The 144,179-nt window shown below is 37.3% G+C and overlaps 1 protein-coding gene across 1 annotated transcript; it reads left to right on the top strand.

Moving 5' to 3' along the window:
- The first annotated feature begins 54,383 nt into the window (after window positions 1-54,383).
- Window positions 54,384-106,555, top strand: LOC149223380 (E3 ubiquitin ligase complex SCF subunit scon-3-like). Its single transcript, XM_089387893.1, has 3 exons — window positions 54,384-54,462; window positions 106,049-106,368; window positions 106,490-106,555. The coding sequence occupies exons 1-3, from the start codon at window positions 54,384-54,386 to the stop codon at window positions 106,553-106,555; spliced, it is 465 nt and encodes a 154-aa protein (XP_089244019.1).
- Window positions 106,556-144,179: the final 37,624 nt, after the last annotated feature.

Here is a 144,179-nt window from a genome sequence, read left to right on the forward strand (position 1 = left end):
GCGACTACTCCATCTCCAACATAACCGAACTTGCAGTTAAAATAGCCACACAGGTATTGGTGGACAAAATTATGAGGAAATGTTGTGCAGATGAAGTGCCGACACTGGTGGTACCTTTAGTGGCACAGTGTACAAAGCACGTACAATTTAACTCGGTGTGCTACCTCTGCAGTGAGTTCCTTGCAAACTACAAAGAAGAATAAGATCAAAGCAAGACTTTCGATTACGCATCTCTGCTGTTGTCGATTGTTTTGGTTGCGTCGGACTTACCGGATGACAGTTAGTTTCCTCCGATTTCATTGCAGCTACCAGAAGCAACGAAGTTCACATCTCTCTGTTGGCTTGTTTGGGCTTGACCTATGTTCGGAAGAGTTATTTAGACAAACAAATCCTGCAGCTACCGGTCCTTTCGGCAACAACCCGCAGAGCATGGACTGAGGTCTCACCCGAGGTAGCAGGGGAGGGTGCTGGAACCAGGTTTCTGCACCGTAGGGATGTCTAGATGTATACTGGAGGGTTCGCACACTGTACTACAACTCCGCACTGCTTGGCCTTCGTGCTGATCCAGGGCGATTATAATTTTCTTATTCATTCACTTTTCTACTTGAAGGAAGCAATTATGATTCAGAACTATTCAAGTGGGTATTTAAGCAAACATTTAACCAACATAACTTATTTGTGCACAAAATGACCCAAATTCACATATATTCATCACATTTTCATTAACCAAATATAGAAAGGTAAACCATAAAGAGAGATGCACGATAATACAGAATTACAGAAGCAAACTTATCTTTATTATTATTTTTCATCAATACATTCAGATCTACCCTACGCACTCAGCTGTAGGGGTTCGCGTACATAGCTGCAGACTTTCTACTACCAAACTCTCAACTTAGACTTACAAATGCTTTCATACTATCTTCTTTAAGAACCCATTACATCTTATTTTCCAAAAGAACTGCCTTTCCCTCACAGATTCACGTTATATTTATACCCTTTCCTAGCCCGCAATCCCTGCATGGGCCGACTCTATTTATGTTATGTTTTATTATTTTCGAGTAGACTACCCTTTGACTCAATCTATTATACTTCACACTTCGCATATTGTGGAATTTTTACAATATCTAAATCTTACTTCTTAGGCTTTCTGCCCCAAAACCCTTACGTGGGACCTCCGCTACCCAATAGTCCCCCAACACGATCATGGTGACTCGTTCTGAGTCACTCATCGACGTAACTAGACGCTCTGCCTTGGCTTCGCGGTTTGCCTCCCTGTGAGTGACGGTCATCGTCCCGGTACTCCTTCCTTGTCTTCTGAAGCACGTTATCCGTCTCTTGCTTTAGCGTTTCTACCACATCTCGCAACTAATGATGCTCATTCTGCTCTACTTGGTTAACACAGAACACCCCCTCTGAGGATTTTAGTGCGAGCGGGGGAGCCGCCTACAAGACTGCCTAGTACGAGTGTAGCCATTTCTGACCTTTGTATTCTGAATTTGCATCATCTGTTGTAGCCTGTGTTGCAATTTTGCAAGACCCTTGCTATTGTTCGCAAGATCCCAAACTTCAAGGGACATCAGAGACGACTTATTAAGTGAGTATCTACCCATGGTCCCCATTTGTCCAGCCTTTCGTTGTTCTGTTGTAGTGCACCGATCTGCCCCTGGGTGAGGCGACGGCCTCCAGACAAATTTTGCTCCATGTTCCCTCCTTTTCGGTACATCTCCCACTAGTGATGCTGTAGTTATCACCAACATACTCCTTAGAGAGTCCTGCCTCACCATCGGCCAGATTACTACCTTGTGGTGCATGCCTTGTGCATGGATAATGAGCATCTCCATCGGCATTTTCAAATTGTAGCCCATAGAGTGGACTTCCCTTGGTAATTTATAAGCCATGCAAAATTCAAATGCAGTGATTACGCTTGTTTCTGCGTGTGTAACCATCTCGTGTGGAATCGGTGGCCGTCTGTTCCATATCCGACTCGTACTGTATCTCTTAATGTCCCATCGCCCGCTCCGTTTTTCCATGTCGCTGACATCTTAGAGAAAGATTTCGACGAAAATCACATGGACAAATGAGATTCCATGTGATTTTCACCGAAATCTTTCTCTAACTTGATATGGATCACAGAAGCCTAAACTCGATTGCTGACATCTTGTTAGGAATAGTGATATTGACATTCATCATTGCGATCGGTACATCCGCGTGAGCCTCCTCACGCCACTATGACCCTTGTGTTTGGTCAAATTCTCACGCACCATGGTACTCGCGCATTTGTCCCCCAAGCTACTTTATCACCCTGCGTTCTCTTTCAACTGGTTGGAGTGGTGAGACTATCTTCTCCTTGGCTAGTCAGGCGGTCGGCCCACCTGTGTAGAACTTTAGGTGAATTCCATTCACTTTTCCTGGAAATGGGTATCCATTAAATTTAGCCAGCAGAACCGTGCCTCGATCGGTAACTTCTTTGATGACATAGGGTCCCAACCAGTGCATGCGGTGTTTTCTTGGGGTTTTTTCGAATTTACTGTCATATAGCAAGACTAGATCATTCTCCTTGAAGGTGTGCACCCTGATATGGAAATCATGCCATGCTTTCTCACGCTATTTTTTTACCTGCTTGTGGAATCTAGCCAGAAACCGTTCCTCCTCCAATTCTTCTAGCTATGCGATCCTCTCTTCCAATGCCCCACAGTCTGCCATACTTGTAATTGCCGCAATCCACAGACTAGGCACAATATATTCCACAGGCATATCGACCTCCTAGCCATAACCTAACCGAAACGGTGTTTGGCCTATCAGCTTCTTGCATGTGGTTCTATATGCCCATAACACAGCATGAATTCACAAATCCCAATCATTTTTTCATGCATTGCAAACTTTTGTCAATGCAATTTCCAGAATTTTATTGAAGGCCTCAACGGTCCCATTCCCTTGCAAATGGTAGGGCATACTCTATTGGTGATAGATCTAGGATTCCTTAGTGAGTGCGTTAATCATTTCATTCAAAAAATGTGTTCCCCTATCGTTCATGAAAATTTTGGGGCAGCCGAACCTAGTCAGTACGTTCTCAAACGAGAATTTTTTTGTTGTTGCCACTATGTAATCTTTAACTGGTTGTGCCTCGGCCCATCGAGTCAAATATTCAATCACAGTGATGATATAGCACACACCCATATTTCCTCATGGTTCAATAGGCCCGACGAAGTGAATCGCCCATTTCTTAACCGACTGTAGCGTCATTTGTGGCTGAAGTGGCATTTCGTCCCTTCGCGATGGCTTTCCCATTTGTTCACATACATCGCAGGCCCGACAGTATCCCTTCAAATCTTGATGTAGAGTGGGCCACCATAATTCGGCATGAAGAATATTGTGGGTTGTGGCACGACCTTCATAATGTTTGCGAGCAACCCTTCCATGTGCTTCGGCTAGGATCTGTCCACGCTCGAATTCGGGTATGTATTTATGCAATATTTCATCATTTCCCATCTTCTAGAGGTGGCCTGCAATTACAGTAAAATCTGTTGTGCGTATCACCAATTCTTGCTTTTGCTGGATACAATACCACTGTGGCGTAGCGCCCGTAGTTAAAAAGCGGATTATATCTTCAAAGTGGTTGTCTACAATACGCACAACATATAATTGAGCATCCAGAAGTCCTTCTTCTAGATTTGTTGGTTCTTCACTGGTCTTAATTCGGGACAGATGATCTGGACATGCATTGAGACGTCCCAACTTTACAAGAACCTCAAAATAATATTCTTAAAACAATAGTAACCATTGACCCAACACAAGCTTATTCACTAGGTACTTGAGCGCAGATTGATTCGTGTACATCTTAAAATGTCCTCTGAGTAGATAGCGATGGAACTTCTGGAGCACGTATACCATCACTAATCCCTCTCACTTAGTAGTGGAGTAATTCTTCTCTGCCTTGGACAACATGCGACTTGTGAAATCAATTGGATGGTCCAGTCACTCCTCTCCTGGTTAAGTGAGTACCACTCCCAGTGCGATACACGATGTGTCCACGTGCACATGAAACTTGACCTCCCATTTCAAAAAGACCAATATAGGAGAGAAAGCCATTTTCTCCTTAAGCATCTCTAGGCTTCTGTTGCACTCCTCATTCCAGAAATAAGTAGCATCCTTTTTCAACAATTGCTCCACTAGAGCCATAATCTGGGCATAGATTTTGATGAACTTCCGATAGTAGCCCATGTGTCCTAACATAGCGCGTAGCTTCTTTACACTACGCGGTGCTTGCAGATTTAATATCACAACAATTTTTTCCATATCCACTATTAGTCCTTGCTTACAAACCACATGGCCCAACAAGTTCGTGAAAGTGACGATAAAAGCACACTTCTTTAATTTGAGTGCAATCTGGTGTCGTCGGCAGGTATCCAACATTAATTGTAAGCTCGCGACATGCTTCTTCACTAGGCCAAAGATGGTCCAGTCATCCAAGTAGACTTCTAAGAACTTGTGGATAAACTCCTTGAATGCGGCTACCACAATACGGGAAAATATCGTGGGTGCATTCTTCAGTCCAAAGGGCATTACTGTATACTGAAAACAACACCATTCGGTAACAAACCTTATCTTGCTCTGATCTTCAGGTTTTATCTTGATCTAATGGTACCCAGAGAACCCGTCTGTGAAGTAGTATGCTTCTTTCCCGCCCACATTTTCTAGTACCTCATTTGTAAAGGGTGTTGGGAATGGATCGTTAACAAAAATATCATTGAGCTTTTGCAGATCCACATAGATGCAGATCTCCCTCTTCTGTTTCTTCTCTTGTATGCCCATAGCGCTTCTCCAATCTGACTCCTCAATTGGTTCGATAATTCCTGCTGCCAACATCTTATCCAATTCCTTGCAGACTTTTTCTTTGTATTTTGGATTCAATTGATAGGGTCGCTACTTCACTAGCTTTGTATTTGGCTTCAAAGTTATCTTCATCATCCCTAGGTCTCCTAGAATCTCTTTTAACTCCATCATTTTTGCAGGAAATAAATCGTGGTATTCGTGGAGTACTTCGATGAATTTTTCCACCGTGGCATCGTCCCAGTAGTCCCCAAGCATGGCATACTTCGGCTCTTCCTCTGTTCCAATATGTACTTGCCTTGTTTTCAATGGTGTTGTGATGTCTGGATCTTCTATCGCAGGGCTGCACACCTCACGATTCCCTTCAAATTTTAGTATATTGATGCTACATGGGTCATCCTCATCATCTTCTGCTTGTGTATTGTAACATGCTAAGGCTTGGTTTAACTGTGGCAACCAATCTGATGCCTCGACTTCTTTTGGTTCTGGTGGTGTTCTAAATATGGCAGCCTTTACTAGCTGTAATGCGTCGTCCACAACATCCATCCATTGGTCTTCAAAGAGAAACGTCGACAAAAACCCTTCGCACAGGATATCCCATTCACCAATGCCATGCCAGAGCTCTGTTTCCATATACCAATTTCATGGAATGACATCTAGGGTATGATAAACTAAGTGCACCCATTATAGTTGAGGCTCTGCACAATAAGCTCGAGTCCAATTGGTCAGGTGCATGCGTGGATCATCTTGTCCATTATATTTCACTGTTATTCGTAGCTCGAGCTTCCAAAATCTTATCTGCATCATGCACCTGAAGCTTCTCTAATCTTTAAAGGTTGCTACATGGGTATCCCACCATCGCACCGGTGTCATGCACAATGCCCATTTTAGTGCATTGAACCATTGGTACTCTGGTACCATGCTTTCAAAATTATCTAGGAAGTCCTCTACTACTGTCAGCTCGTCATATGTTGGTAGTTCGTGGTCCCGAACTTTAACGCAATACAGGGATTTCATGATCATATTACAATGCAATGTGGTTTCCTCATTCACTTTGTTGTGCCATCATTTGTCCTCCTCATATGAATCACTAGCATAACCCTACGAGAATCCCCGCTCCTCTATTGTAGCAAGTTTGTAGATAATATCTAATACATTTCCCCTCTCTTCGCTACGCACTGGTTCTCTGCAGCGTGGTTCGTCTGTTGGGTCCAACAAAACAATGAACTAGAGCGACTTCTTCTCGAATGTCATCTTCCTCTGTTTAAGGTTAATAACCACATTCATATCAAAGGCCTAGTCTATCCCTAGCAATGTAGGATATAGTCTATGTTTGTCCATGATTTCAATAAATTCAAAATTCGTCTGGGTACTTACACCATCAATGTCTACTGTAACCTCTTGTAGCCTTCCCATGGGCAAGACCTTCTGTTGGTTGGCCAACCATAATTAGATAGGAGACCATTGTAGTGTAGGCTTACCCATGCACTCCCAAGTCTCTTTAGGCAATACGTCTGAATCAGAACCCAGGTCCAGAATGACCTGATCCATCTTGTAGTCACCAATTTGCATTGTTAGCTACATTTCCCGACCCATCCACAATGCATGTCTTCCTATTTTCTGAAATGAATGAGGTTCACCCCACCTTGCACACCTATTAATCACTTCCTATAACCCTCCAATTGTCCGGTTGTCACGAAGTAGTTTTATGCATGTCTCTAAGAAGGTAGTCGTCATCGAGGGGTCCCTAGTTGGCTCAGGCGGATCCCTACTACCTTGATTAGAGATGTCCATGAAGCTTTCCCTAGCTTCCATAATATTCTTCCCATCGCCCTTTCCTATAGCTGTGTCACATCGCAATATCCTGTTGACCATGGGTTCATAGTCGCGGGGTTCAGATCTCATCATCTGCACATTTTGCATTGTTGTAGGAGGTGCTGCTTTTTTTTTGAATCTGTGCTATCAGCATGGGGAAATCTAGCAGATCATGATCAAATTTCTCACAATACGAACATGATATTCAGGTCCGATTGGTACAACCTCACGCATAATGTCTCGGTCCTCCACAGTTGTAACTGATTAGCTACCCGTGACCCCTTCCTATTCCCATTCTGCCACATCCTCGACCGTGTCCTAGGAACCCATCGTGTCCAATCGCTGCGGTTGGATCCTGACCTCATTCCTCAGTCTGCATTCTGTAGGCAGGTGCCTGGTCCATCAACATTCGATAACTATGAAAATCCCTTTCCTCATGACCCACTGATCTACAAAAGTTGCAAAAGAGCTGTTGGGGGGTCTAGTTGTATTTTGGTAATAGATGACAATTATCCATGTTGTGCTTTCCTCCTACGTTACAGATTGTGCACCAGAGTGGGGCAACCGCACTTGGCCCTATTTTTTCCTCTGGTCGCAATGGTGTCGGTCCCCCTGTGACCACAAAATTCACCGACACTGGACAATGATCCTTATCGTGTCCCTAGCCTCTGCACTTGATGCACCATACTTCCTCTCGAATTTTTGAACATGGCGTCTGGTTGTGTTTTAACTTTTATATCTCTAAACACAAATTTTGGACCTGTTCTTGGATTTGTTGAACTCCCAAGCCTAGGTCCTATACCGAGGTTTCGTGTAGCCGCATTGCTGCTTCTAGCGCTTCCAATTGGGTTGAGATATTTTATTGTGACAAAGGCATCTTTAGATATGGTGTTAACGATGCGACGAACCAAGCGCAGTGTTGTGCATTCATCAGGGTCATGTTGGCCTCGCGAATGGTACTTCTCAACCTCTAATCTAGATCCCACAAAGTCTCGCTAGGCATCATCGTGATGTCTTTGAATCCTATGACCGACTATGCTTCTGTCTTGCGCTGGATAAACTCCTTTTTCAATTTAGAATGGATATTTTCTATCTCTGCCATTTGGTTGGTGCTTGAATACTTCATGTACGATGTTAGCACCTGGTCTTACAGTGCACTGACTAAGATGGCTTTATTGATGTTATCATCTGTGACTTGCTATGTGTTCCATACTGATGTTAGCACAAACCAAAATTGTTCCGAGTCTTTGCCTCCTGCTCCCTTAAATACAGGTAACTGAATTGCATTCGCCATTGCTACTCTTAATATATTACCATCGCTAGCCCTCTCAAATTTTTCAACATTCTTTCTCTATTGGGTCCCTGCATTCCACACCTAAACACCCTTTAGGTAGATCCCTGTCCTGGTAACAGAACCAGTTGTTGGCCTGTCAGGGCCTAACCTAGGTTCGAAAGAGTTATTTAGCCAAGACAATCCCGCAACTACTAGCCCTAAAGGCAACAGCCCGTGGAGTGCAGACTGAGGTATCACTTGAGGTAGTAGGGGAGGGTGCTGGAACCAGGTTTCTGCACCTTAGGGATGTCTAGATGCGTACTAGAGGGTTCATGCACTGTTCTATAACTCTACATTGCTTGGCCTTCTTGCTAATCTAGGGTGATTATAAATTTCTTATTCATGCGCTATTCTACTTGAAGGAAGAAATTATGATTCAAAACTATTCAACAGGGTCTTTAAGCAAACATTTAACCAACATGACTTATTTGCACACAAAATGACCCAGATTCAGATACATTCATCACATTTGCATTAAATAGATATAAAAAGGTAAACCACAAAGACAGATGCGTGATAATATATAATTACATAATCAAACTTATCTTTATTATTATTTTTCACCAATACATTCAGATCTACCCTGCGCACTTAGCTACAGGGGTCCGCGCACACAGCTGCGGACATTCTATGCCTATGGCACAGCTGCAGAGCCTCTACCTACTATGTAACCCTCGACTCAGACTTACGGACGATTTCAGACTATCTTCTTTAAGAACCCATTACATCTTATTTTCAAAAAGAACTGCATTTTCCTCATAGAGTCGCACTCTATTTATACCCTTTCCTGGCCCGTGATCCCTGCGCAGGCCAACTCTATTTACATTAATTTTTATTATTTTCAGGTGGACTATCCTTTGACTCAATCTATTATACTTCACGCTTTGCATATTGCGGAATTTTTACAATATCTAAATCTTACTTCTTGGGCTTTCTGCCCCAAAACCCTTACACAGGACCTCCGCTACCCAACGCTCTCTAGGCCACGAAGGACCACTAAAGGATCAAGGACAACAAGATATTCTGGATTCTCATGGAATCTAGCATCCCTGCCACCATCAACTGCAAACTATGCCTCTCACTGACTTTATTTGAGTAGTTGTTTGAATATGTGGAGTTTAAGGTGAACTTCCACTGTGTTTCCATCAGAGCGGAGAAGGACCCTGCACAAAAATGGTATGATCTTCCATACGTGGCGACAGATGATGCAATTATCACGGTTCTAGAGAGTTGACTCGTATAGTGGTGCAAGGCCTCAAAATTATCAGTTGGGTCTAGTAATTTTTCCACGGAGCAAAAGAAGGAAGGGGCAACGTTAAAGATGGAGCAGTTGGCCGAGAAATGAAGGAAGGAAGCTGAGGACAAAGCTAAAGTAGAGCGCACGGCCAAAATTCAAGCAGAAGGGGAGGAGGAAGAGGACGACAGCACCTCTGATATGATTTAGAGTTCACCTTCTCCATAGACTGACAAGGAGGAGGAGCGCTTAGAGTAGGGAGGAGCGAACCTGGATACTATTCCATTTCGAGTTAAGTGCAAATGAGAGCAAGAGAAACTAGGGCCAGAGAAGAAGTGCAAGGCCATTCACTAGTCCCTAGACCCAATCACCTTTACAGAGGGTGATTTGAATGATATGAGTGATACAGTGAGGGATACGACCATAGAACTACTGCAACAGTTCAAGTAGCAGCAAAAACAGGCCTTGGTGGCCATTCAAACGGGTATGTCTGAGCTGCAAATCCAGGCTACTCAGGTACATACCACTGTAGGGTGGGGCAGTGTGGCATCAACCATTTTTCCATCGGGAACCTTAGATGTAGCAGAGATGGTCCATACAATGGATCCTCGGGTTGTCGCACTACCATATGAAGCATTGATCAAAGAAGCAGAGACTAACAGGCTTACTGTCAGCGCCATGAAGAAAGTGAGGTTAAACTTGGCCGCGCTTCCAAGTGAAGCCCTTCACATCCTCCTAGATGGTGCGATCACAGAAATACAGGCTCAGGAATAGCGCACCTTTAATGTTATCAGTGAGCAGAAGGTGAAAAATGCACAGATGTTCATCAAAAAATCATCTGCGATTGGTCTTCTTAAGAAGATCACAGAACAAAATGAGTGCAAAATAGATGTGGTGGTTGAGGCTTGCCAGACCATTCCATAGCTCAACATCACCAAAGATGCGCCAGTCAATGTAAAGATCTAGAAGCTCGCTTCACGTGTGCGTGAGGCACGAACAAAGCTAGCTAAGGTTTAGTTTGAACTCAACCTTAAGATCACATAACTTGAGTTGAGGGCCTAGCCTTTGATCCACCAAAAGTCAGAGAGTAGCACAAGACCATTTTCAAAGATGTCGTTGTAGCTATTGACACCATTATGAAGGATTGCAAAAATTAAGTTGAAATTTAAGAGCAAGATCTTTGAAAATATACTGCAACTCTAGCATTTATGAACCGATTTTGAGGGGAATGGTTAGATTCAAATTTGAAATTGTGTATAAATTACAGATGGCCGACCAATGAAAAAACCATGGAATTTTGAGAATTGAGGTGTTCAGCTATGAGATGTGCATGAACCTTGATTACTTAGATGCTTTGGTACCGAGTTCAGTGTTTTAGAAATTTCCAAATGAAAGTTAGGAGCTTTTAACTAGCATTATGTCAACACCCATGGAGACTGTAGGTGTTGGAGAAGCGATGGCAACTGAGGGTGCTGCCCTAGAGGTAGAGAGTGTATAGGTACCTACAAATGTGCCCAAATCACAGAGGTCACCCATGATGAGCCCTATGACACCCAAATAAGGTCCCAAGACAAAGGAAGAGAAGAAAAAAGAAACACAACTAGTGCGTGAGTCGCTAAGGAAAAAGCAAAGGAAGGAAAACGCTACTGCATAGGAGAAGGGCAAGGTAGTAGACCTAGAACCTGACGAGGACATAGCGGATGTCGGTGTGGGCATAGAAGATGTTGACATGGGGGAAGAAGACATTGATGTCCACGGGGAAAACCTTATCTCCAAGCTTCCACCATATGTCCCTCCACGTCGAGGCAAGGTGAAGGTACCAAAGGATATCGACAAGAAAAAAATCACCCTTTTAACCCCATTATTGCAAGAAAAAATCACATTCGAAATACCGTGCTTGGTGTGTATCCCCTTTTGAAGTTGGAGCACTGGGATTTAGTAGATATAGAGTGCTTTCCCCACTTGGAGACTGATACATTCATGCACCACGTCTTCTATAAAGACTCTGTTGTGACCACGTTAGAGCAAAGGCAATGGATGAAAGCGGTGGATAAGGTAGGACTATTGAACCTGCTATGGGTGTTGCATTACAACCAGATGCCCATAGCTTTGATATTGATCAAGCAGGTGCTATGCTTGGTGCATGATTTGTGCCTGTGGTTAGGCGATCTGATACTAATGACTGACATGTTGATCTAGAGGAACACCTTTCTCTTGCACTTAGGCTTGAATTCGGTCGTGGCATTTGTCAGAAGGTCGAGTGAGCACAAGCTCGTCGAATGAATGAAGGACAAGTTCAAGTTTGCCAACAAGTCATGCGACTACTCCATCTCCAACATAACTAACCCCGAGGTTAAAATAGCCACCCAGATATTGGTGGACAAAATTATGAGGAAATGTTTTGCAGATGAAGTGCTGGCACTGGTGGTACCTTTAGCAGAAAATTGTGCAGAGTGCATATAATTTAATTAGGTGTGCTACCTCTGCAGTGAGTTCCTCACAAACTACAGAGAAGCACAAGATCAAAGCAATACTTTCGACTATGCATCTCTGCTACTGTCAATTGTTTTGGTTGCATGGGGCTTACAGGAGGACAGTCAATTTCCTCCGATTTCAATGGAGCTACCAGAGGTAGCAAAGTTTGCATCGCTTTAGGCCACAAAGGACCCCTAAAGGATAAATTACAATAAGATATTCTAGTTTCTCATGGAATCAAGCATCCCTACCACCATCAACCACCAACCATGGCTCTCACTAACATTATTTGAATAGTTGTCTGAATATCTGGAATTTAAGGTGAACTTCCACTATGCTTCCATTAGAGTGGAGAAGCACCCCGCACAAAAATGGTATGATATTCCATACCTGGCAATGGATGATGCAATTATCATGCTTCTAGAAAGTTGACCTTTATATTGGTGCAAGGCCTCAAACTTATCAAACTGGGTTTAGTAAAACAGAGCAGAAGAAAGAGGGGGAAAGGTTAAAGATGGAGCAGTTGGCTAAAAAATTGAGGAAGGAAGCTGAGGACAAAGCTAACGTAGAGTGCATGGCCAAAATACAAGAAGAAGGGGAGGAGGAAGAGGATGATCGTACCTCTGATATGATTCAGAATTTGTCTTCTCCATGGACAGGTGAGGAGGAGCAGCACTCAGAGTAGGGAGAAGCAGACCGAGAGATTACTCCATTTCAAGTTAAGCATACACAAAAGCAGGAGAAACTAGGGTCGCGGAAGAAGTGCAAGGCCAGCCAATTGTCCCTATACCCAATCACCTTGACAGAGGGTGATTTGAATGATATTGGTGATATAATGGGGGATGAGATCGCGGAACTGCTGCAATAGTTCGAGTAGAAGCAAAAACAGGCCTTGGTCACCATTCAAACGGGTATGTGTGAGTTGTAGATCCAAGCTACTCAGGTACATGCCAATATACAGTGGGGCAGTGTGGTACCAAGCAGTTTTCCACTGAGAACCTCAGATGCAGCAGAGATGGTCCATACAATGGACCCTTGGGTTGTTGCGTTACCGGATGGAGCATTGACCGAAGAAGCAGAGACTGACAGGGCTACTAGCAGTGCCATCAAGAAAGTCAGGTTAAACTTGGCCGCACTTCCAAGTGAAGCCCTTCACATCCTCCTGGATGGTGTGATCACGGAAATATGGGCTTGGGAATAGCGTGCCTTCAATGTTATTAATGAGTAGAAGGTGAAAAATGCATTCATGTTCATTGAAAAATCATTCATGATTGATCTTCTTAAGAAGATCACAGAACAGAATGAGCGATAATCGATGTGGTGTCTGAGGCATGCTGGACTATTCCATAGTTGAACATCACTGAAGATGCACTACCCAATGTAAGGACCTGGAAGCTCACTTCACATGTGCGTGAGGCATGAACAAAGTTGGCTAATGTTTAGTCTGAACTAAACCTTAAGATCACATGACTTGAGTTGAGGGCCTAGCCTTCGACCCACAAAAAGTTAGAGAGTAGCTCGAGACGATTGTCAAAGATGTTGTTGCAGCTATTGACACCATTGTGAAGGATTATATTGCGCTCTTCAAGAAGGTGCTCGAAGTAGTTACCAATCTGTACGAAGATCCCAACCTGCAAAGACTCGAAACTGAGGCATGGGAGCTATAGCAGAGGTATGATGAGGCCAAAGTGATGGAATGTACCATCACGATCATGCAAAGGTTGGCAAAGCTGCAGGAAGCAAAGGCACAAAAAGAATAGGTGGATGCAGCGCAACACAAGGAGAAAATATTGAAGGCCAGATTGGGGCCTTGGCTAGAGGAAACCTATGTACTCAAAACCTCCATTTAATGGAAATTGGCCAATCTACAGGAAACACAGCAGAAAATGTAGGAAAATAGAGCAGAACCAATGACAGAGCAGTTGGTCAAGTAGTTTAAGTAGGTGGCGACGTAGTGTATCGCCGAGGTTGCAGTTATACTGGTGGGGCTGGGAGGTCTTCACGAAAGGATCTCCGGACTGGCTGAGAGACTCGTGGCGAGTCACTAGATTTGTGTTGGTGGCCTATTAAGACAATTTTGGGGTTAAAAGCCCAAGTTTTGGGCTAAAGGCCCAAGTTTTGTATAAAAAATGTAAAGTCTCTACAATTTGTGGTTCCAGAGTGTGAAGATGTAAACAGTCAAAAAGGGTTTTTGCCATTGCTTTAGGTAGCTTGTGTTAGTTTGATGAGATTTGCCCTTAGTCCATGGGCGATGGGAATGTATAAAAAAGGAGTCTTAGAAGGGTCTATGGCAGTTTTTAGTTCAGTTCTAAGTGTTTTTTGGGCAATTGATCAATGTAATGGGTCTCTGAGAGCTAAGAGAGAAGAGTCTTAGCACAGGAAAAGGCTCTATAGCTAAGTGCAGAAATGCCTAGGGTAGAAGTCTAGAACTGAGTGCATGGACCCTTGTAGTTGTGTGCACAAGGAAGTTAGAGTATGTACTAGAGATCTGAACTGTGAATAAAGAGAATAATTTTGGAAATATCTGTGTATGAGCTATTTTAATTATATTATGAATGGTGGTTGTTATGTTATGTTGAATACTGGGACTATGATTTAATTCTATATTTATGCACAAATCTATGTGTTTTACTTTGTCATATGAACACAAGTAAGAATATATGTTTACACGAAAATAATCATAATGTATGCTGAAGCTAACCAATACTTAAGCTAATTGGGGTAGAAATATAAGTAAGAGTAATTACAGAGGAGCGTAAGCATCTAGATTGACTATTTAGGGTCCACGAAGGACGATTAGAGACCTCGCGAAGGTTTCAAAGCTGAATAATAGAAGTATATTGATCAGCCCTAAAGCGCTTATGGGTTTGCGCAAAGGAGGGGTTAGGGTATAAAACGACATCACAACTATCCTAGGGTGTAGAAACTTGGTTCCTGCATCCCCCCATACTGCTATAGGTGAGACTTCAATTCACACTCCACAGACTCATGCCGAAAGGGCCAATAGTGTAGGGATTTACTTGGCTAATTAACGTTGAACTTGGGTCAGGTCCCATCAAGCCAACAACACTGATTTTAAACATTGTGTAGTTCTGGAAGACAGAGGATCCTAGGTTATTATGTAATTGCATAGTTTAAAATCTCAAGGTTGAGGCTTGATCCTTGAGACTGCACAATGCATAGCTGAGGTTAGACTATGCACGAAGGTTGCACAGTTTTGAGGCTTAGTGAGTTAGGTTGTAGGGTTTTGCATTGTTTCTGTCAATTTCATAGTTCAAGGAGGCAAATTAGACCTATGGATTATGTATTTCAAGAGATCAGGGTTTTTTCTTTGGCTTAGAGATTACATATTTCGCAGTTGGGGCATGGATGGAGGGCTGAATTGCGCAATTTTGGAGGCCAAGGCTAAGGATTGAGCACTAAAACTACGTAGTACGTAGTCCTGGAAGCAAGGAACTCTGAATTGTGTAGTTTCAAGAGAAAACCTTACACCTTGAGGGTTGGGAGTATGCAATGTGTAGTTCCAGAAGGCCGGGTGAGGCTAAGTTGTTGTGGATTTTCTCAAATTTGGATAATTGTTGGATCAATGAAACTTATGTGAATATTGAAATGACTTGAATGTGATCAAACAATTAGAGTGCTTGATGACACAACATATATCATATGGAACACATTACTAACATACTTCCCTCAATGTGATAACCCTTACGAAAGATTATTACAAGTTTGACACTAAATATACACTTTGTTTCAACCATGACGAAACTTATGTGACAATGCTTAAAAATTTGGAAATGAGTGCGACAGATGTTTACATGGTTAGATTGACTCATTTGCATAACTATAATCTATTGAAAGAAACAAATCAAAGCTTATGTACATTGTGCGGCACTTTACATCCCAGAAGACAAGAAGTCTAAAGTGCAAACAAAACTTGTAATATGTGAAAAACAGTGACAACAATGGATGCTAGAGAAAAGGTAACATGAAAACGAAACTAATTAGAGTGAAAGAAAGAAAAAGCGACAACCGGAAACATTAAAATGACACTTGTGAAAATAAAGGTGCGGGAAAGTGATACTTTCAAAAACTCACCGAAATAGAAGTAAAAACGCGGAAAGAAGTGAGAAATTGTCAATGTTAGTGTGCACTAACTATCGACATGGATTGGACATCACACAGGAATAGCCTTCATAGACCACGTTGTGCTTGTTCAAGCTTGCGTAAAGGAATGCGCTCATGAAATTGTTACGGATTAAGCATGTGTGAGCAAGTACCCTCAACACTTCGAATCCAAGAAGGGAGCTCAAAAACATCCAAAATTGGCATGTACGAAAACTTTTGGAGGGTGTTTGTCGTAGCGACAACACTTGGTGACACACTAGTGGAAATCCAACTTCTCTATCTTCGTAAATTATTTCATGCAAGGTCTGGTTATCTAGGAAGTATTGAACCATCATTCATATTATCATGGATTTCCCACTTACCTCGTGCATAAACATAGTCCCATTCACTCCTTTACTCAGTTAAACAAAAACATAAGATCAACGATCACACAATGTTTCGAATCAGGATAGGGTAATGAAGTTCGCAAGATTGAGATTTTTAGAGTATAGTTTTTCATCTCTAGTGTTTCTCTAGTGCCATGAGGCCTAGAAAGTACCCCGACAGAGTCACTACAGGAACACAAACATTAATCTCATGTACCGAACGTGGATAATACTCTAACCAAGTTTCTTTCTTCACCTCTTTGTGCAAGAGTGATTTCTCTTCTTTCACTTTTATATATATATTTAAATAGGATTGTGTATAGGAACTTACTCATTTTATGGGTGGAAAAGGAATCCTGACTTATTGATAAAAAAAGAGGTTGTCCCTTCGAAGAAGCATCTATAAGAGTCTGATATTGGTTTTCTCATGTAGATTTTCCCCTTGTCCTTCTCTACATTATCAGATCGCCAAAAACACTGAAACATAAAAACTCGAGTGTAGGGATGAATTTTCTAGAATAGACAGGGAGATCATGGTTGGACATAAGGCTTTTGTAATGCAAGGATCATATTTTCCATGTAAAAATCATCGAAAAAAATGTGTAACCAAGACAAGGGTGAACGACAAGGAGTTAGCCATTGAATGTTGCAGTGTCACAAAGTCCTTTTCTATTTTCCACATTTTAGTTTGATCCCAAATAGGACACCATTCATGCAAATTCTTATTAATAGAAAAAAGGAAAAGGCATGACACAACAAGAAATTAAATAAAGGAGAAAAGAAAAAGGGATAAGAGAAGGGAAATAGGGGAAAGGAGAAAGTATCTGAACATGAAATTGATCATGACACTTGGCATCCTATGGATGAAGACATGTACACTCTAGATGTTCTTCAATTTTATTCTGAGAATGAACATGTCACAACATGGGCATTCTTTCTCGCAAGAATTATTGCAGTAGGATAAAGGTTAGGAGGATTTGAAAAGTATATGGCATCAAGATTTCCAAAGTTCAGCCAAAGCTTGGCAAAACGAAAGCATAAGAAAAAGAGGCTAAACTAAATCATGATGCAAGACAAAAGTATGGAAAGACAAGAAAGACTAAGGAGAACAAGTGTGGGATTAGTGCAAGAGAGGAGAAACTAGAATGTATCTATTCCTACTCCTAACCTAAACAGCTAGAAGTTTATGGTTACATATAATGGAATTTCCATTGTAACTGTTGTAGTATTTCCCGGAATCCATCAACAAAGATATGAGAAAATAAAAAATATATAAATTAATGTGCAACAAAAAATATGAGAACTTGAATAGCTTGCAAAGACATTTGAAGGTATTTCTTGTGGGAAGAAAGATGTGTCATAACCACTACTTTTATCCAACTCACATTCTTACCTTTTTTACGGAAACCATAATCAGACAAACCTCGAAGAGTTCTTGAAAATGCACCTTCTTCTGTTTCATCCTTCTTAGAAAGCTTTCCAAGTAAGATTGCTCCAACCATTCAGTGATTGGATCATGAAATTTGAAACAATCCTCTTGAAAATCCTGAAAACTTTGAAATAATGAATCTTCAATTAAAAGTGGGGGATTAGGATGAGAATATTATGAGGGAAAATAAATTTGATCACATTGAGAAGGTTTGTGAGGATAACGAGGACCTAAAATAACCATCAGCGAAGGCTGAAGTGCCTCAACTGCTTGACAAGTATTTGCAGTGTGAGATAAACCATAAATATTAATCAATGTGTGATTTGAATGGAATTGCATCATCCCATGGTATTCATCCACCCATGGAATTTACCCATGGTATTATAAGTGGCATCCACCCATGGTATTGTAAGTGACATCTACCCATGGAATTTACTTGTCATATTGTAATAAAAAATATTAGAAGTAACAAGTCACATTTTGTAAAAGGACAGATTGTTGACCACAATGTAGCCTCTACAGTTATTATCTGTTTTAATAAAAAAGTTTCCTTGTGGTTTTGTTATTGTGTGTTCTCCCATTTTTCATGTGGCATTTCCATTTTTCAGATCTTGGGGGCCTCCTCCCCAAGATCCATTTCAATCTTTTAGATCTTGGGGGTGATACGGATCAATGTGAAACAACTGTCATTAAATATATTGTTGGGAAAATGGAAATATGAATGATTATACTGATTGATTAAAGAATAAATTTAAATATATTTCTGAATTCTCAAATAATCGAATGAAATTCCTCGCAAGATGAGAGAGAAATTATTTTTCATGTAACTAGTGACAAAATTGGGTAGATAGAGTGGTGAAGCTGGGCACGGACGGGCGGAGCTCCAGGGAGGAACGAGGGTTTGTGCAGGAATCGATCCCACGGCATGGCGTTCGACGAATATGAAGTGGAAGGGAAGGGTGTCGTCCCTGCTCCCTACAGATCTGACAGCAGGGCCGCGGCTATGGCATGGTTTGGTCCGTCCAAAGTATCTGAAGAACCCCTGGAAGCTGTGGGTACAACGTTCATTCTCTGTCCAAATCACCATTCGCACGCTGGGCCAAAAGGAACCAGTGATGATCTGAAGGAGAAGCCAGCAACCCTGATCGAGACCAGAGATTTGCAGACCCTTTTCGTCTTTGGGATCGGGTCTCCCTTGGAGTGCAGAAATTTGGCAGAAATCTTTCTGATATGTACAAGATCGGGCAGAAAAGAGTTTATTTGGCTTACCCCTTTACAGTTTCTGCAAGCAGGCAACGATGAAGGTTTGCATGGGACAGATCCGCCCATATACCCTATAGCATGGCCTAAAACCAGCGGATCTAGGCCAGATCTCACAAAAAAGGAAGAGATCCAAGATCTCCAGGAGTTCGGGCAGCAGATCAGTGGGTATAAGCACCGATCAGTTAGAGGAAATATTGCCCATCTCCTCAGGAAGTCTGCATGCAAGGATTGGGGTCTGTGGGTTGCAGATCCGAACTACCCCAAAATCGTAAGACCTAACCTCGACAGATCTGGGTTGGATCTACTAGATCTGAGGCCCAATCAATACAGATCTTGGTCAGATCTAACCTGTTGGAACAAAGACATCAATCCTAGATCGGGCAGAGATTATGCAGACTCAGGCAAGCAAAAGGAAAAAGGAACCAAAACGGAGCCAGATCTGGACTTTCGCCATCAGTCAAAGCAGGTAACTAATTATTATTTTCAGATCCTGATTAAACCCCCTCAGGGGAAATCTCGATTAGTATGGGTTCATGCAGGAGATACCTCCATGCAACTAAAACAACAAATTTGGGCAGAAATGGGGTACCCTGTTCAAACCCAGCACCTGGCCAGTGGAAGAAGGTCCCTCCAGGACTGTAGATCTCTGGAAAGTTATGAGAATGGGCCAGGATCAAACATTATTCTAAATCTCCGATTGAGAGGTGGGGCTCTGCCTCAGGGACAGCCAATCTCCTCAGGGGGAGACAAGGGGAAAAAAGCTACAGCCCAGCACCAACCAAAATCCTATAAAAACATTTTACAGGGCAGCAGAAGCTCAGGGCCACCTCCAGATCAAGGAGGATACCTGCCCAGGCCATACATAGTAGATCAGTCAGAGCAAACCCCAGCTTTAAATTTAGATTCCTCAGGGTTAGATGATTTCGTCAAGTCCTATGAAACGCGAGCTTTAATCTGCCGTTTCAACAGCTTTTGGCCTAAACCTATGGATCTTTTCCACTGGATATTCACCAGCTGGACCATGGAGTGTGACATTCATTTATGTGCAAAGGGTTTTTTCATAGTGAGATTCACATCCAGGGAAGTCAGAGATACAGTTATCAGTACCGAACCATGGTTTTGGGGAACAGCAGGGCTATTTGTGACCCCATGGTTCCCAGATTTTGATCCAAATAAAATGACGGTAACCAGAATGCCAGTTTGGGTTAGACTACACAATCTTCCTTTGCATTTTTGGGATGAACGGGTGCTGGAAGGCATTGGAAACAACATAGGGAAGTATATCAAAACAGACATGGACAGGATCGATGAAAGGATCTACACTTACGCACGTATCTGTGTGGAAGTAGACTTAAGTAAAGGATTGCCGGAAAATATAAGGTTGATCTACAAACAACAGAATTGGTTGCAGGTACTAGATTATGAAAACACCGCTTTCAGATGTAGGATCTGTAGGCAGACAGGTCACTTACAAAGCACGTGTCCAGAAGCCAAGAATAAAAAGAAGCAGAAAGGGAAGCAGAGGAAAGGTTGGAACTTTTCTCCCCCAGATTCAGAGGATGAAGAATCAGAAGCAGCAGAGGAAGAACCTCCAGAAGAGAAAACTGAGGTAACCCAAGAAATGGAGAAACAGAAAGGAACCCCATCAGACAACAAGGCAGTGGAGACAAGCATGGATCTTAGTACGGGAGGCACCAAACGGCACCACCACTCAGATACTTCAGATTCAGACAAGGAACCTAGCCCGCAGAATATAGAGACACAATTAGTCATCGCTTCGATCGAGCCCACACAAGGAGTGTGGCGCAAGGTCGAAAAGAAGAAGGGGAGAAAAACTTGACGCGTGAGTTCTACTCACTGCCGGATTCCGGTTTTTGCTCCTTACATATTCTCTTTTCTCTTCTCTTTTCTTATTCTTTTTGCACGTTAGTCCTCTAACGCTGCGTGGGGTGCGAAAGCACTCGGGCCCTTGTGGCAGTATACGGAATGCTTAAATGCATCTGCTTTGTGTAACTTTTCATTATCTTTTTAATAAAAAGTTACCGGTTTTTTCCTTGGGAAAAAAACTAGTGACAAAATATACAAGAATCAAAATCATTGAAAGGATTTACAAGCAATTCCAGCAAAAACAACAAATGATACCAATTAGGTCATAATGAATGGAGAAGAATTTAATTTTCACAATAACTGATGCATTCGTTCGCACTCAAGATGATTTCAGGTGTTATGAGTAACAAGCTTCACAATATGATATTCACAATGAAAGCCATGAGCTACTTATCATGAAACAAATATGATAGATATGATTCCTTTGGTGAAAGATGATCTTTGAGGTGATCAACTTCATAGTTCCATGAATTTAAGAGAGATGATCATTACAAACCTAAGCTTGATGCAAGATATTTTCATCAATATGAATCAACTGAAGAAGATTCTTGAATCCAATCAAAAGTGAAATATTGAAAATTTTAAAAATTGCATCTGAAAGTAAACATCTTTCAAAATGAAATTTACATCAAGTGAATCCATGTAAAGAGAAGGATTATGTGAGAGAAACCAGATCTGACATACTTCGGGGGGATTACTAGTGGTGCAAGATCCTAACATAACCATCAATGGAAGGTGAAGTACCTCGACCTCCCGACCAGTCCTCAAAATTTTAGGGATTGTAAAATCGAATATTGAAGATTGAACCATGGTGTGAGGATAGTTGTTACCATTGGTTTCAATAAGACCACTGCTCACTAAATGGAAAACATTTTTGTCACTGACTTGACTAGAATTTTCAACTTCAATAACTAGATTACTCAAGTTGAAAGATCCACCTGTTCACAAATATGAATATGCATGAATCAGAGAAATTTGATGAACAAGAAAGTTTAGAGAGTTGTCTTCATGCAAGAGAAGAGATGATGAGGGATGAAAAGAGTACTCAATGATTTGATTGTTTTCATTTTCATCATGGATAATATCACCACCTTGCATCAACTGCAAAGTTAACTCTTCAAATGAATAACTTGAAGAGCATGGAATATCTTCATCATAGGTAGAGGCATAAAAAATGGTAGAGCACAATGGGTTGTGAGATGAACAGGAAGTTTTCATAAGGACATCTTCTTTTACCGAATAAGATTCTATATCTAAAATAAAGTATCCATGAGAAGCCGAAAGATCAGATTGTGTATCTAGGTATTTGTGATCATATACATCCAAAGAGATCATCATTGGAATGATTGTTTCCCAATGATACATATTGATTGAAAGAATTGATTGCATTTGACTGACTACCAAGATTACTAGATTGAATATGGACCAAGAATGGGGGAACACCATATTGACATGGAGGATTTTGAAAAAGAGAAGAAATATTGAAATAATGTTCACCTTCCCACTCTTGTACATGTGTACTATGACTACCTCAAACCTGATCACAATTTAGTCCAACAACATGAAAATCAAGAAACTATGAAAAACTAGATAGTGGAGGAGATTAATCAATAAGATCACGATACAAAGAATCATGGCACGTAGAGGATAGAGGATAACATAAATCGAAATCATATTCAAGACTAGAGTTATGAGTGTTAATTCCATCTTGAGGAATGAAGTAACTAGCCCTCAACCTCGACTCCATGAGCCATTTCAGGATTTACTCCATTAAATTCATGTCATGAAAATTGGAATGACGATGAAGATATGGATTAGGAACTTAATCTGGAGATTTCCAAACCTTGTTATCATCACATGGAGGAACCCTCATTGGAATTGGAAAAGAAGGAGGACAAGGGAAAAAAGGAGCAGTAAATTCCTCCTGTGAAATTAGAGGCGTCTCATAATTCACAAGAGTTGGGGCGGTAGAAACATCATGGGGCTCAGGTTCACCATATAAAGAAATGTGAACCAAACATTCAAAATTGTTCTTAAAGAAATCCCAATCCGTGTATTCATAAGGAAATTCACAACAAATATGAAGGAATCAACCAAAGAAATCCTCAACTAATTCATTAGGCTTCATTCATAACTGATTAATTCTTTTAAGAACATCTCGGTAATCATACCTGTCGAAGGCTTCATTGAGCTCCTAGAGGAAATGATGAAAATAATGGATGGAATTGTATGGTAAGGTATGAAACCATCAATTGAAATGACCTTCAAAGGGTGAGGAAGAGAGCCAAAAGAGAAAAATATTCGTGATTCATTTCATAATGCTCAAAAAATTTAAGAAAATTAGAAATGTCGTCGATTATGGATGTTCCATCCTCACCATCATACTTTAGTTCAGACAAGTGATAAATAGGCTCTTCCATGATTAAAATTTTACCAGGGGATAGGTTGGAAAAACACCCTAGTAGTATATTTGAGGATGATCCATTTATAATAAGAGATTCAAAATAGACTCAACAGGCACAACTTTTCGTCTTCCCTCCTTCTAGAGCAATTTTGTTGATGGTGTTGGAAATCGTCAACCAAGGGGATCTCCTCAATGTGAAGTCCCAATAAGACCTCACACTATTTGGAATTCGAGACCGATATTGGATATCAGCCTTGCTACCATGTATTCTTATAGGTTTTCCTTGGCTAAAATTTTTAGCCCACGAGAGTTATGCACAGGTAATCTCATATCAGCAAGTGAGTATGCCTAGAGATTGTTCGGTTTTATTTTTTTCTAGATTCTTCTAATTCAGATGGAAAGGAAGGTGAGGCTCTAGAAGAGAGGTAATAGTACTAAAATAGTAGAGACACACACACACACACAAAATATCCATCTAACATATAGCAAAACAGTCCACAAGGATGTGATAGTAATAGCAACCAGAACAACACATCCTCAATATTATAAGTACTAAATTAACCAGAGTTCAACGAATTTAGCACAAATGAAATTAAACATGAATTACAATCATCCACATAGTAGTATTACAAATATTCATAATCCATGTAGGAAGAGCATGATGGCCATGAGGTTTTTGATATTAAGTATAATTCACAAGACACATGTATACAATGAACACCACTAGCCCGAATAGTGGAGCATTGGAGCCACTCCTTGCTCCCCAAAAGAACTATCTTGTCTTTGTAATGCCTGCGTTGAACCAAGGTGAAAATTTCCTTGGTCATATAATGAGCGTGTATATATAACCAACGAGCTCATGCTTCACCTCTCTTTTGACTCTTCGACTACCCTCATGACTATTTGAATTCCAATGACTTTTCCACTTACATGACTCTTCATCTTCTATACGTGTTTTTTGTATTTCCACTTTACAATGCATTTTGGAATAGAAAATTACATAATCCACAAGAATAATGCGACATATGATGACTCATGAAACCACTCACAAGGACTTCTTGATGACATAGAAATGTCGATCCATTCTTGTTTCTCCTTTGTCTTCAAAAGTATATGTGCAATACTTCATCTTAATGACAAATATGATTTTCTCTTCATATCTACCCTCCAAAGGGTTGTGAATCGAATGGAGTCTTCATGGGGTCTGGATATTGGATCTTCTGTTGTAATATGGTGTTCATTTTTCTTCTTGCCTCATGAAATATTTATGAATTTTGTTAACAATGTTCTGAAGGAAGATAGGAAATTTGTTAATAATGAATTAGTTAATTTTAAGAAGAGGCTAGAACTACTCTTTGATATCGAAAATCAAAACCAATAGCTACCAAATGTTGATCAAATGAAACAATAAGAAGTTCGATGGGCATAGAGTATTAGTACACTTAAGCATATCAATTCTTCCTATAATGACCTATGAAATAGGAAAGGTGTGTCCTATCTCAAAGGAACAAATATTATAAAATGCTTACATGGTCTTCCCATCTTCATAGGTTATGAATTGACACTACAGGGAAAATACCCTCTAATGGATATTTTTTGAAAGACCCTATAAAAATAGACCAAAATTTGTTTGTAGTGAATGTCACTAGAAGAGATGGGCACGCAGATGTTTTACCAGATTTTTTTAATAGTTTGTTTATAATGTCTAAAAACACCCATGTGATATATAATTATACACGCAAATGCACTATATAATTATATGCACCAGTGAATTAGATAATTATACACATTGGTGCTCAATAGAGTATGGTGCATTGTGAAAAACTTAATGTTTTATAAAAACTAAACACGTAACGGTGTAGTAAGTACATAAATCACCCAGGTGCGTATAGTACACGATAGCACCGAAAAAGGTTGAATGTGAAAAATATGCCAATCGTAAAATTCATTTTTCCCAGTTCAATGCTATACTCCCATGACACCATGGAGCTAGAAAAGTGCAAGAACATTTAGGTGCATGACAAATATAGTGCACCATTCAGAATGTTTTAGCTTAAAAATAGCAATGCACTTATTATATTATATGAATCGGTGTCATTAATTAAGTTGAATGCCTCAGCGCTTCATAGAAATTGGTTCAACATTTCAAGGTTTTCTTTATACAAATAGAAAACAATGATGTCTTACCTATATAATGTCCACTGGTACATATACTACTCAATAACACAAGACACAGATTAAATTTTAAAAATGTTGGTCATAAAAATCATTTTCACCATTCTGGTGCTATAATCAAATGATGCACTGATGTTATTAATGTATTGAAATGCATTGGTGCCTAAATAAGAAGGTGTACGATGATAGGGTTTTCAATTTAAAATATACTGGTAATTTTAGCAAAGTACACACACCAATGCGGTTACCCTAGCGCACCATAATAGGGTTAAATAAAAAAAATCTACGAGTCATAAAAATTCATGTTTACAATTTCCGCTTCTATAGAGATCTCAAGCACCTGTGCTACTCTTTCCTTTGTTAGGCAAACTGTCATCAGTGCTTCCCCTGCTTTCCATCCTTATGTTTGCTTCTCCGTGTGTTGCTTTCATTTTTTCTCAAAGAGTGTTTAGATTCATTTTTTTCATTTAAGTGGTGATGGCTGCCAAATCCAACATGACATCGATATCCCCAATCTACTCCACACATAACTTTGAATTTACATCCAATTAAAAAATATTTGACGAAACATTTAACATACACATTCAGTATAAGAATATGAATTTATTATGTTAAATTCAATGAGATATTTTTCTCTCACCTCCCACAGTTTTCCTCACCTCATTTCACAAATATAATTATACACATTTCAACTTAACAAATGGTGCAACAAGGAGGTGAAACAGAGGTTTAAAAACTGAACACAATATACTGAAAATATTTTGTGCAGTCACTATGAAATGATTTCATAGTGCCTGTTTCAAATGAATAGCTTCGTTGCTATGAAATGATTTCGTAGTTCCCGTTAAATTTTTGTATTGCGGTTTTGGGGAAGATGAAGTGACCTGAATGTCTTCCAAGCCGACTCTCCTTGACCACTAGATTTCTCCTCAAAATAATATATGATTTATCTTACCTTCGTTTGTTGGGATTTGCAATGTTATATTTGATAATGAAACAAAATGTCAATGAGTTTTTTTTAATCAAAATTCCAAACAGGGAAACACCACACAAATCATTCTAAATACTACACACCCACTACTTTATAACATAATCAACACTCACCCACTAGATTTTGGAACCATTACAACAAGAATACCAATGGTAAATAAACAATCACGCATCAACTGAAGATACAATGTTCAAATTTTGAATGTAAATCAGTCCACCAAGCTACAATCATTTAAAATAACCAATATTCAAATGAAAAAATGTAAAAGAAATAACCCATGAGTTCAAAAGTAGAAATTGAATTGATTAATCAAAGGAATTTTATGCAATTTCAATCATTTACCAAGAACACAACTTACAGTCCAAAATTTATGTTCATTTAAGCCAGTCACCCAGAGAAACACGTTTTAGCTCACATAGATTGGAAAGTATAGGAGGGTCTGCAAACATAGAATTGTCATTGCATAGAGAAACATTGAGTTCCTCTCTTCCCTCCTTTCCTTACTCCAAATATTCACCTCTTATCACCTCCCCTCTCATAACACTTTTCTTATTGTTTCCCAAAAGTAATTGGTCATGAAAAGAGTGAGTCACAAAATTTGAATCCTTTCCCCTTCTCCACAAAGTAATAGAAACTAAACCCATATATTTACATAAAAAACTAAATTCTCCAGTTATTTTTAATAAAGGAAAAATCCCTCCTAAATTAAAAATTTTAATTTTCTTAGAAAAATTCTCCATAGATTTTCCATGTGACCATCCAGTCACATTGGTAAGCTCTTTTCTAGTCTTCGTCAAATTTTTTTCTTGGCCTATTCATCTGCATCAGACTCCTATGGTGAAAATTAATCATGGTCTCCTAACCATGTGCTGATGAAGTGAATCTTTATCGATCCCAAACTTTATGTCATAGCTGGTACTTCTCTTTGTCATATTGTTTCTCTATTGTTTTCTTCTTCGTCCTTCTAGGTTTCCATGTTTTATTTTGTAGGATTCCTCCTCCTTTGCTCATGAACTCTAATGCTCTACCATCTGCAATATGTTGTCCTTTATTCTCCTCTTTCCTAAATACCTCTTATGTTGACGCATCATCAACATCGAGTTACTTATTTTATCTATTTCCACCTCCATCCTATCCCTTATGTGACACACATTCTGCATATTTATGTTGCTTTCTTGTTGATTATTGGTGCTAGATTTTTAAAATTTCACCTCTTGGATTTCATCCATCATCTCAACAATACTATGTTGCATGAGATATTCCTCATATTTTTGGAATTTTTTTTTTGTTCTTGCATACTATATTTTTCATTGCTTCCTCTTTTATACCATTATTGTGTGGTACTTTTATATTCTCATTATATTCAGTTGAGTTTACGAACTTCCTATGGTTTTCATTATCGAAATCCTTGTGTATCCAACCTTTGAAAAATCCCATTTTTTCCTCAAGATCACTAAACGTTAAATATGAATGCTTAACCTCTAGTTGTATCAATATCTTAGACTCAATTTTTTGTAGAATATTTTCTAGGAAAAAGAGTTCCTCATTAAATTTCTTAAGCATTACATCTGAAGGCTTCTCTTCTTTTCTCCTTTGGTTGTATGCACAATTCACTTCTACTATGTTTTCTACCAAAATATACTAGTACAAATATATCCAACAAATTACCTTTTGTACATTACCATGAGGAAACATATCCTTCGGAACATAAATCAAATAAATTCATTCTCCTTCATCCTTATGACAATCTTCAATGGTTGTAATTTTTTCTAACTTGTGCAACATACAAACACACATGATTTGTTAGTCCATAGAAAATCCCTTAAATAGTTGCAGCAGACCCTTGAAGGAGACCTTCTTAGCTACACTTCTACATAGGATGGATATCAACCCTTGAACTGCCCTTATGCAACCCTAGTTTTGGTGTTATTTCCTATAGCTTAGCACACAACAATCATGTAGCCTTAAATTCTCGAAAAAAATGCCTAAATATGTGTCGAAATGAGAAACGTTTATCCCTGAAGAGCTTGGCCTAACAACGAACAACCTCAACCTTCATAATAGGAACTCCTACCCCTATTTTAGCACTGAACTAGTCCCCTATCGCCTCACTTTTCCTGCCTCCTTATGCTGCAGTTAGGTAAAGATATGTCCTCCTCCTAAATGAGTTCTTTCCTAGAGATTGCATTTCACAAGATCGATGATCATTAACCCTTCCTTCACCCTTTATTGATAGAGAAATGAGGCGCTCCACTAATTTCGTGAATATTAATATCTCTTGGAAATATTCCTCAAGACTACATGGCTTGTCCTTGTCTAAATATTAATGAGAACTTGAAAAAATCATATTTCCACTTCTAAAACTTTGAAATTGATGACTCTCGAAGTGTTGGATTCTCCTTTCCACCCTCTATTATCTCATGCCATCATATGTATAAATGTGCTTCCGAAGATTCCAAAAACACATTCAGAGTTAGAATAGTGGTAATTGGTAAATCTGAAACAAATATGTAGGGCAGGAAACTTTACCATAGTCTAGACTGAATAGTGTGGGTGCATTGGTGATAGCTTGTTTGATCTTATTGAAAGCATCTTTCTCTCAGTTTGTCCCATTTGTATACTACATATTTGTTGATCATCTTTTGTATAAGCTTGACTATATGAGCATAATTGGAGTTGAATTTTTTGAGGAAATTTATTTTTCCCAAAAGGGACTACATGGATTTCTTGTTCAGCGGAAATTGGATCTTTGTAATAGCCTTTACCCTTTCGGCATCAATATTTATACCTCTCTTTTCTATGATGTGCCCTAGTAGGATCCGTTCGAGCACACCAAATATTCTCTTCCTGGGATTCAAAGAGATTCTATACTTCTGACATTTCTCAAATATTTTCTCTAAATGACGTACATGATCTGACCTTTTCATATAAAATACATTCACATCATCTAAGTAGACAACAATTCTCTAGCCTATAAGGCCACGAAAGGCAATGTCCATCATTCTTTGAAAAGTTTGACTAACATTGATTAGTCCAAATGACAATCTTTTGAATGTTAATATTCCTCATTTAGTTTAGAACATAGTCTTCAACCTATTTGGTTCCACTACCAACACTTCATTATAGCCAAAAAATTCATCTAGTAGAGAAAACATTCTAGACCCAAATACTATATCCAATATCTACTCCATGGATGGTACTGGAAATTTCTCTTTATTAGAAGTCTGGTTAAGATTTCATAAATCAACACTGACATATTTCACTAGACTTATTTCTTACTGGGACTAAGTTGGACACCCACGTGGAATGTCTGACTTTGAATATTATCTAGGCATCCAACAACATTCTCAATTCCTCTTTAATGAAGGGCTCTAATGTCGGATGAAATTTTCGTAGCTTCTGCTGGAATGGTTTCACCACCTATTTTGTAGTAATCACATGTTATGTGTATTGTAATCCTTTAAATCATCGTTTGTCCAAGTGAACACATCCCGATTCTTTCTGAAGTGATAAGTAAATTATTTCTGCTCCTATGGGGAACAAGAGGTACCGAGATTGGCATAATTTGGATCTTATCAGGTTCCCAAGTTCACTTGTTCAGATGCGAGCTTTGAACTCTAAGTTTTTGTGTTTGTCAACCCTCTAAACCGATTATGCATGTCATATAATTTCACCAGGGACACTACACATTTTACCATAGTGTTTCCTTTCGATGATTGAGATGCTTCCTGGATAAACTACTCATTCTCATCCTCCTCTAGAGTGTTGTCTTTAAATACATTTGCATTCACCATAAAGTGTATTATATATTGGCCTTCATTGAAAATGTGTAAATTAGTAACATTGTCACACAAAGATGGTTGATATAAAATTTCAATAGAAAAGTCATTTTTTAGTGGCAACATCCTAGAAACAACATTTGCTAATGTTTCTATTGTTTCATTTCTAACTCTTGGAATAGAAATAATTTGGAATGCTTTAAAATTATTTATAAAATTCCATACCTCCCATTGGTGGTTTTTGAGATCAGGCGAAACACATTGTATAGTATCTCGTACTTAACGAGTGACTACCTCTGAGTCTATAGATTTCTTCAATCCCAACACAAGTACTACGTATTATGTAGTATAGTTGGTGAACTAAAACTCTAGACGACATGAAAGTACATGTTTATCGTTATGCATGTTTGTAAGGATGCAACTAGGTCCAGAATTGTTGTGTGTCTTGGAACCGTCAAAATAAAAAAGTCCAATATTTACAACCTACTAAACTATTTCTTGTACAATTATTGCTATTATTACTAGTTATACTATGTACATCTTTATTAGATGAGTCATTTTCACCAGCTGGAGAGAAGGGAAGGAGCTCCAACTATGTATCTGGTGGAATAGGTGAAGTTTGTGCAAAATAGCACAAAAGCTCAGCTTCCAAAAAATAATTACTAAAAATTAGATCTGTAAAAGTTATCGACTCATCTTTCCTTCGAAGGGTGTAACAATGTGTTCCATGTAAGGCTCTGATTCTATCCATATTTGATTGTTCTTTACCCTATATGGAAGCCACAGATGTGACCAGTGGGTTGAAAAATACCCTTGTAATTGGCTTGACCTGTCTTGACTAAGGAGTATACCATATGCTTATGGATTTTCCAAAATTACAATATGTATACATTGATGAACTAGATTGTATTTAGATAATCTGATAACCACATTTCTAATTCCACTAATAGCCTAAACCAAATATCTATCTAGTTGAGTAATTTGTGGCTCCTTTTTCCCCATTTGACATTTATTTTCTTTTCAACAGATAGTGGCATTACATTTATGGATGCATCAAATCAACTAAACAATTGTGAACATTGTAATTGAAAATTTTGAAATTCAAAAGAAAGATAGGGGAGTGATTATTAGCTTCTAATGTGAAAGCATGAACAACTGACTCCAGGGGACCAAAACTCTTACTAAAGACCTTCTGGGAAGAACAAGAATTATTACCTAAAGAGGATTGAGTGTGTACTTGGACAAGTAGTTCCCACTAGCTCACTATCCTTGTAAGCTCAAATTTTAAAATACTTGCACGGTATTTCCTCATATCTTCCACTATCTTATAGTCTATCTCAACAGGGATTGTAGTAGTGTATGGAGGAGTGACTTTGTATGATAGCTCCAGAGTGGTAATGTTTCTTTTGCTATTAGAATTGCTCTTTAATGGGGAAGCATCTCCAAATATGTTCTAAGATTGGTTGATGGGTAGAGTAAGTTTTCTAAATAGATATTCTTTAAATTTTTTTCTCATCAACTATTGTTTAGGAATGGGCCCTTGACTTCTCAACTTATATCAGTTATTTTTCTTATCAGTCAAGGCCTCATTCAATGGTGGTTCTTTGGTGTTTTCATTCTCAAAATTGAGCACACAACAAAGAGTATTTACTTCATGTCTGACACTTTTAGTTTCCTCATGCATAATGGATTCTTTCTTTTCTTCCATTTTCTCAGTCAGCTCATCTGAAAGTACTAATTCAATAGTGTGCATAGCTAGAGCATTCATGCTATGACTCCACTATGGGCATGTATTTTACGAATGATATTATTGATGAAGAGAACAATATTGGTCCATACTCATTCTCTCAACATTCAACACGACATTCGAGCTCTATGAAAACTTAGGTGGTTGACTACTGTTGTTTTTTTATTATTTAACTTCTTCAAGAAGTTGAACTTTAGGGCCTTTATACTGATAGTGGCATCGATTTTCCTTTGTTTCATTTCTTCCAATTCATTATACACATTCTTTATAGTGCGAGTAAAGCTTTCCAAATCAATAGCTTATTTATCCTTAGCCTTGTTTTAAGATACCTGACACCTTTTTCTATCTACTTCGAGTCTTTCGATGATTCCTAGTCAACAATGACTCTAATTTCATGCAATTCCTTCTAAAAAACAATGGCCTCTTCAAAATTCCAAACCAAAGTCTCTTTCATGGCACTCTTTACAAACAATGATAGGTTTGTTGGCAAGGAATAAGTATAGTAAGAAATCATGATGGAGACATGAGTTGCCATATCCGTGGGAAATTCGTTCAATGCTCGATTGAACCTCTGATTAAAATACTTGACTTATTCTCTTTTCCCCATCTTCAAATTCCCTAAATGTTTTAATAACATGGCTGGGGTTTTTTCATCAGCGATTTTTTTTGGGAACAAATTTTTAAACCCCCTCCAATTCTTAATTGAATTTGCAAGAAGACTATGATACCATGTAGTTGCTCTACCATGTAATGTACAAGGAAATAGTTTTCATGCAGCATCATCATAATGTACCTCGAGCATCTGCAGGTGTAGATAAAAATTATCCAAATTGTCTTTTTCTTTGATCGCCTTGTCACGGTCATATTTCATTAACAAATTTTCTGGGTGTCTTTTAGAATCTAAGTAATATTCTTCCTCACTACGTAACATGTGGAAATTATCATCTGATAGCACAACATTATCTATCTGCTCGTAGTGCTTCCACCCTTTGAACGATCTTCAATCTTGAAGTCTTCATGCTGCTTTCATCATTAAGTTTTAAGCATGATTTTCGTTCTTCTTGTGGTTCCTTTGTTCATCCTCTTTACCCGATCTTCCTTGCATGTGCTTTCCATGAGGTCCCTAGAATACTTGTTTCTACAATCATTGAGGCGGAGAAGATATTAATTTTAAAAAATATCCTAGTCTACTGTGTTTTATGCATATTTTCTTGTTTGTGCACTTAAAATGGTCAATGGAGCTTTGGTGCATGATGGTGCACTTTGAAAAGCTCCAAGATAGAGGAGGAGGTGTTTTGATGCTTTGAAATTCATTCATGCACCCTAAGGAAGAAAACAATTAGGGCAGGGCACATGTTCCAGGTTTGAAGGACAAAGGGGAAAGCTTCAGGCTTCCAAAGTGTGTTATGGATGAAAGGGAAAGACAGAAGGTGTAGGGCACACTCGAGAAGGTTGGAGACTGGGTCTTTGTGCCTTTGGGATGAGTTCCTGCACCTAATAGGCCTCAAGAAGGGGGCAACGTGCACTATCGAAGGGTAAAGGTTGAGGCTTCATGTCTTCAAGGTGTGGCAGTGCGCTCAAGTCAGTTCAAAAGGGTGCATGGGGAATTCGAGAAGGTTGAAGGGCTGAGCTTTGGGTATTTAGGATTCGCCAATGTGCTCAAAGAGGGTACACGTTTTTTATTTGAAGGAGTGTGCTCAAGGAAGACTTAGTCACTTTTTGAGGGCATAGTTTGGAACAGGGAAGGGGATTTGTTATTTTGGAGTGCACCGAGCTCTGTGGAAGGACATAGGGTGCACATTTGAATAGCGATGGGTCACACATCAAATATCCGAAGTGCGGTCATGTGCTCTTGACCTTAGCTAGGTCATTTTGCAACCAAAATTTTTCTAAGTTTACATTATTGGTCAAGGGGTGAGAAATATTAGTTCTGGACATAAAACCATGTGCGACACATACTAACTCATCAAGAAAACTTAGACACATTTGATCAACAGGGAATATACATCAAAACACCACTTTATGCACATTCCCCAACTACAAAGAGTGAAATGTGTGTGACTGCGACCCAAAAGTGTCATTTTACAACTTGAAAGGAGTTGTGACCATGAAATGCATATAAGGATATTAGAATCAATGCAGCGACACTTGATGACCAAGGCCACACTTAACATGGCAATGACGTAGGCTCCAAAATTATAATGTAGAGAAATTTTGGGGGGTGTCACAGAAGTGACAAAAATACTCTCTAAGGAAGTTTTGATTACTAGAAATAGTTAGTCATACTTAACCGTAGTCATGGGAGGAAAATTTGGGTTTAGGAATTAAAGGTACGTTCTAAGTCTCATGGACCATGAATGATACCTTCAAATACCAAATATTCTTTCTCTATGGGATCTTTGGTTTTTGAGAGGGGATATAAGCTCCATTAGAAGGCATTTAAAGCTAGGTATGGGTCATGGGGCCTTACCCATGATTAAGGGAGTGAATGCAATCCTTTATCCCTAAAGGAAACTCCTAGCAATCCTAGGTGAAGAATATCACCAGGAAACATCACTCAAGATAGTCCCAAGGATATTATTAATATCAGAGTGGGGATATAGTCACAATTAAGTATTTCTGAACACTAGATATGGGTATTGGGACATTAACAATTGTTAGTGGAGGAATACTAGGAATTAGTCCATTAAGAAAGCTTCTTGGGCTCAAATTCATTGAACACCACCTTGAACCACCAATAAATGACTTTCTTTTGGGCACCATTAAAGTTTTCAAGCACTAGGTATAAATCGTGGGGCCATGAGCATGGTTAAGAAGAATAAACTAGCCTTATACCCAAAAGAAGCGTATAAACATCGAGGATGAAGAGCACATGTTAACCCATGTCAAATTGTCTTTCGAGGGGATTTTTGGCCTCTAAATGTAGATATTGTTGTGATTAAGATATTTTCAACAATAAATATGGGTGTACTTGCACTAAATGTCCTTTGCGTAACAACCATAGGACCTTTTCTCTTTTAGATTAGCTTTCAACCCAAAATCTAATCTTTGTTTCCAAAACAAGTCTATACAATTTGTCAAAAATGTAGCTAATCATAATAGTCCTATAATTAGAGGGAATGTCTTGATCTCCTCTCTTAAAGTTATGCACAATAAGGATTTCCACCTAAGGCACAACAAAGTCTTTCTTCAATTCAAAATTAAAGAGTTTGTATATGTGGAGGATGAGGATATGTTCTCCCATTTTAAATTTTTTAGCTTGGTGGTATTCAATGACGTTATCCTTCTGATTACTAAAATGCTTAACCCCAAATTCAATGTCTTCCAAAAAAAATATAGCATCCTGTATATGGGCATTCCAAATGGTGTCCATAGTATTAGCAACATCATAAATATTTTTAAGGTAAATGTTGTAGCTTTTCATGGGAATCAAATGTTTTTCTCTAGCCTTATTAATTAAAATTTCCCTTTAGATCATTTTATGCTCAAGCATAGACAAGTGCAGTAACTAGTATTGATTTCTACTTATATAGAATATTTTCTCTCTTTTACTAAGATGTTTTTTGTTAGGAGTATCCCTAATTGCTTTCCTAGAAATTTTGAAATCATTATCATAGTTCCATTATTCTTTTTATTTGACAATTTGGTAGAGGTAATTGTTGGATAGAGGAGTTTGGTAGAGAGCTTGATAATTGTAGTAAAATTATTATAAAGGCTTTTAAAATTATCCTTGTAAGTTAAGAGGTGTAAATCCCTATATATGTCCTTTAATAAGAGATCCATTTTACTCTTGTCAAATTGTCATGAAAGTGATATTTTTACATGAAAACAATTCAGGGTTAGGGTTAAAGGTGTATGATGATAGGAAGGTTCATGGTCATTGAATAGGTATAAGATTACAATTTATATGGAAGAAAACATATGAAATATCACATAATCCAATACACTACTTCCAAACCCGGATATATGTCCTCTATGTCCTCTAGTTGTAGTTTCGTCACTTGATTAACCCATTGCAAATTATAATATCTTGAGAACTACAAAGTGTGACTAAGTGGCTATCAAATAATTATTAGTCACATGTTCAATACTTTTTGAATTTACTAGTTAGATCAAGGTCTTCATGTAGCCAAAGAGAATTATGTTTTAAATCTTTACATAGAGGAATACATTATTTAAAATATATTGTTTACAAGATAATATTACATTCATTTCTTATTCCTTTTTTTAGGGTGGTTCACAAACACTGATTGGTGGCCACAGTAAAATCTAGGTAGATTAACGTCAAGGGATATACCTATAGGCCAAATTAGCAAGGCCTAACCACAAGGGTGTTGGGGAGATTTTACCCTAGGTGGGGTACTTAGCAAAAGGAACTTGACCAACTGAGGTATCCCTTGGAGCTTACTTTCATTTCTTATGCTAATTGATTAATTCAAATATATATTTATATAATCATTGTTAATATGCTTTTAAAAGGATAAATAAACAAATAATTATATATAAATAAATATATATACATAAATGATGTAGGATAGATTAAATATATATAATGTAATGTATGATATTAATATTATAATTTAATAAGAAAAAAAAGTTATATATATATATATATATATATATATATATATAGATCATGGAGGTTTAGTTGGCTAACACAAAATCAAATTACTGTTTGCATGTAAGTGCTATTATTGCCACGTTGTCTTTGGTGTGATTTTTTGGATTTTCCATTTCCACAATCCAGCCTAAAAAATTGGAGTGAAATTTGTTTTATGTTATTTAAATTGGTTTTCTGTCTTTATATATGGGTTCAGCAAGCTCAAAAACTTCTAGAGGAGTTCTATTGTGCACCTGTTACCAATCAATCTTTGTGATTTCATTAAATTACTACCAAATTTTAGCGAAATTAAGATAGAAAAACAAAAAATAATATTAAAAACAACTCATTTAAAATCCAACCAAAAAAATGGTATTAAAGACCACACATATTTTCTATTGCTACTATCCGTTAATCACCATTGTCTATCGCAAACAAGCGAGATAGAAGCTTTCACAAGGTTCTGTCTTGGTTCCACAAGGTTGGCTGGAGTTGTCGGATTTTTTATCTTTTGTTATATATCAGTGAGAAATTTATCGTTGAATTTTATGAACTTATATTTTTCTGTATGATAATTGATATCGTTATCGTAGCTGTGCAGCCGGTAGCATTCCAATGGAAAATTATAAGGACGACGTAAAAGTGACATGGAGAAGTGGTGATGGGCACATAATTTCGGTGGATAAAGAGGTGGCAATTGAATCGAAGGTGTTAAAAAATATAATACAAAATGTAGGAGAAGACCAATTACTGTATCAAAACAAACCCCAGGAAAAATGTTTTAATACGTAGAGTACCATGTACGCAACTCTTCATTTCATGGGATCTGAATTTCATCACCAATGTCGATATTGAGATGTTATTGAATCTAATAAAGGTAAGTATTGCTTGTTTCTTCTTTGTTATCTCATTACCATTCAAACACAAATTGTTTGGTTGTTGATGTGTTTGTAAAATGTTTCTGACATGGAATGCAATATTTGTATTTGCATTGCAGGCAGCATATTTTCTGGGTGTGGATAGTCTTCTAGATTTGGCAGTTGAAGAATTGAGAAGGGATTAATCGTTCCAGGCCAAAAGATTGTTAAAGAAAAGTGTAACATTTCTTAAAACTTTAGGCATTAATTATTCATTCAGATGCACAGTTTTAGTCTCCAGTTATATGAGAATCAGTTATACATTCACATTCACGGATGGGCATTAATATGTGAATCGTTCGTTCTATCATTGTGTGAATTTATCTATAGCTCGTGTGTCATTTAATTTATTATTAGTTGAATTTTCTTCCTTCATGTTAGTATTTTTCTAATTTTTCCCCGCAGGATAGTAGAATGACTTCGTGGGCAGACCTAATCTTTTGAGGGATTTTAATTTGCAATATTTTGGATTTTTTTAATATTTGAGTGGTTCTTTTTAAAGTTATGAATTTAAAGTCCATTTTAAATAATAAAAATTGTAAGTGTTCTATGTTTATTTATAATTATAATTGTTTTGTAGGAGTGGATTATTGATCTGAACAATTGATCTCAATATTATAAAAGAAAAGTTGTTTTAAAATGTTTCAGAAATCAATGTAAACAAAGTTGAAGAAGAAAAAAAAGAATTTATAGTTGATATAAATGAAAAACTGTTATAATTAGTGTTAATTGATCTCATTATTATAAAAGAAAAGTTGTTTTAAAATGTTTCAAGGAAATCAATGTAAACATAATTGAAGAAGAAGAAAAAAAAATTATGGTTGATATAAATGACACACTGTGATCACTAATGTTAATAGATGACTAATTGAAAAGTTGTCTTTGATGTCAGGGGTAGTTGGATGGTAGTTGAAGTCTTTAGTGGGGAACCATCACAGTAATAAGATAAGTGAACAATCACTAAAAACATAGTTACATAGTTTCTGAGTAGTGGATGAACAATCATTAAAAACATAGTTTCTGACCATGACTAGTTGGGAACCGTTCCAACCGTATATGGCTGTGTGGGAAACCGCAAAAAAATGTTCACATATTTGATTTACTTTTATTTACTCTGACTTGTAATAATTTACTTTTATTTGCTATGAACACATTATTCTATCCATAGAATCTTCGAAAAAACTAAAAACTTAAAGATATTACATACAAAGAATGTCCGAAAAGGATATCCAGTTTAAGCAAAATGAATTATCTAAATATTAATTACATGACTATATAATATAATTAAGATGAATGGAAAAGTATATACAACCGAGAATGGATCTTATTCATGATCAAAACTGAATTTTACTTGAGCTTTCTAAAAGAGTGAAATGAATTTTTTAGATTGTAAATTTTTAAAATCAATTTTATTACAAATATTTTTTAATTAAAAATAATATTTTTTATAATTAATTAAATATGTATGTTTGGTTAGTTTTAGTTAAAAACATTATAAAAGGCTGTGGTTCTTTATTAGCAATTGCTATTACCATAAAACAGAAAAGATATATGGTAAAAATCTTTTACTTTTATATTCATTTACTAAATAAGATGATTATATATCAACTTTTGAAATTCCTAAAACTAAAAATAAATAAAATTGATATTATTTATATTTTTCATATTTTAATTCAATACTTAAATAAACCATATTAATATGCATTTTAACTAATTTATTTTCATATCATTTTTAAGAAAAAAAATATAAACAAAAAGCTTTAATGTTGATGCTTAGTAGGAATAGTTTAGTCATAGTGGTAGTTATGTTTAGTGGTCATAATTAAAGGGGAGTATTGGAGATAATTACTCCCACCATGCATGCATGCCACATGAGTTAAATATAATTTAGATTAGAAGTTTACCCTTTTTATAGAAAAATTGAGGAAGATGAAAGCTTAGAAAATCTAAAAGCTAAGTTATACTTTGGATGAGTCTACGTTTAAAAAGCCTAATGTTTATATACACACCATTAGTGAAGAATTTAATGGCATCTTGGGCGAATCTCACCATAGTTGTAAATAAGCTTATTGTGAATGAATAGAATATTGAGTAGTAACTCTGATTTATTGAAATATCAAACTCATATTATGTGTACTTTATGATTTGTCTTTTTACCTAATAATTACCCCCATAGCCCTCCTAGCCCTCCTATAGTGATGAGGAATGACTAATTCGCGAGCAATCCTACAAACCTAGAATAAAACCTTTATGTCTGGAGTAGCGTTGTTCCCACTAATTCTTGAACCATTCACCCTTCTTTCTAAAATATCACACAATAGTTTGAACTTGGATTCAAGGAGGAGGGCCTAGAGACTCTTCTGGAAAATGAGGATAGCGCACCTCTGCCTAAGGCTTTGAATTCCACCCACCACCCACCATTGGTAACTTACATGCTCTCTAGATTGTGGCCAAGTCACATAATTAGAACTTCATAGGATCTCAAGACTCCGTAGACAACCATCCAAATAATCTAGGTGTAGAAAGTATTCAATCTTGTAATGAACCACACCCTAAAGAATTAGAATAATACCTTTTTGAGAAAAAGGACACTGAGGTAGTTGGCTTGGGGGATGAGCTTCCTGAACTCACCCTGGGTTAACCCCCACCAGAATTAGAAGAATAAAAAAGAATTATTATAGAAAATTATGAACTCATATTAATAGAGGAAACTGCTCAGAGGACATAGGAAGAGTAATCCAATAAAGAAAGTGAAGTTTCTTACTAGAAAAGTTAGAAGAAAGCATGACAAGCCAAGATACATCCACCAAACCTCACATTGCTAAACCATCTCGCAAACTCCAAGTAATGAAGCAAAGCTAGTGTCTAAAACGTAGTTAAATTAAAAGTAATTTGCTGAGGTTAAATCCATATCATGTACTTATAATTATTGTCAATTAAATTCAAATTATGGAAACGTTATTTGGTTACCGTCATATGGATAAAAAATAAAAATATTCACTAATATGGGTGTGGAAAATAAGTTTTGATTGTAACCTTTTATCTTGATACTTTACATTACTTTGAAAAATAAATAGAGCTCAACATTAATATTATTTGTTATTATTCATTCATTTTCAACATTGTAAAAATTGAAAAATTAATATTTTATTTATGATCATTTTTTTGAACTGTGTACTTTCCTTATATCTCCTCATTCAATGGCATGATGAATGAGAGTGTTTTGAATATACCAATTTTGAAACTTTAGACTGTTCATGCTTTGTTTCAATGCTTAATGTTGATGATATTTAACCTAACTAGATCTCTTCAAACAATGAGTACCTCCTCAAATTCCATGTGTCCATATAATTACCTCCTCTTTAAATAATAAGGACCTTCTCAAATTCCTTGTGTCCATATAAGTACGTTTTCTTCATACAATAAGTACCACCTCTTAAAATAATAAATCCCTCATGAAATTCCTTGTGCCCATATAACTCCAAACCATTTTAAAGTTGTTAAAGTACCACTACATAAACTTCCTATAGTGCTTGATAAAATTATGGCCATCTACACATGATATTTAACAATTTAAATCGAGGATATAAATTTATTTTTAATAAATGGAATAAAAGAAAATTTTCCATGTCTTCGTCTTCTTCAGGTAAAATTGCTAATCTACATTGACTATTTAGGGTCCGCGAAGGAAGATTGGAGACCTTGGCAAGGTTTCAAAGCCAAATAAGAGAAGTACATTCATAAGCCCTAATGGGCTTATGGGTCTGCGTGAAGGAAGGGTTAGGTTATAAAATGACATTACAACTAACTCTGGGTGAGGAAACTTGGTTCCTACATCGCCCCATACTACTTCGTGTGAGACTTTAGACTGCGCTCCACAGACTAATGCCAAAATGGCCTGTAGTGTAGGGATTTGCTTGGCTAATTAACATTGAACCTAGGTCAGGGCCCATTGAGCCAACAAATGGTTTTGTTGTCAGGATCGTGATCTGTATAACGGGATGTGTGGTCTTGCACCATTGGAACCCAACTAAGAAGGAGATCGAGGACTAGTTGGATAGAGATATCCACGAATTCATGGTCCACGAGAACAGGAATCCACGATTGATGAAAGAATAGTGGTTGGACAGATACATGTATACAGAAATACATGAGATATTCTTTTGCTCCTTCCTGGTTGAGTTGTACGAGTGGATTACGAAATTAGTGGATGTACAAGGAAGGTGGAGGCTTGACGGTACAATAGTTTGGACCCCAGAGTTGGTGTGGAGAATAGAAGCCTTTGAGGATAAGATTGCGCGCATTGTCTATCATTGGCTCAATCATATGTTGGTATTATGATACAAGTGTTGTCCTTGATGGCAACTCACTCAGATGACAGGTCACAAAGAAACACGTCAATAGCAAAGAATTAATGATCAAAGAATGAATAAAGAGAGGTATACGCATGTTCACTTTGACAAAGGAGCGTATACACGTGGGTTAACAGACCAAAAGGAGCATATACTGTACACGCACAGTTTCACAAAAGGGAAAGCATGTACACGTTAGAAAACTATGTTTTTGGTCCGTGGTATTTGGTCCATGGTATTTTGATCCATGGTATTGGTCAAAGGTATCTGGTCCGAGTTACTGACCCTAGGTATTTGGTCCAAGGTATTGGTCCTAAGTGGTTTTGGTCCATGGTATTGAGAAAGGATTAAAACTATAAAAGGAGGAGAAGATCATTAGGCCAAGGCACTCAAGCATCGAATATCTGATGAAGAGTGAGATCTAGTATGCAGGTTATTGGGTTATGGTGCATTGTTGGATCTGAACCAAGGAGGAACCTTAGAAGTTGATGGAGGATAAGATATAATGATAGATCGGGATCTTAAGGCATAAAGGGAACTATCAGTATGTGTTTTTGCTCATGAATATTCTAGATCTGAATACTGACGCATATATTATTTTGTATATTTTATGATTTGGGTATAAATGAAGTCTGGTATAGTTGCATAATTATGAATTAATATTTACAGATGTATACGCTGGTTGACTTTTAGGAAAGTGCGTATACAGATAGGTTCAGCACAAGAAAGTAGTGTATACCTTATAATCTATGTTTTAGTTGCTGTTGTTTATTTCTGTAGTATTCTGGGTTCTGGCTTGGGTTTTAGCTATTGTATTCTGGTGACAGTATTCTGAAAGATCAGCTTGATAGGTTGTCAAAGTGATTGATTGACATGGTTGTGGTTGGTTCAATAGGAGATTGGTTGATGCAGATATATTTGATGATTGAATGATGTTGTTTGTGGATCCAGTCTGAAAATCTATGAAACGTGGTCCCTGGAAGAAAGGAGAAGGTTGTAGCCTTCTGTAGGCTCCCACCTACGTACTAGTAAAAATATCAGCAAGTACAAGAGCTAGGGGGTTGTAGATCCCTTCCAATAGAAGCTGGAGAATGAGAGAAGGTTGTAGCCTTCTGTTGGTAGAAGCCTACTAGTACAAGGCTACACCAGTACAAAAATTGTAAACATAATTTTCTTATTATTAAAAGAAGACAGAGACGATTGGAGGAGGTTGTTTTAACCCACATTGTGTTTCCACCTTATATCTTGTTCTTTATATGTGTTGCTTATGTGTGATGCTTTATTCTTCTTTTATTGCATTGTCTAATGAATTGCTAATATACTGATTAAAGTTCACTATATGATAATTTGGGTAAATCAAAAGATCTCTACATATACGCTGGTTTCATTAAGTATAGTTGCGTATACATGCTAGTTCACTCAACTGAAGTTGCATATACAATTCAGTTTTGAGAATTAAATTATTGATCTGATAATACTGATCCAGCCCCCCCTCTTAGTATTATTTCCAACAATTGGTACCAGAGCAAGTCCTTAAGAAGAAGCTTGATCGCCTGAAGGCACATCCATCATCATGAGTAATCAAGAAAGTGGTGGATTCATAAGACGGCCAATCTTTGATGGGAGAAACTTCGTTTATTGGAAGGTAAGAACCACAACCTATCATCAATCTCTTGGAACAGATGTCTAGGAAATCATGGAAGGAGGATATACATTTCCATCAGCCATTCCTACATATGTGGTAGGTAAAAAGCAATATGAAACCAATGCCAAGGCTGTGAATACATTATTAGGAAGTCTATCACAATTAGAGTTTTTCAAAGTTATGCAGCTCAAATCAGCTAAATAAATATGGGCAAAATAATTCTAAGCTACGAAGGAGACTCTCAGGTAAAACTTGCTAAACTACAAGCTCTCAAAATTCAATATGGAACTCTCAATATGCACAATGATGAAAGTATAGCTAGTTACTTCTTGCGTATAGCTGAGGTTGTTAATTGCATGAAGAATCTGGGTTAAGAGATAAAAGAAGTTACCTTTGTTGAAAAAGCCTTAAGATCCTTGTTTGTTAAATTTGAATCAAAAGCATCTTCCATAGAAGAAAACTAGGATCTACAGACTATTACTATGACACAGCCTCATGAAATATTAACTGCCTTTGAGATGAGAAAAGGAGGTCCATTAGATATGAGAGAAGCCGCATTCAAAGCTTCAGCAAAAGGAAAAGAAGAACTCAATGAATTAGGACATATTCCAGAAGGAGAAGAAGAAACAAACTTTGACAAGAACCTTCAATGGGGTTCCAGAAGATTTAGAGGTAAATTACCTTTCAAATTTTTTGCATGTGGTAGAGTCAGTCAATATGCTGCCAAATGCCCTCATAAAGATAAATATGCTAAAGGGAAGGAATCTGCAAAATGGAATAGAAAACAAAGTGTAAGTAAAAAGAGATACTATACTCATGAAGATAGTGTTGGTTTATCAAATAGTGATGAAGATGAAAATAGTAATGACTATGGACTTCTGATGGCTTATGAAGATGATGATTTTTGGATGCTTTAGATGAAGATGACCTTTATGAAGAAATATCTAAACTTAAAATCTGTTTGGAAGAAAATAATATAATTATAGTTACCTTGACATATCAACTTGCTGAAAGAGAAAAACACAATGAAAAACTAGAGTGTGAAATTCTAGGTCTAAGAAAGGATCTTGAGAAAACAAGAGCTCTCAATGTGAGATTTGCTAAAGGACCAGAAACCTTAAATGAAATTATCAAAGTGTAGCATTCTCCTATGATAAACACAGGTCTTGGATATACTAAAGAAGCATCTCAATCACAAAAGCCATCAACAACTATCTTGATGCAGTAAGGAGTAGTGAACAGTTTGACAATCGTCAACAAAGGTATAAATCAGATCACCAAGTAAACTAGGCACAATTTACTTCAAGGATGAACAAAAGACATAACCAACCTCAGGTAAATCGTACTCAATTTGCTTGAAAGATGAATATCAATAGAAACTACAATCACGAGGTCAGTAGATTCGATAATCGTAGGAACTTCTTTATTGGTCAATGTTTCTCATGTCATAATTTTGGACACAAAGCTACTCAATGCGTTGCGTACAAAACCATCATGACTAGAGAAGCATGAAATCAAAGGAATGTGATAGGGATCAAGAGAAGTTCCTATAATAACTTTTCTTTGCTAGAAAATGAAATAGAATGCTCAATCCGTAACAACTATGGCCATGAAGAATTTGAATGCAAGAGAAAATTCCAGAAAATATCTCAAGAGGAGAAAACTCCATTGAATCCCAAAATACAGAGAAAGAAAGAACCCCAAATAGAAAGAGGTGGTATAGCCTTGTATGCAGAAGGAGAAGAAAAGCAGTGGTACATCGACAGTGGTTGCTCAAAACACATGACAGGTGACAGAGAAAAGATACACTCATATAATGCCTTAGAAAAGGAAAAGAGTGTCTCATTTGGGAATGAAACTCCTGCTGTCATAAAAGGTAAAGGCTTTGTTTTCTTGAAAGAAAAAGTTAAAGCTGGAAATGTTATGTATGTTGATGGCTTAAAGCATAACCTGTTGAGTGTGAGTGAAATGTGTGATCAGGGAAATGAAGTAGTGTTTCGATCAAATGCATGTGTTGTTCTTGAGCTTGATACAAGAGAAGCCGTGATCAAAGGTACAAGAACTCAAAACAACCCATACATACTCAAGTGAGGACAACAATATTGTTATGTAAGAAAAACAGATGAAGATTGGCTATGGCACAAAAGATTGGGACATCTAAGCTTTTCTCAAATAAGAAAAGCATGCAGATTCCAAGTTGTTCGAGATCTTCCAGATATCAACGTCCCTAAAAATACTATATGCAACTCATGTCAATTCAGTAAGCAAACTAGATCTCAATTCATCCAAAAAGAAGGATCAGTTAGTAAGCCCCTTGAACTTGTTCATACTAATTTAGGTGGACCATTAAGGAAAAAGTCACCTAGTGGAGAAGAATACTTTATATTGTTCATTGATGATTTTTCTAGAACGTGTTGGATAGGTGTTCTAAAGAATAAAGATGAAGCATTTGAAAAGTTCAAAGCCTTCAAAGCTTCGGTTGAAAATGAATCAGTTTGCAAAATCAAATGCCTCAGATCTAATCGAGGAGGGGAATTTACCTCGGATGAATTTTTTGACTTCTGTGAACAACATGGAATAAAAAAGCAGTTCTCCACCACAAGGACTCCTCAACAAAATAGAGTGGTAGAAAGGTGAACAGAATTGTTCAACAAATGGCTCATGTTATGCTAGATGAATCTAGAACTCTTGCAACCTTCTGAGGTGAAGCTGCATTCTCCGTCGACACTATTCTCAACCAAGCAAATGTTCGGGTAAACAATACTCAAACTTTGCATGAAATTTGGTATGGTAAAACTCCTACAATAAAGTACTTGAAATTTTTTGGAAGCAAATGTTATATCAAAAGGATTGATGAAATCTTGGTAAGTTTGAACCTAGAGTAGATGAAGGCATTCTTCTTGGCTACTCTTCCCAAAGTAAAGGATATAAATGTTATAACGAAAAACATGGAAAAAATATTGAAAGTATTGATCTTGTAGTTGATGAAACATGCAAAAATCTAAAACAGATAAAAACTGAAGATCATGAAGAAGATGAGGATCATTTTCCCACATCAAATCACACTATTTCTGAAGAAGAAACCAATAAAGCATTGGAAGAAGAGATAACAATAGAAGAAAAGACTCCGTCCAAGTATTTTTAGGAAAATCATCTATAAACTCAAATTTTGGGTGAAAAAGGGGCAGGTGCACAGACAAGAAGAACTATTGCCAAAACCTCAAGCTATCTAGCATCACTATCTTCCACTGAACCTCAAAATGTGAATGAAGCATGTAGAGATGAATGTTGGGTCAAGGCCGTGAATAAAGAACTTGAGAAAGTGAAAAGAATAATACTTGGGAATTAGTTCCTAGACCTCATGATAAGAATATCATAGGAACTAAATGGATATTAAAAGACAAGCTGAATGAAAATGGAGAAGTTATTAGAAACAACGCCAGACTTGTTTGCAAAGGGTATGCTCAACAAAAAGATATAGATTTTGAAGAAACCTTTGCACCTATTGCTAGACTTGAAGCCATAAGAACGTTTCTTGCTCTTTCTAGTTTTCATAAATTCAAAGTATACCAAATGGATGTAAATATGCCTTTATTAATGGAGACTTAGAAGAAGAAGTCTATATTGAACAACGAGAAGGATTTATTCTTGTAAATGATGCAAAACTTGTATGCAAACTCAGAAAAACTCTCCATGGTCTAAAACAAGCTCCGAGAGCATGGTATTATCCTCTTGACAAATATCTCCACCAACAAGGTTTTTCAAAGGGGTCAGCAGATAGCGATCTATATACAAAGATGGACACTGATAAATTGCTAATAATTGTTGTGTATGTTGATGATATCATCTTTGGTAGCAATGAGGAATCCATGAGTCAAAATTTTGCCTTAGTAATGCAGCGAGAATATGAAATGTCCTTGCTTGTTGAGCTCACCTACTTTCCTAGTCTACAAGTTCAACAGAATAAAGATGGCATTTTTCTCTCACAAACCAAATATCTCAAACATATCTTGAAAAGGTATGGCATGGAAGATTCTAAACAAGTATGTACCCCAATGGTAAAACGATGTAGTCTTAGCTCAGATTATGAATTAGAAGCAGTACATCAACCAACTTACAAATCCACGATTGGCAGTCTGCTTTATCTAACAGAATTAAGTCGGAATATAAGAGCAAGATCTTTGAAAATCTACTACAACTCTAGCATCTATGAACCGATTTTGAGGGGAACGGTTAGATTCAAATTTGAAATTGTTTATAAATTATAGACGGCCAACTAATGAAAAACACTTGGTATTTTGAGAATTGAGGTGTTCAACTATTAGAAATGCATGAACCTTGATTACTTCGAGGCTTTGGTAGCGAGTTCAATGTTTGAGAAATTGCCAAAGGAAACTCAAGATCTTTTAACTGGAATTATGTCAACACCTGTGGAGACTGCAGGTGTTGGAGAAGTTATGGTAGCTAAGGGAGTTGCCCCAGAGGTAGCAAGTGTAGAGGTACCTATAGATGTACCCAAATCACCGAGGTTGCCATGCCGAGGCGTACGTCACTCAAATAAGGTCCCAAGATGAAGAAGGAGAAGTATAAAGAAACAAAACTAGTGCGTGAGTTGTTAAGGAAACAAAAAAAGAAGGAAAAGGCTACTACATAGGAGAAGGGCAAGGTAGTAGACCTAGAACCTGATGAGGACATAGAGGATGTCGATGTGGGTGTAGAATATGTTGACATGGGGAAAGAAATTCAGGGGGCAGACCTTATCTCCAAGCTTCAACCGTATGTCCCTCTATGTTGAGGCAAGGCGAAGGTACCAAAGGAGATCGACAAGAACAAAATCACCCTTTTCACCCAATTGCTGTAAGAAAAAATCACATTCGAAGGACCGCACTTAGCGCTTATCCCCCTTTTGAAGCTAGAGCACTAGGATTTAGCAAATACAGAGTGCTTTCGCCACTTGGCGACTGATTCATCCATACACGATGTCTTATATAAAGACTCTGGTGTGACCACGTTAGAGCCAAGGCAATGGATAAAATGGGTGCCTAAGGCAAGACTATTGAACCTACCATGGGTGTTGCATTACAACTAGATGCCCATAGCTTTGATATTGATCAAGTAGCTGTTATTCTTCATACACGATGGGTGCCTGTGGTTAGGAGATCTGATACCAATCACTGACATGTTGATCCAAAGGATCACCTTGCTCTAGCACTCAGGCCTGAATCCGGCCATGGAGTTTGGTAGAAATCTAGGTGAGCACGACCTCGCCGAACGAATGAAGGACAAGTTCAAGTTTTCCAAGAAGCCGTGCGACTACTCCATCTCCAGCATAACCAACCCTGTGGTTAAAATAGACACCCAAATATTGGCAGAAAAAATTATGAGGAAATGTTATGCAGATGCAGTGCTGACACTAGTGGTATCTTTAGCGGCACAATCTGTAGACCATGTACAACTTAACTGGGCACGCTACCTCTGCAGTGAGTTCCTTGCAAACTACAGAGAAGCACAAGATCAAAGCAAGAATTTTGACTATGCATCTTTGTCGTTGTCGATTGTTCTGGTTGCGTCGAACTTGTAGGAGGACAGTCAGTTTCCTCTGATTTCAATGGAGCTACCAGAAGCAGCGAAGTTCGCATCGCTCTAGCCCATGAAGGACCCCTAAAGGATCAAGGACAACAAGATATTCTAGATTCTCATGGAATTAAGCATCACTTCCACCATCAACTGCTAACCGTGGCTCTCACTGACTTTATTTGAGTAGTTGTCTGAATATGTGGATTTTAAGGTGAACTTCCATTGTGTTTCCATCAGAGCGGAGAAGGACCCAACACAAAAATGGTATGATCTTCCTTACATGGAGACGGATGATGCAATTATTGTGGTTTTAGAGAGTTGACCCACAAAGGGGCATAAGGCCTAAAACTTATCAGTTGGGTCTAGTAATTTTTCCACAGAGCAAAAGAAGGAAGGGGCAAGGTTAAAGATGGAGCAGTTGACCAAAAAATGAAGGAAGGAAGCTGAGGACAAAGCTAAAGTAGAGCGCATGACCAAAACACAAGTAGAAGCGGAGGAGTAAGAGGACAACTGTGCCTCTGATATGATTCAGAACTTGCCTTCTCCACAGACAAATGAAAGAGGAGCAGTGCTTAGAGTAGGGAGGAGCGGACCTAGAGACTACTCCATTCCGAGTTAAGCGCACATGAGAGTAGGAGAAACGAGGAGCGTGGAAGAAGTGCAAGGCCAGCCAATGATCCCTAGACCGATTCACCTTGACAGAGGGTGATTTGAATGATATCGATGATACAGTGAGGGATGCGACCACGGAACTGCCGCAACAGTTTGAGTAGCAACAAAAACATGCCTTGGTTTCCATTCAAATGGGTATGTGTGAGCTGCAGATCTAGGCTACTCAGGTACATACCACTGTAGGGTGGGGTAGTGTGGCGTCAAGCAATTTTCCACCAGGAACCTCATATGTAGCAGAGATGGTCCATAGAATGGATCCTCGAGTTGTCGCACTACCGAATGGAGCATTGACCGAAGAAGTAGAGATTGACAGTGTTATTGTCAGCACCATCAAGAAAGTTGGGTTAAACATGGTTGCGCTTCCAAGTGAAGCCCTTCACATCCTCCTAGATGGTGTGATCATGGAAATAGGGGCTCGAGAATAGTGCGCCTTCAATGTTATCAATGAGTAGAAGGTGGAAAACGCACAGATCTTCATCGAAAAATCATCCGCGATTGATTTTATTAAGAATATCACAGAACAAAATGAGCACACAACCGATGTGGTGGCTAAGGCATGTCGGACTGTTCCATAGTTGAACATCACCTAAGATGCGCCAGTCAATGTAACGGTCTGGAAGCTCACTTCATGTGTGCGTGAGGCATGAACAGAGCTAGCTAAGGTTTAGTTTGAATTGAAACTTAAGATCACATAACTTGAGTTGAGGGCCCAGCCTTCGACCGACCAAAAGTCAAAGAGTAGCACGAGACCATTGTCAAAGATGTCATTGTAGCTATTGACACCACTGTGAAGGATTGCATAAATTATGTCAGAATTTAAGAGAAATATGTTTGAAAATATACTGCAACTCTAGCATTTATGAACCAATTTTGAGGGGAACAATCAAATTCAAATTCAAAATTGTCTATAAATTACAGATGGATGACCAACAAAAATCACTTGGAATTTTGAGAATTGAGGTGTTCAGCTATCAGATGTGCATGAACCTTGATTAGTTCGAGGCTTTCGCAGCGAGTTCAGTGTTTGAGAAATTGCCAAAGGAAAGTTAGAAGATTTTAACACGCATTATGTTAGCACTTGTGGAGACTACAGGTGTTGGAGAAGCGATGGGAGCTCAGGGAGCTGCCCCGGAGGTAGTGAGTGTAGAGGTACCTACAGATGTACCCAAATCACCGAGGTTTCCCATGCCGAGATCTGTGTTGCCAAAATAAGGTCCAAAGATGAAGAAGGAGAAGCATAAAGAAACACAGTTGGTGCGTGAGTCACCAAGGAGATAACAAAAGAAGGAAAATGCCACTGCATAGGAGAAGGGCAAGGTAGTAGACCTAGAACCTGACGAGGACATACAGGATGTCAATGTGGGTGTAGAATATGTTGACATGGGGGAAGAAGACATTGACATTCAGGGGGCAGACCTTATCTCCAAGCTTCAACCATATGTCCCTCCACGTCGAGGCAAGGTGAAGGTACGAAAGGACATCGACAAAAACACAATCACCCTTTTCACCCCATTGCTGCAAGACAAAATCACATTTGAAGCTGGAGCACTGGGATTTAGCAAATATAGAGTGCTTTCCCCACTTGGTGACTAATACATTCATGCACCGTGTCTTCTATAAAGACTCTGGTGTGACTGCGTTAGAGCCAAGCCAGTGGATAAAATGGGTGCATAAGGCAGGACTATTGAACCTGCCATGGGTGTTGCATTACAGCCAGATGCCCATAGCTTTGATATTGATCAACCAACTATTATGCTTCGTGAACGATTGGTGCTTGTGGTTAGGAGATCTGATACCAATCATTGACATGTTGATCTAGAGGATCACCTTGCTCTTGCACTTAGGCTTGAATCCGACCATGGTGTTTGGCAGAAAGTCAAGTGAGCACGACCTCATTGAATGAACGAAGGACAAGTTCATGTTTGCCAAGAAGTCGTGTGACTACTCCATCTCCAACATAACCAACTCTGTGGTTAAAATAACCACCTAGATATTGGCAGACAAAATTATGATGAAATGTTGTGGAGATCAAGTGCTAACACTGGTGGTACCTTTAGCGGCATATTGTGCAGAGGGCATACAATTTAACTGGGAATGCTACCTCTACAGTAAGTTCCTCGCAAACTGCAATGAAGCAAAAGATCAAAGCAAGAATTTTGACTATGCATCTCTGTTGTTGTCAATTTTTTTGGTTGCATCGAACTTACTGGAGCACAGTCAGTTTCCTTTGATTTCACTGGAGCTACTAGAAGTAATGAAGTTCGCATCGCTCTAGGCCACAAAGGACCCCTAAAGGATCAAGGACAACAAGAAATTCTGGATTCTCATGGAATCAAGCATCCCTACCACCATCGCCCATAAACCGTGGCTCTCACTGACTTTATTTGAGTACTTGTATGAATATGTGGAGTTTAAGGTGAACTTCCATTATGTTTCCATCAGAGCAGAGAAGGACGCGGCACAAAAATGGTATGATCATCCATACCCACTGACGGATGATGCAATTATTGCGGCTCTAGAGAGTTGACCCACAGAGTGGTGCAAGGCCTCAAACTTATCAGCTGGGTCTAGAAACTTTTCCACGGAGCAGAAGAAGGAAGGGGCAAGGTTAAAGATGGAGCAGCTGGCCAAAAAATGAAGGAAGGAAGCTGAGGACAAAGCTAAAGTAGAGCGCACGGCCAAAACACAAACAGAAGGGGAGGAGGAAGAGGACGACTATGCCTCTGATACGATTTAGATTTCACCCTCTCCACACGAAAACGAGGAGGAGCAATGCTCAGATTAGGGAGGAGCAGACCCTGAGACTACTCCATTTCGAGTTAAGCACACACGAGAGTAGGAGAAACTAGGGCAGTGCAAGAAGTTCAAGGCCAGCCAATCATCTCATGACCCAAACACCTTGATAGAGGTTGATTTGAATGATATCGGTGATACAGTGAGAGATGCGACCACAGAACTCCTGCAACAGTTCGAGTAGCAACAAAAACAAGCCTTGGTTGCCATTCAAATGGGTATGTGTGAGCTGTAGATCCAGGATACTCAGATACATACCACTGTAGGGTGGGGCAGTGTGGCATCAAGAATCTTTCCCCCGAGAACCTCAGATGTAGCAGAGATGGTCCATAGAATGGATCCTTGAGTTGTCGCGCTACCGGATGGAGCATTGACCGAAGAAGCAGAGATTGACAGGCCTATTGTTAGCACCATCAAGAAATTTAGGTTTAACATGGCCACCCTTCCAAGTGAAGCCCTTAACATCCTCTTGGATGGTGTGATCACGAAAATAAGGGCTTGGGAATAGCGCACCTTCAACGTTATCAGCGAGCAAAAGGTGAAAAATGCATAGATGTTCATCAAAAAATTGTTTGTGATTGCTCTTCTTAAGAAGATCACAGAATAGAATGAGGGCACAACTGATGTGGTGGCTGAGGCATGTCGGATTGATCCATAGTTGAACATCACCGAAGATGTGGCAGTCAATGTAAGGATCAGAAAGCTTGCTTCACGTGTGCGTGAGGCACGAACAAAGCTGGCTAAGGTTTAGATTGAACTGAACCTTAAGATCACATAATTTGAGTTAAGGGCCCAACCTTCGACCCAGCAAAAGTCAGAGAGTAGCCCAAGACCATTGTCAAAGATGTCCTTGTAGCTATTGACACCACTGTGAAGGATTGCAGAAATTATTTCAGAATTTAAGAGCAATATCTTTGAAAATATACTACAACTCTAGCATTTATGAACCGATTTTAAGGGGAACAATCAGATTCAAATTGGAAACTGTCTATAAATTACAAATGGCTGACCAACGAAAAACACTTGGCATTTTGAGAACTGAGGTGTTCAGCTATTATATGTGCATGAACCTTGATTACTTTGAGGCATTAGTAGCGAGTTTAGTGTCTGAGAAATTTTCAAAGGAAAGTTAGGAGCTTTTAACTGGCATTATGTTAGCACCCATGGAGACTGCACGTGTTGGAGAAGTGATGGCAGCTGAGGGAGCTGCCCCAGAGGTAGAGAGTGTAGAGGTACCTACAGATGTAGCCAAATCGCCGAGGTTTCCCATTCCAATGCCTACGCTGCCCAAATAAGGTCCCAAGACAAAGAAGGAGAACCAGAAAGAAACACAGCTAGTGCGTGAGTTGCCATGGAAACAACAGAGGAATGAAAAGGCTACTTCACAGCGGAAGGGAAAGGTAGTAGACCTAGAATGTGACAAGGACATAGAGGACGTCAGTGTGGGCATACAAGATGTTGACATGGGGGAAGAAGACATTAACATTCAGTGGGAAAACCTTATCTCCAAGCTTCCACCATATGTCCCTCCACATCGAGGCAAGGTGAAGGTACCAAAGGACATCGACAAGAACAAAATCACCCTTTTCACCCCATTTCCACAAGGAAAAATCACATTCGAAGGACCGTGCTTGGCGCGTATCCCCCTTTTGAAGCTGGAGCACTGGGATTTAGTAGATACAGAGCATTTCCCCACTTGGCGACTGATACATTCATGCACCATGTCTTCTATAAAGATTCTGGTGTGACCACATTAGAGCCAAGGCAGTGGATAAAAGGGGTGGATAAGGTAGGACTATTGAACCTACTATGGGTGTTGCATTACAACCAGATGCCCATAGATTTGATAGTGATCAAGTAGCTATTATGCTTGGTGCAAGATTATTGCCTATGGTTAGGAGATCCAATACCAATCACTGACATGTTGATCCAGAGGATCACCTTGCTCTTGCACTCAGGCTAGAATCCAGCCATGGCATTTGGCGAAAAGTCAGGTGAGCACGACCTCGTCGAACGAATGAAGGACAAGTTCAAGTTTGCCAAGAAGCCGTGTGACTACTCCATCTCTAGCATAACCGAACTTGCGATTAAAATATCCACCCATATATTGTCGAAAAAACTTATGAGGAAATGTTGTACAGATGAAGTGCCAGCGCTAGTGGTACCCTTAGCGGCACAATGTGTAGAGTGTGTACAATTTAACTCGATGCGCTACCTCTACAGTGAGTTCCTTGTAAACTACAGAGAAGCACAAGTTCAAAGCAAGACTTTTTCCTATGCATCTCTGCTATTGTCGATTGTTCTGGTTGTGTGGGACTTACGGAAGGACAGTGAGCTTCCTCTAATTTCACTGGATCTACTAGAAGTAGTGATGTTCGCATCCCTCTAGGCCATGAAGGACCCATAAATGATCAAGGACAACAAGATATTTTGGATTCCCATGGAATCAAGCATCCCTACCACCATCAACCACAAACCATGGCTCTCACTGACTTTATTTGAGTAGTTGTCTGAATATGTTGAGTCTAAGGTGAACTTCCACTATGTTTCCATCAGAGTGGAGAAGGACCCTACACAAAAATGGTATGATCTTCCATACCTAGAAGCGGATTATGCAATTATTGCGGTTCTAGAGAGTTGACCCACAGAGTGGCGCAAGGCCTCAAACTTATCAGCTAGGTCTATTAATTTTTCCACAGAGTAGAAGAAGGAAGGGCAAGGTTAAAGATGGAGCAGTTGGCCGAAAAATGAAGGAAGAAAGCTGAGGACAAAGCTAAAGTAGAGTGCACAGCCAAAACACAAGTAGAAGGGGAGGAGGGAGAGGAGAACCATGCCTCTGATATGATTAAGAGTTTTCTTTCTCCACAGACAAACGATGAGGAGCAGCATTCAGAGTAGGGACGAGCGGACCTAAAGACTACTCCATTTCAAGTTAAACGCACATGACAGCAGGAGAAACTAGGGCCGCGGAAGAAGTGAAAGGCCAGCCAGTCATCCCTAGACCTAATCACCTTAATACATGGTGATTTGAATGAAATCAATGGTAAAGTGAGGGATCAGACCATGGAACTGCTACAATAGTTTGAGTAGCAGAAAAATAGGCCTTGATCACCATTCAAATGGGTATGTGCAAGATGCAAATCTAGGCTGCTTAGGTACATACCACTATAGGGTGGGGTAGTGTGGCGTCAAGCAGCTTTCCATTGGGAACCTCAAATCCAGTAGAGATGGTCCATACAATGGATCCTTAGGTTGTCGCACTACCAGATGGAGCATTGACTGAAGAAGCAAAGACAGACAGGGCTACTATCAGCGCCAGCAAGAAAGTCAGGTTAAAATTGGTCATGCTACTAAGTCAAGCTCTTCACATCCTCCGAGATGGTGTGATCACAAAAATAGGGGCTTGGGAATAGTGATCCTTCAACGTATTCAGCAAGAAGAAGGTGAAAAATGAATATATGTTCATCGAAAAATTGTCTGCGAACATAACATAACGAGCACACAACTGATGTGGTAGCTAAGGCATGCCAGACTGTTCCATAGTTGAACATCACTGAAGATCCACCAGTTAATGTAAGGATCTAGAATCTTGCTTCATGTGCGCATGAGGCACGAATAGAGCTAGCTAAGGTTTAGTTTGAACTAAACCTTAAGATCACATAACTTGTGTTGAGGGCCCAGCCTTCAACCCATCAAAAGTAAGAGAGTAGCGCGAGACCATTGTCAAAGATGTCGTACAACTATTGATAGCACTATGAAGGATTGCACTGCACTCTTCGAGCAGGTGCTTGAAGTAGTTATCAATCTGTAGGAAGATCCCAACCTGCAAAGACTTGAAAATGAGGCATGGGAGCTACACTAGATGTATGGTGAGGTCAAAGTGATGGCATGTACCGTCACCATCACGCAAAGTTTGGCAAAGGTGTAGGAAGTAAAGGCACTAAAGGAACAGGTGGACACAACTCAACACAAGGAGGCAGTACTGAAGGCGAGATTAGGGCCTTGGCTAGAGGAAGCCTATGTACTAAAAGCCTCCATTTAATGGAAATTTTCCAATCTACAGGCAACACAGTAGAAAATATAGGTAGATAGAGCAGAACCAACGACAGAGATGCTGGTCAAGCAGGTTAAGTAGGTGGCAACGTAGTGTACCGCTGAGGTTGTAGTCATACTGGTGGAGTTGGGATGTCTTCACAAAAATATCTTCGGACTTGTAAAGTGACTCGTGGAAAGTCACTAGATTTGTGTTAGGGGCCTGTTAGGACATTTTTTGGGTTAAAAGCCCAAGTTTTGGGGCTAAAGGCCCAGGTTTTGTATAAAAAATATAAATTCTCTATAGTTTGTGGTCACGGAGCGAAGATGTAAATAGTCAATAAGGGTTTTTTTCCTTGGTTTAGGTAGCTTGTGTCAGCTTGATCAGATCCACCCTTGGTCCACGAGCCATGGGAATGTATAAAAAGGGAGTCTTAGAAGAGTCTATGGCATTTTTTAGTTCAGTTATATGTTTTTGGGCAATTGATCAATGTAATGAGTCTGTGAGAGCTAAGAGCGAAGATTATTAGCATAGGAAGAGGCTCTACAGCTGAGTTCATAGAGGCCAATGGTAGAAGTCCAGAACTGAGTGCATGGACCCCTGTAGTTATGTGCATAGGGAAGTTAGAGTATGTACTAGAGATCTAAACCATGAATAAGAAGAATTATTTTGGAAATATCTATGTATGAGCTATTTTAATTTTGTTATGAATGGTGGTGGTTATGTTATGTTGAATACTGGGTTTATGATTTAATGCTATATTTATGCATGAATCTATGTGTTTTACTTTGTCATATGAACACAAGTAAGAATATATGTTTACACGAAGAAAATCATAATGTATGTTGAAGTTAACCAATACTTAAGCGAATCGGGTAGAAATAGAAGTAAGAGTAATTACAGAGGTGTGTAAGCATATAAATTGACTATTTAGGGTCGACAAAGGATGATTAGAAACCTTCGCAAAGGTTTCAAAGCTGAATAATAGAAGTATATTGATAAGCCCTAAAGGGCTTATGGGTTTGCACAAAGGAAGGGTTAGGGTATAAAACGACATCACAACTATCCTAGGGTGAAAAAAATTGGTTCCTGCATCCCCCCATATTGCTATGGGTGAGACTTCAGTTCACGCTCCACGGACTCATGCTGAGAGGGCCAGTAGTGTATGGATTTACTTAGCTAATTAACATTGAACCTGGGTTAGGTCCCATCAAGCCAACAACACTGATGTTGACTATTGTGTAGTTCTAGAAGAGAGAGGATCCTAGGTTATTGCGTAATTGCATAGTTTAACATCTCAGAGTCGAGGCTTGATCCTTGAGACTACACAATGCATAGCTCAGTTTAGACTATGTAGGAAGGTTGCACAATTTTGAGGCTTAGCGAGTTAGGTTGTAGGGTTTTGCATTGTTTCTGTCAATTTCATAGTTCAAGCAGGAAAAGTAGACCTATGGATGACATATTTCAAGAGATCATAGTTTTTTCTTTGGCTTAGAGATTACATATTTCACAGTTGGGGGTAGGATGGAGGGTTGAATTGTGCAATTTTGGAGGCTAAGACTTAGGATTGAGCACTGAAACTACGCAGTATGTAGTCCTGGATGGAAGGAACCATGAATTGTGTAGTTTCAAGAGGAAAATGTACATCTTGAGGTTGGGAGTATGTAATGTGTAGTTCGAGAAGGCTAGATGAGGCTAAGTTGCTGGGAATTTTCTCAAATTTGGCTAATTGTGGGATCAATGAAACTTATGTGAATAATGAAATGACTTGAATGCGATCAAACACTTAGAGTGCTTGATGACAAAACATAGATCATATGGAATGCATTACTAACATACTTCCCTCAATTCGACAACATTTACAAAAAATTATTACAAGTGCGAAACTATTTACACTTTGTGACAACTGTGACGGAACTTATGTGACAGTGCTAAAATTTTTGGAAATGAGTGTGACAGAGGTTTACATGGTTATATTGACTCATTTTCATAACTATAACCTATTGAAACCAACAAATCAAGCTTATGTACATTGTGTGAAACTTTACATGCCTAAAGACGACAAGTGCTAAAGTGCAAACAAAACTTGTAATATGTGAATGACATTGACAACAATGGATGCTAGAGAAAAGGTAACATGAAATTGAAACTAATCAGGGTGAACGAAAGAAAAAGGGACAACCGAAAACATTAAATTGACAGTTGTGAAAATAAAGGTGTGGGAAAGTGACATTTTTAGAAGCTCCTCGAAATAGAAGTACAAACATGGCTAGAAGTGAGAGATTGTCAATGTTAGTGTGCACTGACTATCGACATGGGTTGGACATAACATAGGCATAGCCTTCATAGACCGCGTTGTCCTTGTTCAAGCTTTCGTAAAAGAATGCGCTCATGAAATTCTTAGGGATTAAGCATGTGTGAGTAGGTACCCTCAACACTTCCAATCCAAGAAGGGAGCTCAAAAACATCAATTAGTCAAGAAGTGACTACGGATATAATGATCAAAAGATCTGTAATAGGATCCAAAGTTTACATGTACGAAAATTTTTGGAGGGTGTTTGTCTTAGCGACAACACTTGGTGACACACTAGTGGAAATCCACGTTCTCTGTCTTGGTAAATTATTTCGTGCAAGGTCTAGTTATTTAGGAAGTATTGATCCATCATTCATATTATCATGGATTCCCCACTTACCCTAACCATAAACACAGTCCCATTCACTCCTTTACTAAGTTAAACAAAAACATAAGATCAACGATCACACAATGTTTTGAATGAGGATAGGGTAATGAAGTTCGCAAGCTTTAGATTTTCAGAGTATAGTTTTTCATCTCTAGTGTTTCTCTAGTACCATGAGGCCTAGAAAGTACTCTGACAAAGTCACTACAGGAACACAAACATTAATCTGATGCACCGAACGTGGATAATACCTCGACCAAGTTTCTTTCTTCACCTCTTTGAGCAAGAGTGATTTCTCTTCTTTCGCTTTTATCTATATATTTAAATAGGATTGCGCATAGGAGATTACTCATTTTATGGGTGGAAAAGGGATTCGGGATTATTGAGATAAAAATAGGTTGTCCCTTCAAAGAATCATATATAAGAGTTTGATATTGGTTTTCTCGTGTAGATTTTCCACTTTTCCTTCTCTACGTTATCGAATCAGCCAGGAAACACTGAAACATAAAAACCCAAGTGTAGGGATGAGTTTTCTAGAATAGACAAGGAGATCATGGTTGGAAACAAGGCTTTCCTAATGTAAGGATCATATTTTCTGTCTAAAAATCATCGAAAAAAATGTGTAACCAAGACAAGGATGAAAGACAAAGAGTTAGCCAAATGTTGGAGAGTCACAAAGTCCTTTTATATTTTCAACATTTTCGTTTGAGCCCAAATAGGACACATGCAAATTCTTATTAATAGAAAAAAAGGAAAATGCCCAATACAACAAGAAACAAAAACCAAACCATAATAAAAGGAGGCTAAACTAAATCATGATGCAAGACAAAAGAATGAAAAGACAAGAAAGACTAAGGAGAACAAGTGTGGGATTAGTGCAAGAGAGGGGAGACTAGAATGTATCTATTCCTACTCCTAACCTAAACAGCTAGAAGTTTAGGGTTACATATAATGAAATTTCCATTGTAACCATTGTAGTATTTCCCGACCTCCATCAACAAAGATACAAGCAAATAAAAAATATATAAATTAATGTGCAAGAGAAAATATGAGAACTTGAATAGCTTGCAAAAACATTTGAAGGTACTTCCTGTGGGAAGAAAGATGTGTCACAACCACTACCTTTATCTAGCACACATTCTTACCTTTTTTACAGAAACAATAATCAGACAAACCTCGAAGAGTTCTTGAAAATGCACCTTCTTCTGTGTCATCTTGCATAGCAAGCATGAGAAAAGGCTAAAACCTATTATTTGCAATAGAGATTGCCAAGTAAGATTTCTCCAACCATTCAGTGATTGGATCATGAAATTTGAAACAATCCTCTTGAAAATCTTGAGAATTTTGAAATAATGAATCTTCAATTAAAAGTGGGGGATTAGGATGAGAATATTGTGAGGAAAAATAGATTTGATCATATTTAGAAGGATTCTAAAGATAGTGAGGACCTAAAATAACCATCAGCGAAGGCTGAAGTGCCTCAACTGCTTGACAAGTATTTGAAGGGTGAGATAAACCATAAATATTAACCAATGTGTGATCTGAATGAAAAATTGCATCAAACCATGGTATTCATCCACCCATGGAATTTACCCATGGTATTGTAAGTGGCATCCACCCATGGTATTGTAAGTGACATCCACCCATGGTATTTTCCCATTGTATCGTGACATCCACCATGGTATTCATTAACCCATGGAATTTACCCATGGTATTGTAATCGAAAAATATTAGAAGTAACAAGTCACATTTTTTAAAAGGACAGATTGTTGACCACAATGTAGCCTCTACAGTTATTGTCTGTTTTAATAAAAAAAAATATTTGTGGTTTTGTTATTGTGTGTTCTCCCCTTTTTCATGTGGAATTTCCATTTTTCAGATCTTGGGGGCCTGCCCCCTAATATCCATTTCAATATTTTGGATCTTAGGGGTGATATAGATCAATGTGAAACAATTGTCATTAAATATACTATTTGGAAAATGGTAAAATGAATGATTAGATTGATTGATTAAAGAAAAAATTTAAATATCTTTATGAATGCTCTAAACAATTGAATCAAATTCCTCACAAGATGAATGAGAGAAATCATTTTTCATGTAACTGGTGACAAACTATACAAGAATCAAAATCATTGAAAGAATTTATAAGTAATTCCAGAAAAAACAACACATGATACTAGTTAGGACATAATGAACGGAGAAGAATTTAATTTGCACAATAACTCATGCATTCGTTCGCACTCAAGGCGATTTCAGGTGTTATGAGTAACAAGCTTCACAATATGATATTCAAAAGGAAAACCATGAGCTACTTATCATGAAACAAATATGATAGATTTGATTCCTTCGGTGAAAGATGATCGTTGAGGTGATCAACTTCATAGTTCCATGAATTTAAGAGAGATGATCATTCCAAACCTAAGCTTGATGCAAGATATTTTTATCAAGATGAATCAACTCGAGAAGATTCTTGAATCCAATCAGAAGTGAAATATTGAAAATTTTAAAAATTACATCTGAAATACCAAAAATCTTTCAAAATGAAATTTATATCAAGTGAAACCATGTAAAGAGAAGGATTGTGTGAGAGAAGCCAGATCTGATATAGTTTGGGGGGATTAATAGTGGTGAAAGATCTTGACATAACCATCAATGGAAGGTGAAGTACCTTGACTTCCTTAAAAGTCCTCGAACTTTTAGGGATTGTAAAATCGAATCTTGAAGATTGAACCATGGTGTGAGGATAGTTGTTACCATTGGTTTCAATATGACCACTACTCAGTAGATGGTAGACATTTCTATGACTGACTTGGCCAGATTTTTCAACTTCAATAACCAGATTACTCAAGCTGAAAGATCCACCTATTCGCAAATCTGAAGATGTATGAATTAGAAAAATTTCATGAACAAGAAGGTTTGGAGAGTTGTCTTCATGCAAGAGAAGAGATAGTGAGGGATGAAAAGAGTACTCAATGATTTGATTGTTTTCATTTTCATCATGGATAAAATCACCACCTTGCGTCAATTGCAAAGTTAACTCATCAGATGAATAAATTGAAGATCATGGAGTATATTCATCATAGGTAGATGCATAAAAAATGGTAGAGCACAATGGGTTGTGAGACGAACATGAAGTTTTGATAAGGACATCATCTTTGACCGAATAAGATTATAGATCTAAAATAAAGTATTCATGAGAAACCGAAATATCAGATGATGTATCTTGGTATTTGTGATCATATACATCAAAAGTAATCATCATTGGAATGATTGTTTCCCAAGGATACATATTGATTCAAAGAATTTATTGCATTTGATTGACTACCAAGATTACCAGATTGAATATGGACCAAGAATGGGGGACCACCATATTGACATGGAGGATTTTAAAAAATAGAAGAAATATTGAAATAATATTCACCTTCCAACTCCTGTACATGTGTAATGTGACTACGTTGAACTTGATCACAATCTAGTCCAACAACATGAAAATCAAGAAACTGTGAAAAACTAGCTAGTGCGGGAGATTGATCAAGAAGATCACCATACAAAGAGTCATGGAGCATAGAGGATAGAGGATAGCATAAATCCAAATCATATTCAAGACTAGAGTTATGAGTGTTATTCCCACCTTCAGGAATGAAATAACTATCCTTCACCCTCAGCTCCATGAGCCATTTTGGGATTTCCTCCATTGAATTCATGTCATGAAAAGTAGAAGGACGATGAAGATATGGATTAGGAAATTAATATGGAGATTTCCAAGCCTTGTGACCATCACGTGGAGGAAACATCATTGGAACTGGAAAAGAAGGAGGATAAGGGACAAAAGGAGCAGTAAATTCCTCCTGTGAAATTAGAGGCATCTCATAATTCACACGAGTTGGGCTAGTAGAAACATTAGGGGGTTCGGGTTCATTGTATAAGGAAATGTGAATCAAGCATTCAAAATTGTTCTTAGTGAAATCCCAATCCATATATTCATAAGGAAATTCACAACAAATATGAAGGAATCGATCAAATAAATCCTCAACGGATCCATTAGGCTTCATTCATAGCTAATTAATTCTTTTAAGAACATCTCAGTAATCATACCTATCGAAGGCTTGATTAAGATCCTAGAGGAAATGATGAAAATAATTGATGGAATTGTATGGTAAGGTATGAAACCATATATTGACACAACCTTCAAGGGTGAGGAAGAGATTGAAAAGAGAAAAATATCCACGATTTGATTCCATAATATTCAAAAAATTTAAGAAAATTAGAAATGTGGTCGATTATGGATGTTCCATCCTCACCATCATACTGTTGGCATTATGATGCATGTGTTGTACTTGATGGAAACCAACTCGTAGAAGATCAAGTCACTTATATATATCTAGATGAATCTACAGAAGATATATCATATGTGATAGAATACATAGGATGCAGGACAGCTCAAAGGAATCAGATGAAAATTCTCAGTATGACAAGTTAGCTTTGCCATCAAGTCCAAAGGGGGAGATTGTTGGCATTATGAGACAAGTGTTGTCATTGATGGCAAATCACACATATGATAAATTATAGTGCAACAAAGTTATTTTCAAGTTCACACACTTTCATGCAAAGAAAAGTTTCTTTCATGTAGAGAAACGTTCACGCACTTTCATGTAGAGGAAAGTTTCTTTCATGTAGAGAAAAGTTCACGCACTTTCATGTAGAGAAAAAGTTTCTTTCATATAGAGAAAAGTTCACACACTTTCATGCAGAGAAAATTTTCTTTCATGTAGAGAAAAGTTCACACACTTTCGGGCAGAGAAAAGTTCCTTTCATGAAGAGAAAAGTTCACGCACTTTCAAGCAGAGAAAAGTTCCCTTCATGAAGAGAAAAGTTCACGCACTTTCATGGTTGGTTCATGGTATTAGTCCGACAATTTTTGATCCTATGGTTTTGGTCCGTGGTATTGCATCCAAAAGTATTGATCTCACGCACTTCCATGGTGGGATCATGGCATTAGTCTCACAATGTTTTATCCTATGGTTTTGGTCTGTGGTATTTCATCCAAAAGTGTTGATCCCAAGTATTGGGTCCATGGTATTGAATTGTTATGGTTTTGGACCATCGTATTGTGGAAGGCCTAAGACTATAAAAGAGGAAGGAGATCATTTGGCAAGGCATCTTCGGAATGATTGAATATCTGATAAAGTGCTAGATCTGGAATACTGTGATTGGGTTATGGTGCAGATCTGGATCTGAGCTAAAGAGGGATCTCACCGGTTGATGGAGAACAAGATCTAAGGATAGATCAGGATCAAATGGTTTCAAATGAACTATCTCTATATAGTTGATTATGCTTATTCTAGATCTATATACTGACGCTTGTAATGATCTGAACTGGGTAAAACTTAATTTTGAAATCGTTGCAAGACATGATTGAATATTTATAGATCTGTATGCGGGTTGGCTTTGGTGAAAGCACGTATGTACGCAGGTTTGGTTCATTGTAGTAGCGTATACCATTTGAGCTATGATGTTTAAAATTACAGGTGGTTCTGGCTGTTGATGTGTTCTGATGACAGTATTCTGCATATCCTGTGTGGTTGATTGTGTTTACCGTCAGTATTGATGGATGAGAACAATATTGGATCAGGATCATAATGACTCATATTTATGTGATCTGATGGACTAGATCTGGGTGCTAACACACATATTATCCGTGTATATGTAATGATCTGGGTATGTCTGAAGTCAGTAAGTGCAGCGAAGTTATGAATAAGTAATTAATGACATATACGCTAGTTCACTTTGGTGAAGTTGCGTATACACGCTGGTTCTGCACTTCCAAGTAGCGTATGCACTCTGATGCAGGATTTTGATGATACAGTTGGTTCTGATTGTTATTGCATAGTTCTGTGTCTGCTCTGTGTTCTGGTGACTGTGTTGTTGACATGGTTTCAATGTTTCAGTGATTCAGAAATTGATGATGCTAGTATTGATTATTTTGAGCTTCAATGATATTTATGGGTCCAGTATGAAAATCTGATGAAACATGGCCTTCAGATTATGTGTTGTGCTTCAGGAGTATCCAGTATGAAAATGTATGAAACGTGGTACCTGGAGGAGAGAAGATTGTAGGCCAGCGCCTACATACTAGTATATTAGCTAGTACAAGAGCTAAGGGGGTGGTAGCTCCCTTCCAGTAGTAGTTGGAAACTTTGGAGCATTGTAGCAGGTAGAAACCTATGTACTAGTAAATGAATCGGCTAGTACAAGAACTATGGGGGTTGTATCTCTCTTCCAGGAGAGACTGGAGAATGAGAGAGGGTTGTAGCTCTTTGCAGGTAGTAGCCTGCGTACTGGTAAAGGACTGCACTAGTATAGAACTTTTCTAAAAGGATTTTCTTATTAAGAAGAGGATTGAGATGACTTGCAGCAGGTGGTTTTCTCCCACATTGGGTTTCCACCTTATATCATGTTGTTCATGTGTGTGGCTTATATCTGATGATCTTTTCTATTTTACTGCACCTATTTACTGTTAATATGGTTAATAATGTTCTAATTCACTCATTGAAGATCAATTAAGTGAATCATAATTTTACTGAATATACGCGGGTATTCTTAACTGAAGCAGCGTACATGAATCAGATTATGGAAATGAAAAAGTTTTATTGACTTAATAATACTGATTCAACCCCCCCTCTCAGCATTATTTCCAACAATTGGTATCAAAGCAGGTCCTTTTGTAGAAGCTTGATCGCTTGAAGGAGATCCGTGGAACAATGGGAAAGAAGCTTAAGAAGAAAGTGCCTAAGCAGAAGAAGACATCTCAGAAGAACTATGACAATGGGAGAATCGATTGGGGATTATGTGGAAGAAGCACTTCAGATTCAGAATCATTTCAGAATGAAGATGAACTATCAGGTATGAATTTGTTATCCTCTGATGTTCCAGCTATCTATCCATTTGGAAGAGATGAAAATGATAGCGAAACAACTGAATTTGCTTTTATGGGTGAGCAAGAAACATATCAAATAGAGGCAGAATTTAAAAGGCTTACAGACAAAATTAGAGATCAACAAGATTTATTGAACAAAAGGGAATGTGTCTTCAAAGAAGAAGTTTCCAAACTAAAAGCTCAACTAGAGGAAGGAAACAAGGTAAGGAACTTATTCAAGGACAAATATCAAAAGTTGTAGGATGAAGTAACATCAATAAGAGATGAAGTCAATGGAAGAAGCACAACCATCAAGTAACTCAGAGATAGATCCAGTTACTATGAAAGTCTTGAAGCCACGATCCACTCGCTAAAAGAAGATCTTGAAGAATCAAAGAAGCACAACAAAGAACTACTCCAAGCTCATGAAAATGAAGTTCTTGAACTAAGATGTTAGTTGGAAGAAGAAAGGAAAGCTAAAGAAGACAAGAAGCAGCACTATCGTGAAGAGGAAGAACATCTTCAGGTTGAGGCAAATATTCTAAATGATAAATTAGAAGAAAAGGATAAGCTCTTACGATTTCACGATAGTACTAAGATCTTGGATGATATTCTTAGTAGTCAAAGGTCTCCTGCTACCAAAACTGGTCTTGGTTTTTATGAATCCATTGAAAGTGAATCTAGCTCACAAGGAGAGGCAAGAAACTCTAATGAGAAATCTGAAATGGATAACGAAGAGATGAGAAGAAAACCCCATCAACAGCCAAGGAAAGAAATTCTTCAAAGGAAATCTTTTACTCCTCCAATCCATAATTTTGAATGTTATGTATGTCATAATCTTGGGCATGTTGCAGCTAGATGTAGAAGAATAATGGTTCAATATCATCACACAAAAAGATCATGACATTCTAGGTACTTTCAAGGATATTGTTTTTCTTGCAATATGTTTGGCCACAAAGCTGTTGATTGCTACTAGAGGAATATGAAACATATGAGATGTTATGCATGTAACAAGCTTGGACATATCGCAAAGGAATGCAAGAAGAAGGTTTGGGTACCACACCAAAAAGATAAAACATCATCACACTTGAAGATATGGAAGAAGAAGGAAGTACAATAAAAAAGATGTGGCCAACCCAATATACTCAGACACAACACAACATACAGACATAACAGAATCAGATGGAGCTGGAAGTGTAAAACTTTAGTGTCCTAAATCTCACACGCAAGTTTCTTAAAGAGAAGTCACGTATATACGCGAGTTGGTTATGGCATAGTCGCGTATATGATTGTTTGAGGAAAGGCAGTAGGGACAGGTTCAAGAAAAGGATCAGTTATGATTTGGGTTATTATTTGCACTATTTGATAATGGTTACAATTTGTTGATGATGTGTGGAAATGACTTGATGGTTAGAAGTGTTTTCTTTCTAACTTGATAATGATGATGTCTTGATACTTCTTGCTGATATGCATGATCAGATCTGATAGTAAACAAGATGGCACAGGTTTAGGGGGAGCATATGCTTTTAATGCATTCTTGGCATTATGGTTAATAGTCCTTGGTGATGATGCTTATACGGATAAATGATTCATCTTGCTATGATATGGTTATGAGTTGTTCAAATGATTCTTGGGGTTACATAGTTGATATTTAGATCAGATTTGTGGTTGATTCTCTAATGGTGCTTACATGGTGATCTTCATAAGGATAAGGAGAAGTACATAGCTTGAATTCACATCTTCTTTACATGATGATGAGTCTCTCATATGTTGTTGTTGTCATATGCATAAATATCATGATGCAGGATTCCTATAGTTCTTGGTGCTGATGTGGATGAGGATTGTTGAAGTTGATGATATAAAGAAGCCTTGACAAAAGATCTTGAGCTCAAGATACATAGTATGATTACTCAAAGTTGCATTGTTGGAGACATGATGATGATGAGTTCTTACCTATATGTTGATAGGACGATACTTACATATGTTGATTGATGCAGACATTCCTAAGTGATGATACATGGATGATCGTGTTGATAAGATGGCTATGGTATTTTACACATATGATATAATGTGAATGACTTTATGATGATGAGTTGATACCTATCTGTAGACATACCCTGTCATAGGACATTTACAGGTTGCTGATATGGAATTCGATGTACGCGAGTTTCATAAGGAGTATCTAAATATATACGCATGTTTCTGTGGATACAGTCGCGTATATGTTGGTTTGAATAAAATCAGAGGGCCAAACTCTGGGTGAGAAGAGTCTGATATGGGTCTGACAGACACCATCTCGCACAGGTTCAAGGGGAGCAGATTGACTTCTAATAATTCATTGTTGGCATTACCTTAGAAGCTCTTGGTTTGTGTACACAAGCTATTTTGGTTAGAACAGGTGCAGAAGGAGAACAGAAGGAAATCATGGTTGCTGATCTGAATGGTGATTGACAGAAGCTATTGCTATAAATTATTGGTGACTTTCATAAGTCTTGATCTAGATATTTCGTCTCTATGTCACGTATCTCTTTTATGGTGTCAAGGTCATGTAACGGCCTATCTTGGTTTCCCCACTATGCTTGGGATGAAGATGTAATGTTCTTGTTTTATCATGTCTAAACTTTTGATGTATCCCTACTTGGTTGGGTGGATGAGTCAGTTCTAGTATATCCCCACTTGGTTGGGAAATGGATGTATGTATGAGTCCTTGGTGATAGGAAGGTCATTTATGATAGAGTCATGTTCTTCTTGTAAAACATCTTTTTGCAGACCTTGCTTATAGTCAGGGGGAGCATGAACAACACACTTTAGCAGGGCAGAGACTTTAGCATGTACTCAAGGAGAGCATGGACAAATTGGTACACCTTGGCATATACAAAGGGGGAGCTCATTCAGAAATTTCAGCAGGCACTCAGGGCGAGTATGGACAACAAAGGAAGAGAATATCTTGGTCCACCCTTTGCCCTTGATGTCAGAGGGGGAGAGTGATTTTGGTATTGTTGCCATCAAGTCCAAAGGGGGAGATTGTTGGAATTATGATGCATGTGTTGTAATTGATGGCAACCAACTCGTAGAAGATCAACTCACTTATATATCTAGATGAATCTACAGAAGAGATATCAAATGTGACAGAATACATAAGATGGAGGACATCTCAAAGGAATTAGATGACAATTCTCAGTATGACAAGTTAGCTTTTCCATCAAGTCCAAAGGGGGAGATTGTTGGCATTATGAGACAAGTGTTGTCCTTGATGGAAAATCGCTCAGATGATAAATTATATTGCAACAAAGTTATTTTCAACTTCACGAACTTTCAGGCAAAGAAAAGTTTCTTTCATGTAGATAAAAGTGCACGCACTTTCATGCAGAGAAAAGTTTCTTTCATGTAGAGAAAAGTTCACGCACTTTCGTGTAGAGAAAATTTTACGCACTTTCATGCAGAGAAAAGTTTCTTTCATGTAGAGAAAATTTCATGCACTTTCATGTGGAGAAAAGTTCCTTTCATGAAGAGAAAATTTCATGCACTTTCATGCAGAGAAAAGTTGAATCTGTTCATGCAGAGAAAATTTCACGCACTTTCATGGTTGGTTCATGGTATTAGTCCAACAGCTTTTGATCCTATGGTTTTGGTCCATGGTATTGCATCCAAAAGTATTGATCTCACGCACTTTCATGGTTGGCTCATGGTATTAGTCTGACAGTTTTTTATCCTATGGTTTTGGTCCATGGTATTGCATCCAAAAGTGTTGATCCCAAGTATTAGGTCCATGGTATTGAATTGTTATGGTCTTGGACCATGGTATTGTGGAAGGCCTAAGACTATAAAAAAGGAAGGAGATCATTTGGCAAGGCATCTTCGAAATGATTGAATATCTGATAAAGTGCTAGATCTGGAATACTGTGATTGGGTTATGGTGCAGATCTGGATCTAAGCTAAAGAGGGATCTCGCCGGTTGATGGAGAACAAGATCTAAGGATAGATCGGGATCAAATGGTTTCAAATGAACTATCTCTATATAGAGGAGGAATCACCTGTTGTAGAGTTTTATGAACCCAACGTTTCGGAATACCAAGTGAGTCCATCATCAGGGGAGAATGTGTCAATAGATATTCTTAAAATCATAATGATGTATCCAAGAGCTAAAATTAGGGTATATATATAAGTTATTAAACAAAAGAAATAAGAAAATAGGCCGGCTCTTATCTTTTTATTTAATTAATTAATTAAAGTATTTATTATTATTGTTATTATTATTATTATTAATTAATTAATTAATTTATTCAAGGGGATAACTTAATCGAATAATTTTATTATCTATAGAAATAATTATTATGTTTATTAATTCTATTTTAAATAGTTAGTTCAATTGATTCATAAATTTGTTTAAATAATAAATTAATTTGTTTGATTAATCAAATTAATTAATTTCATTATGCATTCATTATTAATATGTTTATTCATTTATTTACATTATTAATTTATTAATTTGATTAATTAACTCATTAATTAATAAGTTTACACGGATAGATTAATTACTTATTTTTCTATTTCTTGAATTAATTATTAGGTTTAATAAATTTATGAAAAATTAATTTTTTATTTTTATTTTGTTTTTTATTTTATTTTATTTTATTTTTTATTTTTTTATTGATTAATTACTATGCTTTACTAATTAACTAATTTTTGATAGTTAGTTAAACAAATAGATTAGTTAACAAATTTATTATTTATTATTATTATTATTATTATTATATATATATATATATATATATATATATATATATATATATATATATATATATTAATTTTTTAATAAGTTTATTAATTTAATTTAATGTACTTATTTCTTTGTTTAATTATTTATTTAATTTGATTAATTTGTTTTATTTGCTTTATTTATTTATTTATTTTTTGGTTTTAGTGAGTTATTTATCTATAATTTCTAGAGTTTATTTATTATTATTTTATTAATATTATTATTATTATTATTTGAAGAATTGAGTAATTACACATATATGCATTCTATTAGTTATTTTTTTATGATATCAAATGATTATATGTGAAGAAATTTATTACTAAATTATGTTTATGATTGTTAATTAAATGTATTGTTTAAGGAGGATATTACATAATTGATGATTTTATTATTTGTTTATTTTTACCTTTTTAAAGTTTTTAGTTAATTAAATAAAAAGATAAGAGCCGACCTATTTTCTTATTTCTTTTGTTTAATAACTTATATATATACCCTAATTTTAGCTCTTGGATACATCATTACGATTTTAAGAATATCTATTGACGCATTCTCCCCTGATGATGGACTCACTTGGTAGTCCGAAACGTTGGGTTCATAAAACTCTACAACAGGTCATTCCTCCTCTACCTTAAACTATCCTCACCTGTATGGATTCATTATCTAAAAATATCTCGATATAGTTGATTATGCTTATCCTAGATCTGCATACTGACGCTTGTAATGATCTGAACTGGGTATAACCTAAGTTTGAAATCGCTGCAAGTCATGATTGAATATTTATAGATCTGTACGTGGGTTGGCTTTGGGGAAAGCGCGTATGTACGCAGGTTTGGTTCATTGTAGTAGCGTATACCATTTGAGCTATGAAGTTTAAAGTTACAGGTGGTTCTGGTTGTTGATGTGTTCTGATGACAATATTTTGCATATCCTATTTGGTTGATTGTGTTTAGCTTTAGTATTGATGGATGAGAACTAATATTGGATCAGGATCATAATGACTCATATTTATGTGATCTGATGGACTAGATCTGGTGCTAACACACATATTATCCATGTATATGTAATGATCTAGGTATGTCTGAAGTCAGTAAGTGCAGCGAAGTTATGAATAAGTAATTAATGACATATACGCTAGTTCAGCTTGGTGAAGTTGTGTATACACACTGGTTCTGCACTTCCAAGTAGCGTATGCACTCCGATGCAGGATTTTGATGATACAATTGGTTTTGATTTTTATTGCAGAGTTCTGTGTCTACTCTATGTTCTGGCGATTGTGTTGTTGACATGGTTTCAGTGTTTCAATGATTCAGAAATTGATGATGCTTGTATTGATTGTTTTGAGCTTCAATGATATTTATGGGTCTAGTATGAAAATTTGATGAAACATGGCCTTCAGATTATGTGTTGTGCTTCAGGATTATCCAGTATGAAAATGTATGAAACGTGGTACCTAGAGGAGAGAAGATTGTAGGTCGGTGCCTACGTACTAGTATCTTAGCTAGTACAAGAGCTAAGGGGGTGGTAGCTCCCTTCGAGTAGTAGTTGGAAACATTGGAGCATTATAGCAGGTAGTAGCCTGTATACTAGTAAATGGATCGGCTAGTACAAGAACTATTGGGGTTGTAGCTCCCTTCCAGGAGAGGCTGGAGAATGAGAGAGGGTTGTAGCTCTCTGCAGGTATTAGCCTGCATACTGGTAAAGGACTGCACTAGTAGATAACTTTTGTAAAAGGATTTTCTTATTAAGAAGAAGATTAAGATGACTTGCAGCAGATGGTTTTCTCCCACATTGGGTTTCCACCTTATATCATGGTGTTCATGTGTGTGGGTTATGTGTGATGATCTGTTCTATTTTACTGCACCTGTTTACCATTAGTATGGTTAATCATGTTCTAATGCACTCATTGAAGATCAATTAACTGAATAATAAGTTTAGTGAATATACGCTGGCATTCTTAACTGAAGCAACATATATGAATCAGAGTATGGAAATGAGAAAGTTTTATTGATTAATAATACTGATTCACCTCCCCCCTCTCAGTATTATTTCCAACACATACTTTAGTTCAGACAAGTGATAAATAGGCTCATCCGTGATTAAATTTTTTCCAGGGGATAGGTTGGAAAAACACACTACGATTATATTTGAGGATGATCCATTTATAATAAGAGATTCAAAATTGACTCAAGAGGCACAACTTTTCGTCTTCCCTCCTTCTAGATCCTTTTGTTGATGGTGCTGGAAATCGTCAACCAAGGGGGTCTCCTCAATGTGAAGTCCCAATAAGGCCTCACGTTGTTTGGAATTTGAGATCCATATTGGATATCGACCTTCCTACCATGTATTCTTATAGGTTTTTCTTGGCTAAAAATTTCAGCCCATGAGAGTTATGCACAGGTAATCTCATATCAACAAGTGAGTATGCCTGGAGATTGTTCGGTTTTATGTTTGTCAAGAGTCTTCTACTACAGATGGAAAGGAAGGTGAGGCTCTAGAAGAGAGGTAATAGTACCAAAATAGTAAAGACACACACACACATAAAATATCCATCTAACATATAGCAGAATAGTCCAGAAGGATGTGATAGTAATAGAAACCATTACAACACATCCTGAATATTATAAGTACTGAATTAACCAAAGTTTAGTGAATTTATCACAAATGAAATTAAACATGAATTACAATCATCAACATAATAGTATTACAAATATTCATAATCCATGTTGGAAGAACATGATGGCCATGAGGTTTTTGATATTAAGTATAATTCACAAGACACATGTATACAATGAACACCACTAGCCCGAATAGTGGAGCATTGGAGCCACTCCTTGCTCCCCAAAAGAATTATCTTTTCTTTGTGATGCCTTGCGGGTTGAACGAAGGTTAAAATTTATTTGGTCATATAATGAGGGTGTATATATAACCAATGAGGTGATGCTTCACCTCTATTTTGACTCTTTGACTACCCTCATGACTATTTGACTTCCAATGACTTTTCCACTTACATGACTCTTCATCTTCTATAAATGTCTTTTGGACTTCCACTTTACAATGCATTTTCGAATAGGAAATTACATAATCCAATAGAATAATGTGGCATATGATGACTCATGACACTACTAACAAGGAATTCTTGATGACATAGAAATGTCGAGCCATTCCTATTTCTCCTTTGTCTTCAAAAATATATGTGCAATACTTCATCTTAATCACAAATATGATTTTCTCTTCATATCCATCCTCCAAAGGGTTGTGAATCGAATGGAATCTTCATGGGGTCTGGATATTTGATCTTCTGTTGTAATCTGGTGTTCATTTTTCTTCTTGCCTCATGAAATATTTATGACTTTGGTTAAAAGTGTTCTTAAGGAAGAGATGAAATTTGTTAATAATGAATTAGTTACTTTTAAGGAGAGTCTAGAACTACACGTTGATATCGAAAATCAAAACCAATAGCTACCAAATGTTGATCAAATGAAGCAATCAGAAGTTGGATGGGCATAGACGATCAATACACTTAAGCATATCAATTCTTCCTATAATGACCTATGAAATAGGAAAGGTGTTTCCTATCTCAAAGCAACAAATATTATAAAATCCTTACATGGTCTTCCCATCTTGCTAGGTTATAAATTGACACTACAGAGAAAATACCCTCTAATGAATATTTTTGTGAAATACCCTATAAAAATAGACCAAAAATTTGTTTGTAGCGAACTTCACTAGCAGAGATGGGCACGCAGATGTTTTAGCAAATTGTTTTAATAGTTTGTTTATAATGCCTAAACAGACCCGTGTGATATATAATTGTACACACTGGTGAACTATATAATTATATGCACTAGTGAATTGGATAATTATACACATTGGTCCTCAATAGAGCATGGTGCATTGTGACAAACTTAATGTTTTATAAAAAATAAACACGTAACGGTGTAGTAAGTCCATAAATCACCCGAGTGCGTATAGTACTCGATAGCACCGAAAAAGGTTGAATGTAAAAAATATGTAAATTGTAAAATTCATTTTTCCTAGTTCAATGCTATACTCCCATGACACCATGGTGCTAAAAATGTGCAGGAACATTCTAGTGCATGACCAATATAGTGCACCATTCAAAATGTTTTAGCTTAAAAATAGCAATGCATTTATTGTATTATATGCATCGGCGTCATTAATTAAGTTGAATGCCTCATTGCTTCATAGAAATTAGTTAAACGTTTCAAGGTTATTTTTATACAAATAGAAAACAATGATGTCTTACATATATAATGTCCATTGGTGCATATACTACTCAATAACATGAGACACAGATTAAATTTTAAAACTTTTGGTCATAAAAATCATTTTCACCATTCTGGTGCTATAATCAAATGATGTATTGATGTTATTAATGTATTGAAATGCATTGGTGCCTAAAAAAAGGGTGCACCATGATATGGTTTTCAATGTAAAATATACCGGTAATTTTAGCAAAGTACACACACCGGTGTGGTTACCCTAGCGCACAAGAATAGTGTTAAATTAAAAAATCTACCAATCGAAAAAATTCATGTTTACAATTTATACTTCTATAGAGATGTCAAGGACTTGTGCTACTCTTTCCTTTGTTAAGGAAACTGTCGTCGGTGCTTCACTTGCTTTCCTTCCTTATGTTTGCTTCTCCATGTGTTGCTTTCAATTTTTCACAAACAATGCTCAGATTCATTTTTTTCATTTAAGTGGCGATGGCTCTCAAATCCAACACGACATTGATATCCCCAGTCTACTCTACACATAAGTTTGAATTTACATCCAATTCAAAAATATTTGAGGATACATTTAACATACGCATTCAATATAAGAATATGAATTTATTATGTTAAATTCAATGAGATATTTTTCTCTAAACTCCCACACTTTTCCTCACCTGATTTCAAAAATATAATTATACACATTTCAACTTAACAAATGGTGCAACAAGTAGGCAAAACAGAGGTTTAAAAACTGAACACAATATAATGAAAATATTTTGTGCAGTCACTATGAAATGATTCCGTAGCGCCTGTTTACAATGAATAGCTTCATTTCTACGAAATGATTTTGTAGTGCCCGTTAAATCTTTGTGTTGCAGTTTTGGGGAAGATGAAGTGACCTGACTCTCTTCCAAGATGACTCTCCCTATCCACTAGATTTCTCCTCAAAATAATATATGATTTACCTTATCTTCATTTGTCAAGATTTGCAATGTTATATTCTCTAGTAACACAAAATGTCAATGAGTTTTTTTTTTAAATCAAAATTCCAAACATGGAAACACCACACAAATCGTTCTAAATACTACCCACCCACTACTTTAGAACAAAATAAACACTCCCCCACTAGATTGTGGAACCATACAACAAGAATACCAATGATAAATAAACAATCACACATCAATTGAAGCTACAATGTTCAAATTTTGAATGTAAATCAGTCCACCAAGCTAAAAGCATTTAAAATAACCAATATTCAAATGAAAAAATACTAAAGAATAGAACCTATGAGTTAAGAAATAGAAATTTAATTGGTTAATCAAAGGAATTTTATTCAATTTCAACCATTTACCAGGAACACAACTTACAATCCAAAATTTATTTTCATTTACGCCAGTCACCCAGAGAAACACGTTTTAGCTCACACGGATTGGAAAGTATACGAGGGTTTGCAAACTTAGAATTGTCATTGCATAGAGAAACAATGAGTTCCTCTCTTCCATCCTTTCCTTACTCCAAATATACACCTCTTCTCACCTCCACTCTGATAACACTTTTATTATTATTTCCCAAAAGTCATTGATGATGAGAGGAGAGAGTCACAAAGGGTGAATCCTTTCCCCTTCTCCACAGAACAACAAAAACTAAAACCATATATTTACATCAAAAACTAATGTTGGGTCCCTATAATACTAGTGATTACCCCATTACTATTGTAGCTATACGCCTTATTTATATTTTTGTGCCCCTATTACCCCCATATTTTTATTTCTGTGCCCCATAAAATCACTCTATTATTATTTTTGTGGCTTTATATTATTATTGTTAGGTCGACTGGATTATATTGTGACTCCTTAGACTCCTATATATAGAAAGGAGGTTTTTTCATTTGTATCATCCAAGAATTGTTCATTTATGTAATGTAAAGGAGGTTTCCCCCTCGAAGACGCTGAATTCTAAGGCGTTGATCTATCTTTTCTATCTTTTCTCGAGCTGGTTTCATAACATTTGGTATCAGAGCTTTGGATTCTAGGGTTTCACTGCTCCAAACAGGTCATCGTGGAATTTTCGCTATAATAATTTTTTTGTGACGTTTCAGAAGTCGTAAAAAAAACCCATTTGAGAAGAAATCATGCTGAACCGTGGGTCCGAATTTCAGAACTTTTTGTACGATATTTGCAGAGATATGATTTGAGGAAGTTGGTCTTTCGGCAAACTCCTGAATTACATTCAAAACAGGTGACCTGGGGAAAATCGTCATAACTTTCTCTATGGGGATCAGATCGAAATTGCGTCAGATGGTGCACAAATAGGATGGACTGTAGTTTCTTGTATGTGTGTTTCAGATTCAAAGGTTGAAACAGTCACTCATAGAACGTCGTATAATTTCGCTCTACTGAACCAGTCTAAAAGCAAGTTACTATGGGAGATTTCACATAACTCTTCCTTGGAGAATCCAATTTGGCTTAGACTTGTGGCATTGGAAAGAGGATGCAAAAGGCTACTACAGGTAGCATTTTCATAAATGGATGATCTGAAATTACAAAGATACATCACATTCAATATCAGGCTTCTATAAAGTGAAAAAAGGTGTGTAGTTTTTTTTTTTAAATTTTTGTGTAAGCTTCGTTTAACGGAATTCAAAGGGCATAGTAAAGCATTATTATCGGTAACTGATGCCTCGAGGAAAAAAAATGCAAACACCTAGTAAGGAACCTGAAAGCTCTAGCATGACTCATGAAGAAGAGGAAGAAATGCTACATGATATATCAAAATTACAAGAACAAGTGCAACAAATGTCACGCTCACAAAAGCTAACAGAAGCTAAGATAAGTGGCGTGGAATCTAAGATAAAGCACATGGGAGCTAAGATGGATGATTCGAAGACAGATTTGAAGAGAAAGATGGCAGATTTGAAGACAAACATGGAAGAATTGAAGAAGTTGCTACAAGAAAGGGTCACTAATGGTGAAAAGGTAGTAAAGGAAACTCATGATGAGAACAAAAAAAATGTTAATCATGATTCCATAGACGGTAATATTGGATCGAAGAATCACCATATTCCAAAAATCGATATGAGGAAGTTTGATGGCAAGGATCCCGCCACATGGATATTACAGATGGAGCAATACTTCGATCTCAATAATGTGCAAAATGCACAAAAGGTACGTATGGAAAATGTATATTTGGAACCAAATCAGTTTGTATGGTATCAATGGCTTTGCTCTTGTAAACAATTTATCACTTGGGCAATTTTTACAGAAGAATTGATAGCACATTATGAAGATACAAAAAGAAACACTTTTTTTAGCCAATTGATAAGTCTCAAACAAAAGGGTTCAGTAATGGAGCACATTGAGGAGTTCCAAAAATTGAACATAAGGGTAAAAGATATTCGAGAGGAGCATAGGATTGATGTGTTCATAGGGTCTTTAAAGGATAATATCCAACATGATGTTCGCCTTTGGGAACCCGATTCATTATAGAAAGCATTCAGGTTAGCAAGAAAAATGGAAAGAAAAATTATGGCAACTAGGAAGCATACCACTCACAACTATAAAGACAGAAGTGTTGTTGCCCCTATTATTCCACAACCTATAAGGTTTACACCACAACAATTGGAAGAAAAAAGAGCAAAATGGCTTTGTTACAGTTGTGATAGCAAATACACTAAAGGTCATAAGTGTGCTCAGAAGAAATTATTCTACATAGATTGTGAAGAGGAAGAAGAAAAGGAGCAAGAAAGGTCAAAAGAAGAAGATATACTCCAGGAACAAAGCCTAGATGAAGAAAAGATGAATCCGACCATATCTTGTAATGCATTGGTGGGAATTACCACTCCTCAAACCATCATGATAGAAGGACAAATCAAGAAGAAAAAGGTAATAGTGTTGATTGAATCAGGAAGCACCCACAATTTTATTCATTGTAGGGTAGCAAAAGAATTGAATTGCTTCCTATATCCAGCACGAGAGTGTCAAGTGATGATTACAAATGGAGGAACAATAAATTTATCTGGAAAGTGCCATAATATTAAGCTATCCATGGGAGAATATGTATTGACTAGCCCAATGCTTTCCATTCCAATGGGAGGTGCGGATGTTGTACTAGGAGTCCAATGGCTACAATCCTTGGGTACAATAGCTTTTAATTTTCAAGAACTTTTCATCAAATTTTCTACGGAAGGAAAGGAAGTTGAATTAAGGGGTATTGCAGGGAAACCAAGAAATATAATCAGCTCTCATGGTATGACAAAGCTTCTAAAAAAGGAGCAAAGAGGTGTAATTGCACAATTATGCTCACTAGATGTTTCCACATTGGAATCATCTATTTCTCCAGATCTCCAAAAAGTCCTAGACAATCATTCCAGGGTATTTGAGACTCCCAAGGGTCTCCCACCTATGCATGATCATGATCATGCTATTCATCTGATTCCAGGAAGTGTTCCTCCAAACATCAGGCTGTACAGATATCCCTATGTCCAAAAAAGTGAAATTGAACGTATGGTTGCAGAAATGCTAGAGGCTGGTATAATTCAACCGAGTCAAAGTTCTTTCTCAGCTCCAGTAGTATTGGTGCACAAGAAGGATGGATCATGGCGCATGTGTCCGGATTATAGGGAGCTCAACAAGCTCACTATTAAAGATAAGTTCCCCATTCATGTTATTGATGAATTACTGGATGAATTGCATGGATCAATTTACTTCACCAAGTTGGATCTTCGTTCGGGATATCATCAAATCAGAATGAAGATTGAAGACATTCCGAAAACGGCATTTAGAACTCATGAGGGTCATTATGAATTTTTGGTCATGCCTTTTGGCCTTACTAATGCACCTTCAACATTTCAAGGTTTGATGAATTCAATTTTCAAACCATTCCTTAGAAAATTTGTGTTAGTATTTTTTGATGATATACTAATCTACAGCAAGTCTTGGAAGGATCATGTTGAACATGTTGACAGGGTGCTACAACTATTGGAGGAGAAACAATTATATGCAAAAAGATCCAAATGTTTCTTTGGAGTCCAGGAGGTGGAATATTTGGGTCATATTGTATCTCATGAAGGAGTTAAGGTAGACCCTAGCAAAATTAAAGCCATTAAGGAATGGAAAATCCCCACATCCATAAAGCATCTGCGAGGATTTCTTGGGTTGACAGGGTATTATCGCAAGTTTGTTAAGAATTATGGGAGAATAGCAGCACCTCTAACAACATTATTGAAGAAAGATTCATTTTCATGGACTCCGGAAGCAACAAAGGCCTTTGAACATCTTAAAGAGGCAATGTGCCAAGCACCGGTCTTAGCTACACCGGACTTCACAAAAACCTTTATTGTGGAATGTGATGCTTCAGGAAATGGAATTGGTGCTGTTCTAATGCAAGATGAAAGACCCATTGCTTTTGAAAGTCGTCCAATCAAGGGAAAGTTTTTAAGCAAAGCTATTTATGAGAAGGAAATGTTGGCAATACTCCATGCACTTAAGAAATGGCGACCCTACCTAATGGGAAGACACTTCAAGGTAAAAACAGATCATGATAGCCTTAAATACTTTTTAGAACAAAGATTATCCTCTGAAGAGCAACAAAAGTGGGTCACAAAGATGTTGGGTTATGACTTTGAAATCATCTACAAAAATGGGAAGCAAAATGTGGTGGCAGATGCACTCTCAAGAAAGGATGAGGATGTGGAAGCATTGTTGTGTGCCATTTCTATTATCCAACCAGATTGGATAAACAAAGCAAGGGAGGAATGGAAGAATGACGAAGAAGTGTGGGCACTTATTCGAAAGCTACAACAAGATTCCAGTACTTCTGATACATTTAGCTGGAAAAATGATTCGTTATGGTACAAAGATCGCTTATACCTCTGTAAGAATTCCCAGCTAAAACAAAAGATTCTTATGGAATTGCACACTTCTCCCTTAGGAGGGCACTCAGGATTTTTAAAAACTTACCACAGGGTTAAGAAGGAATTTTTTTGAGATGGCCTTAAATCAGATATTCAAAAGTTTGTGGCGGAATGTTTGGTTTTCTAGCAAAATAAAGTTGAAACAATTAAAACACCAGGTCTATTACAACCTTTATCCATTCCAAGCCAACGTTGGGAGGAGGTTTCAATGGATTTTATCACAGGTTTACCCAAGTCTGAGGGAAAGAGTGTCATCATGGTGGTAGTTGATAGACTTACCAAGTATGCACACTTTTGTGCATTATCACATCCATTTAAAGCCAGTACAGTTTCTACTGCATTTATGGAAATAGTTCAAAAGCTACATGGAAACCCAAAGATTATTGTAAGTGACAGAGATCCCATTTTCACTGGAAATTTTTGGACAAAATTATTTTCTTGTCTTGGTACTCAGTTAGCTCATAGCTCATCTTATCATCCTCAATCTGATGGGCAAACTGAGATAGTAAACAAATGTTTGGAAGGATATCTTCGTTGCTTTGTATCTGATAAACAGACACAATGGGTCAAATGGTTGCCTCTCGCTGAATGGTGGTATAACACTTCTTTCCATACAGCAACAAAAATGACCCCATTTATGGCACTTTATGGGTATCAACCACCATCCATCACATCATATTTAAGAGAAAATTCTAAGGTTCAGGCAGTGGAACATCACATCGAACATCAACAACAAGTCCTCCAACTCTTAAAGGATAACCTCGTGTTGGCACAAAATAGAATGAAACAACAGGCATATCAACATCGCAGTGAAAGAAGTTTTGATGTAGGTGATTGGGTATTTCTACGGCTATAACCATATAAGCAAATGTCTCTAAAGCAAGCTAAGAAGGATAATAAATTATCACCAAAGTATTATGGTCTGTACAAGTTGTTGCAAAAGATTGGTACTATGGCATACAAATTGGAGCTTCCTGCAGCTTCTCGATTGCACCCAATTTTCCATGTTTCATGTTTAAATAAGGTTATAGGTGACAAGCTCCCAATTCAAACAATATTGCCAGAACTTGACGAGGAAGGAAAAATTATATTGGAACCTGAAGCAGTCACAGAAACAAGAACTCGATAGATACGAAATCGATCAATTTCAGAGTATCTTATCAAGTGGAAGAACTTATCCACTGAAGATTCCACATGGGAGGATGAGAGTTTTATGCAGAAGTATCCAGAACTACTCAAGCATTGAGGACAACACATTTTTGAAGGAGAGGGGCATGTTGGGTCCCTATAATACTAGTGATTACCCCATTACTATTGCAGTTATACCCCTTATTTATATTTTTGTGCCCCTATTACCCCCATATTGTTATTTCTGTGCCCCATAAAATCCCTCTATTATTATTTTTGTGGCTTTATATTATTATTGTTAGGTTGGCTGGATTATATTGTGACTCCTTAGACTCCTATATATAGAAAGGAGGTTTTGTCATTTGTATCATCCAAGAATTGTTCATTTATGTAATGTAAAGGAGGTTTCCCCCTCGAAGAGGCTGAATTCTAAGGCGTTGATCTATCTTTTCTATCTTTTCTTGAGCTGGTTTCATAACAACTAACTTCTCCAGTTATTTTTAATAAAGAAAAAATCCCTCCTAAACTAAAAATTTTAATTTTCTTAACAAAATTCTCCATAGATTTTCCATGTGACCATCCAATCACATTGGTAAGCTCTTTTCTAGTCTTCATCCAAAAAAATTTCTAGGCCTATTCATTTGCATCAAACACCCATGGTGAAAAAGAATCATGGTCTCCTGACCATGTGGTGATGAAGTGAGTCTTAATCTATCGCAGAGTTTATGTCGTAGTTGGTACTTGTTTTCATATTGTTTCTCTATTGTTTTCTTCTTCATCCTTCCAGGTTTTCATGTTTTATGTTGTAGGATTCCTCCTTCTTTGCTCATGAACTCTAATGCTCTACCATCTGCAATATGTTTTCCTTTATTCTCCTCTTTCCTAAATACCTCTTATGTTGACGCATCATCAACATCGAGTTACTTATTTTATCTATTTCCACCTCCATCCTATCCCCTAGATGGCACACATTCTACATATTTATGTTGCTTTCTTGTTGATAATTGGTGCTGGATTTTTAAAATTTCTCCACTTTGATTTCATCCATCATCTCAACAATGATATGTTGCATGAGATATTCCTCATATTTTTGGAAATTCTTTTTGTTCTTGCATACTATATTTTTCATTCCTTCCTCTTTTATACCATTATTGTGTGGTACTTTTATATTCTTATTATATTCAGTTGAGTTTACAAACTTCCTATGGTTTTCATTATCGGAATCATTGTGTATCCAACTTTTGAAAAATCCAATTTTTTCCTCAAGATCACTAAACATTAAATATGAATGTTTAGCCTCTGGTTCTATCAATATATTAGACTCAAATTTTTGTAGAAAATTTTCTAGTAACAATATTTCCTCATTATATTTCTTAAGCATTACATCTGAAGGCTTCTCTTCATTTCTCCTTTGGTTGTATGCACAAGTCAATTCCACTATGTTTTCTACTAAAATATACTACTACAAATATATCCAATAAATTACCTTTTGTACATTACCATGAGGAAACATATCCTTTGGAACATAAATCAAATAAATTCATTCTCCTTCATCCTTATGACAATCTTCAATGGTTGTATTTTCTTCTAACTTGTGCAACCTACAAATGCACATGATTTGTTAGTGCACAAAAAATCCCTTAAATAGTTGCAACACACCCTTGAAGGAGACATTGTTAGCTACACTTCTACGTAGGATGGATATCAACCCTTGAACTTCCCTTATGCAAGCCTGGTTTTGGTATTATTTCCTACAGCTTAGCGTACAATAATCATATATCCTTCAGATCTTGAAAACAATGCCTAAATACGTGTCCAAATGAGAAACGTTTATCCCTGAAGATCTCAGCCTAACAACGAACAACGTTAGCCTTCATGATAGGAACTCCTACACCTATTTTAGAACTGAACTAGTCCCCTATCTCCTCATTTTTCTTGCCTCCTTATGCTGCAGCTAGGTAAAGATATGCCCTCCTCCTCAATGAGTCCTTTCCTAGAGATTGTATTTCACAAGATGGATGATAATTAACCTTTCCTTCACCCTTTATTGATAGAGAGATGAGGGGCTCCACTAATTTTATGAAGATTAATGTCTCTTGGAAATATTCCTCAAGCCTACATGGCTTGTCCTTGTCTAAATATTAATGACAACATGAAAAAATCATATTTCCACTTCTACAACTTTGAACTTGATGACCCTCAAAGTGTTGAATTCTCATTTCCACCCTCTATTTTCTCATGCCATCACATGTAGAAATGTGCTTCTGAAAATTCCCAAAATACGTTTAGAGTTAGTATAGTGGTAGCTGGTAAATATGAAACAAATATATAGGGCAAGAAATTTTTACCATAGTCTGGACTAAATAGTGTGGGTGCATTGGTGATATCTTCTTTGATCTGAGAAAAAGAATCTTTCTCCCATTTGTCCCATTTGTATACTACATATTTCTTGATCATCTCCTATATAAGCTTGACTATATGAGCATAATTGGAGTTGAATTTTTTGAGGAAATTTATTTTTCCCAAAAAAGACTACATGGATTTCTTGTTCAACAGAAATTGGATCTTTGTAATAGCCTTTACCCTTTGTTTAGTCAATTTAGTGTTCCTAAATTGATGTCATTAATTGTCAACCCGGGGCTCGTAAGCTGATGAAGTGAAGGTGTACTATATGTACTTAAGCAACCTCTTAGAGCTTTTTGTCGTTTGGGGTGTTGTTTGTGGTTAATTTATCTTCCTAAGATGGAGTGGTGATTTATAAACAGATGAGTGATAGTGTGTGTAAGGTGAGTTCTAGATGAGTGAGAGTGTGTGATTAGTGGTTTCTAACTGCTTGCTGAAAAGGAAAAGCTTGAAAGAAATAAATAACTTGAAATGACTTGAAAGCAAAGAACCACTTTCTAATGGCATTAGACACCATTCATGCTGCTGCAAATAAAAGGTAAGAAAATCACTTTAAAAACCAATGATAATGTTTATCTCTTCCTAACTCCCTGCTTCTAACACATAGTACTGTGTAAAACACGATTAGGAAGTAGCTAAGGATGAGTTAGAAAAGTGATCAGAAATGAGAAAAATCTACTTTAAAGACTAGTTATAATGTTTTTCTCTTTCTAACTCTCTGCTTCTAACACATAGTACTGTGTAAAGCACGATTAGAAAGTAGTTAAGGATTAGTCTAAAAAGCACTCAAAGCCTCGTGGTTGAGCTGGAGGTTCTGGTCGTTATGGGCATTGAATCCAGAGTTGGATTATGTCCCCCACAACCTGCGTAACACGGACAAATCACCGTTTGAACTGACGTGACCCAACAGCTTACGTATCACCGTTAAGCTGCCTTTGCCTTTGTTGACTGTAACTTGACCCTCGTTGACCGGAGGTACAGATGACGTGGCTGGCTGAACCAATAGCACAGGAACCTCAAGCACCTTGATTCCTAAGTGCCCATGTGGCTCGTTTGGCAAAATGACACATGGAACCTTGAGATTAACAAAAAGGCTGCGGAATCATCAGATGGCTGCGGAATCATCAGATGGCTGCAGAATCATCAAATGGATGCGGAATTCCTGTAAATATGTCAAAATCTAAACAAAACAGTCACACATTAGCAAAATTCCTTAATCATGCTTAAAGTCATCTAATGTAATGATCTGGGTTGGTTTGCAAGGAAAATGAGGCAAAAGAGAGAGATGAATGAGGGAAAACTGTAGGAAATGATGGATAATCAAGTGCAAAGTAGAGGCTCTACATACCCCCACTACGAGGGCATTGCATGTCCTCATGCAATCAGAACATTGTTCAGTCCACCTGCTGGGATGCCTCTGCTAAGACATCCAGCCTTCTCTTCTTTCTCTGTGTGGCCACATTGACTCTTGGTCTTTTCATCAAACACCTGAATTTTAGATTGATCAAAGCTCTGTTTAATTTCCTGCATCTCTTTTTGAGCTTTTTGGTTTCCTTTTGCCACAGGCCCATATGAAGCATGGTGTTATCTTGGACCATCTTGTCCACATTGCTCTGTACCTTCAGTTCTTCATTTTCTTGTTGGATGTGGCGATTTAGTACCTCCAGCTCAAATATTTCCTGCTTCAGTGATTGAACTTGCTGCTCCAAAGGTTGAACAGTACTGGGACCAGCAGCTGCTTGTTCCAACGTCTCCAGGTAATTATAAACTTTCTGTTGATCCGGATCAACCTCAGGTGACTTCTTAGGACTAGGCTCATACTGAAATTCAGATCCATGTTCATGTTCAGGTTCATGCTCAAAAGGACTTTCCTCACGTGGAGGACTGGTCTCAACATACTCAGCGTGTGGAGGGCTTTTCTCAAAGTCAGGACTTGTAGCAACCTTTTCAGGTGTGCTCAAGTCAATGATGAGTGACTTTTTACCCTTTGTGGCCCCCACTTTTCTTTGTAATCTGCTACTTCTTCTCATGGTGGTGATGTTCTGTTTTTCTTTTTGTGCCTTTTGCTTTTGTTTTTCCATCTTCTTAGAAAGGGCAGTTTCATGGAGTTTGGCCATTCTTTGTGCTAAGGGCTGAGTATCTTCTTCACTAGAGTTCTCAGGAGTAGCGTAAGTTTCTTGGGCTATAGCTTTGCCTTTATCTTTCTTTTGTTTCTTCCTACTCTCTTTTCTCTTTTGAGCAACTTCTTGGGCAAGTTCTGAAAGGGTTTCTGTGATGATTCTTTGAGCTGTTTGATCAATGTCCACAGCAGGCTCAGGATCAATTTCATGTTCAGAATGATGTACATCAGTTTCTTCTTCAATCTGTTCTTGGACAATTTCCTCTTGGACAACAGTTTCAGGGGTAGCCTCTTTTCTTTTTCTTCTACTCTTTCTAGGCACAAAGGTTTCTCCTGCTTCTTCAAAATGGTTTCTCACAAGAAATCTCTCCCAGGTATCTCTTTTTGCTTTCAACTGTTACTCAACTAGCATCTTAACAAGACCATGATGATACAGATGTGATTCAATGTTTCTTGGGTTCCTTTGGACAATTGAACACATTTTTCTAAGACTTGAGAGTAGAAAATATGGAAGGTTAATATCATCTCCTAAGAAATGCATCATGACTTTGGCATGGTAAACATATAAAACTCCAAACCTTCCCTCACAAGTAAAGAATTTTTGCACTAATAAAAGTAAAGTTGTCCATTCTTCCTTGACATAAGTAACAGGAATCCCTTTTGTAAAAATGCTGGTATCCATACCTGGATTCTTTAAGATTTGCTTCCACTGTTGGTCTTGTACTGATCTATTTTTAAACCATCTTTCTCCAGTTTGTGGGAGTGAAGTGGCCTGTGCTATACTGCTCTCAGTGACTGTAAACTTCAGGTCCCCTATCTCCACTTGATTGTCTTTGTCTCTGAAGGAACGTGCAAAGGCCTTCGTAACCTCTTTGTGGTAACCTCTGAATTTCTGGATGCATTGGAGCCAGTTTGCTTTCTGCAAAGCTTCTTTAACTTGAGGATATCCCTCCAGAAATTTTGAACCCTCTGGTTCTACTCTTAAGAGTTTACCCATTGGCTCTACGGCTCTGTTCTAAGACTTTTGGAAAAAAGGTTTCACGGCTTCAACAGTGTCCCTAACACAGTAAATTTACGGCTCTACTGTAACAGCCGTAACATACGTTCACTGATACCCAGAATTAGCAGAGAGGAAGAAGTAAAACAGAGTATGGCTGAGGTAGCAGCGTAGTGAGCACAGTGGAATAAGGGAACTGTGGAAATGAAACAGCGTGAATGGAATGATACGAGAGTATGAGGGTTATGAAATGATGGGTAGAAACGGTTAGGTCCTTAGGTTTCGGTCATGGGTTTACACTTGGCTGCGGGAATTATGACGTAGAGAGACGTAGTACAGTAGTCTACGTCACTTAGGTACGAAAATCTTAATGGAAGAGCAGCCGCAATTGAGTTTCAAAATCGTGAGGATTATGACCGATAAGTGTGGGGGATACGTGGATTTTTGGTCGCATGATGGGAAAGACTAGTAATCATTACATTAAACGGCAAGAAACATAACCCCGGAAACTTTGCAAAATGAGATAACCGTAAGTTTAAGATTTAGATCATACCTCAGATCCGTGCTTGGATTGCCTTTGATCAATTTCCACTAACCCTTCATTGTTTTATTGCTGTTGCATGACTCTTCTCCACTTATTGTTGATGACTTCTGAACTGTAAATTTCTTTTCAAACAGACTGTGTTTTTTTTATGCAGGTGTAGAGAGCTGCGGAATCGTTAGATGGCTGCAGAATTGCCAAACAGCTGCAGAAACTGCAGTGATACCCTCCGGCTGCACAAAACAACTTCAGTTATCTAAAAAAATGACTTTATTGATGGAATGAAATGTAATGAATGGATGGATGGATGGAAAGGAATGAGGTGGAGTGAGAGTGATTAAATGAATGAGATGGTGAATGAAGTGGATGGAATGGCGAAATGAGATGGAAGAGAGAGAGATTTTTTTTTTGGAAAACATGAGGTGTCAGGTGACCCTGATTTTCACCTCAGGTTTTCTGCATAAGACTGCCAATCAGAGATTGGTTTTCAGGCTTATACATTTATTTTTTTCTTTTTTTTTTTCAAAAACCAAAGATTAGGCTGATGGAGGAGAAGAATTATTCTCCACCAACCTGATTGCAGAATCTTCTTTAAACAACTTGACAAACTCTTCTTTTGAGAATGGCTTTTGGTAGATTTTCAAGCGATGGCCATTCACAATAAGAGGAGTATGAAATTCATCAATAGTTTTCACTCGAACTGCTCCATTGCTAAAGACTTCATCAATCTCATATGGCCCAAGCCAATGAGTTTGAAACTTTCCTTTGAAGTCTTTGAACTTTGAATCAAACAATAGAGCCCAATCTCCTTTCTGAAACTTCCTTTCTTTGATATGACGATCATGCCATTTAGATCTTTGGTGCTGAACTAGATCGGTCCTTAGAATTGCATCTTGTCTTATTTCATCTAGCTCATTTAGCTGGTCCATTCTGTGTCTTTGAGCTTCTGAGAGGCTCATTCCCAATTGGACTGCCATCTTGAAGGTCTTGATTTGGAACTCAATGGGGAGCAGGACTTCCTTCCCATAAACAAGTTCATAGGGAGAATGTCCTGTTGTGTTCTTCCATGTAGTCCTATAGGCCCATAAGGCTTCAGGGAGCCTTTCCGCCCAATCTCTTCTATGAAGATGAACAGTCTTGGTGATAATGCCTTCAAGAACTTTATTGGTAGATTCCACTTGGCCATTGGATTGCGGATGGTAGGGAGTGGATGTTCTGTGCTTGATCTTATATTCCTCCATCAGCTTCTCCATCAATTTAGATGTAAATTGGCTGCCCTGATCTATTACAATTTCCCTTGGGACACCAAAACGAGTGAAAATATCCTCAAAAAGAAATTGAACAACTGAATTTTCAGTGGCAGAAGGCAATGCTTTTGCTTCTACCCACTTAGTAACATAATCAGTACAAACAAGTATATACTTCTTTTGCTTTGATTGTGGATTAATTGGTCCAACGAAATCTAGAGCCCATTTCTCAAAGGGTTCGATGCATACCTGAGGCTGTAGAGGCATTTCATTTGAAGGAGTTGGTTTCCCAACTCTTTGGCAGCTGTCACACCTTCTAACATACTGCTTTGCATCTTTAAAGAGAGAAGGCCAATAATATCCTAGAGAAAGGATTTTATAGGCTGTCCTCTTGTCAGCAAAGTGCCCGCCGCATGGTTCATCATGACATGCCTTAAGGATGTCAGGCATTTCATCTTCCCGAACACACCTTCTGATTATACAATCTGGCCCTGTTTTGAACAATTCATTAGAAATCCAAGAATAATGTGCACTCTCCTGAATGATTTTCCTTTTCTCATTAGGAAATAAGTGTAGAGGAAGCTTCCCTGTAACAAGATAATTAGCCATATCTGCATACCAAGGAGTCTTGGTAGTCACTGCAAACAAGTATTCATCTGGAAACTTATCTTCAACTGGAGAATCTTCATTAGTGTTTTGGATTCTAGACAAGAAATCAGCTACTGTGTTTTGTTTTCCAGGTCTATCTAACACAGTAATGTTGAATTCTTGTAAAAGTAAAAGCCATCTTGTAACTCTACCATTAGTGACAGGTTTGTTCATCAAATATCTTATGGAAGAGTGATCAGTATGGACAAAGGTTTCATAGCCGGTTATGTAGTGTCTAAACTTGTTGATTGCATGTACCACAGCTAAGAACTCTTTTTCTGTAACAGTATAATTTAACTCAGTGGGAGTCAAATTCTTACTTGTGTAATAAATGGCATAAGGGATCAAATCCTTTTGTCCCAAAACAGCTCCTAGAGCTGTATCTGAAGCATCAGTAGAAATGTGGAAAGGGAGTTTCCAATTTGCCCCCTTAAGATGGGTGCTTCAGATATTCTAGTCTTTAAAGCTTCAAAGGCAGATTGACACTCAGGATCCCATTTGAACTCACAGTCCTTGGTAAGCAATTTGAAAAGAGGGGATGCTATCTTAGTGAAGTTTTCAATAAATCTTCTGTAATACCCAGTAAACCCAAGAAAACTCCTAACATCCTTCTGGCAATTCGGAATAGGTAACTTAGAGATGACTTCAACTTTGGATCTATCAACCTTAATCCCATCTCCTGAAATATGATGTCCTAAAACAATCCCTTCAGTAAACATCATAAAACACTTTTCATGACTTAAAGAAAGATTTGTTTCCTTACATCTTACCAGTACTTTTTCCAAATTTTCCAAAGCTTCTTCAAATGTATTACCATAAACTGTGAAATCGTCCATGTATACCTCTACACAATCATGAATCAGATCTGAAAAGATTCCTAGTACAGCCCTTTGAAATGTAGCGGGTGCATTGCACAATCCAAAAGGGAGTACTCGGTAGGCAAAAGTTCCCCAAGGACAAGTAAATGTGGTTTTCTTGATCTTCAGGTGCTACCTGAATTTGATTATACCCACTAAAACCATCCAAGAATGAGAAATACTTTTTACCTGCTAAAGTGTCTAGTACCTGATCAATAAAAGGTAGAGGGAAATGATCCTTTAAGGTTGCCTTGTTCAATTCTCGATAATCAATGCAAACTCTCCATTTACCATTATTTTTGGGCACTATAACCAAGGGAGAAACCCATTGGCTATCTGAAATGGGGTAAATGAAGTTTACCTTGAGCAATTTCTGGAGTTCTTCTTTCACGATTTCCCTAAGGTTTGGATTCATCCTTCTTTGTGGTTGCCTAATAGGTCTGCTGTTTTCTTCAATATAGATGTGATGAATACAAGTCTTAGGATCGATTCCTTTCATGTCAGTGTATTCCCATGCAAAGGCAGTGGAATGTTTTTGCAACAGTTTGGTTAATTCTTCTTGTCGTGGTCTTCCCAAGTTTTTGTTAATGTTCAATGTTTTTCCTGTATGGATTTCAACTGTAGAACTACCAAACTCTTCCATTGAGAAGAGAGACATCTATCTAGAGGAGAGATATTCAATGTCTGCATCTAACTGAAACTGTGTAGAGTCATATTCTAAAGGTATTTCAAAATTTTCTAATGTATTTAGAATTTGACTGTCTTCACTGATTTCAGAGATGGTTAAAACAGGTTGAATAGTATCCTCATCATCAACCCACTCATCTTCTCCTATTTCTGTTATTGCCTTTGCTGGAGGATACAAGTTGAATTTCTTGGTGGAATTACCATCTGATATACACATGTCCCCAGACCTACAACTTATGAAAGCATCAGCTGTGGCCAGCCAAGGTCTTCCTAAAATAAGAGGATGTCCTCCTAGATTATTCTTGGGAGTTAAAATCATAAAATCAACTGGATATTCCCAAGAATCTAGGGAGACTGGAATGTCTTCCAATACACCATCAGGTTTAATGATTGATCTATCTGCAAGTTGCAGTAAAGTAGGTGTAAAGAGAAGGTTAGGAAGCTTTAACTGATCCATGGTCTGTCTACTCATGATGTTGATAGCGGCTCCTAAGTCAATCAAAGTATTTGGGATTTCAACCCCATTAATATGAGTTTTGACAATAGGGCTACCAGGATCCACATATTTTTGCATGGTAATCTTACCCATCATTATGTCTGCAATTTTTCCAACTAGATGTATCCTTTTTGTATCTCTGGTTCTCTTTCCTGTTTTCTTCAAACTCAACTCCTTTATTGTCTTCGCTAGAATGGGAATTTCTTTAATGGCTTGTAACAAGGGGATCTTGATACAGACATTCTTCAATTCATCTAGGAAACTATAGTCAGGCACCCATATCTGCTTTTCCACCCCTTTGTCAATTTGCAATCTTTCAGGAAAAGGAGGTGTAGCTACAGGTGTAGGTTGCTCAACTATGGGAGTTGTAGAGGTTGATTCTTTTTCTTTTTCTTTTTGGATATTTTGGTTTTGAAGTGATACTTCAGAACCTTTATTGACTTTGAGAGATTCTTCCTCAGAAATGCTTGGTTGTTGAACACTTGTAGAAGGTTGATCTAAGATTCTACCTGATCTGAGTTGTACTTCATTGAGAGGAACAACCATATAGGTAGGGAATGGTTGATTTTCCATCATGTAAGCATTTTGAGGGTTCCTATTATTTGGATTTGGTAATGGCTGAGAGGGAAGTTGATTTGATTTCTGCTGGGATTGAAGCGATAGTTGAGAATTTTGATTTTGTGGAGGAGGTTGTTGTTGTTGAGGGTATGGCAATGATAGTTGTTGACCTTGATTTGGAAGTTGTGGGGCTTGCTGATTCTGAAATGATGGAGGATATTGATAGAATTGAGCAAATCTCCCATAAGGATTTTGCATGCTTTGCATCCATGCTTGAAAAGCATTTTGAGGTTGAGGCCAAGGTTGTTGCCAAGGATTCCAATTTGGTTGGGATTGAGAATTCATAGAGTTGTTAAACCCTTGATTCTGTTGTCCTTGCCAAGGTCTCCTTGCAATAAAACAGAGAGATTCAAGTGTATCTGGATCCTCTTGAAAGACTGCTTTGAGGCCAGGAATTGAAGGACAATCCTTGGTCTCATGAGTTTCTGAGCAAATTACACATGTTTCTACAACGTGTGCATCTAAGGGACATTCCCTTAAAGCATGTTTCTTTCTACACTTCGGGCAAAAGATAGCCAAAGCCTCAGCTTCTGCTTTTTGTTTATTGTGAATCTTAAGGGTATCAAGTTGTTCACTAAGACTCCCTAAGATGTCAGTTTTAAATTCATCAAGCATACTGCCGATTTCAGCCCTACTTACTGATCCTGTTGCAGATTTATTTGCCCTAAGGAGAGAAGGATCTCTAGGCCCTTTTTGAGTTTTTGATTTGCCCCTTGAGAGATGGATACAGAGTTCTGCTATATCATTGAGTGAAAGTTGAGAAATATCCCCTTTCCCCATCATGTTTAAGATATCTATCCATTCATCCCTAATGGCTTTTAATAAGAGGGCTTTTAAGGTCTCTTCATCCAAGGTACTCATTTTTGCTCTTTTCAAGTTATATTGAAATCTTTCAAGTAAATCTTCTAAGCTCTCATCTTCTTTTTGTATCATTTTAAAAACCTCGTCCTTGTGATTAGTAGGCATACAATAGTCCAAATACCTATCCAAAAATGTCTGTTTCATTTCATCCCAAGTCCTAATGGATTGAGTGAGTAACCCCATGAACCATTTCAAGGCTTGATCCTTCAGTGTTGAAGGGAACAATTTGAGTTTCTGGGAGTCATCCAGGTAGTCATAAGTTCGACCCACCACTTCAAACTCAAATAAGAATGTTTCAAGGTCCTCAGTCCTTAACCCATGGAAGTTAGGGAGGACAGATGGTGATATGTTTTTCATGGTGGCTCGGGAATCCTCATTAACAATGGGAAACCCAAATGAATTATCCCCATCTCTATTTCCTCCTCCAAGGGGACCTCTTCCTCCATTATTGTTATTGTTGTTTCCTCCTCCTCCTCTACCTCTACCTCTACCCCTACCACCTCCTTCTTCCTCTGCCATGATGATTCTCCTAGGGATTTCAAAATCTTCTGGTTCCTCTACAAAAGGTGAATGAGAAGAGATTTCTCCTTCTTCTTCAGATGATTCCACTTCCTCAATTACAATTGGTCTTTCTGTAGGAGAAAGAGAAGAGTCTCTTCCTGGTTCAAATTCAATAGAAGGTGTAGGAGAGTCAACTCTTGGATCTTGAATTCCAGGAATTCTAGGACTAGGAGTTTCGGTTGGAGATAAGGGGGGTGTCTCTTGTCTATCCCTTAAAGCAGATGGACTTGTAAAAATTGAACTTCGAGCTCTAGCTAAAAACCTTCCTCTAGAATCTCTAGCTCTATGCATGTCATTTTTTATTATTTTTTCTTCAAGTCAAGTTAATAGTTCTTTTTCTGATCTTCCAGTTCACTCTAGGTGCAAGAAGAGAGCATACTCAAGAAACTACCAAATCAATAACTTTCTCTTTTCTGATCCTCCAGATCACCTTGCAGTGCAAGAGGAGAGCATACTTTGATAGGTTATCAACTTCTTTCCTTGAAATTTTTATGTTTTTTTTTTCTAAGAATATGGCTACTTAATTTCACTTCCCCGGCAACGGCGCCAAAATGTTTAGTCAATTTAGTGTTCCTAAATTGATGTCATTAATTTTCAACCCGGGGCTCGTAAGCTGATGAAGTGAAGGTGTACTATATGTACTTAAGTAACCTCTTAGAGCTTTTTGTCGTTTGGGGTGTTGTTTGTGGTTAATTTATCTTCCTAAGATGGAGTGGTGATTTATAAACAGATGAGTGATAGTGTGTGTAAGGTGAGTTCTATATGAGTGAGAGTGTGTGATTAGTGGTTTCTAACTGCTTGCTGAAAAGGAAAAGCTTGAAAGAAATAAATAACTTGAAATGACTTGAAAGCAAAGAACCACTTTCTAATGGCATTAGACACCATTCATGCTGCTGCAAATAAAAGGTAAGAAAATCACTTTAAAAACCAATGATAATGTTTATCTCTTCCTAACTCCCTGCTTCTAACACATAGTACTGTGTAAAACACGATTAGGAAGTAGCTAAGGATGAGTTAGAAAAGTGATCAAAAATGAGAAAAATCTACTTTAAAGACTAGTTATAATGTTTTGCTCTTTCTAACTCTCTACTTCTAACACATAGTACTGTGTAAAGCACGATTAGAAAGTAGTTAAGGATTAGTCTAAAAAGCACTCAAAGCTAGCTGTAAGTTATTAGTATTCTGATCTCTAAAAGATAAACAATTTGTGATAAAGAGATCATTCATATGTTAGCAGACAACTTTGAGAAAGTAAACTAAAAAATCAGCTATGAAAATAAAGTAAAGGCAGCAACTTTGAATCTGTCAACTGAAACTACCACTAGATATAAGGCAAATACACAAACACAAAAACAATCCCGGGTTAAAAACCTGCAAAAGAACAATATTGATCAGTCAAAATGAATGCTGCAAATGAAATAACAATGAAAGTGAATTAAACTGTACATGTTTCAAGAAAAGGAAATGCTGAATGGAAAATAAAGAAATAGCAAGAATATAAACATGAAATACTATACAAGGGTAGTCATGAACAGGGGCCCTCCATTCATAATACCCAACGAAGACTCAAGGAATTGAAAACTTCAGAACAGCGCTGCTTCTAGTACTCCATGTGCAGAAAATTACAGTCAAGAGTGCTAGAACAGCACTATTAAAACAGAGTCTTGGAATGCACTAAAATGATAACGAGTTCATAAAACACAGCAACTAAAAAGTAACATTAAGCGTATGCAAACGCTAGTTTTTATAGGCATCTGAAAGATGGCCTAATGCGTACAGCTAAAACTTGAAAAAAAAACTAACTGTCATGCGTAATTAAGGTTCAATAACACGTCATAAGCCTCGTGGATGAGCTGGAGGTTCTGGTTGTTATGGGCATTGAATCCAGAGTTGGATTATGTCCCCCACAACCTGCGTAACACGGACAAATCACCGTTTGAACTGACGTGACCCAACAGTTTACGTATCACCGTTAAGCTGCCTTTGTTGACCGTAACTTGACCCTCGTTGACCAGAGGTACAGATGACGTGGCTGGCTGAACCAATAGCATAGGAACCTCGAGCACCTTGATTCCTAAGTGCCCATGTGGCTCGTTTGGCAAAATGACACATGGAACCTTGAGATTAACAAAAAGGTTGTGGAATCATCAGATGGCTGCGGAATCATCAGATGGCTGCAGAATCATCAGATGGCTACGAAATTCCTGTAAATATGTCAAAATCTAAACAAAACAGTCACACATTAGCAAAATTCCTTAATCATGCTTAAAGTCATCTAATGTAATGATCTGGGTTGGTTTGCAAGGAAAATGAGGCAAAAGAGAGAGATGAATGAGGGAAAACTGTAGGAAATGATGGATAATCAAGTGCAAAGTAGAGGCTCTACACCCTTTCAGCATCAATATTGATACCTCTCTTTTCTATGATGTGCCCTAGTAGGATCCCTTCGAGCACACCAAATATTATCTTCGTGGGAATGAGAGAGATTCCATACTTTCGGCATTACTTGAATATTTTCTTTAAATGACATACATGATCCGACCTTTTCTTATAAAATACATTCACATCATCTAAGTAGACAACAATTCTGTAGCCTATAAGGCCACGAAAGGCGATGTACATGATTCTTTGAAAAGTTTGACTAACATTGATTAGTCCAAATGACAATCTTTTGAATTCTAATATTCCTCATTTAGTTCAGAACATAGTCTTCAACCTGTTTGGCTCCACTACAAACACTTCATTATAGCTATAAAATTCATCTAGTAGAGAAAACATTCTAGACCGAAATACTATATGCATTATCTACTCCATGGATGGCACTGGAAATTTCTCTTTATTAGAAGTCTGGTTAAGATTTCATAAATCAACACTGGCATATTTCACTAGACTTGTTTCTTACTGGGACCAGGTTGGACACCCATGTGGAATGTCTGACATTGAATATTATCTAAGCGTCCAACAACTTTCTCAATTCCTTTTTATTGGGGGGCTCCAATGTCGGATGAAATTTTCGTAGCTTCTGCTCGAATGGTTTCACCACCTATTTTGTAGTAATCACATGTTATGTGTATCGTAATCCTTTAAATCATCATATGTCCAAGTGAACACATCCCGATTCTTCCTAAAGTGATAAATAAATTATTTCTGCTCCTATGGGGAATAAGAGGTAGCGAGATTGACATACTTTGGATCTTGTTGGGTTCACAAATTGACTTGTTCAAATGCGAGCTTTGAACTCTAAGTTTTTGTGTTTGTCATCCCTCTAAACTGATTATGCATGTCATATAATTTCGACAGGGACACTACACATTTTAGCATAGTGTTTCCTTTCGTTGCTTGAGATGCTTCTTGCATAATTTTCTAATTCTCATCCTCCTCTAGAGTGTTGTCTTTAAATACATTAGCGTTCACCATAAAGTGTATTATCTATTGGCCTTCATTGAAAATGCATAAATTAGTAACATTGTGGCACAAAGATGGTTTATATAAAATTTCAATAGAAAAGCCATTTTTCAGTGGAAACATCCTAGCAACAACATTTGCTAATATTTCTATTGTTTCATTTCTAACTCTTGGAATAGAAATAATATTGAATTCTTTAAGATGATTTATAAAATTCCATACCTCCCATTGGTGGTTTTCTAGATCACATGAAACACATTGTATAGTATCTCGTACTTAACGAGTGACTGCCTCTGAGTCTATACATTTCTTAAATCCTAGCACAAGTAATACATGAAAGTACATTTTTATCATTATGCATGTTTATAAGGATGCAACTAGCTCCAAAGTTGTCTTGTGTCTTAGAACCGTCAAAAGAAAAAGTCCAAAATTTACAACCTACTAAACTATTTCTTGTACAATTACTGCTATTATTACTAGTTATACTATGTACATCTATATTAGATAAGTCATTTGTACTAGCTCGAGGGAAGGGAAGGAGCTCCAATGGTGTATCTCGTGGCATAGAGGAAGGTTTTGCGAAATAGCACGAAAGCTTAACTTCCAAAAACAATTACTGAAAATTAGATCTATGAAAGCGATCGACTCATTTTTCCTTCAAAGGGTGTAATAGTGTGTTCCATGTAAGGTTCTGATTCTATCAGTATTTGATTGTTCTTTACCCTATATGGATGCCACAAATTTGACCAGTGGGTTGAAAAATACCCTTGTAATTGGCTTGACCTGTCTTGACTAAGGAGTATACCATATGCTTATGGTATTTCCAAAATTATGATATGTATACATTGATTAACTAGATTGTATTTAGATAATCTAATAACCACATTTCTAATTCTAATAATAGCCTAAACCAGATATCTATCTAGCTAAATAATTTGTGGCTCCATTTTTCCCCTTTGACATTTATTTTCTTTTCAACAGATAGTGGCATTAAATTTACAAATGCATCAAAATCAACTAAACAATTGTGAACATCGTAAATGAAAATTTTGAAATTCAAAAGAAATAGAGGGCAGAGATTATTACCTTCTAATGTGAAAGCATGAACAACTAACTCCAAGGGACCAAAACTCTCACTAAAGACCTTTTGGGAAGAACAAGCAGTTCCCACTAGCTCGCTATCCTTGTAAGCTCAAAGTTTAAAATACTTGCGCGGTATTTCCTCATAACCTCCACTATCTTATAGTCTATCTCAACAAGGATTGCAGTAGTGTATGGGGGAGTGGCTTTGTATGATACTTCCAAAGTTGTAATGTTCCTTTTGTTATTAGAATTGTTCTTTAGTGGGGAAGCATCTCCAAACTTGTTCTAAGATTGGTTGATGGGTGGAGTAAGTTTTCTGAACATATATTATTTCAATTTTTGCCTCATCAACTATTGTTTATGAACGGGCCCTTGACTTCTCAACTTATATCGGTTATTTTTCTTATGAGTCAAGGCCTCATTCAATGGTGGTTCTTTGGTGTTTTCCTTCTTGGAATTGAACACACAACTGAGAGTATTTACTTCATGTCTGACACTTTTAGTTTCCTCATGCATAATCTATTCTTTCTTTTCTTCCATTTTCTCAATCAGCTCATCTGAAAGTACTAAGTCAATAATGTGCATAGCTAGAGCATTCATGTTGTGACTCCACTATGAACATGTATTTTATGAATGATATTCTTGATGATGAGAACAATATTGGTCCACGCCCATTCTCTTGACATTCAACACGACATTCGAGCTCTATGAAAACTTAGGTGGTTGACTAATTTTGTTTTTGTTGTTATTTAACTTCCTCAAGAAGTTGAACTTTAGGGTCTTGCTACTAATAGTGGCCTCAATTTTCCACTGTTTCATTTCTTCCAATCCATTATACATATTCTTTATAGTGTGAGTAAAGCTTTCCAAGTCAATAGCTTATTTATCCTTAGCCTTGTTTGACGATACCTGAGACCTTTTTCTATCTACTTCGAGTCTTTCAATGATTCCTAGTCAAAAATGAATCTAATTGCATGCAAGTCCTTCTCAACAACAACGGCCTCTTTGAAATTCCAAACCAAAGTCTCTTTCATGGCACTCTTTACAAACAATGATAGGATTGTTGGCAAGGAATAAGTATAGTAATAAATCATGATGGAGACATGAGTTGCCATATTCTTAGGAAATTGGTTCAATGCCCAATTGCACCTCTGATTAAAATATTTGACTTATTCTCTTTTCCCCATCTTCAAATTCCCTAAATATTTTAATAACATGGCTGGGGTTTCTTCATCAGCGAATTTTTTTGGGAACAAATTTTAAAACCCCCTCCAATTCTTAATTGAATTTGCAGGAAGACTATGATACCATGTAGTTGCTCTACCATATAATGTACAAGGAAATAGTTCTCATGAAACGTGCTCATAATGTACCTCGAGCGTCTACAGGTGTAGATAAAAATTATCCAAATTGTCTTTTGCTTTGATCACCTTGTCACGGTCATATTTTGTTAACAAATTTTCTAGGTGTCTTTGCATCTTACATAAAATACTTGGAAGGGCCAGTGGGCATTGAGTCGTCCAATAAATACCTTAGTCAACCATGTATTCATATTTATACTCCTCCTCTTCCTCATAGTCTAAGTAATATTCTTCCTGACTACGTAACTTGTGGAAATTATTGTCTGATAGCACAACATTATCTGTGTTATCCCCATTGATAGATGGATATTTCTCTATTTTTTATGTGTTGTTTGTAGACTCCACCAACTCTTTAATGGTAGTGAAAACCAAACCTTCCACTATAGAAACTACTATCCTAGTAGGGGTTGTTTATTTCTTACTTGGAAAATAAGGAAGATTATGCGCTCTAGGAATTAATCCAATAGCATTCGTAATGTGATGGGTTATAAGAGGAATAGCTTGTATGTGCTCTTACAAAATTTTACAACATTGTTTAGGGTTAGACTGAGAAGATCCATCAAATTGAAGAATATGTCTTGAAGAGGTGTTGGGATTGTTGATGCCTTGTCTAGAGGTAGTATAATGTGGGTGGGTAGATTTATCTTTGATAAAAGTCCAGCTTCCCTCCTTCTAGCACCAAAGATGTTGATAGTTGTGGATCTGCCAGCATTAAAAGGGCTCTCCCATATATGTAGTCCAAATTAGACCTCACACTCTTTTGGATAGGAGCCCCATATCGAATACAACCCAACTGACATCCACTTAAATATATGCCTTGGCTTTAACTATTAGTAAGAGAGAGAATCAAAAATGTTCCTTCAGAACGAAAGCTAGTGTGCCTCATGAATATTCAGTTGTAGGTGCATCATGGTTCTTCTACTACAGAGGCGGAAGAGATGAGCCTCTACGACAGAGATAATTGTACTTCCCTAATAAATACACACATAAAGAAGTCTGTTATGTCTAATATCCAATAGAATAATACTTAGAGTTGTGACAATGATTACAACCATTACAACACACTCTCAACAAGATAAGCACTAAAATAACTAAAATAGTTAAAATAACTTAATATTGGTGAAGGAAAGCATGAACCATAGACACTCACGAAATTGTCTTACAAACATTTGTAATTCACATATCAAAGCATGTTGGCCATTATTCTTAAAATATTAAGTAAATGTCTCAAGATGCATGAACACAACGAACATCACTTGCTCCAATAATGGAGTGTTGGAGTCACTACTTTCTACCAAAAAGTACTAACTTATCTCTCTTATGCCTCATGGAAGAAGCTAAGGCTAAAAGTACATTACATGAGAAATGACGACCTATTTATAACTTGAGAAGTGACCTTTCATATCCTCATGACTCTTGGCCTCGTAACTTCTAGTGACCTTTGGAATTCTACAAGCTTTGAAGTTCCAAATGAATTTTTGAATTACATGTGACTTTTAGTATTACATGTCCTTTTGAATTTCGTGACTCTTGAGTTCACTTATGACTCCAAAGATTTTACTCATTTGTCTTATATAATGATAATAATGATACGTTTTTTCTTCCAAACCATCATATGATGAACTTTACACATCACTATACTAGATTACTTGGACTGACAATGACTCATGAAATGGAATTACTTTTATAGTGACATGACTACCACTATGTTTGTCCTTTGCCATCATATGCTCCTAGTGCTTCCACCCTCTGAAAAATCTTCAATCTTGAAGTCTTCATGGCGCTTTCATCATCAAGTTCCAGGCATGATTTTCGTTCTTCTTGTGATCCCTTTGTTCATCCTCTTTACCTGATCTTCCTTGCATGCGCTTTCCATGAGGTCCCTAGAATACTTGTTTCTACAATCACTGAAGTGGAGAAGCTATTAGTTTTAAAAAAATATCCTACTCTACTATGTTTTATGCATATTTTCTTGTTTGTGCACTTAAAATTGTCAATGGAGCTTTGGGGCATGATGTTGCGCTCTGAAAAGCTCCAAGAGAGAGGAGGAGGAGTTTCGATGCTTTGACATTCACCCATGCACCCTAAGGAAGAAAACAATTAGGACAAGGCACATGTTGCACGTTTCAAGGACAAAGGGGAAAGCTTCAGGCTTCCCAAGTGTGTTATGCACCCAAGGGAGAGAGGGAAGGTGCAGGGCACACTCCCGAAGGTTGGAGGTTGAGTATTTGTGCCTTTGGGATAGGTTCATTCTCCTAATAGGCCTCAGGAAGGGGGCAAGGCGCACTATCGAAGGCTAAAGGTTGAGGCTTTGTCTTCAAGGTGTGGTAGTGCACTCAAGTCAATTCAGAAGGGTGCATGGGGAATTGGAGAAGACTGAAGAGCTGAGCTTTGGGTATTTAGGATTTGCCAATGTGCTCAAAGAGGGTACATTTTTTTTGTTTGAAGGAATGTGCTCAAGGAAGACTTAGTCACTTTTTGAGGGCATAGTTTGGAAGAGGGAAGGGGATTCATTATTTTGGAGTGCACCGAGCTCCGTGGGAGGACTTAGGGCACACTTTTGAACAACGATGGGTCACACATCAAATAGCCGAAGTGCGTTCAGGTGCTCTTGACCTTGACCGGGTCGTTTTGCAATCAAATTTTTTCTAAGTTTACATTATCGGTCAGGGGGTGAGAAATATTAGTTTTGGACATAAAACCATGTGCGACACATACTAACTCATCAAGAAAACTTAGACATGTTTGATCAATAGGGAATATACATCAAAACACCACTTTATGCACATTCCCCAACTACAAATAGTGAAATCTGTGTGACTGTGACCCAAAAGTGTCATTTTACAACATGAAAGATGTTGTGACCATGAAATGCATGTAAGGATATTAGAATCAATGCAACGACACTTGATGACCAAGGCCACACTTGACATGGCAATGAGGTAGGCTCCAAAATTAGAATGTAGAGAAATTTTGGAGGGTGTCGCAGAAGTGACAAAGTACTATGTAAGGAAGTTTTGATTACTAGAAATAGTTAGTCATCCTTAACCATAATCAAAGGAGGAAAATTTGGGTTTAGGAATTAAAGGTACCTTCTAAGTCTCATGGACCATGAATGATGCCTTCGAATACCAAATATGCTTTCTCTATGGGATCTTTGGTTTTTGAGAGGGGATATAAGCTCCATTAGAAGGCATTTAAGGCTACGTATGGGTCATGGGGCCTTACCCATGATTAAGGGAGTGAATGAAATCCTTTATCCCTAGAGGAAACTTCTAGGCATCCTAGGTGAAGAATATCACCCAGAATCATCACACAAGATAGTCCCAAGGATATTATTAATATCAGAGTGGGGATATAGTCACAATTAAGTATTTCTCAGCACTAGATATGGGTATTGGGACATTAACAATTGTTGGTGGAGGAATATTAGGAATTCTTCCATTAAGAAAGCTTCTTCGGCTCAAATTCATTGAACACCACCTTGAACCACAAATAAATGACTTTTCACCATTAAAGTTTTCAAGCACTAGGTTTAAGTCGTGGGACGATGAGCATGTTTAAGAAGAATAAACTAGCCTTATTCCCAAAAGAATCTTATAAACATCGAGGATGAAGAGCACATGCTAACCCATGTCAAATTGTCTTTCGAGGGGATTCTTGGCCTCTAAATGCAGATATTCTTGTGATTAGGATATTTTCAACAATAAATATGGGTGTAATTGCACTAAATGTCCTTTGGGTAACAAGCATAGGCCCTTTTCTCTTTTAGATTGGCTTTCAACCCAAAATCTAATCTTTGTTTCCATAATAAGTCTATACAATTTGTCAAAAATGTAGCTAATCATAATAGTCCTATAATTAGAGGGAATGTCTTGATCTCCTCTCTTAAACTTATGCACAATAAGGATTTCCACCTAAGGCACAAATAAGTCTTTCTTCAATTCAAAATTAAAGAGTTTGTATATGTGGAGGATGAGGATATGTTCTCCCATTTTAAATTTTTTAGCTTGGCGGCCTTTAATGACGTTATCCTTCTGATTAGTGAGATGCTTAACCCCAAACTCAATGTCTTTCAAAAAAAATATAACATCCTATATACGGGCATTCAAAATGGTGTCCATAGGATTAGCAACATCATAAATATTTTTAAGGTAAATGTTGTAGTTTTCCAGGGGAATCAAATGTTTTTCTTTAGCATTATTATCTAAAATTTCCCGTTAGAGCTTTTTATGGTCAAGCATAGACATGTGTTGTAACTAGTATTGATTTCTACTTATATAGTATATTTTCTATGTTTTACTAAGATATTTTTTGTTAGGAGAATCCCTAATTGATTTCCTAGAAATTTCGAAATCATTATCATAGTTCCATTATTATTTTTATTTGACAATTTGGTAGAGGTAATTGTTCGATAGAGGAGTTTGGTAGAGAACCTGCTAATTGTAGTAAAATCCTTGTAGAGGGTTTTAAAATTATCCTTGTAAGTTAAGAGGTGTAAATCCCTATATATGTCCTTTACTAAGAGATCCATTTTACTCTTGTCAAAAGCTAGTTGGCTTTGACTCTCATAAATATCATGCAAGCGATATTTTTACATGAAAACAATTTAGGGTTAGGGTTAAAGGTGTATGATGATAGGAAGGTTCATGGTCATTGAATAGGTATAAGATTACAATTTATATGGAAGAAAACATATGAAATATCACATAATCCAATATACTACTTCCAAACCCGAATATAAGTCCTCTAGTTGGAGTTTGGTCACTTGATTAACTCATTGCAAATTGTAATATCTTGAGAACTACAAAGTTTGACTAAGTGGCTATCAAATAATTATTAGTCACGTCTTCAATATTTTTTTAATTTACTAGTTAAATAAAGGTCTTCATGTGGCCAAACAGAACTAGGACTAGGTTTTAAATCTTTACTTACGGGAATACATTATTTAAAATATATTGTTTACAAGATAATATTACATTTCCTATTCCTTTTTTTATGGTGGTTCGCAACTGAGTGGCCGGGGCAATAAAATCTAGGTAGATTAACGTGAAGGGATATGCCCGCTTGCCAAACTAGCAAGGCCTAACCCTAAGGGGGTTGGGGAGATTTTACCCTAGATGGAGTACTTATCAAAATGAACTAGACCAACTCAAGTATCCCTTGGAGCTTACTTTCATTTCTTACGCTAATTGATTAATTCAAATATATATTTATATAATCATTGTTAATATGCTTTTAAAAAGACAAATAAACAAATAAATATATATAAATATATATATATATACATAAATGATGTAGGATAGATTAAAAATATATAATGTAATGTATGATATTAGTATTATAATTTAAAATATATATATATATATATAATATGGAAATAATGCATCATAATAAAGTCGGTCTAATAATTAAAAAAAACTACATAATAACGTCGGTGTGATAATAATAATAGAAACGAATGTGGGAATAAGGATATATATATATAGATCATGGAGGTTTAGTTGGTTAATACAAAATCAAATTACTGTTTGTGTGTACTTGCTCTTATTGCCACGTGCTATTTTTTGGACTTTCCAATTTGCATGTACTTGCTCAGCAGCGACTTTGTTTTTAGTGTGATTTTTTGGATTTTTCATTTTCGGAATCGAGCGAAAAATTTGAGGTGAAATTTGTTTTATGTTAGTTAAATTTGTTTTTTGGCTCAAAAACTTCTACGGGACTTCTATTGTCCATTTGTTACCCATCAAGGTTGCAATTTCAATAAATTACTGCCAGATTTTAGCTAAATTAAGATTGAAAATCCAACAAAAAAAAATCATATTACAAACAACTCATATTTAAAATCCAACCAAACAAATGATACTAAATACAACTCATATTTTCTATTGCTACTATCCGTTATCACCATTGTCTATTGCAAACAAGCGAGATAGAAGCTTTCACAAGGTTCTGTCCTGGTTCCACAAGGTTGGCTGGAGTTGTCGGATTTTTTATCTTTTGTTATATATCAGTGAGAAATTTATCGTTGAATTTTATGAACTTCTATTTTTCTGTATGATAATTGATATCGTTATCGTAGCTGTGCAGCTGGTAGCATTCCAATGGAAAATTATAAGGACGACGTAAAAGTGACATTGAGAAGTGGTGATGGGCACATAATTTCGGTGGATAAAGAGGTGGCAATTGAATCGAAGGTGTTAAAAAATATAATACAAAATGTAGGAGAAGACCAATTACCTCATCTGGTGATGCCTGTTAGTACTGTATCAAAACAAACCCTAGAAAAGATGTTTGAATACATAGAGTACCATCTACGCAACTCTTCTCAACCTGCCAACGTTATGAGGACATGGGATCTGAATTTCATCACCAATGTCGATATTGAGATGTTATTGAATCTAATAAAGGTAAGTATTGCTTGTTTCTTCTTTGTTATCTCATTACCATTCAAACACAAATTGTTTGGTTGTTGATGTGTTTGTAAATTGCATTCTGACATGGAATGCAATATTTGTATTTCCATTGCAGGCAGCAGATTTTCTGAGTGTGGATAGTCTTCTGGATTTGGCAGCTGAAGAATTGACAAGGGATTAATTGTTCCAGCCCAACGATTGTTAAAGAAAACCGCATCATTTCCTAAAACTTTAGGCATTAATTATTCATTCAGATGGGCAGTTTTAGTCTCCAGTTATATGAGAATCAGTTATACATTCACATTCGCAGATGGGCATTAATATGTGAATCGTTCGTTCTATCAGTGTGTGAATTTATCTATGGCTTGTGTGTCATTTAATTTATTGTTAGTTGAATTTTTTTCCTTCACGTTAGTATTTTTCTAATTTTTCCACACAGGATACTAGAATGAGTTCGTGCGCAGACCTAATTTTTTGAGGGAATTTAATTTGCAATATTTTGGTTTCTTTTAATATTTGAGTGATTTTTTTTTAAGGTTTTGAATTTAAAGCGCATTTTAAATAATAAAAGATTATAAGTATTTTATATTTATTTATAATTAAAATGGTTTTGTAGCAGTGGATTATTGATCTGAACAATTGGTCTCATTATTATAACAGAAAAGTTGTTTTAAAGCATTTCAGAAATCAATGTAAACAAAATTGAAGAAGGAAAAAAAAAAATTATGGTTGATATAAATGACAAGCTGTTATCATTAATGTTAATTGATCTCCTTATTATAAAAGAAAAGTTGTTTTAAAATGTTTCAGAGAAATCAAAGTAAACAAAATTGAAGAAGAAAAAAAGAATTTATGGTTGATATAAATGACAAACTGTTATCATTAATGTTAATTGATGACTGATTGTAGAAGGATTGTCTTTGATGTTATCATTAATGTTAATTGATGACTGATTGTAGAAGGATTGCTAGATGATAGTTGAAGTCTTTAGTGGGGAACCATTAAAAACATAGTTTCTGACTAGTGGATGTACGACTAGTTGGGAACCGTTCGAACCGTATATCGCTGTGTGAAAACTCTAACTAGTTTTGGAATTATGAACTCTAACTAGTTTTGGAATTATGAAGGTGTGATGTTTTTAAATCGTCATTGACAGGTCCCATGAAAGATAACAATGAGGAAGTGAAAGTGACTTTAGATCATAGATATCTCAATGACTTCTAACAATGTGGGAAATCACATATTTGATTTACTTTTATTTGCTACGAACAAATTATTCTATAAATAGAATCTTCGAAAAAATGAAAAACTTAAAGATATTACATACAAAGAATGTACGAAAAGGATATCCTGTTTAAGCAAAATGAATCAACTAAATACTAATTACCTGACTATATAATATAATTAAGATAAATGGAAAAGTATATACAACCGAGAATGGATCTTATTCATAATCAAAACTGAATAAAGAGTAAAAAAATTTAGATTGTAAATTTTTAAAATCAATTTTATTGCACATATTTTTTGAATTAAAAATTATAAAAAATATGTATGTTTAGTTAGTTTTAGTTAAAAGCATTATAAAAGATTGTGATTCTTTATTAGCAATTGGTATTACTTTCTAACAAAAAAAGATATATGGTAAAAATATTTTAGATTTATATTCATTTATTAAATAAGATGATTATATATAGACTTTTAAAATTCCTAAAACTAAAAATAAAGAAAATTGATATTATTTATATTTTCATATTTTAATTCAATACTTTATTTTCATATCATTTTTAAGAAAAAATATAAACAAAAAGCTCTAATGTTGATGCTTAGTAGGAATAGTTTAGTCATAGTGGTAGTTATGTTTAGTGGTCATAATTAAAGGGGAGTATTGGAGATAATTACTCCCACCATGCGTGGATGCTAGGTGAGTTAAATATATTTTAGATTAGAAAATCTAAAATCTAAGGTATACTTTGGATGATTCTATGTCTAACAAGTCTAATGTTTATATACACACCATTAGTGAAGAATTTAATGGCATCTTGGGTGCATCTCACCATAGTTGTAAATAAGCTTATTGTGAATGAATAGAATATTGAGCAGTAACTTTGATTTATTGAAAATACCAAACTCATATTATGTGTATTTTATGAATTGTTTCTTTGCCTAATCAACATCCCACACCCCTCCTAGCCCTCCTATAGTGATGAGGAATGGCTAATTCCCTAGCAATCCTACAAACCTAGATGTCTTAGGTAGTGTTGTTCCCACTAAATCTTGAACCATTCACCCTTCTTTCTAAAATATCACACAATAGTTTCAACTGGGATTCAAGGAGAACATCATGGAGGCTCTTCTTGAAAATAAGGATAGAGCACCTCCACCTAAGGCTTTGAATCCCACCCACCAACCACCTTTGGTAACTTACATGCTCTCTAGAATGTGGTCAAGTCACATAATTAGAACTTCTTAGGATGACTCAAGACTCCATAGACAACCATCCAAATAATCTACATGTAGAAAATATTCAATCTTGTAATGAACCACACCCCAACGAATTACAATAAGACCTTTTTGAGCATAAAGGATGCTAAGGTAGTTGGCTTAGGGGATGAGCTTCGTGAACTCACCCTTGGTTAACCCCCACAAAAATTATAAGAATAAACAAGACTTAATATAGAAAATTATGAACTCATATCAATAGAGGAAACCGCTAGTGCTCAGAGGACATGGAAAGAGTAATCCAACAATGAAAGTGTATTTTCTTACTGGAAAAGTTAGAAGAAAGCATGACAAGCCAATATACATTCACCAAACCTCACGTTGCTAAACCATCTCCCGAACTCCAAGTAGTGAAGCAGAGCTAGTGTCTAAAACACAATTAGATTAAAAGTAATTTGTAGAGGTCAAATCCATATCATGTACTTATAATTATTGTCAGTTAAATTAAAATTATGGAAAAGTTACTTGGTTATCATCATATGGATAAAAAAGAAAAATATTCACTAATATGGGTGTGGAAAATAAGGTTTGATTGTAACCTTTTATCTTGATACTTTACGTTACTTTGAAAAATAAATAGAGCTCAACATTAATATTATTTGTTATTATTCATTAATTTTCAACATTGTAAATTTTGAAAAATTAGTATTTTTTTTATGATCATTTTTTTTAACTGTGTTCTTTCCTTGCATCTCCTCATTCAATGGCATGATGAATGAGAGTGTTTTGAATATACCAATTTTGACACTTTAGATTGTTCATGCTTTGTTTCAATGCTTAATGTTGATGATATTTAACCCAACTAGATCTCTTCAAACAATAAGTACCTCCTCAAATTCCATATGTCCATATAATTACCTCCTCTTTAAATAATAAGTACCTTCTCAAATTCCTTGTGTCCATATAAGTACCTTTTCTTCATACAATAAGTACCACGTCTTAAAACAATAAATCCCTCATGAAATTCCTTATGCGCATATAAATCCAAACCTTTTTAAAGTTGTTAAAGTACCACGACATAAACTTCCTATAGTGCTTGATAAAATTATGGCCATCTACACATGATATTTAACAAATTATATCAAGGATATAAATTTATTTATAATAAATCGAATAGATTATTTTTTTCCATGTCTTCCTCTTCTTCAGGTAAAATTGCTAATCTACATTGACTATTTAGGGTCTGCGAAGGAAGATTGGAGACATTCACAAGGTTTCAAAGTTGAATAAGAGAAGTACATTGATAAGCCCTAATGGGCTTATGGGTTTGCGTGAAGGAAGGTTTATGGTAGGATAGGACATCACAACTAACTTAGGGTTAGGAAACTTTGTTCTTGAATCCCCCCATACTGCTTCGAGTGAGACTTCAGCTTGTGCTCCACAAACTAATGCCAAAAGGGCTAGTAGTGTAGGGATTTGTTTGGCTAATTAACGTTAAACCTGGGTCAAGGCCCATCAAGCCAACAAATGGTTTTGTTGTCAGGATCATGATGTGTATAACGAGATGTGTGTTGTCGCATCATTGTAATCCAACTAAGAAGGATATCGAAGACTAGTTGGATAGAAAGATCCACGAATTCACGGTGCAAGAGAAAAAGAATCTGCAATTGATGAAAGAACAGTGGTTGGACAGATACATGTACATAGAAATACCCAAGATATTCCTTTTTTCCTTCCCGATTGAGTCATACGAGTGGATTATGAAATTAGTGGACGTCTAAGGAAGGTGGAGGCTTGACGGTCCAATAGTCTGGACCCCGGAGTTGGTGTGGAGAATAGAAGTCTTTGAGGATAAGATCATGTGCATTGTTGATCATTGGCTCAATCTTATGTTGGCATTATGATACAGGTGTTTTCCTTGATGGCAACTCACTCAAATAATAGATCATAGTGCAGCAGGTCAATAGCAAAGAACTAATGATCAAATAATGAATAAATAGAGGTATACACATGAGTTAACAGACCAAAAGGAGCGTATAATGTACACACGGACTTTCGCAAAAGGTATTGCACGTACATGTTGGAAAACTAAGTTTTTGGTCCATGGTATTTTGATCCATGGTATTGGTCCAAGGCATCTGGTCCGAGGTATTGACCCTAGGTATTTAGTCCAAGGTATTGGTCCTAAGTGGTTTCGGTCCATGGTATTGAGAAAGGCCCAAAACTTTAAAAGGAGGAGAATATCATTAGGCCAAGGCACTCAAGCATTGAATATCTGATGAAGAGTGAGATCTAGTATGCAAGCTATTGCGTTATGGTGCATTACTGGATCTGAACCAAGGAGGAACCTTAGCAGTTGATGGAGGATAAGATCTAATGATGGATCGGGATCTTAAGGCATAAAGTGAACTATCATTATGTGTTTCTGCTCATGAATATTATGGATCTGAATATTGACGCATATATTATTCTATAAATGATATGATTTGGGTATAATTGAAGTCTGTTATAGTTGCAGAATTATGAATTAATATTTACAGATGTATATGCTAGTTGATATTGAGGAGAGCACGTATACACGTAGGTTTGGCACAAGAAAGTAGCGTATACCTTATAATCTATGTTCTAGTTGCTATTGTTTGTTGTTACAGTATTCTAGGTTCTAGCTTGGGTTCTAGTTACTGTATTCTGGTGACAACATTCTGAAAGATCATATTAATGGGTTGTCAAAGTGATTGATTGACTTGTTTGTGGTTGGTTCAATAGGATATTGGTTGATGCAGATATATTTCGATGATTGAATGATGTTGTTGATGGATTTAATCTGAAAAATTATGAAACATGGTCACTGGAAGAAAGGAGAAGGTTGTAGCCTTCTATAGGTAGCGTACTAGTAAACATATTAGCTAGTACAAGAGGCTCTAGGTTGTAGCTCCCTTCCAGTAGAAGCTCGAGAATAAGACAAGGTTGTAGCCTTCTGTAGGTAGAAGCGTGCGTACTGGTATAAGGTTACGCCAGTACAAAAATTGTAAATAGAACCTTCTTATTATTAAAAGAAGACATAGATGATTGCAGCAAATGGTTTTCACCCACATTGGGTGTAGAATGTTTTCTACAAATTAGCTGGCTCACTGATATCATGTAGAAATTTCACCTGCAGATCCAACTGATATATGCAATGTACTAAAGCATAATACTAGATCTACATCTAACATAAACTTTGCGGAAGCTTAATCGAACATGAGCAACATCAAGCATGAAAAGATATAACTGAGAATGAAAATTAATCAACCATAACACTGAAGATATAACTTGGGGAAAGCACGAGCCTAAAACCCAATCTCTGTATTATCAATCAAGTGGACATCCTCAACAACATACAAAAAGAGTGAGCTCAAAATCTATCATGTTGTCTCTGTACTCTGATGATCTTAAAAATGGAAATACACCAGGATTACAAAAAGCCTTAGCTCTCATAGCTAGCTAGCTCTTAGTGTAATCCTCCTGGCTGATCATAGGCAATCAAGACTTCTCCTAAGCCTTCTCCTTTTCCCTCCAAGCCTCCTATTTCCTTGCACAATTTTCCTGGATGATCCTCCTATTACCAAGTGTAACAATGATCTCTCACACTAATCTCACACCCCGTAAAACTACACAATCCTCAACGAACATTAATCCTTCTGCTTGGATGATTTTCCTTTATAGGAAAAATATTCATCCAACTGATAGTACACTACCCCTTCTCTAATCTCAATTGGGTCTCTATCTAAACTGACATGCATGAGTTATCCATGAGTGAATACTTAGTTATCTGAAATATAGTAGTTACATGCATGCAAGCATTAACTAACTGAACATTCATTAATTTAACAAACTGTTAAATTAATTTAACTGGACTTAACTCAGTTAACTGAGCCAACTAATTACAACTTAATATTACAACTCATGCTTATCTCTTTAACTAATGGATAAATTGCTCAATTAATAGACAAATTGTTGCATGTCCTCACATAGACTTCAAGTTTGATTTTCCTTAACTAATTAACTCAAGATGAATTAATTAATTAATTTTCAAAATGCTGTTAATATCAAATTCGAATTTTACTTCCTATTTCTAGTCTAGGGACTGATTAAAATAGGAATCCACACTGCACTGCTAAAAATAGAACGTCCATTTTTATCACTTCCATTTTTCATTCCGTGTTGCCCAATGTAGTACTGATGCTCAAACTGCTATTTTTAGCAGTGCTATTTTTAGCACTTCTATTTTTAGCAGTTTCTTGTTTCCAATTTTCAACACTCCCTATCAACAAGAAAGGCTTCCTCTCGAACCTGATCCTGTACCTCTAGAATGTTCTGCATGCAACACATCTACCAAGTGTGGTTGCTCCAGCAACTCTAGGAACAAAAAAAACTCCCAACTGACCTCTCTGTTAGGTTAGAAACATAGTCTGATGTTGAAGCTCTACCTACTGCTAACAGGTGCTCCCTCTTTGACCTCTGCGATACTATAACATCTCCATGCATCTCGCACCATTGCACACCTCTCTATGCTACCTTGCGTTGTGCAACACACTTGTGCCTCTCGCATTGTTGTAGCCTGGTAGCTCTACACTATGTTAGTGCCTAAATCTATCTCAGGCCAAGAAAGGCAAGATCTAGGGTAACATCAAACCACGCTTAACCTGGTAGCTAGCCCTACCAGGTCGAGAGAGAGCTCTCTCCTTATCAATCTTAGGAAAAGATGGCCAATAAAGCTTGAGATGACTGATGTAATGACTGATTTTAGGCTAGGTATGTGTACAGAGGTGTTTGATTGAATTTAATGATGTTTTGTTGGCTCAAATGTGAAAGGCAAATTTGGGTCCGGGGTACAAGGCTCAGTTTTGTAGAGATCTCTATGGGGCAAGGTAGGCAAGTGATTTGGTACTTCAAATTAAATGAGATGGGGAGATTTTAGACAGGTGAGGAGTTGAAAAGGGCATGAAAGTCTCAGGGATCCTCTTAAAATAGCTTAAAACATAGATAACTAAACAAACCCTAGGTAGAGCGCTACAATTTCAATGTATTCTACCTTTATCCTTGTTTGATTTAGTTTAGATGAAGCAAAGAGAGATAATGGCATACATAAATCACATCTAAACTTACAATTGCAGAAGAAAACACAATACCAAAGCAATATGCCACAAAAATCCCATAAAGTACTCCAAACACTAGTTTATTCCTTTGCCAAACTACTGAAATGAGTATACAATGAAGCTCCAAGCTTTCCCAAAAGTCCAACGCTTACCAATGACTAAAAAGTTACAAGATATAGGCAACCAACAACTCATCCTAGCCTCTAGGGGCCGAGCTCATAAGTTTAGGAGCTGTTCCAACAAAATCTAAACTGAGAACTAAAAAGTAGGTAGTGGAACATCTTGCCTCTAAAAACTAGGAAACTGATTCATTCAGTTGCAAAATACCTTTTGATCGATGAATCTACCTCTATAAGTGAAAATTTAGCATAATTACATCAAAATTCATCAAGTCACATTAAATTACATCATGAGTTTGACTATTAGAAAGAAAAAAGTCAAAATGTGAAGAAACTAGGTGAAAAGCAAAGTTTTTTTGGCAAAATGAGCAAATTTCCACCAATGTGCCACGCTGACCTCCCTATGCACAACGCATTTTTGCAGCTGATTTTGGAGGCCTTCCCATGCACCAAATTTGCTCCAGGTGGGCTTGTTGGAAATTTCTGCCTGTTTACTTTCAAAAACAACTGGAATTTCTGAATTTGGCATCCATTTGCCCATCCAAAATTGAGTTCTCCAAACACTGCTTCCTGTGTGTCCAAAAAGGATCAGAAAGGTCATTTTTGAGGTGTTTTTGACCTTTTTGGAAGCTCAAAACCTGTCAAAATTTCTTGGCCATTTGTGGGCATTCATATCTTTCCATGAAAAATCCAAAAGTGTTGAGTTTTCCTCAAAAGGAGGTCCCTAGGAAAAGCACGCGCCAGGTGGCGTGGCGCATCAGGCAGAAAAACCTGTTTTTTAGGCCAAAAATATCAAAATTGCAAAAAGTGTCACAAATTTCTTGAAATTTGGGCTATTTTTCCTTCATCAAGTGTTGTGTTGGGCCAAGGAATCCTCAACCAATATGTGAAGTCTATCTTGCTCTTTTCGCTTCCTCGATGCCTTCTTCAACTTGGCCTTCAAAATCTTGATTCTTGCTTTGCACACCTTGTTTCTCACCAAGTTATGATGTGCCATATGCCTCAACATAGTTTTCTCTTTGTTGGCCTTCTCTAGAATCTTTTCCAAGTGGATATTTGCCCTATCAAGCTAATATTCATGATCAACATTGATTTCTTGCTCAAGTGATGTTAGCTTGACTTTTCGCCTTTTGGCAGCTTGTGGGTTTTCTCGTATGTTTTGTAGCTCCATAATGGTTTGCTGATCCTCGAGCTGTTTGTTTCTTTGCTCCAAATAGTTAATGGTCCACTTGGATCTATGTAGGTTGAGAGACAAATGCTAAATGAGAAGAATCACTGAGTGTCTCCTCACGTCGATCATAGGAGGGATCAGTCTCCATGTTTACCAATGTTTGAGTTTTCTTAGATGAGTATGAAGAGATTTATGGTGTCTTTAAATTTTTGCTGCCAAATGTATGAAGGACTATGGAGGGACAGTGAATGAGGGGTTTTGGGAATATTACTAACAGGATTTTTGGGAATAGAAGGGTTTAGAGATAGTAATTAGTCTTTGGGTCAACATTTAGGGTTTTGGAATTTTTAACTTGGGGGATTTACGAATAGTAATTTGGGGATATGAGATTTAGGAAATTGGTTGATGAAAATGTAATGAGAGGGAGGGAGTGTAATAGTGAGGGAGTGAAATGGATAGTAGTGAAATTGGCAGCGAAAAACACAATTTGTAAACCCTATACAATTGTTTTTAACCAAAATTGCAAGGAGGTAGGGTTTCAAGTTTTTCTCATTAAATCACCATAAACATCAAGAGAAACTCATTCACTGATCATGGAGGAATGTTTGACTTACTTGAATGTCTGAGGATTGAGCAAATTTGGCAATTTGGATGAATTTGTGGGTGAAAGCGGGCTTGACACCCTGTGTGCTGCGCCACAAACCCAGTGTGCCATGCCAATTCAATGCATCATGCCTTTGTTATTTTTACATTGCAGAGGGTGGCCCAATGCATTGTGCTAGATGGGTGCACCGCGCCCATGACCCAATGCACCGCACCTCTAAAACTTGCCCAAATTGTTGCAGTTTTTCCTCCTTTGTGATTTTTGACCTTTCTCTTCTTAACTCCTCCTTTGGATGCAAATGAGCTATTTGAACATGAAAAATGGTTTATATACAAAAGATTTTATCTTTTCACTTATCAAAAACCCACTTTGTAATGTTTGCATTTGACTTGCTTTTAAAACTCTACTTTTGGGCAGTTTGTTTTATTTTTTCCCTTAATGAACCGAATTCTTTGATTTATTTGTTTGCCTTGCAGGGGATTGAGTTGCTAAAGCTTGGCAAGGTGACTAGGGTTGCCACTGTAGTTATTGCATATGAGAAACAAAAATTACGTCAAATTTATACAAAGAAACATAAAATACTCAGTTTTTCCTCAAAACAGGGTTTCGAGGAAAAAATAATCACTCAGCATGTGATTATGGAAATTATTATTACTGGAACTTTATTTGACCTCCTCATGCACTTTCTGACCATTATGGAGCATTTTGAAGACCTTATTGATGAAACCCTAGACCTGATGAGACCTAAAACCCTAAAAATGACTTTTGCAGATTTAAAGACAAAAATCGACTGTAGATGATCTAGATGAATGAAAATGGGCCAGCACATGAGGGAAAATGTATAATAATCCACTACCATCAGATGATCCATGACCCTAATGGAATGCAGCTGATCAGGTGAGACACCTAACATGCAATGCAACAAGAGAATTTGATCACTAACGGAGGGATGAAGGTACTAATACTGACACATTGTCCTGGGATTCCCTACAGTGTAGCTCTCTCTACCACTCCATCTGCATCTGTATCTACGCAATTATTCTGTTTTGTTGCTCCTCATCGGAGCTCTCATAGCAAAGTTGAATGAAAGAGTTTGGGTACCTCAAGGATCCTGCCACTCCTCCTTGGGACGATCACTCCACATCACCCCACCTCCTCCCTGAAGGTACGGCTGCATGTGATCGCTTAGCCTACCTAGCTCAAAGTTTGCCCCTATTGGGGGTCCCTGCATGAGTAGATGTCTCTACTTGATCTCCACTCAGTATCTCCAAATGTGGCTCCTCCACAATTTTCTAAGACTTCTTTTGGGTATGCATGTTGAGAGGTAATATACTCTCCCTCTCAACCACCAAGTATCTAACCTTTGCCTTGCTCCTCAAGGCTTTGCATGCATCTTATACCTCAAGTGCATATAAGTTCTTGGCTAGCACACCAATCTATTTCCACTTTCCCACTGTCACGAAATTTTCTGGAAAAAGAGCTGATTCTAAAGCAGCGATATCTCCCTCATCTGAACTCCAATTCAGCCGATTGTTTCTTTTAATTTGGGTCTTTTCCCACAAGGAATCCAAATCTGCTATTTGTTTATGAAAATTTTGTACAAAAAAATTTAGATATTCTCTGCAAACTCTCAGCTGAAAACTGAAAACTTTAAAATCTCTTGTCGTATATTGTTCTTTGCTTTGATCACCTGTGCTCTGATACCATGTAAATTTTTTTCTAAAAATGAGCAAGCTCACTAATATCATGTATAAATTTCACCTGCAGATCCAACTAATATATGCAATGTACTAAAGCATAATACTAGATCTACATCCACCATAAACTTTGTAGAAACTTGATTGAACATGAGCAACATCAAGCATGAACGGATATAATAGAGAATGAGAGGTAATCAACCATAACACAGAAGATATAATTTGGGGAGAGCACCAGCCTAAAACCCCATCTATGTATTATCAATCAAGTGGAAATCCTCAACAACATATGAAAAGAATCAGCTCAAAATCTATCTTGCTCTCTCTATACTTTGATGATGTTGAAGGTGGAAATACACCAGGATTACACAAAGCCTTAGCTCTCACAGCTAGCTAGCTCTCAGTGCAATCCTCCTGGATGCTCACAGTCCATCAAGACTTCTCCTAAGCCTTCTCCTCTACCCTCCAAGCCTCCTATTTCCTTGCACATTTTTCATGGGTGATCCTCTTGTTAGCAAGTGTAACATTGATCTCTGACACTAATCTCACACCTTGTAAAACTGCACAATCCTCAAGGAACCTTAATCCTTCTGCTTGGATGATTTTCCTTTATAGGAAAAATATTCATCCAAGTGATAGTACATTATCCCTTCTCTGATCTCAACTAGGTCTCCATCTAAATTGACATGCATTTGTTATCCATGAGTGAATACTCTGTTATCTGAAATACAGTAGTTACATGCATGCAAGAATTAACTAACTAAACTCTCATTAATTTAACAAGATGTTAAATTAATCTAACTAGACTTGACTCAGTTAACTGAGCCAACTAACTACAACTCAATATTGCAATTCATCCTTTTCTCTTTAACTAATGGATAAATTCCTCAATTAATAGATAAACTATTGCATGTCCTCACATATACTTCAAGTTTTATTTTCCTTAACTAATTAACTCAAGATGAATTATTTAATTAATTTTCAAGCTGCTGTTAATATCAAATTCGAATTTTACTTCCTATTTCTAGTCCAGGGACTGACTAAAATAGGAATCCACACTGCACTGCTAAAAATAGAGCATCCATTTTTATCACTTCCATTTTTCATTCCCTATTGCCAAATCCAACACTGATGCCAAAACTGCTATTTTTAGCACTTCTATTTTTAGCAATTTCTTATTGCCAATTTTCAACATTGGGTTTCCACCTTATATATTGGTGTTTATATGTGTTGCTTATGTGTGATTCTTTATTCTTCCTTATTGCACTGTCTAATGAATTGCTGATATATTGATTAAAGTTCACTACATGATAATTTGGGTAATTTAAAAGATCTCAACATATACGATGGTTTCATTAAGTATAGTTGTGTATACATGCTAGTTCGCTCAGCTGAAGTAGCGTATACGAATTAGTTTTGAAAAATTAAATTATTGATTTGATAATATTGATTCACCCCCCCTCTTAGTATTATTTCAAACAATTGGTGCCAGAGGAGGTCCTTCAGAAGAATCTTGATCGCTTGAAGGCACATCCATCATCATGAGTAATTAAGAAGGCAGGGGATCCATTAGGTCACCAATATTTGATGGGAGCAACTTCATTTACTGGAAGGTAAGAACCAGAGCCTATCTTCAATCTCTTCAAATGGATGTCTGGGAAATCGTGGAAGGAGGATATACATTTCCATCAGCCATTCCTATAGATATGGCAAGCAAAAAATAATATGAAACCAATGCCAAGGCTATCAATACATTATTAGGAAGTCTGTCATAATCAGATTTTGTCAAAGCTATGCAGCTCAAATCAGCCAAAGAAATATGGGACAAAATCTTTCTAAGCTACAAAGGAGACTCTCATGTAAAACGTGTTAAACTACAAGCTCTCAGAATTTAATATGAAACTCTCAAGATGCACAATGATGAAAATATAGCTAGTTACTTCTTGTGTATAGATGAGGTTGCTAATTGCATGAAGAATCTAGGTCAAGAGATGAAGGAAGTTACCTTGGTTGAAAAAGTCTTAAGATCCTTGTCTGCTAAATTTGAATCAAAAGTATCTGCCATAGAAGAAAAGCAGCATCTACAAACTATTACTATGACACAACTTCATGGAATCTTAACTACCTTTGAGATGAGAAAAGAAGGTCCATCAGATATGAGAGAAGCCACATTCAAAGCTTCAGGAAAAGGAAAAGAAGAACTCAATGAATCAGAACATATTTCAAAAGGAGAAGAAGAAGCAAACTTTGTCAAGAACCTTCAACGGGGTTCTGGAAGATTCAGAGGTAAATTAACTTTCAAATGTTTTTCCTATGGTAGAGTCGGTCATTATGCTACCAAATGCCCTCATAAAGATAAATATTATAAAGGGAAGGAATCTGCAAAATGAAATAGAAAACAAAGTGTAAGTAAAAAGAGCTACTATACTCATGAAGATATAGATGGTTTATCAAATAGTGATGAAGATGAAAATAGTAACGACTATAGAATTCTGATGGCTTATGAAGATGATGATTTTTTGGATGTTTTAGATGAGGATGACCTTTATGAAGAAATCTATAAACTTAAAATATGTTTAGAAGAAAAGAATATGATTATAAATACCTTGACATACCAACTTGTTGAAAGAGAGAAACACAATGAAAAACTAGAATGTGAAATTGTGGGTCTAGGAAAGGATCTTGAGAAAACAAAAGCTCTCAATCTCACATTTGCTAAAGGATCATAAACCTTAAATGAAACTATCAAAGTGCAGCGTTCTCCTTTGATAAAGACAGGTCTTGGATATACTAAAGAAGCATCTTAATCACAGAAGCCGTCAACCTCCACTAAAAGCTATCTTGATGCAATAATGAGCAGTGAACAGTTTGACAGTCATCAACAAAGCCATAAAGTAGATCACCAAGTAAACTAGGCTCAATTTACTTCAAGGATGAACAGAAGCCACAGCCAACCTCAGGTAAATCGTACTCAATTTGCTTCAAATATGAATATCAATAGAAACTATAATCATGATGTTAGCAGATTCGATAATCGTAGGAACTTCTTTAATGGTCAATGTTTCTCATGTCATAATTTTGGACAAAAAGCTACTCAATGTGTTGCATACAAAGCCATCATGACTAGAGAAGCACGAAATTAAAGGAATGTGATAGGGATGAAGAAAATTTCCTATAATAACTTTTATCTGCTAGAAAATGAAATAGAATGCTCAATCTGTAGCACCTTTGGCCATGAAGAATCTGAATGCAGGAGAAAACTCCAGAAAATATATCAAAAGGAGAAGACTCCATTGAATCCCAAAATATGGAGAAAGAAAGAACCACAAATAGAAAGATGTGGTATAGCCTTATACGCAGAAGGAAAAGAAAACTAGTGGTACATCGATAGTGGGTGCTCAAAACACATGACAGGTGAGAGAGAAAAACTACACTCATATAATGCCTTAGAAAAGGAAAAGAGTGTCTCATTTGGGAATGACACTCCTGCTATCATAAAAGGTAAAGGCTCTATTTTGTTGAAAGAAAAAGTTAAAGCTAGAAATGTTAGGTATGTTGATGGCTTAAAACATAACCTGTTGAGTGTGAGTCAAATGTGTGATCAAGGAAATGAAGTAGTGTTTCGATCAAATGGATGTGTTGTTCGTGAGCTTGATACAAGAGAAACTGTGGTTAAAGGTACAAAAACTCCAAACAAACTATACATACTTAAGGGAGGACAACAACAGTGTTATCTAAGCAAGAATGATGAAAACTTGCTATGGAATATAAGATTGGTACATCTAAGCTTTTCTCAAATAAGAAAAGCATGCAGATTCTAGGATGTTAAAGATCTTCCAGATATCAACATTCCTGAAAATACTATATGCAAATCATGTCAATTCAGTAAGCAAACTAGATCTCAATTCATCGAAAAAGAAGGATCAGCTAGTAAGCCTCTTCAACTTATTCATACTAATTTATGTGGACCATCAAGGAAATAGTCACCTCGTGGAGAAGAATACTTTATATTGTTCATTGATGATTTTTCTAGAATGTGTTGGATAGGTCTTCTAAAGCATAAAGATGAAGCATTTGAAAAGTTCAAAGCCTTCAAATCTTTGGCTGAAAATGAATCAGATCGCAAAATCAAATGCTTGAGATATGATTGAGGAGGGGAATTTCCTCGGATGAATTTTTTGACTTCTGTGAGCAACATGGAATAAAAATCCAGTTCTCCATTGCAAGGACTCCTCAGAAAAATGGAGTGGTAGAAAGGATGAACAGAACTATTCAACAAATGGCTCGTGCTATGTTAGATGAATCTTGAGCTCCTACAACCTTCTGGGGTGAAGCTTCATTCATCATCGTCACTATTCTCAACCGAGAAAATGTTCAGGTAAATAGTACTCAAACTCTGCATGAACTTTGGTATGGTAAAACTCCTATGGTAAAGTACTTCAAAGTTTTTGGAAGCAAATGTTACATATAAAGGACTGATGAAAAGCTTGGTAAGTTTGAACCTAGAGCAGATGAAGGAATTCTTCCTGGGTACTCTTCCTGAAGTAAAGGATATAAATGTTATAACAAAAGACTTAAGAAAATTATTCAAAGTATTGATGTTGTAGTTGATGAAACATGCAAAAATCCAAAACAGATAAAAACCGAAGATCATGAAGAAGATGAGGATCATTTTCCCACATCAAATCACACCGATTCTAAAGAAGAAACCAATGAAGCACTAGAAGAAGAGATAACGATAGAAGAAAATAATTCGTCCAGTCATGTTTACAAAAATCATCCAGAAACTCAAATTTGGGGGAAAAAGGAGCAAATTTGCAGACAAGAAGAACTATTGCTGAAACCTCAAGCTATCTAGAATTACTATCTTCCACTGAACCTCAAAATGTGAATGAAGCATGGAAAGATGAATGTTGGGTCAAGGCCATGAATGAAGAACTTGAGAAAATTGAAAAGAATAATACTTGGGAATTAGTTCCTAGACCTCATGATAAGAATATCATAGGAACTAAATGGATATTCAAAAACAAGCTGAACAAAAATGGAGAAGTTATTAGAAACAAGGCTAGACTTGTTTGCAGAGGGTATGCTCAATAAGAAGGTATATATTTTGAAGAAAATTTTGCACCTGTTTCTAGACTTGAAGCCATAAGAATGTTTCTTGCTCTTTCTAGTTTTCATAAATTCAAATTATACCAAATGGATGTAAAATCTACGTTTCTTAATGGAGACTTAGAAGAACAAGTCTATATTGGACAACCAGAAGGATTCATTCTTGGAAATGATGCAAAACTTGTATGCAAACTTAGAAAATCTCTCTATGGTCTAAAACAGGCTCCAAGAGCATGGTATTACCATCTTGACAAATATCTCCACCAACAAGGTTTTTCAAAGGGGTCAGCAGATAGCAATATATATACAAAGATGGACACTAATAAATTGCTAATAATTATTGTGTATGCTGATGATATCATATTTGGTAGCAATGAAGAATACATGAGTCAAAATGTTTCCTCAGTAATGCAGTAGGAATTTGAAATTTCCTTGCTTTGTGAGCTCACCTACTTTCTTGGTCTACAAGTTCAGCTAAATAAAGATGGTATTTTTCTCTCACAAACCAAATATCTCAAACAGATCCTGAAAAAGTATGGCATGGAAGATTTTAAACCAGTATGTACCCCAATGGTAACACGATGCGGTCTTAGCTCAAATGATGAATTAGCAGCAGTACATCAACCAACTTACAAATTCATGATTGGCAGTCTACTTTATCTAATAGGTACCTAACCGGACATCATACATGCATTGAGAATAGTTGGAAGATTCCAAGAAAATCCTAAAGAAACACACTTTTAGGCAGTCAAAAGGATTTTCAAATATCTTCAAAGAACATAGAACCTTGGTTTATGGTATCCTAGAGATATAGATCTTACACTTCATGCATATACAGATGCAGATTGGGAAGGAAGTGTTGATAATAGAAAATGCACTAGTGGTGGTGCATTCTATATGGGTTCCAGGTTAGTGTCTTGGTTCATCAAGAAACAAAGCTCAATTGCATTATCTATAGCTGAAGCAGAATACGTGGTTGTTGCATCTTGCTACACACAACGACTTTGGATGATGAAAACCTTGCAAGACATTAATATCACATGTATTCCACCCTTCTCCATTCTATGTGATAATACAAGTGCCATCAGTATTTCAAAGAATCCAATCATGCACTCCAAGACCAAGCACATACCCATCAAATATCATTTTCTACTTGAAAAATTTCTTGAACAAAAGGTCAAATTGGAGTATGTTCCCTCCAAAGAATAGGTTGTTGATATATTCACTAAACCACTACCCAGAGAGACATTTGAATATCTCAGACAGAAGATGGGAGTGGTTGTTGCGTCATCCTGTTCTTAAATCCTATCTTCTTCAGAGAAAGGTGGTTATACGTGAGTTTCATGAAGCATAGTCACATATATACAATGGTTTCTGTGCGCATAGTTGTGTATATGCTGGTTTGAGGAAAAGCAGTGGGACAGACTCAGGAAAAAGGGTCTGATATGATTCAGTCAGTTATTTGCTTTGATTGATAATAGTTACAATCTACTGATGATGTGTGGAAATGTGTTCGTACTCATAAGATTTTATTTAGAAGTGATTTTTGATCCTCACAAGTTAACTTATCTGAGTGATGACGATGCCTTGATACTTCTTGTTGATATATGCATGATCAGATCTGATAGTGAACAGATGAAACAGGTTAAGGGGCATCATAGGCTTTGAATAATGCATTGTTGGCATTATGGTTATGTTATGAAACCAGCTCACAAAAAGATAGAAAACAGAGATCCACGCCTTAGAATTCAGCCTCTTCGAGGGTGAAACCTCCTTTACATTACATAAATGAACAATTCTTTGATGATTCAAATGAAAAAACCTCCTTTCTATATATAGGAGTCTAAGGAGTCACAATATAACCCAGCTGTTACAGGGAAAAGCGTCTATATAGAACTACTCTATCCCACTAAGGTGTGATAGCTGCCTTAAAAACAAAATGAGTAAAGCTACTTTCGTTTTTCCTTTATAAATTATAGATAGAGAGGAACAAAAAGACCAACCTCTGTCTTGCACTAATCGCCTGATTTGATTCCTCTCTTCCTTGATAGTCTTTCGCTTCTTGTTCCCTTGCACGCCTAGCTTCACAAAGTACCTGTAAGATCACAGTAGCATAGCACTATACAAAGACATGGATCTATAATCATAAACAATCTAGGATCAGATGTAAATTGACTATACAAATGCAGCAAACAACAATGACACAAGAGTATGGAGGAAAACTTGAATATCTTTTATTGATAAACAAGAAAGAGCCAAGAGGAGTTACAACCAATTGTTCTGACCCAGCATCAACCTCTCAGCAAGGAAGTCCCTCTTCACCTCATACAAAGCTTAGATCACCCAACAATATGATGTTTGTCTCAAGAAACCAACAACAATTCCTTACAATATGCAAAATTCGAGCCTCCGGATCTCTGGGATGAGGGATCCATATATAGATATCTGTAATGGAGATGAGTCAGCTTATGATTTGATTAGTGTCTTCCCTCTAATAGTTCTTGCTTCCACTTGGAGATTGATGATCTCTTACTCATCCTTGGTTGAATTCAGAGAGGCAAGTGTGACAGGAGAAGTTTCTGGAAGCTTCCATTGCCTCTCCACCTCACGGAATGACACTTCCATTTGTCATTTCTCGCCCATCGCACCCAATAGGAGGGCTTTCTGAAATGCAATGCACCCACACATTGTACTTAGGTGAGATGCAATGCACTTGGCCAGTGGAGCAGCTGAAATGATCCTGTTTTGACCAATTCTGAGCAGTTTTTCATGGAGAACTTCTGGGAGAAGCTGTAATCTGCTGACCTTGTTCCTTTAGGGGTTCGAACAACACTTTTAAGGACTTAGGAGCCCTTGGTTTATGGAAATTTCATGCTTGGGGTTGTAGGGCCCAAAAATGTCTATAACAGTTTCCTTGTAAAGCATGAGGTCATTAATCTTTTGATGTCGGGTGAAATGCTTTATTATGAGGATCCGAAGTTCTTTCAAGCTGGGAGGAGACCTGTAATAAGATACAATACAATTCATTATCTTCATAATATTTTCACGATCTAGCTGAGGCGGGCATTCCCATGCTCAGCTTTATAAATTCATTTTCATGTACATAAGATAGACAATCATCTAAGTGTAGACTGATGATTTTGGTAGAGCCATCATCCCTTTGATTGGATGATTATCTGTGCAGCAATGATGTACATTTGATGTCTTTATTTCCCTGAATATATATCGCAGCCCAGATGGATGAAACTAGATCCGGGGTCTTCAATCTCGTTCGATCTTCACTCGAGGTACAAGTCTATCCATGTGAGAAATGTTCTGGAGTCGAACATGTAAAGACATCGCCTGATTACCAGCCAATGATGTAAGCTGTTAACAAGCACAAGAGGAATCACCGATAAGGATAATGACCCTCAAGGTACTGCAGTACAATTCACGTGGTGTGAATAAAGGACTTGGCGTCGAACACCACACAAAATATTTCGGTCGAAGTTCATTGATGTAAACCTGTCACCGGAAGTGAGAAACTTGCCATTGAGGCATGCAAGCTTCAAAGTACTGAATGGGGTGTTCCTAGATCGACTTCTTGGATAATGAGCTGATGTCGACAAGAAGTGATCCGTCACAGGAGGGCCTTAATGAATCCCATATCAATGACATGGAAAGAAGCAAATGATTTTAATGGATGTGAAAACGATCTGGTGATATAAGGTTCAGGGTGGCGGTCATGAAAGAATGGAGTATAAATGTATGGTACTGGGTGAGACACAGGTGAATTCTCTGAATGACTTCTCTTGAACATATCAGTGTCACTGACGTGATGGATTGGTAGCATTAACCCCAAATGTGGATGTTATAACGGGACCATGGTGATGTGACCGGTGAATGGAACAACCCAACCTGACTTGGATGCAGAGTGAAAGTGTCATGTTCAAGAGCGACTTGCTACCAACAAAGTTTCTTCAAGTTTTCTTCGCAATTTTCCCCAGTCATTGCTGACTAGTACCTCTTTATTTTTGTCAAGCTTGACGAGGATAACATATGCTTGTTCTATAATTTTCCCTTCGGGAAAACCCATCGCTATGTTTTCACGAGCCTAGCGATAGTGAAACACGTTCTCGTCTATAGACAAGTTTGTCGCTAAAATTTTAACGAGTTTAACGACAAAGATAACTTGGTCCTTTTCAATTTTAGAGAGTCTGAAAAGGAACATAAAGGTAACTCCAAAATTCCTTTTTCGTCATCTAATCCCTCAAGTCCGAAAAAGTATAAAACAATACAGAAGGGATGAATTTTTTGATACTTTTAACGAGCCGAATAAGACAAGCGCTTGATATTTTTGTGTAATAATCCCTCAGGTCCAAAAAGATTAAAATTTAGAGGAGGGATAGCACTTCCAGTCCCTTTAACGAGCTGGAGAGGCCAATGGCTCGAAAATCTTTTCATATTTTACGAGTCAGTTGAAAAGAGCTTAAAGGAGACTCGTCTTTTGAGGAACGAGTGATAAAACAGGTGGCAACTGATTCCAGGTAAGGTTTGGAATTTTCCAATCGCAACAGTGTTACAAGGATGGCTAGTGAGATCACTCTTCGCAGATGTTCCTCAAAATGGGTAAACAATCAAATGGAGGTGAATGATTGGCCAATGCAAAAATGGAGGTGACGGTGCAAACATGACCAAGGCTTTAATGGTTGAAGTACTGCATTCACGATGGTTATTTACCAGGGAATAGTTCATTTTTTAATGAGTTTAAATGCGGCGGGAAACATTTGCTCATGGCTTATGTTTATTTTTTAACGAGCTTGAACTATGTGCTAAAACTGCTCGATTAAATGGTCTCTTTTTGACTTTACCATAAATAGCTTTGTTCTTTCAAAGATTGTACTGTATTTTCAAATGCTTCATCAAACTAGTCATAAATGAACAATATATGCTTGAAAAACGAGTTAGAACACTAATATTTTACTTCGAACTACTTAAAAGTAATGAAAAAGTGTTTTTACCTCTCATTTTACCATTTCATTTGAACTTTGGTTTGTTGGAGCTTTGGAGGTAATTTCCCCCTTTGATTTTCATCAACTAATTTTGGGAGATTCTGTGGACGATTCTCGGCGCCATCTGGACCAGGTAGGAGCTAAACTTGAGCTCTTTCATTTCATGCTTTCCATTTTGCATTCTGAGCTTGATTCCTGGATTTTCTGAGCCTCTAGCGTTTGAAAAACTCATTCTGCCTTCAGCACACCCTCTGTGTATCGAAAGGTGCGTTGGATGTTGGCCTGTCCAATGGCCATCTGACATGCAAAGCACCCAAAGCACTACTGTAGGTGCGATGGGCGTAGAGAAGGAATTTTATGCACAAATTTTGATGGAAATTTTCCTTGTTTCTTACCAAAATCAGGATCTAACTCTTCTCTTGTTTGTTTTTCAGAGATCTTTGGAGTAAGATGAATATTACATGGAGAGAACGTGAGCATGAAAAGGAGGACATTCTTGCCCTTCATGATCCGGTTACAGTAAACGCACTGCGGAACTGTGGCTTGCTAAAGTTTTTCCGCATTTCTAGCATGAGACAACAAATCAACTTACTGCAGTATTTTCTCGATGCTTGGGATCCTACCAACCAGGTGTTCCATATCAGGGGAAAATCTATCCCCTTGACTGTAGTAGACATCTATTTCTTGACTGGCTTGTCGAGGCGGGGTGCCCCCATCTCTTTATCAGGTTCGGCCCGAGGAGGTGAATCTGTGAGAGATTATGTTTCCCGGTATTGCAGAGAGGGATCTCAGCCGAGTAAAGACGGCAAGATCATCATCCGTGATGTCACTGACAGGTCCCTTAGGACTATCCTGTTTACTTTTGGTAGGATGGCTGGTGGTGCAGCTCTTCATGTAGCCAACCGATCTTATATGCAGTATGCCTTGGAATGCCTCCAACCGAAGGTGTTCAACTGGTGCGACGCAGTACTTCTTATGATGAAAGAACAGTTGACCAAGGTAAAGAGTGGGAGGTTGAAGAACTTTGGGTATGGTTCTATTTCGACCGCCTTTGCCTTGGAGAAGATACCACTGATGCAGCCCAGTATATTGCACTCGATTTACCTTCACCTACTGAACCACGTATGTAGAGATGGGTTGACCATATGTCTAGGCACGCTGGTCAGTCTCAGATTTCATTTTCTGATACCTTCCTCAGGTGGTTTGATCATCAGGAGATGGTTTATTCCGAGTATCCATATGCTAGCATGGACTTCCGAGGTGATCCAGATTTATTACTGCCCGATGGCGAATAGTGGGGCGCCATTGGTAAATTCTTTGACCATATTCCTGTTTATCGTTTTTCATTTATAATGTCCTTGTGCTTTATTCTATCAAGACTTTAATCAAACTCATGTGTTCATGCAGATGTTGGTCTTGTTCGGCAAGTAGCACGCTTGAGAGTGCCAGCTGCCGCCCCAGCAGGAGAGGTTGTTGGAAGGGCTATCCTTCACGACCTCGATGTGGTCGAGACTCTCACAGCATTACAGGAGGAGGTTGAGGGCCTTACCGTTGGTATTCCAGATGTGAGGACTGATGAGCTACCCTTGAGGTTGTAGCGGCATACTACTGGTGTGCCAAGATGATGGACTCGTCTCTTATGCATAATCGCATAGGCTGTGACTTGCTATCACGAGCATCATTAGACTAGGGTGCCCCCTAGCATTTTTGAGTTTTTTGGTCATTTGACCAATTTTGTCTTGGTTACAGAACATTATGTGTAAACCATAAACAGTTATATATATTTTTTATTTTCGGAGTTTTATTTTGGTTAAGTTACATGATCCAAATGCAAACATTGATGGTATGCTTCTTTTTATAAATGTTGCAAATGTCTATCTAACACATAATTAGCCAATGAGTCAGTTAATGTGTTTAAGTTTCTGGAAATATGTTGATATTGAATAAAATAAAATTGTCTTTCCAAAATCTTAACCCTTACGAACATGCGATAAATAGCTGGATTTCGGACAGAGTAGATACCAGTGAGTTGCAGTATGACAAGTTATGAATCTATCCTGACAATCAATCGGCGTATACCATGTGTGGTGGCATCAGAGAGGAGTTCTATCAACGTGCTATATTCAGCGATGTTATTCGTTGATAGACCAATACATACCCCTCTGAAACTTACTAACTCGCCGCTTGGATCAAAAATGGCCCAGGCCGCGGAGGATAGGTTCTGCGAACTACGACTCGCTCCGTCGGCATATCCAACACATGACTACAATAGTTTTGACATCTGCAATAAATGTAAAAAGTGGATTACTTGACCAAAATAAACACTTTAGCGAAAACAAAAACATAACAAAAGCATACAGGTTACCATTAAGCATAGTAACGCTTGAGGTACAACCCGTTACGAGGTTGCGTCAGTGGAATTCCGTCATAAGCTATTAACTTGTAGGCTCCTTTTGCTAACACTCGCTTAACAATATAGGGGCCCATCCATAAAGACTTAAATTTACCTGCTCCCAATTTATCGGATTCTTGGTCATAAAGCAAGACCAAGTCACCTTCTAAGAAGACACGGGGTTTGACATTTTTGTCGAACTGCGCTTTGACTCGTTTCTTATGGGCTTCGTTAGCCAAGGCGGCATCACGACGGGTTTCATCCAATTGGATTAGTTCCAAGAAATGAACTTCTTCTTCTGAAGTTCTAGGGAGGAGATCAATTGCAAGTTTGAGGGACGAGATTTCGCACTGGATTGGTAAGACTGCTTCCAGGCCATATAATAGTTGGAAAGGTGTAAACTCGGTTGCATTCCTTACCGATGTTAGGTAAGCCCACAAAGCTGAGTATAGGATTAGGTTCCATCTTCTTTTGTGAACTCCAATCATCCTTTGTAGCATGTGTTTCAGGACCTTGTTGATTGCTTCAACTTGTCCGTTGGCTTGCGGATAATATGGAGTAGAGCTGTCATGAGAGAACCCTAGTTTGGCAGCTAATTCGACCATCATGTGATTGCAAAAATGCAATCCATGATCTATGACTATAGCTTGTTGTATGCCGAATCTGACGACTACATGATTGAAAAAGAAGAGGGCAGCTATTTCACCAGTATTATCTAATGTAGGGATCGCCTAGGCCCATTTGGTAAAATAGTCAACTGCGACGATGATATACCCATGCCCCCCGGTCCAGGTGGGTTTACATGTCATGAAATCGATGCCCCATTTGGCGAATGGCCCGACATCAACTATTGGCTGCAGAGGTGCGGGTGGTCTTCTGGTTTTGCTATTGAAAATTTGAAAAGCATGGCAATTTCTGACTGCGTTTATGCAATCTTTAAACATTGTTGGCCAGAAGTATCATGCTCGTAAGATTTTTTGCGTTGTAGCATAACCGGATTGATGCCCCCCACACGTGCCTGAGTGGCAATCATTCAGGACTTTTTCGGCCTCCTCATGCGTGAGGCACCTCCTCAGAACTGTATTGATACTGTGACAGTAAAGTGTATCACCGACGATCATGTAGTCTTTCGCTTGGTATCGAATACGTTTTTTTTCGGAGAGGGAGGTATTTGGAATTTTTTTTTGTTTTGGAGATAAATTATTATATCTCCATACCACTCGTTGCTTGAAGATATCAGAAACAAACATTCATCCACGATTGTTTCTTCGGCTGTTTCATCGTTGAACGATGATGGGAGATTGCATAATAATTCTGCGAAAACCAGAGCTTTCTTTGACTTGGATTTTACAAATTCCAAATCAAACTCTTGTAGGATTGCTATCCATTTTGAATATTTTCCCCCCAGCAACTGTCGCAACAATATATAAGTCATGGGGTTGCAATATGACAGAATGGTAGTTTTTCGAAAGAGGACATAGTGTCGAAATCTTTGTATCTCTTGAACAGCTGCGAGCGCTAGCTTTTCAACATAAGAATATTTTCTTTCTGTATCATTTAATTTTTTACTTAAATAATATATAGGATGTTGGATTTCGTCGTCTTCTTGAACTAAAACCATTGTGATGGTCATATCCGCCGCAGCCAGATACAGGTTAAAGTCTTTTTGATAATCAGGAGCGTACATTAATGATGCTTTCATTAGGGATTCCTTTAAAGCATCAAAGGAAGCTTGCGCAACCTGATCCAGGACAAAGGGTACTTCCTTTTTCAAAAGACACGTATAACCTTTAGCAAGTTTGGCGTAATTTGGAATGAACCTCCTTAGAAATTTTGCTTTCCCTTGGAGTTTCTGAATCTGAAGCAAATTCGAAGGTGGAGGCAAATTTATGATTGCCTGAACCTTACATGGGTCGAGACGAATCCCGTCCTTTGAGACTACAAATCCAAGCAAACGACCAGAACTGACGCAAAATACACATTTGTGTGGATTGAGTCGTATCTTATAGTGTTAGCAACATAGAAATATCACTCTTAAATGCTGCGGGTGATCAGTCCGCTTTCGCGAATGAGCCAGAAGGTGATCGAGGTATGGTTGAACGATGTTTTTGATGTCATGGAAGGAATAATTCATTGCCCTCTGAAACGTCGCCCCTGCATTCTTTAAACCAAAGGGTAATTTTCGATATGCGAATGTGCCCCATGGAGAAATAAATGCAGTCTTTGACTGGTCCTGTGGGCGGATATTTATTTGATTATACCCAGAGAATACATCCGTGAATGAAAAGATTTCGCATCTGGCGCATTCATCAATTATCTGGTCGATGAAGGGTGTAGGGTAGTTTTCTTTTGGACAAGCTTGATTTACATCCCTATAATCAACGCACACTCTAATTATTCCTTGTTTTTTCATAACAGGGACAATATTCGATACCCAATCGGTTAGAGGTACCGGGTAAATGAAACCAGCATGGAGAAGTTTCTCAACTTCTGCCTTAACGACAGCGGCTTTCTTGGGGTGCACCTGCCGTAGCCGTTGTCGTACTGGTTTGACATCTGGATACATCTTAATTTCATGTTCAACGATACTTGAGTCAATGCCTGGCATTTCACTATATGACCAAGCAAAGACATCTCTAAATTCACAAAAAAGAGCATCATATATTTCCAGCTCTAAAGGAGAACAACATTTGCCAACGTAAATATTCTCTACAACATCTATTTTGGTCGAGATATCTATGGCAATAGTCTCTTCAATGTTGGACAAGTTTCGCTCGGAATCCACCGTGTTTACAGTATTTGATAGAAAATCAAAAACTGAAGGATGATAAAGGTCATCAGTGGTATCTTCTCCACAATTCGGAAGAAGGGAACGATGGTGGGAATCATTCCATGGTGCTCCTTCAATTACCATTGATTTGAACAATTCATTCGTCAGTGACATGCACTTGCGACCAAGGATCTAAAGGGGTACCATATTCCTCAAACCTGTCTATCCAAACGCTTGGTGAGCGTTGATTTTGGTTTGCCTCCCATGCTAGGAACATTGATTGCTACAATATTTCCGTTGGGCTTGGAGGCAAAACCATTGCATGATCCACGTCGATATCATTTTCTGAGATCTTTTTAGAAGATATCATATTGTAGGTTCCTACCGACGCTACTTCCGCCAGATTGATTGGAGGTGGAAGGGTGAAAGTTCCCATTAATATAGGACCTTTTAGTAGGCCTACTCCGATATTTTGAAGCGAATGGGGGCTTCCATGGATCATAGGAATGCTTCCCGTAACTTGAGAACAATTAGGGAGGAATTTTTGTTGATCGATGATTGTAATCCCTCCTTGGAAGGGAAATGCAATCTTCCTAAAATAGGTCGACACAACGGCAGCCATAGCATATATCCATGGTCTTCCTAGTAGGATGTTGTAGTCGAGATTCCCATCGATTACTTCAACATCTATTTCTACTGTTTTCCCTTCTAGTTCAACTTTCAAGTTACTTAGAATACCATATGGGGTATATGTCCTTCCGTCGAATGCTTTTAATGTCGTTGAAGATCGCGACAAGGTTGGAGATCCTAAAGTTTTCCAGCAACACATCGACATAATGCATGTAGATGCTCCCTCATCAATAATTTTTCGATGAACAGTTTTGTTGAGGGCTTTCACTTGAACAAGGAAAGCTAGTTGAGCTAGTAATTGAGGATCGTATCCTTTATGATTGAAGGATACAAGCAAATAAAAAATATATAAATTAATGTGCAAGAGAAAATATGAGAACTTGAATAGCTTGCAAAAACGTTTGGAGGTACTTCCTATGGGAAGAAAGATGTGTCACAACCACTACTTTTATCTAGCTCACATTCCTACCTTTTTTACAGAAACCATAATAAGACAAATCTCGAAGACTTCTTGAAAATAAACCTTCTTCTGTGTCATCTTGCATAGCAAGCATGAGAAAAGGCTAAAACCTATTATTTGCAATAGAGATTGCCAAGTGAGATTGCTCCAACTATTCAGTGATTGGATCATGAAATTTGAAACAATCCTCTTGAAAATCCTGAAAATTTTGAAATAATGAATCTTCAATTAAAAGTGGGGGATTAGGATGAGAATATTGTGAGGGAAAATAGATTTGATCATATTTAGAAGGCTTCTGAAGATAGTGAGGACCTGAAATAACCTTCAGCGAAGGCTCAAGTGCCTCAACTGCTTGACAAGTATTTGAAGGGTGAGACAAACCATAAATATTAACCAATGCGTGATCCGAATGGAAAATTGTATCAAACCATGATATTCATCCACCCATGGAATTTACCCATGGTATTGTAAGTGATATCCACCCATGGTATTGTAAGTGACATCCACCCATGGTATTTTCCCATGGTATCGTGACATCCACCATGGTATTCATTAACCCATGGAATTTACCCATGGTATTGTAATCGAAAAATATTAGAAGTAACAAGTCACATTTTTTAAAAGGACAGATTGTTGACCACAATGTAGCCTCTACAGTGATTTTCTGTTTTAATAAAAATGTTTATTTGTGGTTTTGTTATTGTGTGTTCTCCTCTTTTTCATGTGGAATTTCCATTTTTCAGATCTTGGGGGCCTCCCCCCAATATCCATTTCAATCTTTTGGATCTTGGGGGTGATACAGATCAATGTGAAACAATTGTCATTAAATATAGTATTGGGAAAATGGTAAAATGAATTATTAGATCGATTGATTAAAGAAAAAAAAATATGAATTCTCTAAACAATTGAATCAAATTCCTCACAAGATGAATGAGAGAAATCATTTTTCATGTAACTGGTGAAAAACTATACAAGAATCAAAATCATTGAAAGAATTTATATGTAATTCCAGAAAAAACAACACATGATACCAGTTAGGACATAATGAACGGAGAAGAATTTAATTTTCACAATAACTCATGCATTCGTTCGCACTCAAGGTGATTTCAGGTGTTATGAGTAACAAGCTTCACAATATGATATTCAAAAGGAAAACCATGAGCTACTTATCAGGAAACAAATATGATAGATATGATTCCTTCGGTGAAAGATGATCTTTGAGGTGATCAGCTTCATAGTTCCATGAATTTAAGAGAGATGATCATTCCAAACCTAAGCTTGATGCAAGATATTTTTATCAAGATGAATCAACTGGAGAAGCTTCTTGAATCCAATCAGAAGTGAAATATTGAAAATTTTAAAAATTACATCTAAAATAGCAAACATCTTTCAAAATGAAATTTACATCAAGTGAAACCATGTAAAGAGAAGGATTATGTCAGAGAAGCCAGATCTGGCATAGTTTGGGGGGATTACCAGTGGTGAAAGATCCTGACATAACCATCAATGGAAGGTGAAGTACCTTGACTTCCCGAAAAGTCCTCGAACTTTTAGAGATTGTAAAATCGAATCTTGAAGATTGAACCATGGTGTGAGGATATTGTTACCATTGGTTTCAATATGACCACTGCTCAGTAGATGGTAGACATTTCTATGACTGACTTGGCCAGATTTTTCAACTTCAATAACCAGATTACTCAAGTTGAAAGATCCACCTGTTCGCAAATATGAAGATGTATGAATCAGATAAATTTTAGGAACAAGAAGGTTTGGAGAGTTGTCTTCATGCAAGAGAAGAGATAGTGAGGGATGAAAAGAGTACTCAATGATTTGATTGTTTTCATTTTCATCATGGATAAAATCACCACCTTGCATCAATTGCAAAGTTAACTCATTAGATGAATAACTTGAAGAGCATGGAGTATATTCATCATAGGTAGATGCATAAAAAATGGAAGAGCACAATGGGTTGTGAGATGAACATGAAGTTTTGATAAGGAAATCTTCTTTGACTGAATAAGATTATAGATCTAAAATAAAGTATTCATGAGAAACCAAATATCAGATGATGTATCTTGGTATTTGTGATCATATACATCAAAAGAGATCATCACTGGAATGATTGTTTCCTAAGGATACATATTGATTCAAAGAGTTTATTGCATTTGATTGACTACCAAGATTACCAGATTGAATATGGACCAAGAACGGGGGAACACCATATTGACATGGAGGATTTTAAAAAAGAGAAGAAATATTGAAATAATCTTCACCTTCCCACTCCTGTACATGTGTAATGTGGCTACCTTGAACTTGATCACAATCTAGTCCAGCAACATGAAAATCAAGAAACTGTGAAAAACTAGCTAGTGCAGGAGATTGATCAAGAAGATCACAATACAAAGAGTCATGGAACATAGAGGATAGAGGATAACATAAATCCAAATCATATTCAAGACTAGAGTTATGAGTGTTAATTCCATCTTGAGGAATGAAATAACTAGCCTTCACCCTCGGCACCATGAGCCATTTTGGGATTTCCTCCATTGAATTCATGTCATGAAAAGTAGAAGGACAATGAAGATATGGATTAGGAAATTAATCTGGAGATTTCCAAACCTTGAGATCATCACATGGAGGAAACGTCATTGGAACTTGAAAAGAAGGAGGATAAGGGACAAAAGGAGCAGTAAATTCCTCCTGTGAAATTAGAGGCATCTCATAATTCACTAGAGTTGGGCTAGTAGAAACATTAGGGGGTTCAGGTTCGTTGTATAACGAAATGTGAATCAAGCATTCAAAATTGTTCTTAATGAAATCCCAATCCATATATTCATAAGAAAATTCACAACAAATATGAAGGAATCGATCAAATAAATCCTCAATTGATTCATTAGGCTTCATTCATAGCTAATTAATTCTTTTAAGAACATCTCAGTAATCATACCTATCGAAGGCTTGATTAAGATCCTAGAGGAAATGATGAAAATAATGGATGGAATTGTATGGTAAGGTATGAAACCGTATATTGACACGACCTTCAAGGGTGAGGAAGAGATCCAAAAGAGAAAAATATCCACGATTTGATTCCATAATATTCAAAAAATTTAAGAAAATTAGAAATGTGGTCGATTATGGATGTTCCATCCTCACCATCATACTATTGGCATTATGATGCATGTGTTGTACTTGATGGAAACCAACTCGTAGAAGATCAACTCACTTATATATATCTAGATGAATCTACAGAAGAGATATCAGATGTGACAGAATACATAGGATGCAGGACAACTCAAAGGAATTAGATGAAAATTCTCAGTATGACAAGTTAGTTTTCCCATCAAGTCCAAAGGGGGAGATTGTTGGCATTATGAGACAAGTGTTGTCATTGATGGCATATCACACATATGATAAATTATAGTGCAGCAAAGTTATTTTCAAGTTCACGCACTTTCATGCAAAGAAAAGTTTCTTTCATGTAGAGAAAAGTTCACGCACTTTCATGTAGAGAAAAAGTTTCTTTCATGTAGAGAAAAATTAACGCACTTTCATGCAGAGAAAAGTTTCTTTCATGTAGAGAAAATTTCACGCACTTTCATACAGAGAAAAGTTCCTTTCATGAAGAGAAAATTTCACGCACTTTCATGCAGAGAAAAGTTCCCTTCATGCATAGAAAAGTTCACGCACTTTCATGGTTGGTTCATGGTATTAGTCCGACAGTTTTTGATCCTATGGTTTTGGTCCGTGGTATTGCATCCAAAATTATTGATCTCACACACTTTCATGGTTGGATCATGGCATTAGTCCAACAGTTTTTGATCTGATGGTTTTGGTCCGTGGTATTTCATCCAAAATTGTTGATCCCAAGTATTGGGTCCATGGTATTGAATTGTTATGGTTTTGGACCGTGTTATTGTGGAAGGCGTAAGACTATAAAAGAGGAAGGAGATCATTTGGCAAGGCATCTTCAGAATGATTGAATATCTGATAAAGTGCTAGATCTGGAATACTGTGATTGGGTTATGGTGCAGATCTGGATCTGAGCTAAAGAGGGATCTCACTCGTTGACGGAGAACAAGATCTAAGGATAGATCGGGACCAAATGGTTTCAAATTAACTATCTCTATATAGTTGATTATGCTTATTCTAGATCTATATATTGACACTTGTAATGATCTGAACTGGGTAAAACTTAAGTTTGAAATCGCTGCAAGTCATGATTGAATATTTATAGATTTGTATGTGGGTTGGCTTTAGTGAAAGCACGTATGTATGCAGGTTTGGTTCATTGTAGTAGCGTATACCATTTGAGCTATGATGTTTAAAGTTACAGGTGGTTCTGGTTGTTGATGTGTTCTGATGACAGTATTCTGCATATCCTATTTGGTTGATTGTGTATACCTTCAGTATTGATGGATGAGAACAATATTGGATCAAGATCATAATGACTCATATTTATGTGATCTGATGAACTAGATCTGGTGCTAAGACTCATATTATTTGCGTATATGTAATGATCTGGGTATGTTTGAAGTCAGTAAGTGCAGCGAAGTTATGAATAAGTAATTAATGACATATACGCTAGTTCACCTCGGTGAAGTTGCGTATACACGCTGCTTTTGCACTTCCAAGTAGCGTATGCACTCTGATGCAGGATTTTGATCATACAGTTGGTTCTGATTGTTATTGCAGAGTTCTCTGTCAAATCTGTGTTCTGGTGACTCCCTTCCAGTAGCAGTTGGAAACTTTGGAGCATTGTAGTAGGTAGCAGCCTGTGTACTAGTAAATGAATCGGCTAGTACAAGAACTATGGGGGTTGTAGCTCCCTTCCAGGAGAGACTGGAGAACGAGAGAGGGTTGTAGCTCTCTGCAGGTAGTAGCCTGCATACTGGTAAAGGACTGCACTAGTAGAGAACTTTTGTGAAAGGATTTTCTTATTAAGAAGAAAATTGAGATGACTTACAGCAGGTGGTTTTCTCCCACATTGGGTTTCCACCTTATATCATGGTGTTCATGTGTGTGGCTTATATGTGATGATTTGTTCTATTTTACTGCACCTATTTACTGTTAATATAGTTAATAATGTTCTAATTCACTCATTGAAGATCAATTAAGTGAATCATAAGTTTATTGAATATACGCGGGTATTCTTAACTGAAGCAGCATATATGAATCAGAGTATGGAAATGAAAAAGTTTTATTGACTTAATAATACTGATTCACCCCCCCCCTCTTAGTATTATTTCCAGCAATTGGTATCAAAGCAAGTCCTTTTGTAGAAGCTTGATCGCTTGAAGGAGATCTGTGGAACAATGGGAAATAAGCTTAAGAAGAAAGTGCCTAAGCAGAAGAAGACATCTCAGAAGAAATATGACAGTGGGAGAATCGATTGGGGATTATGTGGAAGAAGCACTTCAAATTCAGAATCATTTCAAAATGAAGATGAACTATCAGGTATGAATTTGTTATCCTCTGATGTTCCATCTATCTATCGATTTGGAAGAGATGAAAGTGATAGCAAAACAACAGAAGGAAAGTGATAGAGGAAGAATTTAAAAGGCTTATGTACAAACAAAATTAGAGGTCAACAAGATTTATTGAACAAAAGGGAATGTGTCTTCAAAGAAGAAGCTGCCAAACTAAAAGCTCAACTAGAGGAAGGAAACAAGGTAAGGAAGTTATTCAAGGACAAATATCAAAAGTTGCAGGATGAAGTAACGTCACTAAGAGATGAAGTCAATGGAAGAAGCACAACCATCAAGAAAATCAGATATAGATCCAGTTACTATGAAAGTCTTGAAGCCACGATCCACTCGCTAAAAGAAGATCTTGAAGAATCAAAGAAGAAGAACAAAGAACTACTCCAAGCTCATGAAAATGAAGTTCTTGAACTAAGACGTCAGTTGGAAGAAGAAAGGAAAGATGAAGAAGACATGAAGAAGCACTATCGTGAAAAGGAAGAACATCTTTAGGTTGAGGTAAATACTCTAAATGATAAATTAGAAGAAAAGGATAAGCTCTTACGATTTCACGATAGTACTAAGATCTTGGATGATATTCTTAGTAGTCAAAGGTATCCTGCTATCAAAACTGGTCTTGGTTTTTATGAATCCATTGAAAGTGAATCTAGCTCACAAGGAGGGGCAAGAAACTCTAATGAGAAATCTGAAATGCACAATGAAGAGATGAGAAGAAAACCCCATCAACAGGCAAGGAAAGAAATTCTTCAAAGGAAATCTTTTACTCCTCCAATGAATAATGTTGAATGTTATGCATGTTATAATCTTGGACATGTTGCAGCTAGATGTAGAAGAATAATGGTTCAAGATCATCACACAAAAAGATCATGACATTCCAGGTACTTTCAAGGATATTGTTTTTCTTGCAATATGTTTGGCCACAAAGCAGTTGATTGCTACTGGAGGAATATGAAACATATGAGATATTATGCATGTAACAAGCTTGGACATATAGCAAAGGAATGCAGGAAGAAGGCTTGGGTACCACACCAAAAGGAGAAAACATCATCACACTTGAATATATGGAAGAAGAAGGAAGTACAGTCAGAAAGATGTGGCCCAGCACAATATACTCAGACACAGCACAACATACAGACATAACAGAATCAGAGGGAGCTAGAAGTGTAAAACTTCAGTCTCATGAATCTCATAGGCAAGTTTCTTAAAGAGAAGTCATGTATATACGTGAGTTGGTTATGGCATAGTCACGTATATGATTGTTTGAGGAAAGGCAGTAGGGACATGTTCAAGAAAAGGATCAATTATGATTCGGGTTATTATTTGCACTGCTTGATAATGGTTACAATTTGCTGATGATGTGTGGAAATGACTTGATGGTTGGAAGTGTTTTATTTCTAACTTGATAATGATGATGTCTTGATACTTCTTGCTGATATGCATGATCAGATCTGACAGTAAACAAGATGGCACAGGTTTAGGGGGAGCATATGCTTTGAATGCATTGTTGGCATTATGGTTAATACTCCTTGGTGATGATGCTTATATGGATAAATGATTCATCTTGCTATGATATGGTTATGAGTTGTTCAGATGATTCTTGGGGTTACATAGTTGATATTTGGATCAGATTTGTGGTTGATTCTCTAATGGTGCTTACATGGTGATCTTCATAAGGATAAGGAGATGTACATAGCTTGAATTCACATCTTCTTTACATGATGATGAGTCTCTCATATGTTGTTGTCGTCATATGCATAAAGATCATGATGCAGGATTCCTATAGTTCTTGGTGTTGATGTGGATGAGGATTGTTGAAGTTGATGATATAAAGAAGCCTTGAAAAAATATCTTGAGCTTAAGATACATAGTATGATTACTCAAAGTTGCATTGTTGGAGACATGTTGATGATGAGTTCTTACCTATATGTTGATAGGATGATACTTACATATGTTGATTGATGCAGACATTCCCATGTGATGATACATGGATGATCGTGTTGATTAGATGGCTATGGTATTTTAGACATATGATATAATGTGAATGATTTTATGATGATGAGTTGATATCTATCTATAGACATACCCTGTCATAGGACATTTACAGTTTGCTGATCTGGAATTCGATGTACGCGAGTTTCATAAGGAGTATTTGCATATATATGCATGTTTCTGTGGATGCAGTCGCGTATATGTTGGTTTGAATAAAATCAGTGGGCCAGACTTTGGGTGAGAAGAGTCTGATATGGGTCTAACAGAGACCATCTGCCACAGGTTCAGGGGGAGCAGATTAACTTCTAATAATGCATTGTTGGCATTACCTTCGAAGCTCTTGGTTCGTGTACACAAGTTGTTTTGGTTAAGACAGGTGCAGAAGGAGAACAGAAGGAAATCATGGTTGCTAATCTAAATGGTGTTTGACAGACGTTGTTGCTATCAGTTATTGGTGACTTTCATAAGTCTTGATCTACATATTTCGTCTCTATGTCATGTATCTCTTTTATGGTGTCAAGGTCATGTAACGGCCTATCTTGGTTTCCCCACTATGCCTTGGATGAAGATGTAATGTTCTTGTGTTATCATGTGTAAACTTTGGATGTATCCCTACTTGGTTGGGTTGATGAGTCAATTCTAGTATATCCCCACTTGGTTGGGAAATGGATGTATGTATGAGTCCTTGGTGATAGTAAGGTCATTTATGATAGAGTCATGCTCTTCTTGTAAAACATATTTTTGTAGACCTTTCTTATAGTCAGGAGGAGCATGAACAACACACTTCAGCAAAGTAGAGACTTCAGCATGTACTCAAGGAGAGCATGGACAGATTGGTACACCTTGGCATATACAAAGGGGGAGCTCATTCAGAAATTTCAGTAGGCACTCAGGGCGAGTATGGACAGCAAAGGAAGAGAATATCTTGGTCCACCCTTTGCCCTTGATGTCAAAGGGGGAGAGTGATTTGGTATTGTTTCCATCAAGTCCAAAGGGGGAGCTTGTTGGAATTATGATGCATGTGTTGTGCTTGATGGCAACCAACTCGTAGAAGATCAACTCACTTATATATATCTAGATGAATCTACAGAAGAGATATCAGATGTGACAGAATACATAGGATGCAGGACAGCTCAAAGGAATCAGATGACAATTCTCAGTATGACAAGTTAGCTTTTCGATCAAGTCCAAAGGGGGAGATTGTTGGCATTATGAGACAAGTGTCGTCCTTGACGGAAAATCGCACAGATGATAAATTATAGTGCAACAAAGTTATTTTCAACTTCATGCACTTTCAGGCAAAGACAATTTTCTTTCATGTAGAGAAAAGTGCACGCACTTTCATGCAGAGAAAAGTTTCTTTCATGTAGAGAAAAGTTCACGCACTTTCATGTAGAGAAAAATTTTCTTTCATGTAGAGAAAATTTCACGCACTTTCATGCAGAGAAAAGTTTCTTTCATGTAGAGAAAAGTTCATGCACTTTGATGCAGAGAAAAGTTCCTTTCATGAAGAGAAAAGTTCATGCACTTTCATGAGGAGAAAAGTTTCGTTCATGCAGAGAAAAGTTCACGCACTTTCATGGTTGGTTCATGGTATTAGTCCGACAGTTTTTGATCCTATGGTTTCGGTCCGTGGTATTGCATCCAAAAGTATTGATCTCACACACTTTCATGGTTGGCTCATGGTATTAGTCTGACAGTTTTTTATCCTATGGTTTTGGTTCGTGGTATTGCATCCAAAAGTGTTGATCCCAAGTATTGGGTCCATGGTATTGAATTGTTATGGTCTTGGACCGTGGTATTGTGGAAGGCCTAAGACTATAAAAAAGGAAGGAGATCATTTGGCAAGGCATATTCAAAATGATTGAATATCTGATAAAGTGCTAGATCTGGAATACTGTGATTGGGTTATGGTGCAGATCTGGATCTGAGCTAAAGAGGGATCTCACCGGTTGATGGAGAACAAGATCTAAGGATAGATCAGGATCAAATGGTTTGAAATGAACTATCTCTATATAGTTGATTATGCTTATTCTAGATCTGTATATTGACGCTTGTAATGATCTGAACTGGGTATAACCTAAGTTTGAAATCGCTGCAAGTCATGATTGAATATTTATAGATCTGTACGCGGGTTGGCTTTTGTGAGAGTGCGTATGTACGCAGGTTTGGTTCATTGTAGTAGCATATACCATTTGAGCTATGAAGTTTAAAGTTATAGGTGGTTCTGGTTGTTGATGTGTTCTGATGACAGTATTCTGCATATCCTCTTTGGTTGATTGTGTTTAGCTTTAGTATTGATGGATGAGAACTAATATTGGATCAGGATCATAATGACTCATATTTATGTGATCTGATGGACTAGATCTGGTGCTAACACACATATTATCCCTATATATGTAATGATATAGGTATGTCTGAAGTCAGTAAGTGCAGCGAAGTTATAAATAAGTAATTAATGACATATACGCAAGTTCAGCTTGGTGAAGTTGCGTATACACGCTGGTTCTACACTTCCAAGTAGCGTATGCACTCCGATGCGGGATTTTGATGATACAGTTGGTTTTGAATTTTATTGCAGAGTTCTTTGTCTGCTCTGTGTTCTGGTGATTGTGTTGTTGACATGGTTTCAGTGTTTCAGTGATTCAGAAATTGATGATGCTAGTATTGATTATTTTGAGCTTCAATGATATTTATGGGTCCAGTATGAAAATTTGATGAAACATGGCCTTCAGATTATGTGTTGTGCTTTAGGAGTATCCAGTATGGAAATGTATGAAACGTGGTACCTAGAGGAGAGAAGATTGTAGGTC

The sequence above is a fragment of the Pinus tabuliformis genome, chromosome Q, assembly GCF_031772625.1.
Source record: "Pinus tabuliformis cultivar Carrire ecotype Pingquan chromosome Q, CPIR1, whole genome shotgun sequence".
Classification (NCBI taxonomy): domain Eukaryota; kingdom Viridiplantae; phylum Streptophyta; class Pinopsida; order Pinales; family Pinaceae; genus Pinus; species Pinus tabuliformis.

Excerpts from the sequence above, each read along its gene's own strand:
- LOC149223380 (XM_089387893.1), top strand. The coding sequence starts at position 54,384 with ATGGCATTTGGCGAAAAGTCAGGTGAGCACGACCTCGTCGAACGAATG. Across the intron at positions 54,463-106,048 it reads CAAGTTTGCCAAGAAGCCGT|CTGGTAGCATTCCAATGGAA; the intron begins GTGACTACTCCA and ends GTAGCTGTGCAG. Across the intron at positions 106,369-106,489 it reads TGTTATTGAATCTAATAAAG|GCAGCAGATTTTCTGAGTGT; the intron begins GTAAGTATTGCT and ends TTTCCATTGCAG.